General features: G+C 37.8%; 7 protein-coding genes across 11 annotated transcripts; 2 read left to right on the forward strand and 5 right to left on the reverse strand.

Moving 5' to 3' along the window:
* Window positions 1–802: 802 nt before the first annotated feature.
* LOC104892026 (rRNA-processing protein EFG1) lies at window positions 803–19,342 on the forward strand. The gene is made up of 7 exons (XM_010677840.4): window positions 803–1,130; window positions 1,516–1,645; window positions 1,728–1,855; window positions 4,640–4,778; window positions 18,303–18,417; window positions 18,573–18,636; window positions 18,731–19,342. The coding sequence occupies exons 1-7, from the start codon at window positions 978–980 to the stop codon at window positions 18,953–18,955; spliced, it is 954 nt and encodes a 317-aa protein (XP_010676142.2). The 5' UTR covers window positions 803–977; the 3' UTR covers window positions 18,956–19,342.
* A 22,125-nt stretch (window positions 19,343–41,467) lies between these two features.
* On the reverse strand, window positions 41,468–74,814 carry LOC104892025 (peroxisome biogenesis protein 5). Of its 2 annotated transcripts, XM_010677839.4 has the most exons (16): window positions 74,597–74,812; window positions 73,578–73,712; window positions 73,211–73,367; window positions 65,454–65,647; window positions 64,563–64,808; window positions 63,444–63,566; window positions 62,238–62,405; window positions 57,192–57,382; window positions 56,813–57,059; window positions 56,313–56,397; window positions 55,950–56,059; window positions 45,275–45,499; window positions 43,517–43,582; window positions 42,031–42,125; window positions 41,847–41,951; window positions 41,468–41,768 (listed from the first exon to the last, which is right to left on the reverse strand). In XM_010677839.4, exons 1-15 carry the CDS (start codon window positions 74,699–74,701, stop codon window positions 41,873–41,875), a joined length of 2,226 nt encoding a protein of 741 aa, XP_010676141.2. In that variant the 5' UTR covers window positions 74,702–74,812; the 3' UTR covers window positions 41,468–41,768; window positions 41,847–41,872. The 2 variants fall into 2 exon arrangements, with proteins under 2 accessions (XP_010676141.2, XP_048498369.1); XM_048642412.2 differs by lacking the exon at window positions 63,444–63,566 and having other exon boundaries at window positions 74,597–74,814.
* A 4,122-nt stretch (window positions 74,815–78,936) lies between these two features.
* LOC104892024 (hypothetical protein) lies at window positions 78,937–84,305 on the reverse strand. The gene has a single exon (XM_010677838.4). The coding sequence runs from the start codon at window positions 82,112–82,114 to the stop codon at window positions 79,091–79,093; it is 3,024 nt and encodes a 1,007-aa protein (XP_010676140.2). The 5' UTR covers window positions 82,115–84,305; the 3' UTR covers window positions 78,937–79,090.
* A 261-nt stretch (window positions 84,306–84,566) lies between these two features.
* Window positions 84,567–115,696, reverse strand: LOC104892023 (GPI-anchored protein LLG2). Of its 4 annotated transcripts, none has more exons than XM_010677837.4 (4): window positions 115,487–115,696; window positions 85,512–85,683; window positions 85,367–85,429; window positions 84,567–85,191 (listed from the first exon to the last, which is right to left on the reverse strand). In XM_010677837.4, the coding sequence occupies exons 2-4, from the start codon at window positions 85,639–85,641 to the stop codon at window positions 84,806–84,808; spliced, it is 579 nt and encodes a 192-aa protein (XP_010676139.2). In that variant the 5' UTR covers window positions 85,642–85,683; window positions 115,487–115,696; the 3' UTR covers window positions 84,567–84,805. The 4 variants fall into 4 exon arrangements, with proteins under 4 accessions (XP_010676139.2, XP_010676138.2, XP_057249782.1 ...); XM_010677836.4 differs by having other exon boundaries at window positions 115,483–115,696; XM_057393799.1 differs by having other exon boundaries at window positions 85,512–85,690; window positions 115,412–115,696.
* Window positions 87,452–89,847, forward strand: LOC125496249 (protein FAR-RED IMPAIRED RESPONSE 1-like). The gene is made up of 3 exons (XM_048641663.1): window positions 87,452–88,007; window positions 88,477–89,540; window positions 89,791–89,847. Exons 1-3 carry the CDS (start codon window positions 87,452–87,454, stop codon window positions 89,845–89,847), a joined length of 1,677 nt encoding a protein of 558 aa, XP_048497620.1.
* On the reverse strand, window positions 100,544–102,809 carry LOC104886459 (uncharacterized). Its single transcript, XM_048642414.2, has 4 exons — window positions 102,788–102,809; window positions 102,411–102,707; window positions 102,202–102,321; window positions 100,544–101,166 (listed from the first exon to the last, which is right to left on the reverse strand). The coding sequence occupies exons 2-4, from the start codon at window positions 102,624–102,626 to the stop codon at window positions 100,705–100,707; spliced, it is 798 nt and encodes a 265-aa protein (XP_048498371.2). The 5' UTR covers window positions 102,627–102,707; window positions 102,788–102,809; the 3' UTR covers window positions 100,544–100,704.
* LOC104900813 (uncharacterized) lies at window positions 105,090–107,836 on the reverse strand. The gene is made up of 4 exons (XM_048642413.2): window positions 107,620–107,836; window positions 107,442–107,500; window positions 107,242–107,324; window positions 105,090–106,212 (listed from the first exon to the last, which is right to left on the reverse strand). Exon 4 carries the CDS (start codon window positions 106,199–106,201, stop codon window positions 105,341–105,343), a length of 861 nt encoding a protein of 286 aa, XP_048498370.2. The 5' UTR covers window positions 106,202–106,212; window positions 107,242–107,324; window positions 107,442–107,500; window positions 107,620–107,836; the 3' UTR covers window positions 105,090–105,340.
* Window positions 115,697–123,377: the final 7,681 nt, after the last annotated feature.

The following is a 123,377-nucleotide window of genomic DNA, read 5'->3' on the forward strand; positions in this document are numbered from 1 at the left end:
TTTTCTGTATCATGAAATCATGCTTTTTTGATGACGGGGATAATTCTTTTGTTAGGCAACATAGTCAGAATTCTTGGGATTCTCGTGTTTACAATTTTGATGCATCATGTCAAAATCCTCCCAATTTTTGCACGAGTTTTCCTGAATACCTCATATGTTATGTGAATCTCATGTATATGCTAGTAATTCTAGAGTAATTTTTTCTTTTTTTCAATATGAGAATGAAGTGTTTTGGAAATACTATCATAGACTTAGTGATTTTATTGGTCCTAATCATGTAATTGAACTATGTGATACGTGCCTAGTGATTTATGAAGGGTTAAATGAAGAAACTAAGATACTGGTAAAATCTATGTCTAATGGAGGATTTCGATTCCAATTTTCTGATTAAGCTCATTTCGGCAGGTACTCCTAGTCCCTTAACTACTGTTGGGATTTAATTCAGTGGTTGGCTAGGACTACCTATGAGTGAGATATGTCTTTATCAGTTAAAGTAATTCCTTCACCCCAACTTACATTACACCATCTCCTTATTAATATATTTTATTGTGGATGTCCATAATACCCTTAGGGTATATATATTGAAAAAGAGAACACACAAATTGACTGTTTTTCTTCTCAACATTTTCTTTTTCCTTGTTTCCTTCTTTCTCTATTTTCGTAATAAATTGTTTCAAACATATATATTTAAACTTATAATCGATCTACTACACGATACATAATGATATTTTGATTTAAATTAAATTTACATGATGAATTTTAAGGTCCATATCCCATATTACAGAATTTTTAATTTAGGGTACAAAGCAATTTTCATTTACACGGGTGTTCGTGGAGCAATTTGTCGATCAGTGTTCGCTGAGTCCGCTGACCCTAATATTTGCCGATTGCCGCACTTATCTCAATTCTCACCCTAATACACAGCTGCTCGTCTGGTGGCTAACCTAATCTCTCTCCTCCCACTTATCTCACCCAAAATGCCGCACGGCGGATTTGGAAAACGCCGCCAAGTTGCCGGACGGAAACCCAAAAACAGTCATCAGCCGAAGGGTGTTGGAGAGGTTACCAACAAACCCAAGGCCGCATCTCTTAAAAACCAAGTTCGTTCCACTGAACGTTTGCTCCGCAAGGTAGCTCTACTCTTTCAATCTTCTGTGATAGTGAACACTTAACGAAAAAAATAAGAAAAAAAATGTAATGAATTTTTGTTTCACATTGATCGATATTATGCAATTTGATATCACCTTGCACTTTGACCTAGCTGAACACTGTCCGGCAGTGGTTTTTAGTTTGAGGCTGGAATTTGAACCATCCGGTTCATGTATAAAAGTGGCGAGTAAAACAACCTTATTTGCTTAATGTAATCGCTAGGGCCATAGGAGGACTGCCAATGTGAAATATGTAAGGATGTACTGTTGCTCCTAGAATAATCGTAGTGTAACCAATGTATTCAGGAGGTGTTTGGCTGTAAAAATTCTATTAAATGATTAATTTGTTCATTTTAATCTTCTAAAGGATCTTCCACCTGAAGTCAGAGTAGCTCAAGAGAGGAAGCTAGAAGGGCTGAAGAAGCAGCAGGACCTTCACAATCGGTTGGCTGTGGAGCGCAAAATATTTCTCCGAAACAGAAAGATCAAATTCTTTGGTGATTATAGTTCTATCTTTCTCATCTTTAGACGTATAAATCTAGTAATGTACATCTCATAATGCTTAGAATTGATTCATAGAGAGGAGAAAGATCGAAAGAAGACTGAGACGTTTGGAGAAGCACCTACGTTCGTCATCTGGTCAAGCACAAGAGAAAGAGAATTCTGAAGAACTTAGCCGTTTGAAAGAAGATTTGGAATATGTTAGGGTAAGCTGTCTTTGTTAATTGTCAAGAACAGTGGTAATAGGTCATAGGTGTAGAATGACCGCGTCTTAGGGTAAATTTATGGAAGGGTATTTTATTGCAACTCAAACTATTTTGGTTGCTGTTTTCTGGACAGAGACTTATGTTAATGGAAATTGGTATAGTGCATTGCTTGAGTTTGCAATTGACGCTTTGCTGACCAATTTCATTTTTATTTGCTTTTCCTGGTGTTCGTACTTATCTTTTACTCTGTGTGGGCGTGGCCGGCGTGGGTCACTGGGTTGGAAATTGGAATTTTTGAATTAAGATCAATTACTAGTTTACTACCTTGGAAGGCTAGGGGCAGCAATACTCAGCATCAAATTGTGATGAACACAGATGTCAGATCACAGTAAGTTAAATTCAGATGACTAGCAGAAATTTTACAAGCAAATTAGGAGAAGAGAAAAATATTTGTGATTGTAAGATAAATTGTAACAGAGGAATATAGCTATTGAGCATTCGAGAGTCTCAATTCTCTCTGAAGTAACCAAATAACAACTTTCTGAATGGATTCTCTCTCTGCCCTCCCTTTTTAATCCCACACTACAGCAATCCTCACACATTATGCCAACTCCTGATTATGTCCTTACATGTACTGCCACCTCATTTCTTCTAATAGAATTTATGAGCCTCCCTAAATCGCCCTAATTTTTATGTCAGCGAATGTAAGTCAAATTTTGCATATGTCAGCTTCACAGTGGTCTTAGGCATATTCATTACAAACATCATGAGACAACAAAATACGAGTACCAACCAATTCATAAAAATGCCAATGAGGTGATAGGGGTCCTAATGTGCCTAGGTGCGCCACACGCGCCTTGTTGAGCCTTATTGAAGTGAGGCACAACCTTAGTTTCAAAAAGCGCACCTAGACGAGGAGTGAGTCCAAGCACTAGGAAAACACAACTGACCACCAACGACAAGCTTTGGGAGGGGTGCGCCTCAAGTCGTGTCCAGCGAGGCGCTAGGTGCAACACCTTGGCTACTTTATGTAGACACGCGTGAGAAAGAGGGGATATAAATGATAAAAAAGCATTAATTTGCCCAAATTACCTTGCTTTAACACTCTAATTCGTTTCAAAACCCTTGCATGATTTTGCTTTTTTTTAGCCCTAGATCAAAATCCTAATTTGTGATTCAGTCCAAATTGAACGTCGTTGACCACATGCAATGTGACGGACATTGCCAAAATGGTACTAGTGGATGCCGCTGGCATTCCTACCTCCGGTGGCCGTCGCCGTGTTGTTTTTCTTCGTCGAGTACTCTTGTTTCTCTCTCTTTTTACTCTGTTCTGTTTTTCTTTTTCTTTTACCTCTCTGGCTGTCCTCTGTAAGGGCTGGTAACAAATATCACAGTTGATTATCCAAGCAGATAATATATTACTTAACCATAGCCCAGCGCTCTACAGTAAAGTCTGACCTTTACTTTTACTTTTAGCTGATAATTGTTCTGTCATGTACTTTTAGCTGATAATTGTTCTATCATGTACTTTTAGCTGTACCTTTTAATTTTTTTCCTAGTGTATTTTATTGCTCAGCTCTCATTTACTTGTAGCTGTCAGTTTTCTTCCTACTTTTTTTTAATTCCTTATAATTTATTCATTTGTAAAACCTCTACCTGACTTAATATTTATACTTTTTGGGGCTCAAAGAAACTTTATTACCGATTTTATTTTTCTGAACAAAATTGAAGGTGTGCCTTGCCTTTGTCTTGTGCCTTGTCTCCAAGGACCTTTAGTGCCTTGGTGCGCCTTGCGCCTTTTAAATCTAAGGGTGCAACTAAGATTAATTAAAAAGACTGTAAAAAACTTGCCTTAGGTGCACCTCGATGTGCGTTTCTTCGCCTTGAGTGCGTCGCTTTGGAATCGCCTCGCCTAGCACAAGCAAGGCACTTGACCCATATTGTCTGGGGACCGGGGAGTGCTTTTTTATGCACTGGTAGTAGCGGAACTTAAATGAAGAGTAAGAAACCATAGGACTTAAGTATATCTCGTGATGAAAGAAAGTTGATACTTATTGGCCCTGCCCTTAAACAATGCATGTATTTTCCTTTAAAGTCCGTTATAGTTGTGAGCTGTGCTTGCTGATGTAGTAAGGGAAATGCTCCTTTGAGCTCTGTAAAGCACCCATTTCTCACCAAATTTCTTGATTCCTGTTGAAGCATCTTGCACCTACCAGTTTGTTGTCCAGGGGAAAATTCTTCTGTTTGCTTCACTGTAGAACTTTCTGTAAGTGGAGGAAAATGTGATCTTGGCGTGGAGATAGATACTTTTTTAATAGATGTTCACAAAGTACTTTCAAACTCTAGCTTATTCCCGTCCTTTATTTCAATTCACTACAATCATTTTTATTAACTCTTGAAAATGATCTTTGAGAAGGTTAGGTACCTTGGAATAAATATAGTACATTATGCTTGACGATAAAAATAATTATGTGGGAACAAGTAACTTTTTATTGCTTATCCATTTGATCTAACATTATGATGCTACGTCAAATATAAATAGCTTTTGCGCTATAGCTAACATGAACAGCCTATTAGCTTGCCTTGCATGTTCTGCAAAATGCCAATGTTGTGCCATCAACAAACTTTTCTTGGAAATATCAAAATAGGTTTTCAACTCTAGTTGTACCATTCTTACTCATATTTGAGCTAATTTTCTATTTCGCTGAAATGTTAGTAGTCTTCAGATTATGTAGTTCTTTTGTTCTATTCTGGTTAAATCGAGTTTATTGGGTTATTTTACAGTTTTTCCCTAAGACAGAAAAGTATGTGTCTTTGTATTGTGGAGATGATAATGCCGACTTAGTGGATAAGAGGAGTAGATTACGAGTGCAGATTAAAGCAAACCTGATTGCTGCTGCAGCCAGTGGAAAGGACTTGGAAGGTATGCCCTTTTTTAATATCTCTGGAGCAGTCAATGCTAATTCTCCTAATCAGTTACTATATGTTGATCTCACCTGGAGTAGTTGAGGTGGTCTCAACATGACAGTGGCTTATTGGAATAAGAAAATATACAAAGAGGCTCTTCTAATGAGTCAAAATGTGTAGAGTATGTCATGGTCTTATTTGGAGTTCTTCTAAACAGTTTCCATGACAATAATTTTATGACAACCTTAACCATCAACAAGAACTAATGCACCTCACAATTAACATTATCATGGTGAATTCTGTGTTTTCCCCATTCATAGATTGTGTACATTACCCTTCAATATTTTGATATGTTCTGTCTCCCTTTTCGGGGGGGGGGGGATGTTGGCTTAGGGAATATGGGTGACATGAATTGCTTAACCTTAGATTTGTCTATGGTGTTTCAAGATAAATCTCTCTTCCATTGTTAAGTTAGATTGGTAGAACTTAGAAGGCAAATGTGTAGGGTTAAAAGTTGAAGGCACTGAAAATTAAAGTTTCAGTAGTTTCAATACTCTTGTCCTACATCGCTGTCTAAAAGGGTGCTAAAAAGATCTTTTGCACCAGAAATTAAAGGATTAGTTTGGACTGATATGTGAAAGAGGTGCACGGGTGTGCACAAACCGGACCGGAATTTGGACCGGACTGGAGACTCTGGTCCGGTCCGGTCCGGTCCTCGTTCCACAAAAATTCCGGTCCGGTCCAAACCTTGAAAATTCTGGTCCAGACCGGTTGGACCGGAATTTAAATTATTGTAGTAAAAAAAAGTTAAAAAAAGGTAGAAATTTAAAAACCTACTCTTTGTTACTTAAGGATTATTGTTATTAAAATTAATATTTTTAATATATCTAATTTATAAATTCTCCCTCCGTCCCTTAATAGAGTGCCCATTTCTTTTTTGGATACTATTCAAAGGTAAAGAAAGCCCTCCAAAAATATTTCTAATATATAAGAAAAAACATAGTCATGTGGGGTCTTGTTTGATTCGTCTCATTACGTACATTAAGAAAATCAAATTTTTATAATTTTTACTAATAAGAAATTAAAGATATTAATGATACAAAACGTGCATTGGCAAATGTGCATTAGAGAAATGGGCACTCTATTTAGGGACGGAGGGAGTATATTTCGATAAAATAAAAAAGATTTTTTTTAAAATATAGATTCCGGTCCAACGGTCCCAGTCCAAGAAAAAGGCAGATTCTGGTCCACCAGTCTGGTCCTAGACCGGTGCACACCTCATTCTTTATTTATACAACAGTACCACCTTTTTGAAGACGATCAATAACCTCTTAATAACTTTTCTGACAGCATCTTTTTATTTTCATATATTTACTAATACGGTTTTTTCACCAAATACCCCTGACAAATCAACAAATTCACAATATACCCTCAATGTTTCAACAATTCACCATATACTCCTGACTTTTCATTTTTGTGCACCAAGTACCCTTTTTTTAACTGCCGTTAACTTACAGTTTGCATTATTTACGATATTGCAATTATTAACCCCTAACCCTAACTTCTAAACCTAATTCCTAACCCTAATCCCTAATCATAATCTAACCCCTAACCCACCTCACCCCAACCCCCACCCCCTCCCCTCCACCCCAGCCCACCCCCCACTGCCCCACCACCTCAGCCCCCACTGCCCACCAACCTGCAACCCCCCTCCCCTGCCTCGCAACCCCCTTCCTCTGCCTCACATTTCCGACGGACCCGCAACCCCCCTCCCTCTGCGTCGTATTTCCAACGGACCCGCAACCCCCTCCCTCTACCTCGTATTTCCGACGGACCCGCAACCCCCTCTCTCTGCCTCCTCGCATTTCCGACGGACCCGCAACCCCCCTCCATCACAGCCCCCTCCATCTGCCTTGCATTTCCGACGGACCCGCAACCCCCTCCATCACAACCCCCATTTTCGAAAAAAAAATTCGAAATTCGAAGGGGAGGGGAAGGAGGGTTGTGCGTCTACGGGAATTAGGGTAGGGTTAGATTAGAATTAGGGTTAGGGTTAGGGTTTAATGATGGCAAAATTGTAAATAATGCTAATGGTGAGTTAACGACAGTTAGAAAAAGGGTATCTGGTGCACATTTTCGAATAGTCAGGGGTATACGGTGCATTTCTGAAACATTGAGGGTATATTGTGAATTTCGCGATATGTCGGGGGTATTTGGTGAAATAACCGTTACTAATATAAGAATTCAGTATTTAACAAATGACTTGATTAGCCCTCTTGTTTCTCCTGGAATGAGTGAATCTTATAACAGGTTTATGCCCCTGGTGTGTTGCGTTACCCCCAGCCCAAACAACCACCTTGTCCTTAAGGTGAAAGGAAGGAAAAAGGTGGAGCATGGAGTGATAGTCTTCCCACGTAGCATCGAAGTCTGGCAACCCTTTCCACTCTTTCAGTTACTATGGTGGAGGGCAAACCATGTAATTTGACTATTTCTTTAATGAAGAGATGTGCTACGGAGTGTAGTAAAAGGGTGTTTCAATCCCAAGAGGTGCGTACTTTGATAGTCGGTCTACTACCACAAGTATAGAGTCATAACTCTGTGACTTCGGGAGGCCTTCTATAAAATTCATGGAGATGTCCTCCCAAATCTGGGTAGGAATTGGGAGAGGTCATAATAACCCGACAGGTTGGAGGGTGAGATGTTTTTGTTGCTGGCACGTATTGCAAGATTTAACATAGGTAGACACAGACTTCCTCATACCTATCCAGGGGCCAATTTTTGGTAGGTTAAATTCCCCGGCATGCTCCGTACTGGTGAATCATGATATTCTTTCAGCAAGGTGATCACAACAGGAGATTGATGAGGGATTACCAACCTGCCTTTATACCTTAGGGCGTCCAAGTCCATTGTATAACCTATAACCTTTAGGAGCTATATCTGCTTTGACTTGGGATATGAAATGATCCTGGTTGATGGCAGCTTGCAGGGCTGTCCAGTCAACATAGTAGGTGGCAGTTGCTGTACCTAACTCCACAGATCCTGCAAACTCTCCTGAAAGGGCGTCAACAATTGTGATGGAAGACCCGGACGTGTAACATATGTCAAAATTAAATCCCATGAGCTTGCGTACCCACAACCATGAAAATCGCCACAAGTTCTTTCTCGTAGATGGACTTCAAACGAGCTCGTTGCCCTAGAACCTTGTTGAAATATGCAATAGGGTTGCCCCCCTTAGTCAACACCGCTCCTAGGCCATACCTCGATGCATCCGTTTCCACCATTAAAGGCGGGCATTTTAAGAATGGGAGCCTGTGTCATGGCCATTTTGAGAGTATTAAAGGCCTGAGTAGCTTCTGAAGTCCACCCAAAATTCTCCTCCTTCAGCTGAACCGTGAGAGGATGAGCTATTGTAGCGTAGCCCTTGATGAATTTTCTGTAATACCCCGTTAATCCCAAGAACCCTGTGAGGTTTCTTGGAAAAGGCCAGGGCACCATAGCCTCAATCTTGCTGTGATCTACTGCTACACAATTGTTGGAAATAACGTGGCCTAAGTATGCCAACTTCAGATCTTCCAAAGTCACACTTCTTACCGTTGGCATATAGGTAATGATGAGCCCGCACCTCCAAAACAGTCCGTAAATGCTCTACATGTTTGCTCTCTACTCTTAGTGTACCGCATAATATCGTCGAAGAAGACCAATACGAACTTCCTAAGGGCCTGAAACATTGTTCATCAGAAAGGTGGCAGGTGTGTTAGTGAGCCCAAAAGGCATTACTAGCCACTCATAATGCCCTTCATATGTTCTAAAAGTTGTCTTTTCCACATCCTCCTTTATTCTTATTTGATGATAACTGGATTTACAGTTTGGTGAAGACAATGGCGCCTCCTAACTCATCAAGTAGCTCATCTATGATGGGAATTGGGTACTTATCCGCTACGGTCACCTTATTTAGGGCTCTTTAATCCACACAGAAACGCCACGAATCGTCTTTTGTTTTTTTAACTAGTAAACTCGAAAAAAGGGCTTTGGGAGGGTTGAATGATGCCCTTCTCTTTCTTTGATTGAAGTTCTCTTTCGCTTAATCTTCTTATTTCTCCATTGAATTTTGCAGATCGGTTTGGAGGAATTAACCAACGCTTGGATGGATGGCGTGAGTTAAATGAATTAGAAGAGTGAAGTTGTTTTGAGCCTATGGATGGCGTGAGTTAAATGAATTAGAAGAGTGAAGTTGTTTTGAGCCTGACCCAGAACGTCTCTTTAGGGTCCATTTCATTTTATCTTCAACTTTAATTGCTGAATCCATAGCCTGGTCCACACTCTTTGCCCCATGTAAACGGACTTCAGCCCTTAACTCTTCATTATGCCCATTTATAGAGTGCCCTTTTGCAATTTCTTCTGGAACTCCCACCAGAGGGGCCATTATTTCAATAAATCTCCGTTTATACTCTATCACTGTACCCACCTGTTTCAAAGCCAACCCCTAGAGACTTCCAGAGGCAACCGACCGAAATTGTCTTAAGATCGAATTCTTATCTCTTCCCACTTGGTTAAGGGTCTTCGAGCATGTTCCCATTGAAACCAAAGGAGTGCATCTCCTTCCAATGCCACCACAGCAGCTTCCATCTTCTCCTCCTCCAACAACCGGTAAAATTTGAAATACTGTTGTGCACGCAAAATCCAATAATCTGGGTTGGTGCCTTCAAAAAGAGGTAGATCTAACTTTTTATGCTTCTAACCGGATCCCCCATAAATTCCTCCTCTCTCTTCGTGCGCCACCCTTAGTGTAGAAACTTCCTCTTCCTCGACTAATATAGTGAGGCGATTCTCTCTCCTCGTGATCCCCTTCATCTTCTCCAAAGGGAGGGATAAATTCCTCTCGTACCATTCTTAGTTCGATCTGCAATTTCTCCATTGCCCTCTCATGTGGCTCCTCTCATCTAAACATTCGCCTGACTCCTTAGAATGCTCCAATCCTTCCTGCACTCGTACTAGCAGTGAGGTGTTGTAATCCCTTCGCTACATAACTAATGGTGGTGGTAACTTCGCCCGTAATGGTAGCTCGAACGTTAGCTAATTCTGACTCGAGATTGTCAAGTCTCTGTGGAGATCCGGCCATTCCCGTGAGTAGATCGTGCTACCAAGTTTGCTATGAACTTGACTGAACAATTATTAGGATATAGTTGTATTGATAGCAGGAAATTCAATTATAACTATCAACCATTCGAGAGGGTTGAGTTCTCTCCCTGATGTGTTTATGTGTTTCTGGATATTTTCTTCTGCTCACCTCATTCTTTATTTATACAACAGTACCACCTTCTAGAAGAGGATCTATAACCTCCTAACAACTTTTGTGACAACATCTTTCTATTTTCATATATTTACTAATATAAGAATTCAGCATTTAACAAATGACTTAACTAGCCCTCTTGTTTCTCTTGGAATAAGTGAATCTCATAACAGGTCTAGCCCCATGGTGTGTTGCATATTAATGTCATCCTTGTTGCTGGCTTCCATTGCCTTTAGAGTTCCTTAGTGGTGATTCTTTGTATCTCCTTTAAAAGCACAACTAGAAAATGATCGTATTAAATTGGTTTACCTGATTTTAGATGGTGGAGCTCTAGGTCAAAAGAACTTAAAAATGAATTTTGGGTCAAAGTTTTGGTTTGTAGTGATGAAAAGATGTGTTGGGTGGTCTGATTTTACAGAGGGAAAGATAAATTTGGGATGCAAAATAATGGCTTGAATGAGTAGGAGAAAGGCTGGGTGGACTATTAACGTGTGAGGCGGGATAATTGGGTTTTACAAAAGAGTTAGGAGAATCGAAAAAGGCATGAGGCTGAAAAGAAGGAAGCTGGGTTGGTTTAATGAGAATTGGGTTAGGGTGATAAGTAAGAAGAGGATTAGACGAGTTTGGGATGAATGTTTTGGGTGTAAAACAAAATAGGTTTGTAAGTTAAGGAGATGAGAAATTATGATTTAAAAATGATGGTCATTTGTTCCTAGAATGAATAAGCCCATTAAAATGTCTGACCTCGTGAATTGAAGAGCGAGTAGGTTTAGAAAGCAAGCGGAGCCCAATTTCATAACTTGCATCATTACATAGAGTTAAAGGGGGGGTTCATGCACGTGGCTAACTTTCTGACGATAATTGATAAGCACCTCTTTTTATATCATCATTAATATCTGCCCTCATTAATATCATCTAGATTTTCACCGATTGTGAACCCGTATGCTTCCAACCCGCCCTTCGCAAATCTTTCTCGTTCCTTGTTCAAGCCACCACAAGTGGCGATTCCAACACCTACCTTACAATTTTCGGCAATTATGCTCCGACCACCACCAGAACCTCCTTCACCGCCCCTCTCGAATACACCACCAATCAAACCACCCGTGAAAACATTTTTTTTACCATCCGACCCTCCCTTAGCGACATCCATTTGTGATGGCTTTCAATCGCCACCACTTGGACCACCACGTGAGTGACCACGACACCACATCCACAATGGCCTGGAACGAAAATTACTCCTTCATTTGCTCCCACCCTCTTTTCGACATTGGCAAAGGTTGGATAACCACTATCATTGTTTTTCTTCCGATTTCCTATTGGCTCTACCTCTTTCTGTTCACCCACCACATCGTCTTTGTTTTCTTCTAGCACCACCATGCTCCCCTTGTCATCCCAGCACGTTAGGGGTGTGAGTCTTAGCCTGTGAAAAGCTGAAACGCCACATCAACTGCTTCTTAATTCCTTCACTCATTGAACGACCATTGTCGATGTTCTTCAAATCACCATTGAGCATCACCGTTAGTGCTATGATGGCAGCCTTTAACCTTGTCTCTCCATCTAACTGGAAAAAATTGAAGGAGTCCTCCATCAACAAAGTCCAGTCATCCACATTTCTTCCATCAAAATCATGAAGTTGAAGCTAGGGGTGTTCATAAAAAATCAAAACCGAAAAACCGTATCGAAATATCAAAATACCGGTCTAAATGGGTGGTTACCCCGACGAAAAAATAGTTTCAACGGTACGATTACTGAACTGATAAAATTAACGGTTAATCAGTACGATTACGGTTATGATTATTGATTGAACAGTTAACCACACAATACCGAAATATTTTTTTCTCTATTTAATTGTTGTTAAACATTTTCAAACAATTACATTAATTCTAATAGTTGTTGCTAAGTTACAACAACTAGAGGAAATATGTAATTATTTGGAAACTCTAATACTAATATAAACACTATAATTAGGAAATGGAGTGAATTCTTAGTGTTAGTTATGTTTTCCAATGGATTTATTATCCACTTTATAATACATTTTATATTAAGAGTATATATAATATTAAAATATATGCATACAAAAATTGAAAATATATATGTACATAAAGTAAAACATAATACTATAACTTAAATAACGGTTAATGGTTAACTGAAAACTTGTATCGAGAAAACAGTTAACCACTTAGGTGGTAACTGGTTTAAACGGTTACGATTCGCAAAAAGAGCGTACCGAAACTTCCGGTTACCGAACCGAAATGTTATTTCGGGACGGTTAACCACCCATGAACACCCCTAGTTGAAGCTGTCGTTGGATACATTATTCTTCCTTGAGATATGAAATTCCTCGATCTCGTTGGTGTTTGATATATGTGAAATCCTCTCTTATCCACCTTGCCATTTGATTCGTTGCACTTCCTCCGGCGAACTCCATGGTAGATTCTTCTTCCTCTTTTTACTTTTTATTTTTTTTAAAAAAAAATTATTTTATTTTTTAAACTCGAAATCAGCACCCTAATCTCCTAGGATACCATTTGTGATGAACTAACATAATTTGTAATGAACTGACATCTTATAGGCAGATTAGAGAAGACGATTATGGAGTAAACTGGAATATGATTAATGATATTGTGAAAAACAGTAAAATAAAGATAGTGATTACACGCTTTTGAGAGACTTACTTCACCCAAAATACTACTTAATATTCAACATCCTTCCCTCTCCCTAATCTCCTATATTTATAGAGATATTTCCTCACTATCTCCCTAACTTATTCTTCAAGCTACTATTAAAAACTAACTAATTATTGCAATGCCAAAAGTAACCCTCTTCTTAGGTTGATTCATTACATTACTGGCCGCCCAAACCTTCACCTTGTCTTCAAGGTGGATAGTAATCACTAGTACATCCCGCGCCTCTGTACCACTTGACAGTGTCCTCTTCCAAACATTGCGGCCACTGATGATTAAGTTCTTGCTGAGTGAGTACTTGAATGACTGTTGTGGGCACTGCCTTAAAGAAAAATTCTGCAATTGGTCATGGTAGTGTATTAGTGGGTTGAATGTGTGTTGTTTGAGTTTGTAAGACTGTAAGAGTGCTGATTGGAGGGAATGGAAGGGTGTTTGATTTGAAAAGTGGGATAGGATTGGAAAACATCGGTATGGGTTGGGTGGTAGATTGAAGAGTAGAGTAATGGGAGTTGAAGAAGTGGGCATGGGTTGGGTTTTAAATTGGGGTGTTTGAACTTGGGCTCCAGCACATTCATCTTATGTGGGCTGCATGTAATTGGGTTGGAGAAATTAGGAAGGATTTGTGAAAGGTTGATGGAGGAATTAAAAAATGAGTGCATTGATGGGTTTTAACAACAACATAGATGGATCAGGCTTAGAATGGGTACAGGCAAATGTGTCTTGGTCATATAAATCAGGAGTGTTATGTGCTAGTAAGTGGACGGGTTTAATGACATTTGATTTTAGTTGTTCAGTGGATTGAGGGTTAGGTTCATCGGGTTTTAAAAATGATGGGCATTTGGGCCTAGAATAAGCCTATCAAAATTTCTGACCTCATGAATTGAAGAGCAGGTAGGTTTAGAAAGAAGGGCCCAGTTGCACGACTTACATCATTAAATAGAGTGAAGCGGGGTTCAGGCACGCGACTTTTTTGATGATAAGTGATAAGGACCTCTTTTGTTATATCATCATCCGAGGGCAACATATTTACGAATCTGCCCTCGTTAATATCTTCTAGATTTTTTCCCATTGTGAAGCTTCTCCAGCCGGTTCAAAAACCTCTGCCTCCTGCCAGCTCCAGTCCAACTGCTAGCATAGATCACCACCGGAACCTCTTGGAAGCAGCTTCGAATCTGCCACGACACCCACCTAGGCCACACCAGACCCCGCACCCCATGGATCCATCTTTGTCATTGCTTCCTTCTTTTCTTCTCTCAACCCAGTCAAAACTCACACCTCCAACACAAACATCTTCACTGTCAATCCATCCATAAACACTACAAGAACTACCGTCTGATGCACTATATCAGCACCACCTTTTCCAAAAAGTCTCTCCTTGGTTTACTAGCAAAACCATCATATCCCTCACTCCTATTTCCATCGCAATTAATTGGTCTTCCGCCAGCGAACCCACCACCAAAATCTCCTTTAGTAAAAATCCTTCCTCTATTAAATTTACCCAAAAGATGTCTTCGTCCACCAATTGTGGATCCTCCATCTTTTACGTTGCAAATATTTCCACTAAGACTACCAAACCCTGACTTCTTCGGATTTGATGTCTCACTCGCCGGCCACCACTTCCTTTTCTCAGGCATAGGCGAGGATGGTGTTAACTAAAAATTTTGAATTACCTCCTGAAAGGTTGAAAATCAGTGGCTACTCACTTAATCTGGTCGATGATTTCATTTCCTTCCTCCGCTTTGAGCTCTTCTCGGAGCAAAGCTATCTCCTGTCTTAGTGGAACTAATGCCTTGTCCACAATTCTGTAATGAATCAACCTAGGGAGGGGAGCACTTTTGGTATTGCGATAATTCGATAGTTTCAATAGTAGCTTAAAGAATAAGTTAGGGAGTTGGGGAGAAAATTTGTTGAACATAGATTAGAATATTGGTGAGCTTTTAAGAGTTCATTTTGGAGAGAATCAAGTCTTGAAAGCTTGATTATCATTCACTTTTTCTGTAATTTCAGTTAATCAATTAAATACTCTATTTCTTCCTTATTTTCTGCCATTAATGGTGTCCAAGTTATGTTACTTCATCACAAATGGTATCATCACAAATGGTATCAGTACAATCTTGGGAGAGTAAGTTGGTGATTTTCTGTTTCAAGAAAAAAAATTCTGCCATGGAAGTTGCTGAAGGTCCAATTCTGGACCTGTAGGAGTTCAAAAAGAACTTCGATGAGATCACAAAGAGGTTGTCAATAAGGTTATGGGAGAACATAGGGCGTATCATTGATAAGGCTTTGGCTCCAATCCAATGTGAAATTGAGTTGATTAAAGAGGAGCTGAAGAAAGAGGAGCTCATAGAAGAGCAGATTCAAGAACAGGATGGAAGCACCGAAAAGATCTATGTTTCGAGTGAATGGTGGCTTGACTGGTGTGCAGAAAAATGGATGCATTGATAACAACCAAAAGGATGGAATTGCGGTGAGCCTGCAAGAAAATTCGAATACAAGCAGGTCCGGTGAGGAGTGCAACAGTCCTTTTGATGGCTTCAATAATACAGTGGCTTTTGTTGTTCTCGTTGGTGGAGAGATAAAAATGTGGAGGCCCGGGTGTCTTCGCTGATGGTGCTCGGGGTGGTAGATCTGGAGTTCTCTTTCGAGATGAGCACCACCTTGGGGATTGGTGGCAAATGTAGTGAAAGGCAAAGTGATTGTGCCGGCAGATTTTATCGGCGGAGGTCGATGTGGTTTATTTGCTGGTATATTAACATACTCGTCGGAGTTCTAAATGGCAGTGGGTTGGGAAAGACTTGCTGAGTCACACGTTGGCTTACAAAGAAAGCCGACTTCAGAAAATATCATTAAGGGAAAATTGGGAAAAGAAGAAAAGGATGACACCTCTGAGGAACTTAGGCTGCTAGGGTCCGTGAAAAGGAGAATTTTTGCAGGCATCCTTCTTCAGTATGGGGATGTAATGCAAGGAAGAGGGCCCATTGTACTTAAACCACTTTTTTCTTATGTAAAAACAAGTATGGGCTAACTGATTTTAGGTCCACCCATTCTACATCTGATATCCATTTGTCCAGCTCACAAGTTGTACGTTTGGGCCCAATTCTAACTTCCCCAATTCTAAACCGAAGCTATCCACCAATTTTTCTTCCCACCTCTCTACCCTTCAACCCACCACTCTATTCATGCCAATGTTTTCCAACCCCATCTTAGTTTTCCCACCAAACTTTCTTTCCATTTCCTCTAACGTGGACACTGATCCAACCAACCCAGACCACAATAATTTAACCCAAGACCCAGTATCCTTACATGATCCGTCCCTAATATTTTATTACAAGTCTAAGTCAACAACAGCCATACCAACTATCACCCAATACTTCTCTCAAAATAATTTTGGAGAGGATGTTGGACGCCTGGTAATGTAATGAATCAACCTAGGGAGGGTCTTGTTCTCTCCCATTGAACTCTTAAAAGTTTACCCACAATACTAAATATTTACATCCTTCCCTCTCCCTCATCTCCTATATATAATGATATTTCCTCACTAACTCCTTAACTTACTCTTCAAGCTACTACTAAAAACTAATTGATTATTGCAATACCAAAAGTGCCCCTCTCCGTAGGTTGATTCATTACATTTTATTGATCCTCGAGATAGGCTTTGGGCTTTTCCAGTGCAAGCTTAGGTGGAAGGTGTTGAAAGCCGCCTTCCGAGAGAAAAATTTTATGAGATTTTCTCTAATTCGTAGTGTCAAGATGATAAGAGATATCTCTTGGATAAGCTTCACGCCCCGTAATAGAAGAGATAGATTCCAAGTGAGAACGATAAAAAAAATACGGAGGCCGGAGGGAGTAAGTTATAATGCTAGTAAATTATTTTAGGTCACTCTATAAATTAATTCAAACTATTGGCAATATGTTGATAAAATTCAAACTAGGGAGTATCATTAAAATTGTTTGCATTTATATTTAATAAGCAACCTATATGTGTACAAAGTACAAACCTTTATGATTATCAAGTTAATAGTGAACATATGCTTGCCTATTGCATCACTATATCAATTGGGATGGGGTTTTTACGAACTCTTTGCTATTTACTTTTCATTATGTCTTGAACTTTCATGTGTTGGCGTAAGAAAAGGCAACAGTTGGTTATGTTAGAACGTTGATTGGAATATGGATAGACTAGCGAGGAGGATCATGGTATAAGAGTGTGAATTGTCTGTACCAACAACTTATCTAAATGGTAATTCATTTAAAAAGTTCATCTAGCTTAGAACATGGATGGTTCATATGCACTTGATCCTCATGAGTGGAAGGAAAAGTGTGAGTCTCCTGCCCACTAGACGCTTTAAACTAAGTAGATGCTATAGACGCTAAGGAAGAGAAACTTACTGTATCCATGATGCAAGGTTATTTTGACTCACTGACTCAAAGAAGAATGTTTTATGGAGATTTATAATAGAAAGCTTGACAAATTAGGTTATACTTGAAAGCAGGAAGGTGGTAGAAGAGAGTTTGAAAGGAAGGAAAAGCATGGAACACCTTTGAGAGCGTTTATTGCACTTTCCTCTTTCTTCGCTCTTTATTGTAATCAAAATGAACTCATTTACATGGTTTAAAAGTTCCAAAATCCGGCGGCTAAGGTTTTGAGTGGCCCAAGAGGCATTACAAAAAGGTGTAATGGTGGTTGTTGGATCTTCCCTTCATTGATTAACTTTTGCTAGGCCACTTTGGATACACCCATGTCACCTATCATCATGGTTATGGTCCCCCCCCCCCCTTTCTGTAGATTTTCGAACTTATGGCAATAATCGAGCTGATACACAATGCTGGTGCTGAAATATGAAGCAGCAGGGATTGGTTTCCAGGAGAGGTCAATGGTAGAGATTAGGATATATCTGTAGGGTCTGATGAGAAAACTGTTGCCTAAGTTCTCACTGGTTGGCTCTAAACACTAGAAAATTGATATCTTTGCTAACTTTATATCCTTGAACCAAATGACCACTTGGTAGCTTATTTGCTCTTTCCTTTATTATGTGTATCATTACCGAGAAGGCAAGAGAGGATTTTGAAAGGTAACTCCTATATCCTTTTTTGACTGTCATGATTAGTTTACTAGCAGATATTACTTCTTCTAGTGTTAAATTTGTATAATTTCCTGTGCATCAAGATCAAGAGAATTTTAGTGGCGTTACGTGTGTTGGGCTCCGAAAAAATATTGGATGCAACAGTTAGTATCTCATTATACTTAATTTTAAAATTTGTTAAGAGTGGCTGCCATGTTTTTTGGATGGTTCTCCTGGCAGCCATATTTTGAAATAAAGGGCTAGGACTCCAAAAGATACTACATTGATCACTATTCCACAAAATTCGACTTGTTCTCTCGCACCTTTTTTTTTCTCTTAATTTCAGAAAATTTATAAAAAGAAAAGAAGGGTACAGAACAAATAAAAAAAAAGTTCAAAAGTTCTAAAAAAAAGAAGAGTAACCTATTTTATTTTTTATTTTTATAGGTTCAGTCTATTCTAATATGAACCTTTAATTAAAACTATCTGTTTTGTGTTTGCAGAGACGGGTAGTGAGGATGATGGGTTAGCAGATCTCGGCGATGATGATTTTTTTGTGTCAGGGACCTCAAGTGATGAGGCAGATGCAGATGATGAACTGACAGATATAAGTGCAAGGTTCCCCCCCCCCCTTCCCCCTCTCTTCCGGAGGCTTCTGTTTCCATTACCAATCATGTATAGGAAACAGGATGTCCACATTGTTGATGCTGTTTTGGCACTATTCTTTTGCATCATTTGGCTAGTATGTAATCGTAAAATATGTGTGTTGTCAGGGAACAAGCTTCTAGTGCTTCTGGTAAAGCTGCATCTGGCTTATCCAGTGATGAGAGGAATCAGGTTCTCAACCCTTTTTGATAACATCACATGCATGGAGAGAGTGATTTTTTTTTGGAGGTCATTGACATGTTGTACTTGCTTGATGTTAATGCAGAAGCATAAGTCGACTCGATCAATAATGCTGCCGCCTCTTCCTCAGAAATCATTAGCACGCAGGTATTCTGGCACATCCAGGAAGACGGTAAACCTTATGGATACTAGTTCTTATAACAGAGGATTCTCAAATTCACAGACGGGCCAGAGTAGCAATATGAGTTCCAATTCTGATGCTCCCAAGCGGCGGAGAAAGCGTAGACCAAAGAAGAAAAAGCAATACTAGTTATTTTTGTTCTTGCTTCTACTTGATTAAAAATTCAAGCTTTTATTTACTGAACAAGGAATATAAGTATGTGTCAAAATATGTATGGGTTGAAGGAAGCAAATGCAGGTCTCACATTAATGATTAAATAGATTCAGGTTGATGTGCTTTTACTAAAAACAAGGGAAACTATCTGTATGATAAAAAACTAAAAAGCAGTAAAAAGCTTAAATGAACTGTAAGATTGTAGTTCAGGTTTTCTCTGTGGCCTCAGTTTGATATCTCCAAATCCTAGATATCACTAGAATTTTACAGCCTGATGTGATTCTTTCTTTTGTCTGCTATTATATTATCCTCTTGTGAAATGAACTATATTTCTTGAAAGTGTATGTATTTTGTTGAATGAAAGTGATGTCTTCTCATGCAAGGCATTGGAAATTGTTCAATGGAAAAGGAGTAACAGGGTCAGGAGCTAACCATTTCGCTAGTTATTTCGATTTAGTCACCCAGTGCCCACTTCTAGGATGAAATCAACTAGTTTTTCAAACTTTGAGGTGATGGGTCTTATCAAGGGAAAAATACACTTCCTCCGTTTTTTTCTACTTGCAACACTTTTTTTTTTCATCAACTCCAATGCAAAATTTGGGTAAGAAAGAGATAGAGAGGAAAAAAAGAGAGGGTCCCATGTGGTTGGAGAGAGATAGAGAAAGGAAAAACAAAAGTAGAAAGTGTTGCAAGTAATTAATTATTTCGCTTTTAGGAAAGTGTTGCAAGTAAAAAATGGAGGAAGAAAGTAAATTTCACGAAATAATTATGTTAATTTTTTTGATGGACAAGGATTTGCAGAGTCATGAGTTATCCATTTTAATATGTTGCGTAATAGGAACAATCAACTTTTTTTTCCAGTAGGACAAATCTAAGCACATATCATCAAACTAAAAATTATAACCTTCAATTTTACCCGTTTTAGGGCTCTTTCAGGTTCGATCATATTATTCGCTGAATACCTTCCTATGTGATACGACACGACTTATAATGCCATCTCGAATCCTTCGCACCATTTGAATTACCCTAAAATGCCATCAAACTACCCATTTATGATTTTGTGTTGAAGCCACAAAATGTCCCTGAAACGGTTGTAAAAGTATTTCTTATGTCCGTTCAAAGCTGTGGGAGTTCTTAATATGCAATCCCATGTCCTATCGAGCTATCCCATGACATTCGAACCACCCACTTATGATTTTGTATCGCAACCACTGAATGGCCCCAATACGGTCATAAAAGTTGTTCTTATGCCCGTTCAAAGTCGTGGAAGTCCTTAATATATCATCCTATGCCCGTTTGAGGCATCCCACGACATTCGGTGCACGAGTTCTGAGAGCGTCTAAAATCGCGACTTATAGCCTTCAATTTTGACCGTTTTAGGGATCTTCCGGGCCCGGTTATATTTTTCGCCGAAAACCTTCCTATAGGGTGCGACACGACTTATAATGGATCTCGGGTGCTTTGCACCATCTGAATTGCCCCAGAATGCCATCAAACCACTCATTTATGATTTTGTGGTGCAGGCACGGAATGGTCTCGAAACGATCGTAAATGTTGTTCTTATGCCCATTAAAGTCGTGGAAGTCCTTAATATACCATCTCATGTCCCCTTGAGGCATCCCACGACATTCCGTGCACACGTCTCGGGGACGTCTAAAATTTGACCGGTTTAAGGCTCCTCCGGGCCTGGTCTTATTTTACGCTGAAATCTTCCTATGGGATGCGGCACGACTTATAATGCATCACAGGTGCTTCACAATATCTGAATTGCCCCAAAAATGCCATCAAACCACCCATTTATGATTTTGTGGTGAAGCCACGTAATGGACCCGAAACGGTCGTAAAACTTGTTCTTATGCCCGTTCAAAGTCGTGGAAGTCCTTAATATACCATCCCATATCCTCTCGAGCTATCCCACGACATTCGGTGCACGGGTCCCCGGAACGTCTAAAACCATGACTGTAGCATTCAATTTTGACAGTTTTAGGGCTTATCCGGACCTGATCATATTTTTCTCCGAAAAGCTTACTATGGATGCGGCACAACTTATAATGCATTCTGGGTGCTTCACACCATCTGAATTGCCCTAAAATGCCATCAAACCACCCATTTATGATTTTGTGGTGCAACCACGGAATTACCCCGAATGCGGCGTAAAAGTTGTTCTTATGTCCGTTCAAAGTCGTAAAAGTCTTTAATATACAATCCCATGTCCCCTAAAAGCATCCCACGACATTCCGTGCACGGGTCTCGGGGACTTCTAAAACCGTGAGTTATAGCCTTCAATTTTGACCGGTTTAGGGCTCCTCCAAGCCCAATCTTATTTTACGCCGAAAACCTTCCTATGGGGTCGGCACGACTTACAATGCATCCCAGGTGGTTCGCACCTTTTGAATTGCCCCAAAATGCCAGTTAACCACCCATTTATGATTTTGTGGTAAAGCCACGGAATAGCCCGAAACAGTCGTAAAAGTTGTTTCTTATCCCCGTTCAAAGTCGTGGAAGTCCTTAATATCCCATCCCATGTCTCCTCGAGGTATCCAATGACATTCGGTGCACGAGTCCCAGGGACGACTAAACTTATGACTTATAGCCTTCAATTTTAACCGTTTTAGGGCTCCTTCGAGCCCGGTCTTATTTTTCGACCAAAACCTTCCTATGGGGTGCGGCAAGACCTACAATGCAACCAGGGTGCTTCACACCATCTGAATTGCCCCAGAATGTCGCAAAACAATCAATTTAGTATTTTGTCGTGCAGCCATGGAAAAACTCCGAAACGGTTGTAAAAGTTGTACTTATACCCGTTCAAAGTCGTGGAACTCCTTAATATACCATCTTATGTCCCCTCGAGGCATCCTACGAAAATTCGGTATACCGCTTTCGGGGACGTATAAAACCGTGACTTATAGCCTTCAATTTTGTTAGATTTAGGGCTTCTCAAGGCCAAGTCATATTTTTCTCCGAAAACCTTCCTATGGATGCGGCACAACTTGTAATGCATCCCAGGTGCTTCACACCACCTGAATTGTCCCTGCAATGCCACCAAACCACCCATTAATGATTTTGTGATGCAACCACTGAATGACCACGAAACGGTCAATAAAGATGTTCTTATGCCTGTTCAAAGTCGTGAAAGTCCTTAGTTTACCATCCCATGTCCCCTCGAGGCATCCCACGACATTCGGGCATCCCACCTGAATTGACTTATAGCCTTCAATTTTGACGTTTTAGGGGTCCTCCGATCCCGGTCATATTTTTCGCCGACAACCTTCCTATGGGGTGCGCCAATATTTACAATTTAACCCGGGTGCTTCTCACCATCTAAATTGCCCCCGACAATACCACCAAACCACCCATTCGTCATTTTGTGGTGTAGCCACGGAATGTCCCAGAAACGGTCGTAAAAGTTGTTCTTATGCTCGTCTAAAGTCGTGGAAGACCTTAATATACCATCCCATGTCCCCTCGAGGCATCCCACGGTATGCGGTGCAGGGGTCTCGGGGACGTTTAAAACCATAACTTATAGCCTTCAATTTTGACCGATTTAGGGCTCTTCCGGGGCCGGTCATATTATTCGCCGAAAACCTCCTATGGGGTGCGGCACGACTTATAATGGATCACGGGTGCTTCACACCATGTGAATTGCCCGAGAATTCCATCAAACCACCCATTTATGATTTTGTGGTGCACCCACGTAATGACCCAGAAACGATCATAAAAGTTGTTCTTATGCCCGTTCAAAGTTGTGGAAGTCCTTAATATACCATCCTATGTTTGCTTGAGGCATCCCACGACATTCGGTGCACGGGTTCCGGGAGGGTCTAAAACCGTGACATATAGCCTTTAATTTTGACCGTTTTAGGGATCCTCCAGGTTCGATTATATTTTTCGGCGAAAACCTTCCGATTGGGTGTGGCACGACTTATAATCGATCTCGGGTGCTTTGCACCATCTGAATTGCCCCAGAATACCACCAAACCACCCATTTATGATTTTGTGGTGCAGGCACGGAATGACTCTGAAACGGTCGTAAAAGTTGTTCTTATGCACGTTAAAAGTCGTAGAAGTCCTTAATCTACCATCCAATGTCCCGTCGAGGCATCTCAGGGCATGTCGCACACGGGTCTCAGGGACGTTTAAAACCGTGAGTTATAGCCTTCAATTTTGACCGGTGTCAGGCTCCTCCAGGCCCGATCACATTTAACGAGAAAAACCGTCCTATGGGGTGCGGCAAGACTTATAATGCAACACGGATGCTTCACACCATCTAAATTGCCCCAGAATGCCGCCAAACAACCAATTTATTATTTTGTCGAGCAGCCACGGGAAAACTCCGAAACGGTCGTAAAAGTTGTTCTTATGCCCGTTCAAAGTCGTGGAAGTCCTTAATATACAATCCCAAGTCCCCTCGAGGCATCCCACGACATTCGGTGCATGGCTTCCGAGGACGTCTTAAACCGTTACTTATAGACTTTGATTTTGACAGTTTTAGGACTCCTCACAAAGTCATATTTTTATCATAAAACCTTCATATGGATGCATCCGAGGTGCTTCGCACCATTTGAATTGCTCCACAATGCCACCAAACCACCCATTTTTTATTTTACGGTGTAGCCAGAGAATGTCCCCAAACGGTTGTAAAAGTTGTTCTTATGCTCGTTCAAAGTCGTGGAAGTCCTTAGTATACCATCCCATGTCCCCTCGAGGCTTCCCATGGCATTAAGTGCAGGGGTTCCAGGGACGCCTAAAACTGTGACTTATAACCTTCAATTCTGACCATTTTAGGGCTCCTCCGAGCCCGGTCATATTTTTCACCAACAACCTTCCTATGGGGTGCGAAAACACTTACAATGCAACCCGGGTGCTTCGAACCATCTGAATTGCCCCCACAATGCAACCAAACCACCCATTTATGATTTTGCCGTGCAGCCACGGAATGACTCCGAAACGGTCGTAAAAATTTTTCTTATGCCCGTTCAAAGTCGTGGAACTCTTTAATATACCATCCCATGTCCCCTCGAGGCATCCCACGAAATTCGGTGCACGGCTTCCGGGGATGCCTTCAATTTTGACAGATTTTCGGGTCCTCCAGGCCATGTCATATTTTTCTCCAAAAACCTTCCTATGGAGGCGGCACGACTTGTAATGTATTCCGGGTGCTTCGCACCATCTTAATTGCCCCACAATGCCACCATACCACCCATTTATCATTTTGTGGTGCAGTCACTGAATGGCCCGAAAACGATCATAAAAGTTGTTCTTATTCCCGTTCAAAGTCGTGGAAGTCCTTAATATACCTTCCCATGTCCCATCGAGGCATCCCATGGCATTCGGTACACGGGTCCCGGTGACGTCTAAAACCGTGACTTATAACCTTCAATTTTGACCGTTTTAGGGATCCTCCGAGCCCAGTCATATTTTTAGACGCAAACCTTCCTATGGGGTGCGGCAAGATTTAGAACGCAACTCGAGTGCTTCGCACCATCTTAATTCCCCCCCAGAATGCCAACAAACAACCAATTCATTAATTTGTCGTGCAACCACCGAATAACTCCGAAATTGTTTTAAAAGTTGTTCTTATGCCCGTTCAAAGTCGTAGGAATCATTAATATACCATCGCATGTCTCCTCGATGCATCCCACGACATTCGGTGCATGGGTCTCGGGGACCTATTAAACTATGACATATAGCCTTCAATTTCGACCATTTTAGGGCTTCTCCGGGCCCGCTCATATTTTTCCCCAAAAACCTTCTTATGGGATGCGACACGACTTAAAATGGATCCTGGGTGCTTCACGCAATCTGAATCGCCCTAGATTTCCATCAAACCACCCATTTATAATTTTGTGGTGCAACCACAGAATGACCCAGAAACGGTCATAAAAGTTGTTCTTATGCCTGTTCAAAGTTGTGGAAGCCTTCATATACCATCTTATGTCTGCTTGAGCGAGGCATCCTACGGCATTCGGTGCACGAGTTCCGGGAGCGTCTAAAACCGTGACTTATAGTCTTTAATTTTGACCGTTTTAGGGATCCTCCGGGTCCGGCTATATTTTTAGTTGAAAACCTTCCTATTGGGTGCCGCACGACTTATAATGGATCCCGGGTGCTTTGCACCATATGAATTGCCCCAGAATACCATCAAACCACCCATTTATGATTTTGTGGTGCAGGCACGAAATGGCCCTGAAACGATCGTAAAAGTTGTTCTTATGCCAGTTAAAAGTCGTAGAAGTCCTAAATATACCATCTCATGTCCCCTCGAGGCATCCCACAGCATTTCGTACACTGGTCTCCGAGACGTCTAAAACTGTGAGTATAGCCTTCAATTTTGACCGGTTTAGGGCTCCTCCGGGCCTGATTTCATTTTACGCGGAAAACCTTCCTATGGGGTGCGACAAGACTTATAATGCAACCCGGGTGCTTCGCACCATCTGAATTGCCCCAGAATGCCGCCAAACAACCAATTTATTATTTTGTCGAGCAACCACGGAAAAATTCCGAAACGGACGTGTAAAAGTTGTTCTTATGCCAGTTAAATTTCGTAGAAGTCCTTAATCTACCATCACATGTCCCCTCGAGGCATCCACGGCATTTCGTACACGGGTCTCGGGGACGTCTAAAATCGTGAGTTATAGCCTTCAGTTTTGACTGGTTTAGGGCTCCTCCAGGCCTGATCTCATTTTACGCTGAAAACCTTCCTATAGGGTGAGGCAAGACTTATAATGCATCCGGGGTGGTTCGCACGATTTGAATTTCCCCACAATGCCAACAAACCACCCATTTATGATTTTATGGTGTAGCCACGAAATGGCCACGAAACGGTCGTAAAAGTTGTTCTTATGCTTGTTTAAAGTCGTGGAAGGCCTTAATATACCATCCCATATCCCCTCGAGTCTTCCCATGGCATCCAGTGCAGGGGTCGCCGGGACGTCTAAAACTGTGAGTTATAGCCTTCAAGTTTGACCATTTTAGAGCTCCTCCGAGCCCGGTCATATTTTTAGCCGTAAACCTTCCTATGGGTTGCGACAAGACTTACAATGCAACGCGGGTGCTTCTCACCATCTAAATTGCCCCACAACCCATTTATGATTTTGTCGTGCAGCCACGGAATAACTCCGAAACGGTCGAAAAACTTGTTCTTATGCCCGTTCCAAGTCGTGGAACTCCTTAATATACCATCCCATGTCCGCTCGAGGCATCCCACGAAATTCGGGGCACGGCTTCCGGGGATGTCTAAAACCATGACTTATAGCCTTCAATTTTGACAGATTTTGGGGTCCTCCACACCCTGTCATATTTTTCTCTGAAAACCTTCCTATGGATGCGGCACGACTTGAAATGTATTCCGGGTGCTTTGAACCATCTGAACTGCCCCACAATGCCACCAAACCACCCATTTATAATTTTGTGGTGCAGCAAGTGATTGGCCCCAAAACGGTCATTAAAGTAGTTCTGATGCCCGTTCAAAGTCTTGAAAGTCCTTAACATACCATCTCACGTCCCCTCGAGGCATCCCACGACATCCGGTGCACGGGTCTCGGGAACGTCTAAAACCGTGAATTATAGTCTTCAATTTTGATAATTTTAGGGCTCCTCCGAGCCTGGTCATATTTTTCGCTGCAAAACCTTCCTATGGGGTGCGGCACGACTTATAATGGATCTCGGGTGCTTCGCACCATCTGAATCGCCCCAGAATGCCACAAACCACCCATTTATGATTTTGTGGTGTAGGCTCGGAATGACCCCGAAACGGTCATAAAAGTTGTGCTTATTCCCGTTCACAATCGTGGAAGTCCTTAATATACCATCCATGCCCCCTTGAGGCATTCCACGACATTCGGTGCACGGGTTCCGATTACTTGTAAAACCGTGACTTATAACCTTCAATTTTGACCGTTTAGGACTCCTCTGACCCCGATTATATTTTTTCCGAAAATCTTCCTATGGTTGTGGCACGACTTAAAATGGATTTTGGGTGCTTTGAACCATCTGAATTGCCCCAGAATTCCATCAAATCACCTATTTATGATTTTGTGCAGCCACGAAACGACCCCGAAACGGTCGTAAAAGTTTTTCTTATGCCCATTAAAGTCGTGGATGTCCTTAATATAACATTTCATGTCCCCTCATGGCATCCCACGACATTCGGTGGACGGGTCTCCGGGACGTCTAAAACCGTGAGTAATAGCCTTCAATTTTGACCGTTTTAGGGATCCTCCTAGGGATGGCAGGTGGGTATAATTTGGCGGGTTCCGCACCGCATCCGCCCCAGTAGGGGCGGGTATGGATATGACTGTAACGCCCCGACCTCTAAGCATCTTTATTAGGTTAGTAAATCTTGATTATTAGCAGCGGAAGTCCTAGCTTTTGGTCGGTGCGTTACTGCCGTACTTTCCATTAGGAAAATACAAGGCAACATACTTGCATAAACATATAATAACATGAAAACTTAAACGTACTACATTATATTAAAGTAGAACAGAGTTAATGTTAATTAAACTAACTAACTACTTAGGTTACAAAAGCTATAAATGTTTGAGTTATTTTAATAACATTTCCTCACTGCTAAGCATGGCGTCATCCCCATCGGTACCTAAAACAGAAAAACAAAACGTCTGAGCCGAGGCTCAGTAACATACTACTCTAACAACGTAAATTCATTTCAACTCATTTTATTTGAAAACAGGGAGAAGAGAATATCGCAAACATCATTTCATAAACATATAATGATAATAGAAATCCAACCATTTTGAGATATTATCCTTTATAATCTTACATCATTTTTAATGGTAACTTGGCAAGTACAACATCATAACATCATAATCATTAATCCGAAAGGCGGTCACAACAAAGGTGACACTTGCGGTGCCCATAACATTAATCCGAAAGGCGGTCACAACAAAGGTGACACTTGCGGTGCCCATAACATATACATATCCGAAAGGCGGTCACAACAAAGGTGACACTTGCGGTGCCCATATCCGAAAGGCGGTCACAATAAAGGTGACACTTGCGGTGCCCATATCCGAAAGGCGGTCACAACAAAGGTGACACTTGCGGTGCCCATAAAGTACTGCCAAGAACCGTCTTTCACTTTCATTTATCATGTTTCGTTATTTTTATTTATGTGGTAAAACATGTCTTAAGCATCATGAAAACCAATTCATCATCATAAACATCATTTAGCAAAATATTTCATATCCCGCAATCCATAAACACATATCATCAAAACATTATGTAAAAGCGTCATAAAACGTAGTTGGAAGGGGAGTGCGGGTGTTAGCAGTAGACGTTACCTCGAGTCGTGATTATTCTACTTGATAGCCGCGTGAGGCTTGTAATATCCCTTTTCCTTTCTAATCTATTCAAGGATTAATAAAAGACGACTTTAATATTCTATTCTAAATCTTTAAGCTATACGATCCATTTCCATCATGTGTCTATGAGTTACTAGAGTGTTTATGAATTAATAGTTATGAAACCTTATTATACACCATTTATTACTTAAACTATAATTCTTGAATTTAATAACTTGATTACTAGCTTATGTAACTATTTAATTAGTGATAACCATTCCTTCTAAGATTCATGGAAATTCATGTTTAATGACTTGAAGGTATGATTATAGAACTTTCATACTTTAGTTAGACTTTTAATAGTAAGGTGATATCTAACTCATGGTTAAACTCTAACTTGTACTAGTGATATTTCATGCTTATTGATACCCATGTATTAGTGACTTATTTAATCTATAGCTTAGAAAGTGGGATTCATTCATTAAGCTAAAAAGTGGAGCTACATGTACTCATTTTTAAGAATAAGCTTACTAGGTAACACTATACTTATATAATCCAAGTATACTTAATTAATATTACTTTATAATACTTAAATTTAAGTCATAAATATATACTTGAATTGGGTTATTATTGTAAATATAGGAAGCTATAATCAAATTAATCAAATGGTTATTCATTAAAGTTTTAAGTAAGAACATAATATCAAAACTATTAGTGCAGGGTCATACTTAATCCTTTGATTTACTCCAATAAAATTACTACATTAGAAATTTAGCCCAATAAATTATTTAGACAAGTAACTAATGTTTACTTAAAGCCCAAACTAATGACTTATTAGTGATGTAATAGTTTTTCAAACCAAAATAGGAGGGAAAGGAGTAACACTCACTGGGTAAAATAGAGAGAAGACACGAAGGACAGCAGGGGCGTTGGTCTGAGCTCCGGCGGGTTCCAGGTGGTGCGGCGTGATGGCCAGCAGGGTTGCGGCGCGTCAGGTGGCAGCAGCCCAGTCGGGCCGAGAAGGGAGAGGCAGCGAGACAGGGGAGGGGGAGAGAGCAGCGAGAAGGAGAGAAAGAGGAAGAGGAAGAGGGGGTGTTGCCGGCGTGTCGGCAGGCCGGTGGTGCGGGTCCACACGCGCAGGAGTGGCGGCAGTCAGGTGGTGGTGGTCGGAGGGTGGCCGGAAAATAAGGAGGTTGGGTGGTAGTGTTGAAAGTTTTCTGATTTTTGGATGGAGATGAATAGTAAAATCAGCATACTATTTATAGTAATTTTAGGAACAAAGCTCAATTAAAATAATGGTGGATTAATGGTGAAGTATACTTGGGGAGCAAGGTGTTCTAGAAGCCTTGGGGAGCAAGGTCATGGAGCTTGAGGAAGAAGATGAGTTGTGTGGATGGTGAATTTCCTTTTTTTTGGAAATTTTCTAATTCTTTTACTAATACTAAAATAGTGATTTTTCCTACTTCCTTTTTAATGTATTACCAATCTAACTTAGCTTATTTTATTAAATACTTGATTTTATTTTGTCGAATATATTAAAGAAGTGATTAAATAAATAAAAAAATAATTTATTTAAGCTAATTATCAATGTTAATCAAGTTCGAATTTTCGGGATATTACAATGACTTTGGTGGGTAGTGGGTGGGTATGGATACGAAAAGTTAAATCCGCCATGGATAGTGGGTAAGTGGTGGATATGAGGTCACATCCGCCCCAAATCCGCCCGCCCCGCCCCATATCCGCCTGCCCCGCCTCATATCCATCCGCCCTGTATAATATTTACTAATTTACCCTTCATAGAATAAAGAATTATGTTCATAAATCTAAAAAATTGTAAAAAATAAAATTAAGAAATATGAATATTAAGCCCAATAAGTCATTTGGAACAATTTTCAACTGTTCTTGAGGTTGAACTACTGCACTTTATGTATGATAAAGAATGTGTACTTTTTTTTTCTTTGAAATGGGTGTTTCTAATAATTAATTTATATAATAGGTTATATATAGAAAATAAATCAGGTGGGCGGGTGGAAAATCCACCTGGGTGATGGGTGGGTATAAGTGGGTAATGGATATCCACTTGGGTGGTGGAGCGGGTGTGGATATAACCTTATACCCACGTGGGCGGAGGTGGATATGGAAACTTGTACCCGCCATGATTGGCGGGCAGGTGGCAGGTATGGAAAAATTAGGTGGAGGTGGGTGTGGATTTAGGGGTATCCGCATCCGCCCCGCCCATATGCCATGCCTAGATCCTCCAAGCCCGATCATATTTTTAGCCCAAAACCTTCTTATGGTGTGCGACACGACTTATAATAGATCCGGGTACTTCGCACCCTCTGAATTGCCCCGAATTCCATCAATACACACATTTATGATCGTGTGGTGCAGCCACGGAATGACCCTAAAACGGTCATAAAAGTTGTTCTTATGCCTCTTTAAAGTTGTGGAAGTCCTTAATATACCTTCCCATGTTCCATCGAGGCATCCCATGGCATTCGGTACACGGGTCCCGGGGACGTCTAAAACCGTGACTTATAACCTTCAATTTTGACCGTTTTAGGGATCCTCTGAGCCCAGTCATATTTTTCAACGCAAATCTTCCTATGGGGTGCGGCAAGATTCAAAACGCAACTCGGGTGCTTCGCACCATCTGAATTCCCCCCAGAGTGCCACCAAACAACCAATTCATTAATTTGTCGTGCAACCACCGAATAACTCCGAAATTGTTTTAAAAGTTGTTCTTATGCCCGTTCAAAGTCATAGAAATCCTTAATATACCACCCCATGTCCCCTCGAGGCATTCTATGACATTCGGTGCATGGGTCTCGGGACGTATAAAACCGTGACATATAGCCTTCAATTTTGACCATTTTAGTGCTCCTCCGGGCCAAGTCATATTTTTCACCTAAAACCTTCCTTTGGGGTGCGACACGATTTATAATGGATCCCGGGTACTTCGCACCATCTGAATCGGCCCAGAATGCCATCAAGCCACCCATTTATGATTTTGTGGTGCAGGCATAGAATGGTCCCGAAACGGTCGTAAAAGTTGTTCTTATGCCCGTTCAAAGTCGTGGAAGTCCTTAATACACCATCCCATGTCCCCTTGAGGCATTCCACGACATTCAGTGCACGGGTTCCATCAAACCACCTATTTAAGATTTTAAGTTTTTGGTGCAGTCACGGAACGTGGATGTCCGTAATATACCATTCCATATCCCCTCATGGCATCCCACGACATTCGGTGCACTTGTCCCGGGGACGTCTGAAATCGTGACTTATAGCTTTCAATTTTGACTATTTTAGGGCTACTCCCAACCTGATCATATTTTTTTTCCCAAAAACCTTCCTATGGGGCGCGGCACGATTTATAATGAATCTCGGGTGCTTCACACCACCTGAATTTCCCAGAATGCCATCAATCACCCAATTATGATCGTGTGGGGCAACCACTGAATGACCCCAAAACTGTCTTAAAAGTTGTTCTTATGCCTGTTCAAAGTCGTGGAAGTCCTTAATATACAATCTTATATCCCATCGAGGCATCCAATGGTATTCGGTGCATGGGTCCCAAGGACGTCTAAAACCGAGACTAAGCCTTCAATTTTGACCGTTTTAGTGCTCCTTCGGGCCCGTTTATATTTTTCACTTAAAACCTTCATGTGGGATGCGACACGACTTAGAATGGATCCCGGATGCTTTGCACCACCTGAATTGCCCTGAATTCCATCAAACCACCTATTTGTGATCGTGTGGTGCAGCCACGGACTGGACCCGAAACGGTCGTAAAAGTTGTTCTTATGCCCGTTCAATATCGTGGATGTCCTTGATATACCTTCCCAAGTCCCCTCGAGGCATCCCACGACATTCGGTGCACGTGTCTTGGGGACATCTAAAATCGTGACTTATAGTTTTGACTGTTTTAGGGCGCCTACGAGCCCGGTCATATTTTTCCCCGAAAACCTTCCTATGAGATGCGGCACGATATATAATGGGTCCCGGGTGCTTCACACCATCTGAATTTCCCAGAATTCCATCAATCACCTATTTATGATCGTGTTGTGCAGCCACGGAATGGCCCCGAAACGGTCGTAAAAGTTGATTTTTTACCCGTTAAAAGTCGTCGAAGTCCATAATATGTCATCACATGTCTAAAACCGTGACTTATAACCTTCAATTTTGACCAATATAGGGCTCCATCGGGCCCGGTCATATATCTCGCTGAAAACCTTCTAATGGGGTGCGGCACGATTTGTAATGGATCCCGGGTGCTTCACATCATCTTAATCGCCTTAGAAGGCCCATCAAACCACTCATTTATGATTTTGTGGTGCAGGCACGGAATGTCCCCGAAACGGTTGTAAATGTTGTTCTTATGCCCGTTGAAAGTCGTGGAAGTCCTCAATATACTATCACATGTCCCCTTGAGGCATTCAACGACATTCGGTGTACGGGTTCCGGGAACGTCTATAGCCGTGACATATAGCCTTCAATTTTGACCATTTTAGTGCTTCTCCGGGTCCGGTTATATTTTTTTCCCAAAATCTTCCTATGGGCTGCGACACGACTTAGAAAGGATCGCGGGTGCATTGCACCATCCGAATTGCCCCAGATTTCCATCAAACCACCTATTTATATTTTTGTGGTGCAACCGCGGATTGGCCTAGAAACGGTCTTCAAAGTTTTTCTTATCCTCGTTCAAAGTCGTGAATGTCCTTGATATACCATCCCATGTCCCCTCGAGGCATCCCACGACATTCGGTATACGGGTCCCCGGGACGTTTAAAACCGTGACTTATTGCATTCAATTTTGACCGTTTTAGGGCTCCTCCGAGCTAGGTCTTATTTTTCGCATAGAACCTTCCTACGGGCGTCGACAAGATTTACAATGCAACCCTGGTGCTTCGGACCATCTAAATTGCCCAGAATGCCGCCAAACAACCAATTTATTATTTTGTTGTTCAGCCTCGGAATAACTCCAAAACGGTCGTAAAAGTTGGCCTTATGCTTGTTCAAAATCGTGGAAGTCCTTAATATATCATCCCATGTCCCCATGAGGCGTTCTACTGCATTCGGTGCAGGCTTTCGAGAACGTCTAAAACCATTACTTATAGCCTTCACTTTTTGACCGTTTTAGTGCTCCTCCAGGTCCAGTTATATTTTTCGCCTAAAACCTTCCTATGGGTTGCGACACGACATGTAATGAATCCCGGGTGCTTTGCACCATCTGAATTGTCCTAGAATTCCATCAAACCACCTATTTATGATTTTGTGGTGCAGCCACGGAATAGCCCCGAAACGGTGGTAAAACTTGTTCTTAAGCCCGTTCAAGGTCGTGGTGTCTTTAATATACCTTCCTATATCCCGTCGAGGCATCCAATGGCATTCGGTGCACGAGTCCCGAGGATGTCTGAAACCGTGACTTATAGCCTTCAATTTTTTTACCGTTTTAGTGCTCCTCCGGTATACCTTCCTATATCCCGTCGAGGCATCCAATGGCATTCGGTGCACGAGTCCCGAGGATGTCTAAAACCGTGACTTATAGCCTTCAATTTTTTTACCGTTTTAGTGCTCCTCCGGTCCCGGTTATATTTTTTGCCTAAAACCTTCCTATGGGCTGCGACACGACTTAAAATGGATCCCGGATGCTTTGCACCATCTGCATTGCCCAAGAATTCCATCAACCCACCTATTTGTGATCGTGTGGTGCAGCCACGGACTGGCCCCGAAACGGTCGTAAAAGTTCTTCTTATGCACGTTCAAAGTCCTGGATTTCCTTAATATACCATCCCACGTCCCCTCGAGGCATCCCACGGCATTCGGTGCACGATTTCCAGGGACGTCTAAAACCGTGACTTATCGCCTTTAATTTTGACCGTTTTAGTGGTCCTCTGGGCCCGGTTATATTTTTCGCCGAAACTTTCCTATGGGGTGCCGCGCGACTTATAATGGATCCCGGGTGCTTCCCACCATCTGAATCGCCTCAGAATGCCATCAAGCCACCCATTAATGATTTTGTCGTGCACGTATGGAATGGCCACGAAACGGTCGTAAAAGTTTTTCTTATTCCCGTTCAATGTCGTGGAAGTCCATAATATGTCATCACATGTCTCCTCGAGGCATCCCACGACATTCGGTGCACGGGTCCCGGGGACGTCTAAAACTGTGACTTATAGCCTTCAATTTTGACCGTTTTGGAGCTCCTCGGAGCGCGGTCATATTTTTCGCCCAAAACCTTCCTATAGGATACAACACGACTTACAATGCAACCTGGGTGCTTCGCACCATCTGAATTTCCCCAGAATGTTGCCAAATAACCAATATATTATTTTGTCGTACAACCTCGGAATAACTCCAAAACGGTCGTAAAAGTTGTTCTTATGCTCGTTCAAAGTCGTGGAAGTCCATAACATACCATCCCATGTCCCCTTGAGGCGTTGCACTGAATTCGGTGCAGGGTTCCTAGAACGTCTATAACTGTGACTTATAGCCTTCAATTTTGACCATTTTAGTGCTTCTCCGGGCCCGGTTATATTTTTTGCCCAAAATCTTCCTATGGGCTGCGACATGACTTAGAAAGGATCGCGGGTGCTTTGCACCATCCAAATTGCCCCAGATTTCCATCAAACCACCTATTTATATTTTGTGGTGCAACCGCGGAATGGCCTAAAACGGTCTTCAAAGTTGTTCTTATCCTTGTTCAAAGTCGTGAATGTCCTTGATATACCATCCCATGTCCCCTCGAGGCATCCCACGACATTCGATACTCGGGTCCCCGGGGAGTTTAAAACCGTGACTTATTGCATTCAATTTTGACCGTTTTAGGGCTCTTCCTAGCTCGGTCTTATTTTTCGCATATAACCGTCCTATGGGGGTCGACAAGATTTACAATGCAACCCTGGTGCTTTGGACCATCTGAATTGCCCAGAATGCCGCCAAACAACCAATTTATTATTTTGTTGTGCAGCCTCGGAATAACTCCAAAACGGTCGTAAAAGTTGGCCTTATGCTTGTTCAAAATCGTGGAAGTCCTTAATATACCATCCCATGTCCCCATGAGGCGTTCCACTGCATTCGGTGCAGGCTTCCGAGAACGTCTAAAACCATTACTTATAGCCTTCACTTTTTGACCGTTTTAGTGCTCCTCCGGGTCCAGTTATATTTTTCGCCTAAAACCTTCCTATGGGTTGCGACACGACATGTAATGAATCCCGGGTTCTTTGCACCATCTGAATTGCCCTAGAATTCCATCAAACAACCTATTTATGATTTTGTGGTGCAGCCACGGAATAGCCCCGAAACGGTCGTAAAACTTGTTCTTATGCCCGTTCAAGGCCGTGGTCTCCTTAATATACCTTCCTATATCCCGTCGAGGCATCCAATGGCATTCGGTGCATGGGTCCCGAGGATGTCAAAAACCGTGACTTATAGGCTTCAATTTTTTTACCGTTTTAGTGCTCCTCCGGTCCTGGTTATATTTTTCGCCTAAAACCTTCATATGGGCTGCGACACGACTTAGAATGGATCCCGGATGCTTTGCACCATCTGCATTGCCCAAGAATTCCATCAACCCACCTATTTGTGATCGTGTGGTGCAGCCACGGACTGGCCCCGAAACGGTCGTAAAATTTGTTCTTATGCACGTTCAAAGTCCTGGATTTCCTTAATATACCATCCCACGTCCCCTCGAGGCATCCCACGGCATACGGTGCACGATTTCCAGGAACGTCTAAAACCGTGACTTATCGCCTTTAATTTTGACCGTTTTAGTGATCCTCTGGGCACGGTTATATTTTTCGCTGAAACTTTTCTATGGGGTGCCGCACGACTTATAATGGATCCCGGGTGCTTCCCACCATCTGAATCGCCTCAGAATGCCATCAAACCACCCATTAATTATTTTGTCGTGCACGTATGGAATGGCCACGAAACGGTCGTAAAAGTTTTTCTTATTCCCGGTCAATGTCGTGGAAGTCCATAATATGTCATCACATGTCCCCTCGAGGGATCCCACGACATTCGGTGTATGGTTCCCGGGGACGTCTGGCATTCAATGCACGGGGGTCCCGAGGACGTCTAAAATCGTGACTTATAACCTTCAATTTTGACCATTTTAGGGCACCTCTGTGCCCGGTGATATTTTTCGCCAAAAACCTTCCTATGGGGTGCGGCACGACTTACAATGAAACCTGGGTGCTTCGCACCATCTGAACCGCCCAGAATGCTGCTAAACAACCATTTTTTTATTTTGTCGTGCAGCCACGAAATAACTCTGAAACAGTCGTAAAAGTTGTTCTTATGACCGTTCAAAGTCGTGGAAGTCCTTAATATACCATACCATGTCCCCTCGAGGCATCCCACGACATTCGGAGCACGAGTCCCGGGGACGCCTAAAACCGTGACTTATATAACCTTCAATTTTTACCGTTATAGGGCTCCTCTGAGTCCGGTCATATTTTTCGCCCAAAACCTTCCTATAGGATGCGGCACGACTTACAATGCAACCCGGGTGATTCACACGATCTGAACCGCCCTAGAATGCCGCCAAACAACCAATTTTTTTTTATTTTGTCGTGTAGCCACGAAATAACTCTGAAACGGTCTTAACAGTTGTTCTGATGACCGTTTAAAAGTCGTGGAAGTCCTTAATATACCATACCATGTCCCCTCGAGGCATCCCACGACATTCGGAGCACGAGTCCTGGGGACGCTTAAAACCGTGACTTATATAACCTTCAATTTTGACCGTTTTAGGGCTCCTCTGAATCCAGTCATATTTTTCGCCCAAAACCTTCCTATAGGATGCGGCACGACTCACAATGTAACCCGGGTGATTCACACGATCTGAACCGCCCTAGAATGCCGCCAAACAACCAATTTTTTTTATTTTGTCGTGTAGCCACGAAATAACTCCGAAACGGTCTTGACAGTTGTTGTGATGACCGTTTAAAAGTCGTGGAAATCCTTAATATACCATCCCATGTCCCCTCGAGGCATCCCATGACATTCGGAGCACGGGTCCCGGGGACGCCTAAAACCGTGACTATAACCTTCAATTTTGACCGTTTTAGTGCTCCTCTGAGTCCGATCATATTTTTCGCCCAAAACCTTCCTATAGGATGCGGCACGACTTACGATGCAACCCGGGTGCTTCACACCATCTGAACCGCCTTAGAATGTCGCCAAACAACCAATTTATTATTTTGTCGTGCAGCCACGGAATAACTCTGAAACGGTCGTAAAAGTTGTTATTATGCCCGTTCAAAGTCGTGGAAGTCCTTAATATACCAACCCATGTCCCCTCGAGGCATTCCATGACATTCGGTGCACTGGTGTCGGGGTTTTCTAAAATCGTGACTTTAACCTTCACTTTTGACAGATTTAGGGCTCCGAGCCCGGTGATTTTTTTACCAAAAAACTTCCTATGGGTGCAGTACAACTTATAATGCATCTCTGGTGCTTCGCACCATATGAATTGCCCTAGAATGCCACCAAACTACCTATTTATGATTTTGTGGTGCAGCCACAGATTGTCGCTGAATAAGTCGTAAAGGTTGTTCTTATGCCCATTCAAAGTCGTGGAAGTCCCTAATATACCATCCCATGTCCCCTCGAGGCATCCCACGCCCATCAGTGCAAGGGTCCCAGGGACGTCTAAAACCGTGATTTATAACCTTCACTTTTGACCGTTTTAGGGCTCCTCTGGGCCCGGTCATATTATTCGCCAAAAAACTTCCTATGGGGTGCGGCAGGACTTATACAACATGTGAATTGCCTAGAATGCCACCAAACGACCAACTTATTATTTTGTGGTGCACCGAAGGAATGGCCATGAAACGGTCGTAAAATATGTTCTTATGCACGTTCAAAGTCATGAAAATCCTTAATATACCATCCCATGTCCCCTTGAGGCATCCCACGACATTCGTTGCACGGGTCCCGAGGACGTCTAAAATCATGACTTATTACCTTGATTTTTGACCGTTTTAGGGCTCATCCGGGCCCGATCATATTTTCAACGAAAATCTTCCTTTCGGGTGCGGCACGACTTATAATGCATTTTGGGTGCTTCGCACCACCTGAATTGCTCCAGAATGCCATCAAACCACCCATTTATGATTTCATGGTGTATCCACGGAATGACCAAGAAACGGTCGTAAAAGTTGTTCTTATGCTTGTTCAAAGTCGTGGAAGTCCTTAATATATCATTCGATGTCCCCTCGAGGCATCCCACGAAATTCGGCGCACGGTTCCGAGGACGTTTAAAAGCGTGATCTATAGCCTTCAATTTTGATCGTTTTAGGGCTCCTCCGGGTCCAGTCATATTTTTCGGCATAAACCTTCATATGGGGTGCGGCACGACTTCTAATGCATCCGGGGTGCTTCGCACCATCTGAATTGCCCCAGAATGCCACCAAAGACCAACTTATCATTTTGTCGTGCAGCCACTGAATAACCCTGAAACGGTCGTAAAAGCTGTTCTTATGCCTGTTCAAAGTCATGGAAATCCTTAATATACCGTCCCATGTCCCCTTGATGCATCCCACTGCATTCGGTCCACGGTTCCCCGGGACGTCTAAAATTGTGAATTATAGCCTTCAAAATTACCGTTTTAGGGCTCCTCCAGGCCGGTAATATTTTTCGCCGAAAACCTTCCTATGCGGTGCGACACGACTTATAATGCATCCCGGGTGTGGTGCAGCCACGGAAGGGCCCCCAAAACGGTCTTGAAAGTTGTTCTTATTCCCATTCAAGGTCGTGGAAGTCCTTAATATACCATCCCATGTCCCCTCGAGGCATCCCACGACATTCGGTACACGGGTCCCGAAGGCGTCTAAAACCGTGACTTAACCCTCAATTTTGACAGTTTTAAAGCTCATCCGGGCCCGGTCATATTTTTTGCTGAAAACTTTCCTATAGGGTGCGCATGAATTATAATGCACCCCGTGTGCTTCGCACCATCTGAATTGCACCAAAATGCCATCTATCCACCCATTTGTAATTTTGTGGTGCAGCCACGGAATGGCCCCGAAAGGGTCGTAAAAGTTGTTCTTATACTCGTTCAGAGTCGTGGAAGTCTTTAATATATAATCTTAGTCCCCTCGAGGCATCCCACGACATTCGGTGCACGGGTCCCGGGGAAGTCTAGTATTGTGACTTATAGCCTTCAATTTTGACCGTTTTAGGTCTTTTCCGGGCCCGGTGATATTTTTTTTCTATGGGTGCGGCACAACTTATAATGCATCCCGGGTACTTCGCACCATATGAATTGTCCCAGAATGCCACCAAACCACCCATTTATGATATTGTGGTGCAGCCACGGAATGGCCCCGAATCAGTCGTAAAAGTTGTTCTTATGCCATTCAAAGTCGTGGAAGTTCTTAATATACCATCGGTGCACGGATTCCGTGGATGTCTAAAAGCATGACTTAGCCTTCACTTTTGACCGTTTTAGGGCTCCTCTAGGGTCGTCATATTTTTCGCCAAGAACCTTGCTATGGGGTGCGACACGACTTATAATGCATATCGGGTGCTCCGCACCATCTGAATTGCCCCAGAATGCCACGAAACGACCAACTTATTATTTTGTTGCGTAGCCACATAATTACCCCGAAACAGTCATAAAAGATGTTCTTATGCCCGTTCAAAGTCGTGGAAATCCTTAATATACCATCTCATGTTCCCTCAAGGAATCCCACGGCATTCGGTGCACGGGTTCCTAGAACGTCTAAAATCGTGACTTATAAACTTCAATTTTGACCGTTTTAGGGCCATTTTTGGAAACTTTCGTAGGGGCTCCGGCAAGACTTATAACGTATCATGCGCTCTTGGCACCCTATTAATCCCCTTAGAATGCTTTCAAATATCGCATTTATGCTTCTCTGGTGAAGCAGTGGAATGCCTCGGAATGGTTGTATAAGGCATCCTAGGTCCGTTATAAGACGTGAGAGTCCTTATATATATCCTCCCATGTCCCCATGAGGTATCTCGTGGCCTCTGGTGCCCGGGAGCCGAAAATGTCTAAAAGCGTGACTTATAGTCTTCAATTTTGGTTGTTTTAGGGCCGTTTTTGGACTACCTAGAGTCTGGACATAGTTTTCGTTGGAAACCTTTCTAGGGGCTCCAATACGACTTATAACTTATCCCGTGTGCTTGGCAACCTCTGCATCGTCCCAGAATGCTTTTAAATACCCCAATTATGATTTTCTAGAGAAGAGCAAAATGTCGTAAACGTCGTTGTTTGTCCTTTGTAAGCAGTGGGCGTCCTAGGTTCATTCTAAGAGGTGGGAGTCTTTATATACACTATCCCATGTTCATGTAAAGCATCTCACGTCCTCCTGTGTCCGGCCCCCGAAAACGTCCATAAGCGTGATTTATAACCTTTAATTTTTATTGTTTTTGTGTCGTCTTTGGACTACCCTAAGCTTGAACATATTTTTCATTGGAAACCTTCATAAGAGCTCTGGCACTACTTACAATGTACCCGAGGTGCTTAGCACCCTCTGCATCGTCCCACAATGGCTTCAAATACCCCTATTATGATTTTCTAGTGCAGAGGAGAATGTCCCCAGAATGGTTGTAAAAGTCATCGTATGCACGTTCTAAGTATTGGGACTTATATATACCCTCCCACGTCCTCAGGAGGTATTCCACGACGTTCAGTTCTCGGACACCAGGAACGTCCAAAAGCATGGCTTATAACCTTTGATTTTTGGTCATTTTAGGACTTCTTCGAGCCATTGGTGGTGGAGCAAGTGTGAATTTTATGCTATACCTGCCTGGCACCCCCTTACTATAAATGAAGCTATGATATGATGGCAAAAGAAAGTTGGTTGACCATACTAATTAACATAGTATTTGCCACATGACCAAAAAAAATTTGGAAGATATAATGAATATTGAAAACATTTTCCATAGATACTTACACCCGCATTCAATCTTTGGTAAATTGATAATTCATGGAATCATGACAAGAAAATATACATTTGATAAGTCCTTAAATTATCCCTATAATTTTCGAATATCCAATTAGTCGTCGTCCTTTATATACTTGTTAATGATTTGAGAACATTTTCTATACTTTTATAGTGAAAGTCATATACACACTCATCCCACGTAGACAATACAAACACACCTACACAGATGATAGGGCTAATCTGACATTTTGAAATATATGGTTAGTATGTTTGAGAAAATTTATTGTCGTGTTTATTTTCTTTCACATAAAAGGGGCTAATTTTTATTTTTAACACAAAGCCTCCACGTTAATTGAGAAGGCTCTACTTGTGACAGAGCGTAGCATGTCATAATATAAAAATCCTGTATAACTACGTTGTTTTGTGAAGCATCAATAGAATAAAGATGAAACTCAAGTTTATAGCTTTTGAAGGTCGTAACAGTACTCTCCGAGTACAACTGCACCGTTGGTCAAGTATTTCAAAATTTTACAAGCAACTTCATGCATCCTCAGGGAAATGCTGAACGACCTACAATATTTCGCATTCTCATCAGTTAACGAGCACAATGGATTGAGATCAAAATTCAATGTGGGGAGCATGACATACCACGCTCATTGGGAAAATAAGGAGTCTCAAAGCGGAAATTCTTTTTGGAGGACATCAAGATTATGAGAATCACATGCTTCGAACATGTCATTCCTTGAAGCACAGCTGTAACATACAGGAAAGCGATATGTGAGAGCTTATAATATTACAGCAAGCAGATTAACTTCTGTAACCAGTGCAGTACCTCAAAGAAATCCTCAAATACTGCCATGCATTATCTGCTTTCGGATTCATTGAAAGTGCACGAACATAATAACGGATAGATTCCTCGTACATGCCCTGCCAACAAACAACTTACTCATAAGCCTGAATTTCAATAAGATTCAGCAGAATAGTGGCCCTCAAGGAGTTCATTGAGGAGTTTAGGGCAGTGGTATAACTTGTATGGTTTTTGCAATTAAGGTCTCTTGTCTATGTCTAGCTCTTATACACAAGTATCCCCCAAGTATAATCCAAAAATATGGTTTTGTTTTACCGTTTACAAACAACCATAGATCTCGTGATTGTCTTCTTGTCACTATCTACATCTTTTTATGTTGATTAATTTCATTATTAAAGGGAGGTGTAAGGAGCAATAGGAATGTCCGGAAAAAAAAAAATCAGAAAAGTAGTGTCTAAATATAGGAAATATAGGAAACGCGAAAGAAATTTGCCTTGTCATGTTGGTCGGGCTGTAATTTTGATTAATTTAACCACACCGATTTAAAAAGGGTCACATTTGGTTCGGCAAAGTTGAAGATCGTTACAATACATTCGGCTGTATTGTCGAAGCACCGACCACGCCCCCCCAAGTGCGTATTTTTTTCTATAAATTTTCATCTTCTCCTTTATAAAGATGTTTATGATAAAACAACATATCCATTCTTAATACTTGCAACCTATGGATTTGGTACACGAACCAAGGAGAGTGGGATAGGGTGAGACATGTCCGTGAATTGTTTCAAGTATTTGTGAAAAATCCCAATAATAATGATGTTGCACTTATCAAGGAACAGAGATAGCACATACTAGTGTATATTACCACTTTCTTTGAAAGATAGCATATAAACTCATTATATCATAGCCATTTTATGATGTGCAGGTATGGATTAAGTATTTTATATGCACATACTAGTGTATATTACCACTTTCTATTGATATTCAATTTTATGATGTGCAGGTATGGATTAAGTGCATATAAATTCATTATATCATAAGCCTGAATTTCAATAAGGAACACTATTATTTTTAATTAGAGCATTCTCTCCATTCCCACTTCATCACCTGGGTCCTTTTTAATCTCTCCCCATGTTTCCCTTGTTTTAGGATGAAGTACAAGATAGAGGAAGCATCGATCAAATCATAGAGGTATTCTATTTCACAAAGTTTGATATTAGTCACATACAACAGAAATGGCGACACTTTATAAGCCCCTTATCCTCAGTGAGAAGAGAAAATGTCAGAAGAGAATGATGCTGCAGGAACACCTAAAATCAAACAAAAAAAAGATGGGAGCCTCCCCCCCCCCCCCCCAAAAAAAAAAAAAAAAAAAACTCTTTGAAAAAAAAAATTGAATATCAATAGAGCTTGACGCTGCGTGCTCAATGAACAGCAGGTTTCACAATAGAATAGGTAAGCACATGATACCACAAAAAGCTGATAACAAGAAGAAATGAAGAGTAGAGCAAAACCTGGTTGGCATAGCTTATACCCATGTTTGCCCATGCTCGGACATAATTAGGCTTCAGATCCAGGGCCTGGTAGACAAACAATAAATTAAATATTAAAAATAATCGAGGTAGAAGAGTGAAGTGTGAATCTTCCTTCACCTCAGAGAAAAGTCAATCAAGAATGAAGCAAGAATGAAGGAGCTAAAAGTAATTTATGGGAGGCAGAATCATGATAGACATAACCACTCCTTCCAGTGAACTAAAACCACAAAATTAAAATACCCAAAACTAACACTTCAGAACCTAATCCCCTCTGGATTTAAAATTCGGGAACCAAGGTCAATACATATATTCACCAATAAAACTTTCTTTGGTCCCACTCCCTCTTACCAAACACAAATATATAAGAACTACCGCAATTCATTTCCACTGTTAGTTATAAATTACCAGACATCCATACAGAAAATATAACCTCTATGGAGTTTGCCCGAGAAAGGCACGGGATATTAACTTCCAAAAATTGCAGTATATATCTCCCTGGTCTTAAAAACCTTAAGACTTGCTTCAGGGAATTGCTACATGATGTAAGGCACTCTTAGATTTACCTATTAATTTGCTGAAAACAGGACAGATCATATCAACTTCTATAGCATTGCAAAAAATGTCATAGAATCTTTTAATATATGACTGTTGCTTGAAGTGAAAGCTATGTCATCACATATAAACTAATAAAAGCCAATACTAAAAAGTTATCGTAGGAAGAAAAGTGACCCACAAATATAGGCAATTTCTCGATGTTGTGCGTAACATAAATTTTACATAGTTTAGGTGCCTGACTATTTAACTACAGACAAAATCATTTTCAGAGTGCATCATTCTGAATTGCAAGTGCATACATTTTTTCAAGCTTGACTATTTTTAAAAAGTTGAAACACTTAAGCAGAAAAAAAATGCACCTTAAGCACAGAAATTATGAATGTGAGCCATCATTCTCATCAGAACTTTTAAACAAGATCTGACATGCTTTAAACGAGAAAGGTAAAAAGGCTTCATTTGTAACCTTTTCAACAAGATCCGCATCTACTTTTTCTTCAATAATAAAAACGAGGGGCTCTTTATTTTTAAGTTAAATTGGTCAAAGAAAAAAAGAGTACATAAATTGAAGAACATAAAAATATATATATTTTTTAAAAAAAGACACATATCTAGGGTGCACTATTTTCACCTTGATAAAGTAAGTTCAAATAAGCTCCTAATAAGTTGAAATCATTTTAGTTCAACAAAGTTGCACATATATGAGTACGCAGAAGAAAAAACATTCGCTCATGACTCCAATTGAAATCTCAGCAGATAAACCCCTTGGACTTCTCCTTTTTTTTTTGTGGGGATGGGGGTGGGAGGTGGGGGGAGGGGGCCAGAAGGTGAATCCCCACCTGATGAGCTCTAATTGGGGGTTTGACCCCACAACCCTCAAGGTCATCACAAACATCCCTTACGATTGGACTAAGCTGTGTTACTCATAATTGAGTACCCACGTCGGACATAGTTAAGTGTCTAAGTGTATGACTTATCTATTTTCTAAAGACTATCCATGATATTGGCCCAAAATGAAGTGTTAAAGTCCACATCTATTCCCGAGTGTCAAGGATCGTCTCCGGTACTTGAGGAAATGAAGAGTTTGAGTAAGATAGGCACTAAGTACAGTAAAACATGTGCCTTTTCATTGTTATTTCAGATTTTTTTTTTATACGGGTGCCATAAATTGAAGATTGAACCTACCTGCTGATAAGCTTCTATTGCTTCTGCACTCTGAACACTATTAGCTTGTGTGGCACCAAGTTTATTCCAAAGAGAGTAATCATGTGGTTTTAGTTTTATGGCTGTCTTGAATGAATCAATGGCATTGTCGTATTCCCTCGATAAGTTATAAAGGACTCCCAATACAATATGGACATCAGCATCCTCAGGTGATATCTGCGCAGCCTCATTGAATATCCTTGCCACCTGCATTCCATGGTGCTGACAGGTCATAAAGTGTGAATATAAACAATTTAAATTGCCGAAAGAAGACAATATTATAATCTTCTTAGAAATGGTGAAAGATAAGAAGTAAACAAAGAAACATCTTAAACTATTAACTGCTCTCTTCCCTCACCCTAGATAGAGGAAAGAAAACACAAAAGAGCACTCATAAGAAAGAGACTCTACACAAACAGGTGGCTTTCTTTCTATAGTTGGTTAATTATGCTATCAACTGTCCCAGAAAGGCTAACAGAACAAGATAAAAAGCAAATAAGATAGTTTGTATTTAGACTGAAAGCAATCCCAATAAAATTCTCACATTCAAGAGGTGAGAACTCTCCCAACAGCTACTTCTCTGTCCAAAAATTCTCAATACCATTCCTACTGACCTCAGCCTTCTATTTATTACATGATCCTACCACTTACTACTATCAACCTGTCATACAGTATATTTGACAGAGAATATTCTAGGGAATAATAGAAAAACAGAATTGCCAGGACTGCTCAGTAAAAGACTCTATTGTTTGGTTTGTTGCTCATTCCCCATCATCCCTTGTTTCTTCCTTCTCTTGTAAGTTATCAGAATAGGAGTATTAGGCTGATTCATTGCAAAATATAAAAAAATGTTCTTAGTTCATGGCTTTTATAACAGAAAGCGGCTCAATTTAGAATGTAAAATGGTTAATGCTGTGTTTTTTAGCCTAAAGGGTCTAATTTAGCTTGTTGCATCTACTGACATTATAATTCACAGAAGGATCCACATGGTTTTACACTTTTACCATCGTTCTTAAAGCGTGGATTGCGTGTTGTGTTTTTCTTGTCACTTAAATTCAGGTCTTCTGGGTATCTAAGTTGTTTAGTTTGACCATTGGGTTGGTAATAGCCTAATAGGCTTATTAATATTTTAATTTTAAATTTCAACTAAGGTCAGAATTCCGGAGGTAATTACAGTTTTGTAAGCGATTTGAAAATAGCAAAAACCATCTTTTCAAGCATGTTTACTTCAAAGGTATTCTCAGGCCCGATTAACCTATTTTCTTGTTGCATGTGTGCTTCAAGAGAACTATATGACTTGGACTTCTTAAGTATTCTCTCTTTTCATCTTTCCACCTTCAGCAACATTTGTATTACAAATCTAGGATTCAAAAAGCGTGCATATAAAAACGCAAGTCCAGACACGCCTACAATGACTCCGCAAGACACATAGCATGGTGGCCTTGCTGCTTTTTGCAAGGAAGTAAGCCTGAGTGGAAATCAAAGAAAGAGATCGAAAAAATTCAATTAATGTTTAGTATACACAATCGAGCAAACACCTCAATTAATGGCCTGAACCATATTCAAATTCAACTGCAAATTTAAATCCTCAACAGGGAAAAAATAACCCCATTTGTGAATCGGGGTTATTTTCTAAATGAGTTTTCCATTTCAAGTGTTCTGTTGAGTTTGTAAGTTGTAAATTTTGTAATTGGGCTTGAAATCCCACCATCATCCTTTTTCTACTTTTTTTTGTTAGTTTAATTTCAGATAAAATGTTAAGTTTAGATTTGAAATTCTATTAAATCCCAGACAATATAATGGAATTGAAATCCTGGATTTCAATATTTTAGTGTTTTCAAAACACTAGATTTGAAATTGACATTTGACATTTCAAATTGACACTAAATTTCATTATTTGAAATGAAATACATGTTTCCGAAAACCTAGTAGCACGAGTACTCCATCTAGGTCACATACCCGATACATATCCATTATGTACCCATTCCTAAAATTTTGAGATCTCGCCGTTTTTCGGCCATGTAACCGAACCTGTACCCATATCCGTCTCCGTGCAACCGCCAAAAACTACCTTAGGCCATTAGGGGCTACAAGGTTTCAGGTCGAGTTCAGGTTTGGTCTATGGTGTTTGGGTTGGGTCGCACGTGAAGTCAAGCTTATTTCAATTCGTTGAAGAATATGTCCTAGTTGTCTTAGGATTCTAAATAACTTAAAATTTATGTGTTATTAGGTATTTTTCAAATAATTCAATTTATAATTGAACTCTTAGAGTCATAGAAGTCTTCTAAGAGTAGAAGTCTAATCATGTTAGAAATCTATCCTTGTTAGATATTAGAACTTTAAAGTTGTTAGGAATCTAATATTGTTAGAAGTCTTTTGCTTGGAGGGTTCCTACTAGTAGAATAAGTTTTACTTGCTTTAAGCTTATTAGGAGTCTTAGGTGTAAGTATTCTTCACGGTTTAGCAATCCTAGGACCGTGGATCAGGATTGTTTTAAGCGTTTGTTTAGCATTAGTTTCCAATTCCTATTTGTTAAGAGATTTTGTAATGCCCATTTAAAAGGCATGCTACTCATGAATAAGATCAGCTGTTTGAGTTGATTAATTATTGTTAAGCGTTTGTTTAGCATTAGTTTCCAATTCCTATTTGTTAAGAGATTTTGTAATGCCCATTTAAAAGGCATGCTTCTCATGAATAAGATCAGCTTTTTAAGTTGATTAATTACTGTTAAGTGCGGCTTGCTGAGGTTATTGCGGAAAATACACTTACAATTTGTGTGAATCTGCTAGTCCAATTAGAGAGGGAATTTCTTAGGCCTTGTTTAGTAAAGGTTAGGGGCAAAATTAGAGGTTTGAACTCATATTAGAGAATTCGACTAGTCAATCCTCTAATTTGATTGTTTGGCAAAGAGAGGTTTCAATTAGCTGATTGGGTCCAAAAAGCTCTTTTTGAAAAGGGGGGATTAGAGGTTTGGGAACGAGTGGGTCAATCACATTTATGTCCTAAAGTTGTTGAAAATCAACTAATACAATCAGCTATCCGCTAATTTCGAATCCAATCAAGTATAAACATCTGGTCAACTAAGGTTAATAAGTTCAATTTATACAAATTCTGGTGAAAAGAATGCACTTTAAGACATCTATTACATCTAAAGCACCTCCAAACATATCAAATATCCTTTTATGAAAGCGTGATTTAAGTGATTGACCTAATAATGTCCACACACTATGCATTTTCATCCATTTTATTCGGTATCCTATTCGCACATGATTTTTTGTTCAAATCTTTAGCTAAGGTTTTTGTCATTTTAGTTTATAACTCTGTTTCTTTATGCTCTTTAGGAATATGTCCAATCTCCAATGTACACCTTTGACCATTAATAACTTTGAGTACATATTATTAATAATCAGAAAAATGTTAGATGCTCTAATAATACACATTAAGATAAATTTATCATGATCTCATTTGGTAACTGTAGAGACCTTTAATAATGTTGATTATGTATTAGTAATAATCACAATATTAGATATTTATAAAAAGGGTTTTCATATTTTGCCACTAAGTTGAATCAGTATCGCAATCTAAAGGTAGAAATTTGAGTTTTTCTAAATATCTGAAACAACGAACTAAAAAAAGAGGATGACGTTATCAATACCACTGCAAAATAATTAACATGTATTCTTTGTATTAATTTAGGCATGTAGGTTGCTATGGATATCTCCATGGCAATGGAGAATTATGTACTCCCTCTGTTTTTTTTAATGATTACACTTTGAGTTTTGACATTGTTCACAAATTTATTTTTGACTATCATTTGTGATTAATGGGTAAGGAAAAATATAATCATGTTAGATCTTGTTTAATTAGTCTCGATATGTACTTTTGGAATAAAACTTTTTATAATTTTTACAAATGCAAGTTTAGAGATATATTGTGTTCAAACATTTATATTGGCAAGCGTGAGAAGGTAAAGTCCAAACACATTATTTTTGACATGATCCCACTATTTTTATATTAGTAATCTTACACCCCTTTGGCCCACACTCCATTTCTATCAATAAAAACGGTTTCTTTCATCAAATGATAGCGAGTGATTTTTTTTTCACCAAACACCCCTGCACTTTTCAACCCATTTTCTCCCTCTTCCTCTAGGACTCGATTCTCTCAACCCCTTCCACCATCAGCCTTCACTTTGATCTGGGCCCAAACCCTCCTATGAAAATACCTCCCTAGCAGCAGCTTCCTCCACTCTAACCACAATTACCGGCTCGTAATCCTTTCTGTTTCTTCACCCTAGCCACAACCACCACAATCCTAGAAAATTCTCCTCTATAAAACCACCATCCACAACCACCACCATTCGAGCTTCAACGAAGGAGCCCTAAACACCGGCCACCCCTCCATACAGCCCCCTCCCCTTCCAGCCACCATAATCCATGCACCAATGACCACGCGCACTGACCACCACAACCCCTCTCCTCTCTCAACAGCACCACAAATCTCTCTTTCCACTCTCCTCCCACTTCTATATTATCCATCATCTCTGCTCGCGCTCTCTTTCTCACTGAAGCAAAGCACACAAACACCAATTCATCTCCATGGTTGAAATCATGTTAACGTCATCCACTCCCTCCTCTCCTTGTAGATTTCCATTTTCATCACACTCATCATTTTTCTCTCCTCCTGTATGTAAATGGTGTCTGCTATTTCCTCGATTTTCTCAATTAAGCGGAACAACTTGCTTGTCTTATCTACTATGCTCAAATTTTCATCTTTTGCTATCTAGGTCTTTATATGTGCTTTATACATTTTCTTCTATAATTTCAGGTGTTCTCCCATAATTCCCTAAGTCGAAATTCTGCTGAATTGTAATATCTTGTGTTTACCACATTGTTGCTGCTGGTTTCCTCAAATTGTAGCTTTTATTTGCCCTATTGCTCAATTTTCATATTCATGAAAAATTAGTGCTTTCAAAGTTGAACGACAGTATAAAGCATTACTGGTGTTCTTTTCTCTCCGATTTGCATTTCTATCAGTTTAAATTGGAGTTCGTGCTGGTGGTCATGGTGCATTGGGTGGTGGAAGCAGCGGGGCAGTGGTGGTTGATGCACGTGCAACGAAAGGATAGAGGGGGTCGAAAAGATAGAGGCGTGGCCGGTTCTGGTATCCGGGGGGAGAGGGCAAGGAGCGGGAGAAAGATGGGCAAGGAAAGTTACGGAGGAAGAGTTAGGGTAAATTAAAGATAACTAAAAGAGTTAGGGTTTAGTTACTAATGGAATTAGACTACTGTTAATCATAAGGGTATTCTCATATATTTGTATACGGTGAATTCCAAAAAGTATAGGGGTATTTGGTGGAAAAAAACATTTAGGCGAATCCTGTTAGGATATCTTTATGTTTAGTAGGATATCTTTTGTGAATATCTTTGTGTATATCTTTGGTTAGGAGTTTTGGCAAGTTAGGTTTTGTTGTATGCCTATATATATATGATTAAGGGTAAAGGCTCGGCAAGCCGTTTTCTCCTAATTATTCCTGTAAGTTTAACATGGTATCTAGAGCCCTCTAAATTAGAGAATTCTTTGAACCCTTTCACGTTTCTTTTCCAGATTTTTTTTTTCAAACACAAACCATAACCTTTCTTGTTTCTTCATTCAAGGCGTGACCTTGTTATTTCTTTGTTCCTGGCTATTGCTTCCGCTTTGTTTCTGTTAATTGATTCTTAAGGAGTGATGATTGGTGGTGGTGATAAGACTCCAACGGGGTCTAAGTATGAACCTTTTTCTGTGTACTATTTGCATCCGAGTGAGGGCACTGGTGCGATGATTAGTCCTATCCTGCTTAAAGGAGATAATTATGAGTGGTCACGTTCTTTGCGCAATAATCTTCATGCTAAGAACAAACTCAGGCTTAATTGATGGGACTATAAAGGTGCGGATGCTAAGTCTCCAGATTATGATCAATGGGGTATTGTTAACTCCATGATCGTTGCTTGGATTGTGAATACCTTGGACGTCTCGGTGCATTCTACTATTCGTTTTTCCGACCAAGTCAAATCTTTGTGGGATGATCTACGTGATAGATATTCCCTTGGCAATGGTCCTCGTATTATTGAGTTGAAGGCTCAAATTGTGGATTGCAAGCAACGCGGTCGGCCGGTGGCAGTATACTTTGGTGAATTAAGAAAGCTACAAGATGAATTGGCTAGCTATTGTAAGTTGCCTAAATGTACGTGTGATGCTACTTCTGAATATGCTAAGATTGTTGAAAGTGAATTGCTTCATCAATTTTGTATTGGTCTAGAGTACTCTAGACCCAAAGAAGTTTGGTAGTGTCGTGTCGACCCTCCTTATGATGGACCCGGTTCCTTCTCTTAATGTGACCTATGCTAAGGTTGTATCTGATGAACGAAAGCAAACCGTTTCCAATGATCAAGACACGCGTTCTGAAAGTGTTGTTGGGTTTGGGGCGTCGGGGTTGGCTCACGACAGGTCTGCCCATCAAAATGGTGATGATGCTAGAGTGTGTGACCATTGTGGTCGTAAGGGGCACAAGAAGGAGCATTGTTTCGAACTCCATGGTTGGCCTGAGTGGTCTTCTGGCGGGCGTGGTGGTAACCGTGGTGGTCGGAGTAGTCATGGTGGTGCACGAGGGGGTCGTGGTGGTCGTCATTCAAGTGGTGGTGGTCGTGGGTTTGCGGCAAACATGAGCAGCAGCCACGGCAATTAGGTGGGCCTGAGATTAGTGAGGGTGATTGTCAAAGTGCTCCTACACTCATTGATAAATGCAATTAAGGGAGGAAAAACCCCTACTCCTTCCACTGACCAAACATCCCATGGTATGTATGATTCTAATGAGTGGATTATTGATACCGGAGCGTCCAATCATATGTTGGGTGGTTTAAATTTGTTTTATGATTTGTGTGACATTTTTTCTCCGGTTGGATTGCCTAACGGAAAGAGTACTACGGCCACTAAAGAAGGAAAAATAAAATTGAGTGATGGTTTAATATTAGAAGATGTTTATTTGTTCCAGAATTACATTGTAACTTATTGTCAGTGTCTGAAATATTAGCAAAACATAAATATATTGATCTTTTCACTAACAAGCTATGTACTATTCAGGACCGCACTTTGAAGAACCTGATTGGAGCGGTGGTGCAGTATGATGGGGTCTATCTCTTCCTACCGGTTCGTGCTCGTAATTTTCAAGTCAATTATGTGGTTGTTCCAGATGCAAGTATGTTATGGCATAGACGTTTAGGTCATCCTTTAATGAAAGTGGTTTCTTCTTTACCTGGAGTAGCTAGTAGTAGTATGAATAAAAAGTGTGGTGTGTTTGATTGTCATATTTGTTTTATGGGTAAACAACCCCGAAACTCTTTTCCTTTAAGTATGAACAAAGCATCTGGTTTGTTTGATTTGATACATTGTGATATTTGGGGTCCCAATAAAGTTTCATCTAAAATATCATTTACTACAATATTTTCTATAATCTTTTCCATAAAATATCTTTTAGAAACCTAATTGTTTTCGGTTACGTAGTACTCTCTGAACACTAAACACAAACCCCCTAACCTATAACTCCAAACTTCACGCCTCACCCTCATAATTTCACGGCCAACATACTAATCACACGGCACAACTTCGTGACTCCTAATTCTATCGCCTAACCTCCTAAGTCTACCCCATCATACATCTAATCATCATCACTACACAAACAAGGATCCACGCCACATCACCCTAGCACGAAAACACTACACCTATTTACTACTATAAACTAATATCCATCTTCTAATCTAATATCATCAATGCTCCACATGATTCATAATATAGATTGTTATTCCTGCGACTGTAAGTATTGTATTTCCTCCATATCGAATTAGATGGAATACTTTCTTAAAAAGCATGTTTCAAGTTAGATGGAGCACTTTTTTCTCTCCTTATATGGTAACTTTTAGGCTGTAAAAATGACCATATTACCCTTACTTAAAACAATTAACTTAATATTTCTCGTAACTACTCCATAATATCTTCCACTCACCACCCTTCTTCCCACGGCCCACGAAAGAAGAGAAGCCGCTAAGAAGGCTTCGCTCGCTCTCTCTAAAGCTCATTTAGTAGAAAGCAAGTAAAGTGCATAAGCTCCTTTAGAGAGCCCGCGGCCATCCGCCACCCCACCTTCCTCTTCCTCCTCCCTCTATTTCCTTACCCCGCCATCAACCTCCAACCGAAACCCATTCCCCCATCAAACACATCTCCTCCTCTTCCAACGCTTCTTACTTCGTCACTTCCCCTTCCTCCAGTAAACCTTTCATCAGGTGATGTCCCTCTCTCATTTCATCCACGGTATCAAAATCTCCAACCCTTGCTTTCTCTCTGATACCCAAAACCACGACAACCATCACCATCCACCTTTGATCTCCGGCCACGTCCAACAACCACGACCACCATCACCATCCAACTTCGAGCTCCTTAATCCTTAAACCCTAAAGAAATATACCACAAATCATCATTTGGTCCACCTTCGATCTCCGAAATCATCACCATCTACGAAATTATACCACAAATCGTCAAACCTAGCCGAATTCCACCTTTGCAGCACCTCTCTCGCAGCCTTGCCTCCGTCATTAGCTTCGGAGATGATGATCGCATGATGATGAAGGCGTCGGAGATGTTGTTGTTGGTCGAAGATGACGAAGAATGCGGCCTAAAGACAACATTGAATGCGGCCAGATCTGAAGAGAAAGTGGGAGAAGAGGAGAGAGAGCGTGTGTTGGTTTTTTGGGGTTGACGTCACCGGAGAGAGAGGGAGTAGTGATTAGGAGAGAGAGAGTGTTCGTTTTTTTATAATGGTGGTGTCCTCGAGGTTAGTATTTGTGTTAGACTGTTTCCAACCTCTTTGGCCCTAATGTCTTTTTCATAATTAACTTAATCACATGTCTCTCTCCTTATTAATCTTTCACTTAGAAAAATTGTCTCGGAATCCGTGATTCAAAAAGTGTTCCATCTAATTTGATACGAAGGAAGTAGCTCCCTCTAATATTTTAGACATAATTTTTTTATGTCTGATTGCAATATGTATCACCTTGTGTATTATGATTGCTAAATCACATGTCACTAAAAAAGTAATCTTTTATGTGTTTCATAAACCAACCTACACTTTGCACCAAAAAAATTAAAAATAAACCAACATACACTAATTTTTTTTAGGGTGTTAGAAAAATATTATGTGGCTGTTCTTTTACATAAAACTTGCTATGAATCGTATTAAGTAGTAGCCACCAATGGGAAAACATAGTTCCTGACGTGTTCGTACTTCGTACCCTCACTCCCAAACTCAATTTTTGGTTCATTGACCATTCATGGAGTTATGAGGGAGATATCTACATTGGATAAGTCCTAAAGATGTCTCTAAGTTTCATAAATATTCAATTAGGTTTATGAATCTTCCTTTACCATTTGTTAGCGACTTCGAAAATGTTTTTATAAGACCTTAACAATGGGATAGTCAAATACGCACTCACACCGCGTAAACAAAATAAAATCACGCCTACAGAACCTTAATCAAACCCTACTTGATCAATACTCTAATATACCACCATTGAAACACCACCTACGGCCAAAAAAAGAAAAAAGAGTTATGGAGGAAAATAGTGAAAAGGGGTCATAAAAGGTATTTTAATAGTTGTAATTTAAGGTAAATGAGAAATAGGGATTAATGAAGGTTTAGCAGCGAAAGTCAAGATTAATAACTAATGATATCATGATCGTTAGCCATTAAGGGCATATGGCGAATATTAAAAAAATTTAAGGGGTATATGGTGAATTTTGAAAGGCTGGAGTATTTGGTAAAAAAAATAACCAAGTGGTATTTGGTGAAAAATCCGAAAATTAAAATAAAACCGAATACAATAATGTGTTGAAACTTAATTACGGATTGAAGATAAATTCAAACATGTAGTGGAAAGATAATAATAATACCCTTATGTTTCTTTTATAGTTGTTCCACTTTGACTTTTACGCTTGTTGAAACCACAAATGTAAATTGGAAAATTTTGATATCATGGAGATATATATTGAGACAAATCAGACAAAATTTTACATGATAATATTTGTTTTCTTATATCAGTAGGAGCATAAGGTCAACGTCTGTTGCGTTAATAGTGCAACATCAAAGTGGAACAACTAAATGAAAATGAAGGGAGTAATAAATTATTGATTTTATGAAAATTGGTACTTTTTTTTTTAGGGGATGAAAATGTACTTTTTACTATTCCAATGGGTGTCCATAATATCCAGGTCGGGTCTATTTTGATTCAGACGAATTTGAAATCAGGTGAGTTTCGGTAAAGTTAGTTTCTATCAAGTCAGGTCATATCAAGCTACAGGTTCATTTTCGGGTCCAAAGGTCTGAGGTGACTTTTGGGGTTACTAGACACTTTCCCCCTATCCAATATATTTCATATGTACACAAGAGACAAAGACTCATTTCACTGACACTAGCTATTTTCAACACAAATCAAAGAGTGGTACAGCAGCAGGATTTCTAGCAAAGCTTCAGTAAGCTGACAAATGATATAAGCCACAAACCTTGGTGCGCCAAATGAAGAACACCTCATTAAACAATAGATGTGAAGTTCGCGGATGATGACACTTACATCAGCATAATAAAGAGAACCAGACAACTCTGCAGGAGAAAGTGTCCCATATTTTGGGTGATTACGAAGCCACTGATACAGATATTTCAGCGCCGCAGACTGCTCCAATTCTGAAGTTGCAAAGAAGAATTTAGTCCTTAATGTCACTAGACCATTTAAGGACATAAGAAGGAAAAAGAATACTATTGAAAAGTGTTGCATATGAAAATCATTGACATGTAGACGCCAACGTACAATCCAAAGTTCCCAAATATACAGAAAAATCAGCAAAGATTAACCCACTAAGCAGATTCTGACATATAATCTCTAAAAGGACGGGAGGAAAGATAGGAGGAAGAACAAGAAGATATGGATCAAATTTACCATTTGTATGACTCACTCCAAGAGCAAGAAGCACTTCTAGGTTTGTGGGGTCAACTTCTTGTGCCCTCATCATCGCTGCAATAGCCTGCAACCTCATAAATCAGCAATGCTAAGAACCTTTAACTGACAAGTGACATGTAGTTGCCAGTGAAAAAGAAAATCTATAAAGTATGTAATGCACATGCTTCCCCTCCAAATAAAAGCAGGAACGGCAATCATCTGCCAAAAGGGTCCACTAAGTATGACAGTCAATGCCACCCAAACTGGAGCACTTCAAACTCAGAAAGCAGATTTCATGTTATCATGTACAACATCCATGCAATTCTTTAAAAATGGAATCAATTAATGATCGACGACAACCCAGCTGTAGTAGAAAAACAACTACAACCCAGTATAAATCCAGCTGAAATGGGGTATGTGAAGATTCAAATGTATGCAGCCTTACCCGTACATGAACCGAAAGTTTTAACATTAATATAACATGATGAACTAGCACTGACCTGTTGATCATCATCATTTTCTGCATGAGCTATACCTAATAGCCTCCAACCTTCAGCATTTTCAGGATTTGTCAAGGCTTCAGCCTCTAGAGCAAGCACTGCTTCACTCAGAAGTCCCTTTCTAAACAGCTCCTGCCCTTCTTTAAAAGGATCAGGATGCCCAACATAGGGATTCATGTCAGAAAATATATAGACACCCTTTGAAGAATCTGAATTATGCTTGGCAACAGATTGCTCAGTGAGATACCTGCATTTAATTCAAGAAAGGGGTCAATTACCTTTTTGTGCACAACTCTAGCCAAAAGTCAATTTATCAGCTCTCCTTTGTTTTTCCTAAAGGTTTTTGAGGAGGTTGCTTTCCTCGGTCAGCTAGACTTACTCATCATAAGCACTGGCCCAGCTATCCATAGTATCCTCACCAGGTGCACCATCAGCTTGATGCTGAAATTCACCCGCCCAATCTTGAACATTTAATTTGGAGAACTCATCAACCCATTTCTCATCAGGCAACAACTCCCGTTTGCTTCCAGTAGTAAATTCATCAGCCCACTTATCACTATGATGAGAGAACTGAAAACACCAGTGAATTAGACACCAAAAGCTAGAGATGGAACACCAACTCTTATAGGAAGTGATACCGTAAACATTAGTGAAGTCCTTCGAGATTTGGGAAGTTAAATGAAGAATCTCCAAAGTTAAAAAGTATATCGAAGATAATTTTAAGCTCAAAGTGATAAATTTGATCAAATGAAAGACGAATATAGGGAGGCAAAAAAGGTACTTTTCACGAAGACCAAAAACCCAGTTCTTTCGCAAATAAATTCTAGAAACAAAGTCATATCACTGAAACGTACAGAAATGGAACCACACTAGCACGGTGACAAGGAGAAGTTCAATTCATACGGCAAAGTTAGATGAGAATTGGAACAAAATATTAAATCTTCACTCCCTAGTATTGCATATACTTCAGAAATGTCACACCATATGTTGGACAACCGCTTCGACTGACAATATGGAGATGAAAAAAAAGTCGCTATTGATAACCCGTTTCCATATATCTTGCTTGACTACCTGTGTGAGCACCTAAGTATTCAAGAGGGTTCACCTATGCCAATTACATAATCTCTACCATTGTGCTTCCAAAATCTATTTTTGCTAATACTACCTCTGTTTTATTTTTATCAACACAGTTTGACTATGTTTTTCCTTATGGAAAAATCACCTAAGATATTCATAGTGGGCTAGTGGAGTATGCCAATAGTGAAATAGTACAAAGTCTGCAGATCATAACGGAACGTAGGAAGTGTTTTGCATGTTTCTGTTCATGAATCCTACTGAGCAATCTATAAAAATAAAATAAAAAATTGTTTGGACAGCATTGCTTTAATGATCTTAAGGAAACTAGCTATGACCAATCACAAGAGAAAAGACTTTTGCTCATAGTTTAATTGGACAAGTATATTCTATTCATACTACTATTTCACACGGCGGAACCATGGAAGGATCCAATCATACCAAGTGATATCTTAATGAGGAATAGAACTACAACTAACAATATAAACTTAATTATGTTTATTTCGCTTCTTTGGAAGCCACACGGTCATACCTTGGTTCCACAAGCAGGAGTTGTTTAGTTTTTGTTGTTTTCTTAGTTTTGGAGCTCGAGCTTCCAGGTTTGTAATAATTAATTAATGGGATGTTTTAGTTTATTGATTAAGGGATATTTCTATTCTAGTTAGTCATATAGTATATAGCTATAAATCCGTGATCTGTTTCTTTCCCCGGATAGAGTGGGGAGCTAAATATTGAATTTTGTGTTGTACTTTTTGTGCTAACATTGAGTGAGAGCACTCTCGTTGAAGTTCAAACATATCAATGATTTGGATTTTAGCGTTGCTGCCACTAAAGTTAAACTTAGGAGTCGTCACCACCTGTTCCTTATCATCTCTTTATTTATGCATCGAGGGTGAAGCCTATGAAAAAGCTAAGTAATCTTGATACCATCTCATAGTATGACTGTGGTATGTTGGTTTGATCTAGTGGATAGGTTAATTTTGTTTTTATTCCAAACACAGAAATCTGAGTTTTCATGAGCTCATTAACTGAGTGAGATTCATGAAAGAGGTGTTGATGCAGTCCTGAATAACCGTTTCTAAAGCTACAAAAAAAACTGGTGCAAGTATTTGGGAATAACATATGCTGTTGTTTGATATGCAAAAAGTTTTACTCTCTTCCGAACTTTTACATTGCTAATCAAGAAGTTACTTTGCTCTTACTCTTAAGATTGTATATTCACTTGATTCATATAATAATACTTCTTCTGTTCATAGGTTCCCAAAAGAAGATCAGGATGTTCAGAAAATCCAGATATTATACATGGTCTACATCTTCTCTAAGGTGCTAATTTGCATGCCCGTGGTAAAAAAAAAATCACAAGAGGAAGCTAGCAAGGAAGTGTGACCCATATACAAAAAGGAGGGACAAAGACAAGGAACCTAACTCCCTTGATCTATCATGAAGCAATTTATCTAAAAGTTCTTCTAGAGAGTAAGGATAAATATGATAAAAACCCTACACTTGACTCCAACTATACATAGCCTAAATAAAAAACCTTAGCAACCCCAATCCCCTCAATAATGCCATCTTCCACTCTAGCAAGCCAAGTAGTCAACCTTCCAAAATCCTTCTTTGCCAAGCTACAATAACATCTTTCGCATAAGTTTACACCCGTGTCATCCCAAACAAGGCCAACAATATGTGCTACACAGAAAGGATTCAAAAACTGAAAAGTAAAAGATGATTAATTGACTCTTCCTACTTATGACACAAACCACAAAGGATCAGTTGCATGGAAAAAGTTTGATCTCTAATGAACATTGTAACTTGGGGTGTTCTCTTGTCTATAAAACCTGCCCATGCAAAATTTATATAAAGAATGTTAAAAAAAAAAAGAGACGTTTAGTCTCCCAATTACCTGAAAAAAAATTTCATTGAAAAAGAGCCATAACATATCATCCCGCCAAAACTTCTCAACATCTCTAACGCAATCAGCCACCTCAATAGAAAGACGTTCCAAAAGCCTGATATTCTTTCTTACAATATAAGCACCATTTGTGCATTTACTGAGAGACCTGTTCTAGGGGCATTTATCTAGAACTTCACTAAATACACATGATTTGGACTTGGCCATCTCTATAGGTTGCCTACAAACACAATCACCATCAAATAGCCCAAGCCAATAAATCAGTCAACAACATACCTAAATCAATAACTGATCTTTTCAAGGCCAACTGCAAACAAGATAAGCAGTTCCGTTTTACCATGTAGGTAATAAAGAATATTACTACCTCTATCCCATATTAATCGATGCAGTTTTACCATGTACACCATTCACATAACCTACTTTGACCATATTTCCATCAAGACAAATGTTAGTTTATTAGATGGTAGATTTGTCTTAGTGTAAATTTTCTATATTTTTCTATACATAGCCTAAATCATGAAGTATTAAATTTTTCTAATTTTGCTGATATAGAATTAGAGATATTAATTATCACACTTGTGCAATTGCATGTGTGAAAATCAAACTATATCAATTATTATGAGTATAAGGATTCAAAAGAAGTTATGCATATAGAGACCTAGGATATAATATACATGCCCGCAAATACCTCAAAAGTCTCTAAACTAAAAAGCCTATAGACAGATTATCAAGCCCTGGATCTATGGAATCATGCATCGGCTATTCAACAAATCAAGAAATGACACAGCCATTCAATGGGTACTATGTCATCACTAAAATTTTCATTGACAGAAAGATGCCTCGTTAATTCTGAGCAATGATAGGGGCACCCAATCCTTGTGGCAGAACCAAGTAGGGGCATGTTAGATTTTATATCTTAAAAACCATAGCTAGAAAGGCGTCACCTACTCACCTCCCTCTCGTCCAGTATCCACCTCTATTTTCTACTATATTTTTGTGCACTGTTGTTTAACACTCTCTTCCTTTTATTGTAAATATTTAATTTCATGAGCCACTTCAACTTTTACCTTTGTATTTCTCATGGCTATTTCATAATTTCATTATAATTACTAGGTGACATGAACTTATTATCATTTAAAAATTCTATGCTTCTCTCCTCCACTTCATCCTACAAAACAAAAAAGTCTTTGTCGATTAACATATAACCATGACAATACATGGGATAAGAAATGAAGGTTACCTATTACCCCCTAGTTGATTGACAGGTAATAAACTTCCTCCACTTCATGAATAACCAAGTCTGAAGATACAACTCCCTATTATGATAAGAGTTGAAAGAAGTAGTGCTCCACCTATTCTATCAGCGATACCAAATCTTCTTATTCTTATCTCAGTAAATCTTCCCTTGCTCCATTTCACAACCAATCTCAAGCGAGCTAGAATCCATGTGAGGAAAAATCAGACGAGACCCTCCAAACTTAATACCAAGGGCAATAATAGCGGAACAGAAGGCAAAGTAAAAGGAAGTTTGTACTATACTCCTCTATTTGCCACGACCGTCTCATAATGATATCTAACTCGCGAAACACTTTGGATCATCAGACAGGTACAAGAAACATGTTCACTAGTTGGAAAATTTTTGATCGTTTGGGGATTTTTATCTAGAGTGAATTTCAAGAACATAATTCTTTTATTTATTAACTTCGATCGCTGAGAAATTCTTCTAGATAATTTGTTTTCTAGTTAAAATATAAGAACATTTTCAATAGTGAGCACATATAAGGTCCTTTCTTTACAGGAACTTATGTCAATTTTTGAAGGTATGATACACCTATCCGTAGTTTATCGGGGGAAGAATAATTTCTTGGGACCAGGGAAGTGAAGGGGCTGAGTCCTACTCTATAAGTGAAAAATGTAAAGTCTCATGTGACCTTCTAATTTCTACCTCCCCCCCCCCCAGCCTAACCCAAGAAAGAAATCAAAAAGGCAAAGGAAAGCATGTTGTAAATGAGAAGAGCCAGAACCAAAAGACAAAGGAGCAAACATGCTTGCTGGAGACGGTGGCCATCTAGCTGTAGGCATTATTAATGTTGTTATTTTGTTAGCACATTTCTCTTATGCCACAGCGAATCCTACAAGCCAGTTATCTAATCATCAATAGTTCAATACAGAAAGTTACAAGGATAATACTTGCTAGCATCACCCCACTTTGGTATGTCCAAACTCCAAAGATCTCCAGCAGCCTATATATTAACAGTGTAACTTGGAAGTATTTCCCCTTTCTTCCAACTCATTTCTTATTGGAATCATAGAAGAAGTCAACATATAGATTCTAAATACACGATATTTTTTATGACAGCAATTAAATGGATAGATTGTAACGGTATCATTCAAGTATAAATCATATCCTGAAAACATCAACATATAGAACTACGAACTTGCCTGCTCCTGAGAAAACTGATCAGCCCAGGAAAAACCCCCATCACGATGTTGTTGGTATTCTGCTTCCCAATCTCCAGACATAGATACTGAATTCTCTTTGACTTGATTGCCTTCTACAAAAAGTTCACCTCGACTCATCTTTGACACGAATTGGAGGAATCTTGAATTCTACAAGTTGCAATGTGCGTGAGATGAAACCAATGTCAAAAGTAGGAATCAAGTGAAAATGCACATAGACATTGTCACATGAACAATGGCAACTCAGAAAAAGCTTAACTGTCATAGTTCACAATCCCGCATACTTTGATCAGTGTATCCTTAACGCACGCACGCGCGCACATATTTATTGCCCCCTATATTTTGTCCATTTTCACAAGTCGTACTACAACTGAACCTTTATCAGTAAACTGCCATAATTAAATATTGTTCTCAAGAAGACTAATTAGTCACCTTTACTAGAAAAGGCAATCTCCATGGAACTTAAACTTATAGACAAAAACCAGAAAGAGATATTTAAAATGCAATAGAGCCCCAGGCAGCGAGAAAGAGAGTAAACTGTTCAGTTCTTATCTCGGTCACGTAATATGTTCAACCAACATGCTAGCAATTTGTGACCGCCAAGCAGCTCAATTGCACATAAAACAATAAAAGACTTCCTGAAAGCCTGTGCACCAACAACCACGAGTTGTGGAGCAGCACTATGACAGCACTCACCATGATATTTCACAAACCACATCTTCACATGTCCAGGGGAGTCAATGAGGCCATTGGCCATTGGTTAATTAAATGACTAGATTTTTTTCTTTTCATCCAGAAAAGTTCTTTACAAATGGTAGAATACAACATAAAATGGCAGGGTGTAACAACCAATTTAGCATAAGAGCATATATATAATATAGTCACAAGTTAATATCTATAAGGGAAACCCAGTAATTTAGATGTGGATTCCAATTCCATGACTCACTATGCTTCTTGTTCTTGTTCAATTATGAATTCCAACTGAGTTTTATTGTTGGATATCGAGCATCACCAGAGAAACCGTTTTTGTGTTACTTTGTCTTGCTTTATTTTGTTTCTATTTTTTTCTTCTTTTTTTCCTCTCAAGACACCTTTTATTCTTGATTTTACCTTGTCCAGTTCCCTAAGATATCCACATCCTCGTGTGAAAAAGACATGAGTTACTAGACCCAAGGAGAGTACACAAACCTGAAACTTCGGGTCAGTGTTTTGGGCTAATGTGTGTGCAAGCATACGGGTTTGCTCCGTTGCAGCTAGCCTTGACATATGTTGACTCGATGGTTGATTCAGAGTTGCAACCTGAGCTTGCTCCTGTAGGACGACAGAACGGCCTCAGTTTATATGACAGATCGAACACATCAGCATAGATCACAAATCCAATTCAATTTGAAATACTACTCCATCTTGAAATACATTAACTATTTGATTTAGGCACAAAGATTAAGAAGGAAGTATAAGGTTGTCCATTTACAAGATATTGGGGTCAAAAAGAATGGATGTGCTGAAGATAGAGGGTAATATTATATTGAGAGAAGATAAAAGGAAGTTATGTGATGCCGAAAGGAGCTAAAGCTTGACAATATGGCTCTCTTATATGTATTTTGTTTTTTTAGGAACCATACGGTTATATCATGGGATCTACATGTTGAGAGTTGTAATATTAAGTATTGGGCAATTTTAATTCATTAATCAGATAATAAATTCAGTGTTACTTAGTTTCCTAATAGTGGCTTGTTTCCTTTTCCTAGTTGGAGCATCAAGCAAGTACTCCTCCCTAGAAATATAGATCGGGCTGCATGTTCAAAAAGGGTGTTTATGAACAGAGAAATTTGTGTTCAGCATTTGTACTTAAAATCAACCCTTGAAGAGAATTATTGTTAAGAGTTCGAGCAGATTGGTTGTTGATCTAGAATTTAGTGTGATTGCCACTAGAATAAACCTCAAAAGCCGCTGCCTTTTTTAGATTTATTAATTAATTCCACCATTTGAATTACCTAAAAACCTTCCATCCATCAAAAGTTGTGAAGATCAATAACAATATGATTGAAGATAGTTGATACTCTTTATATTAGAGTTCAGATGTGGTCCCAACTCAATAAAGGAATGCACAAAGTATATAAGACATCCTTATATGGTAAAATGGATAAAGTATTTAAAGGCAATGCAGTAATTTAGATTTCAAACTTTAGTTTCAAGGCTTTTGGTGTTTCTGACTCATGTTTTTCAGATATTCAACACTCTTGCAGTCTTGCTCAAAAAAAAGAAATATTAGTATCAGGCGGACTTCAGATAAGATGCACTTCTTACGTGCTCAAACTCTGAGGCCCAACCATTAGGACCATGTTCCTGCTCAAATAAATTGACCCAACCATTAGGACTGAAAGACTCTGACTTGTGCTGCCTATACTCAGCAACCCATCCGGCGGCAGCAGGAGCATGAATACTACCTTGTGACTCATTCCAGTACTCTTCCAGCTCTCTGACCCTACCAGGCAAAGGCCCCTTTATTTGAATATCATTGTCAATATCCAGAGAATATAGTAATGCATCCACCTGAGGAAAAAGAAATATAGAATGTAAGTACAGATGGGCTAACATTGTGTATGTCAAGCTCAAGCAAATCAAAATGACCCTTATAATCTTGCAAACATTTTGCAAACCCAAATTATTTCGGCATACAAAGGACACTTTCCATCAAAAAAGACACCCACTATAAGCAGATAGCAACATAGTGATATCCTTTCTTCCCCTGCTAATTGGGTAGGACCTCTTTTTCCCTCTCTTTTCTAGCTATCCTCCAGCAACTACTTGTGTTGTACACTTGTACCTTTTTAAATTTTAGCGCTTGAATAAGTACTCGTGCCTAAACCCAATAGCCAGGTCTGGGACAATAAATACATTGTCGGTGTATGTGCGCACAGCCATGTTAATGGGTCATTCTATGATTCTATCTACCTCACCCGTACTCTCTCCCTCACTCTCCCCCTCTCCCTTGTTCTCGTTCAGTTAGAGACCGCTTGAAAAGATTTAAGTGAAAAAAAAATTCAAGTGTCGTCAAATAATAAGAGTGTAGATTTGGAGACAGTTTCCTTTACAGAATAAATAATGAAAAAACAGGTACTTAATTAAAATCCCCAATTCTAAGATCTGATAAAAGAACAAAGTAAATAATTAATTAATTGACACAAAATGACAAACCTGTGCATTAATGAAGTCCTCACTCTTGTCTGCAAACATATGCCGAGCCATTATGCTGCTGCGATTACGGATACATTGTTTTTCACCTTTGGTCAGCCCCAACATAGGTAGTGCAGTGGGCCGTAAAGGTACACCAAAACGACTACTATCAACAAAGGAGTGCAGAAAACCAGACAAAACTTTTTGTGGTGGTCCTGCATAGTTGCAGCAATCAGCTGACTTGCACAATTATGTACACACCTAAATACAGTAACATACTCCAATCATTTTATGTAACCACATCATGGGTAGGAAGATCTAGTCTTAAGGCTATTGGGTCATCTTTCTTTTAAGCAGGTTGATCAAAATCCAAAGCAGAATGACAAGTTCAGACTTCAGACTGCATGACAGAAGTTATTGCAACTTTAAAAAGAAAATTCTCTCTGGAATTCTCTGTGAATGCTAATTGGAAGACTAAAAATTTACAGATCCTATAACTTAATTTTGCATGGCACTGCCAAAGAGAATGATAAGTGTCCGAAAGTGAGTAGTTACTACTATTTTCACTATGTTTCTAGGTTGTTCTCTGGGTGTTTTCAGGGTCATTTGCACTATCTTGTACACATCCATTTTCAGCTTCATTTGATCCCAACTTCTTTTGTAGATCCCAAAATACCTTTGCTTTCGCATTCAAAACCGTTTCATTTGTCTCTTTTTTTCCACCTTTATACTACTCAATGTTCTCTTTGTTTCTATGCTTTACCCTCAAGTCTTTATCATATTACAAAGAGGTCTCAAGCCCAAACATCAATCCTACTTATGGCCAGAAACTTCATCCCTATTAAACTAATAAAAGCGTTGCATATTTAATTTAGGCGCCTATAAGAAATTTATTTCAGATTTCTCCTACTGAGAGCCACACTATAGCATATAGATAACATAAACATAAAGGAAATGGGCAAACTAAAGATATTGCAGTCAAGCAAAGTCAACTGCTTGCATTTATGAGATATTAGAGTTGCACTACAATGTTCACCTCTCAGCAAGCCATGATATAACGATAATCTCATATCTGTCTTGTTTTTCTTATTTTAGCGAAGATCAAAAATCAACAACATCCACCGATGAGCTCTAAACATGAAAATTAAATTCAAAATCTCGACAGAGTAGAGCCTAAAATACAACTTTCACCTACATACAAGCAAATTTTAACCCAATACGGGAAAGTAACTCAAGATAGGCACCAATGTTAAAATTCTACAAGCAATACTCCTCAATTAAGAATAACAATTTAAAATAACCAAAGCAAAGAACAAAAATCTAATTATAATTTATAGCTATCTTGGGAAGAAAGCATCCACAAGGATATGAACATATGAACATCACTCCAAACCAGGGAGCATATACTGATGCCTTTTTAAGACAAAACAGAAAACATCCAGCACATGATGAGCTCAAATCTCAAAAGAGCAAAAAGGCTCTTAAGCTTAAGGTTCTTCATTCAAATATTTAAAATTTTAAAAACAAAAGGATAATTTGTCAAAACAAACCTTTGATATACCACTTTTTGCAAGAAGCAAACTTTTATAATAAGAACTTAAGATTTTATTTTTTTTTGAGAGATACAATCATACAACCTTACCCTATTTTGAGGCGTTGACCCACTAGTTTCTGCAAAGAATCCACCCAAGGCACCCATTCTGATAACATACAAGAGAAGAAGCAAAGGGTAGAAAAGGGCATAATCAGATCATGCAAGGGCAAGAAAGTCTTTTCCTATTTTGCAGCCTCGTAATCTATGTCAGTTGGTTATTTTCTGTTGGTTATTTTCTGTTATCTTTTTGTGAGCTAGATTCTCTGTATTTCCATTCTAGTCTAGGACACCTGGAGGCTAGAGAATGGCTGAGTCATGCAATAAATAGAGAGAGGAGGTCAGGAGAAAGGTATCCAGAAATTAGAATAGAAGTGACCCCTAGAGAGATCTCACCTCTCGAATGTGAGAATTGTAAAATGATTTACTCTGGATCTCAATACAATCTATCGTTCTGTTTTCCCTAAACCTTGTTTCCCTGCAATACTTCTTAGTCTTAATCAATTCATAGCAGTTTCCAGCGTCGTTCCACCGATTTCCAGGTTTTTATATACCAATTTTTCTATCGAAGCACATGTGTGCGTCGGGTTTTTCCTTTTCCCACCCTTTCCCCTCTGATTTCTCCTCAAAAGAGTGTAAAAGCCAGGCGCAAGGGTAGAGCACATGGGGGCTTCAAGTAAGACAACACCGGAAATCGATGGGTCAACGCCAGAGAAAAAGAGTAAGGTTGCTTTTTGGAAAAAATAAAAATAAATTTTTAAGGTGTTATGTTGGCAAAAAAAATTATAAAAGTTGTTTCTCACAAAAAGTGGTATGTAAAAGGTTTGTGACAAATTTATCAAATAAATAATTAGTCAAACTTGAGAAAAGCATATACATAGCAATATGTCATGTTCTTTTCACCTTGGAAAACCGATAGTTAGTTCATATAGTTTTAGAACAACATTAATAAATTTATATAACTAGATAACAACTTAAATGTCCAAGCCCCAACTAAAATTCAGTTCCGACAATGTAAGGGCTTAATATAAATACAAATCCTACTTAACCATCCATCACAAAGCAGCCTAGAGCTTCTTCTTTATTTGTCTTCAGATCAAAAACATGTTAAGGGAAAGAGAATGAAAAAGGAAGGGAATGATGAATGAAGACTTTTCATTCTCTAGATTTCCTTGTTTAGTCTGCGAATATTAAAAAACCGAATATTAAAAAACAAATGGTGGGGATAATGCCACTTTTAGGTGTCAGCTTTGAAAAGAGAGTGAGAATTTTTTATCAGATGTGATCAAGTGACTTTTTACATAAATGGTTATACACTTAGTTACTTTTCTTAGCTAACCCTGGTTACCAATCTTCGTACCATTATTAAACCAAAGCCAGAAAATAACTTGTTTCCTTGCCTTATTTTCGAGGAAAAATTGACAACATCAATCTCAAGTTTTGAGTGTCTTCCCATATTAATCCCAAGTACGTTTTATTTTTAAACAATCCCAAGTTTATAGGTAGTCTTCTTGTATCCATCCAGGTGACCTAATACTTGCCAAAAGGGTTAAAAATGCTAACAAACAAGCAACTTCTTTTCAACCTATTAAATTCGTTTTGGGCTTAAATATTTTTCTGTTCCTCAATTCCTCTCCTCTCGTATCGCTCATTCTCTATTTACCCGCCAAAGCTCCTCCCTAACCAGCCACCTCAACCAAGATCTCCACGTGACATGCTACCACCACCCCCACTCAGCACAGCATATCCAGCTCTAGGCTAATGCCAGGACGGCCACCAGAACCTGACCTTTTCCACTATTCGCACCACTACAACAAATAACACCAAGCCATGTTAGTGAAACCCAGAGTCAGTACTCAATTGTCCCAGATATGAAATGCACATCAAGAAATAAATATTCTAAAAAGAGAAATTAGGTTCCAGGAATCAATCAATTTCGAAAATTGTAAAGAGGGGCATTGTCTGGATGCCATTAATAGGGAGTGAAATAGAAAGGACAGATGCATAAACTATCGGTTTTGCATTTTATATATTTCTAGTTCTCAATTTCTTTTTGTTTTGAAATTCAACACCACTGCCAGTGAGAGATATAGCTAGGAAAGTTCGAATTTGTTTAACTTCCTATCAAATCTTAGAACAAATGAACAATTTTCCTTTTTGATAGTGTCAAACGGTAGAAGGGTTGACCATGTAGAGTAATAGAGCCAAAGGAAAAAAAAATTGAAATTGAGACAAACAAGAAGAAACCAGATATGAAACGAAATGGCAGGAAGTAATAAGAAGCGAATGAGGAAGGAGACAAAAAAACTTAAATCATGTGCTAACCATGTGGTACCACTAAAGAGTGCCACAATCACTCTTTTAACCGGCCTGCTTGTGACTTGAGACTAATATGGGAAGACTACATATAAACTTGGAACTGTTTAAAAAATAAAACATACTTGGGATTAATATGGGAAGACACCATAAACTTAAGATTAATCTTGTCAATGTTTCTATTTTCCACCCAATTCATCCTTACCAAACAAGTCTGAAATTATGTTTATTACAAATTCAGATGGAAGGCAAACAGAAAGAAGAAGAGGATAGCGAAAGGGAGCAGACGAAAGAGGTAGAATAGATTAACCTTCCATATCTTTTAAAAATTTAGAAGAGCTCATTTCATTAAAAAGGGTACAAAAATCAATCGCTGCTATTTCTTTCCTTACCCATAGGAAAATTGACGCCTTAATTCTCCATCCTTTACTCCAAATCCCCTCCTCCCCAACTAAATGAAAATATGTAGGTTACGACGGTCAGATATTACAAAGAATATGGGTTGGCCTAGTTTCGAGAAAGATGCAAAACATTTGTGACAGCGTGCATTATAGTCTGACAGTGTTGCAGGCTGGACCTGTATCTGGATGATGACTTAAGCATGGATGCTTCAGAAAGTAAGACCCATTGTCCTTGCTGCCTCTTTAATTGATTCGCTTCAACTCTAACTCTGTTCCCATGTTACGTTTCACCTCCTTAAGCCTGAACGAAGCTTCCTAACATCCTTAAATTGAAAAGCATTGTGTATATGGCAAGTAACCCCTAAAGCTGCTTTACAACTCAAAACACACCAAATCAAACTATTCAAGCAACTGCAATTCAAGACCCTTTCCCAAGTCAATAGACTAATGCCTAAATATACCATTACGTCTATCTAACAAGATTAAAGAGAAAGACTCAAAATTCCTGAATAGCAAACGAGATTAAAGAAAAGCAGAAGGGCAAAAAATGGAACAACAAGACAGAAGTACCAAAAGAGGGGGCGGATCCACTATGGGTTTAGATGCACCCAATGAATTTTGGGGAAAAAAATGTGCAGTTTTTGTTTTTTTCTTCAAATAAAGAAAAACAATAACAGAATATATACCATTTGCGTGTAGTACTGAACACAAAAACAAAAGGCAGCAAGATGGTTTTGTTTGTTACTTCAAGTGCGCTTGCTTTGGCTTCGTAGAGTCATGGTTGCGGGACCGACTCCTGCTAGTTATCATCTCCTTTTCTCCTTTTTTTTCCATCTTGGCTCTTGACTCTCCGTTTCCCTTCTTTTTTTTTTCACCTCTTGCCTTTTTGTTTTATATAGTCTTGGTGACTGCCCTCCTTTACTGCCTCTCCCATAGTATACACCTTTCTCTTCTCTAAACCCTAAGCAAGACCAAACGACAACCACCCTCCTCCACCGCCACACCGCCGGCCACGACCACCCATCGCCTGTGGTCGCGGCCCTCCCCAAAGCACAATATAAATTTTTGTTTCTTCAATCTAAATATATAATTAAATTTCACATTTGAAACATTAGAATATTTATTAATTTATTAAAATTTGTTTAGAGTTTCTAATAAATAGTTAGTAGTAATTGGGTATATGCCTATATGAGTGAGAAAATTGTTGTTCTTGCTTGATGTATGAAATTCTTTAAATTATGAAAATAGTTAGAATGTTAGATTACATCATTTGAGCAATGTGTTAATTGTTTTTAATAGTATGGTAATAAATAGTGAAAATGTTGAATGTATAAGTTTTCTGGCCACAAATTCTTTTTGTTGCTTGTGTAGGATGTGGAGTTGTGTTTTTTTTTTCACTATGAAGGCTAGAATTTTTTCGGAAAGATCGTGCGGGGAAGTCTAAAAAAAACGTCTCATTGCTCTTCCCCTACTTTAGAACCTCCATATCCAATACAAGAAGACAATAACATCTTATTTAGCCATTGTGATTTGATATTTGAATTAATGTATTGAATTTTTAAGTAGATGATTATAGCTTTTTTTTTTTACCTCTCCCAACCCATATAGTTGAATTCCTGGATCCACCACTAGGCGGACACCTTACAAGACAATTCAAAATGCTTCGGATGCGGATCTAGCAATACAATGGACTTGGTTACTTAACAAAGATGTAAAAGCAAAAGTATACCATGTCGGCAAATACCAAGGTAAATAAATCTACAGCTGAAATCGTAATGGTCAAGAAAAACGGTATGACATGTCAAGAAACACGGTCACAGAAACAATGCCATTATATGCACATATATACACATACATAAATATAGGGCAAAAATCCTGTGAAAAAGGGTTCCTATGAGAGAACACATATAGGTTTAGAACATATGAAATATTTTTTACAACATGATATTTACCTTTTCAGATTTCAGAATATATGCAACACTTTCTAGAATAAAATACTTTCGACCTTGTCATCTCCTACTATTACTACTCCAGCTTATTCTTGCTATTGCATTAGTAACAATGTAACAACCACTTTCTCTCTCATCATCTTCAGCTTCTGCAGGCCATCACTCTCTCTCTCCCTCTGGAAACAATGATTTAGCTTTGGAAATCTGGGAAGTTAGTAATTAAAGGGAGCTTCTAAGGACGCTTTTTTTCAGGGTTTTTCCTAATTAGTGGTCCAATCTCATGGACATATTGACGGGATTACCTTGTATTTTTAATTTGGTGTTGACTCTGATTAGTTAATTCATTGTAGTCAAACATAGAAGTATATCTCAAGAAAAAGAAAAAAGAACAAGTATATAACATTTTCAACACATTTTTCAATTTTCACCTTGTTCTAAAATTCATATGTGATCTCACTCGTTTTGGTCATTATTCATTTAACTTTCAAACACAGGGATTTAGGTTTAGAACATGAATAATGACTTACTGAACATAAGCTACGAGTTCTACAACATGTGCCAAAAAATGCAGAACATAAGACGCAAGTTTTAGAGCATATGACTTTCAGATGAAGAACATGAGGCATACCATTTTTGAACAAATTCCTATGGCTTTTTAATTCATGTTTATCTGTATACTACGTTTCTTGTCCTTCATTGCTTTTTCTACACATTTTTTTTCCTTATAATATCAATTTTCAAAAGAATATGAAATTATTCTTGTTAGTGTTTTCTCTTTAGCAGAGATAAATCATCATTTGGTTTTAGAAAAATAAAATAGAGATTTAGAACATACTACTAGTAAGAACAACATACTTAAGTTTTTTTAACATGAAATACAAAATCTCAGAACATGAAAATTCATAACTTAAGCTGAAGAATTTCATTAGATTTCTGAAAAAAATTGTAACTTAAAGAACTTCATCGAATTTGAGCTTGAAACTTTAATGGAGTCTACTTGAGAAGAGTGGTCGCGCATGCACGCACACACATATGTATATATGCATGAGTTGAATAAAACTATCCAAGAATTTAAAATTGGTGTCACTTTTGCCAAGTCTCCCGATATTTTTAAGTAAACTTAATACTATGTAAAATATTGCAAAAGAATCCTGAGATATAATCCAAAGTAGTTGACATCAGTAATCGTATATAATCTTTCCATAATCCTCCTATTAATTTTCAGTCCTATTATTGTAGATTTAATTGTTTTCGACAAAACAAAAAATATACAAAAGACTCTAACCGGTATATGGCAGCGGTCAGAAGTCTAGTATGTATATGAGGACACACTGGAAGAGATGGTAGGGAGCAAAATTAGAATCTATATCAAATCAACATAAACCTTCGTCAAATTCTATCTCAGTTGTCCTATTGAGACTAAGGCATGTTATTTTGAGTTGTCTTAAAGTGGACAGGTCTACTGAAACAACCAAAAATAACAATAGAAAAATAAGAAAATTGTGAAAATTTCATAATTACCATCCCAAGACGGTTGAGTTTGAGCCAGATATCCTTCATTATGAACATGTCGTGACTGAGGAAAATTTGATTCCCTCCCAGAATATTGTGCATCGTCCCAAGCTTCCGTAAATCCACCATGACTAGCAGAACGATAGTTGTGAAGAAATCCCAAGTCCTACACAAGATTAAATAATCCATTGAAGGCTTACCGCTTATGTGATAAAATTCATGATAAAACACCATCACCAATCACAAAGCAAAACTAAGAGAGTGTTAACTATGTTAGTCATTAAAGGCTTCAGGGGTTGATACCCAAGAGCTGGGACTGAGTCCTATCTAAATTGTGGCTTTCTGAGCACCAAAAGAAAAAGAAAAAAAAAAGAACCTGGCCAACTGAGTGCTGGTTAAGTTGGTATTCTGACTCTGTACCGGGGAGAGCTGTCAACTGATCAACAGAGTTAGAGTAAACTTGACTGCTGGAACCCGAAGAAGTTGATGTCGGGATCTCCTTCAACCTTTCCTGTTATATACATAATATACAATCAGTATAAGGAGATTTCTGTTCACGAGACATCTCACAAGGAAAAAATTGGAGCTGCCAGGGTGAAAATGAATGTAAGAAATCCCAAACTTCACAAGTGCATAAAATGCTATCAACAGCACCAAAGAAAGGGTATATGAAATGCTTATCCTGCGTATATGTTCCAAAAGCTCACAGAACACTGTACATGCATTTCCTATTCGGATACTTAATGTTACAATGTTATCTAAGTTGAAGCCCTTGAATCACAACCCAGCAAAAGATACAAGCCATAAGAGATAAACTCAAGCTCCAAAAGTCAATATAAGAAGAGGTTATAATGATTCATCATTAAATGATTTCTTGTTATAGGCTACAGTTTCCACTGATGTCCTCCTCTATTCATTAATGTATCCTAATGCCAAAGTAGTCTATATCTATATACTACATGGCAACGTCTTCGACCAGAGTAGTGAATCTGTAACAGGAGGTTTGTTAGCATTGTTAGTTAGTTGCTAGGAGAATTAGTTAGGTTTATACTTCTTTAAACTCCGGTAATATCCATTCAGAATATTAATCAAACACTTGTATGTCTATCTTTCTATGTACTCTTCAATCGCTAGTTTTTATCTATCGTTATTCTTCTCCTTTCTATCTTCTTCTTCTAGTTTCTTAGGTTTCAGTAGGCATCTTTAAAAATAAAAATAAAAAAAAAGCTATGGAATTTAATTGACACGAGAAAATTAGGATTTCTAAATTCTAAAGCAGGCAAAAGGCAATAAAAGAAAATTGAAAAGGCTACTTCAGTAAGATTTTAGCCTTTCCGTCAGCAACAAATGGAAAAAACATTTCCGTAATTACAATTATATCAAGTTAAGATGAACCTGTGTTTTGGAGGATGAGCCAATAAGGGCGTTGGCAAGAGAGCCCAGAGGATTAGGAGCAGAATCACAGGAAGCATCTTTAGTAACCAAATCCCGCATCGCCATAATTGACCACTTTAAGCTCTGCCTCACCTTCTCCTCTTCACCGATCGTTACACCCTCCGACCCTTTTCATTCCTCAATTTTTATAATTACATCAATTCTTTCGATTATATTCCAAATAATAATACAACTATTTTTATTTTTATTTTTTTTTTTATAATAATAATACAACTATTTTCCTCGCCATTCTTCCCTTTCACCTTATCTAGTAATAGTAGTTACTAGTCATATTCCAAAAAAAAAAACATTAATTAGGTCTTGTTCTTCTTTTATGGTGCATTCTTTTCACCTTAATAAATTAAGTTTCATGTCTAATAAGTTCAGTTCAGATAAGTTTCAATCAGGTCCAATCAGGTAATAAGTTCCAATCACGTCTAATCAGGTGCAATAAGTTTCAATCAGGTGCAATAAGTTCCAATCAGATCTAATAAGGTCCAATAAGTTCCAATCAGGTGCAATAAGTTCCAATTAGATCTAATCAAGTTCAATAAGGTCCAAATAGTCGATCAATAAACATTTATATTATTGTTCATTATTTTATTATTCATATCACTATTAGCTAATTATGTTATTATTAGAATTTTAATTAAAGTACCACAAGATTATATCGTATTATACTTTCAACTCCCAATGCATTCATAATTAATAAAGAAATGAGATCTTTTACCCTCATTCAACAACAAAGACTTTTTATCTGTAATACTCCGTATTTTTGGAGTTAATTCTTTATAATTAAGAAAATATAAAGAATATAATTAAAAGATATTTTAGTATTATTTACAAAATTAATAATAATAATAGAATAATAATAATATGGTTCGATTTAGTTAATTTTGAAATTTTAAAAGATTAAATCGAGTTTAGTTAGACCTAAATATGCCACACTATAAATAGAAGAAATAGAATAAAAAAATCATAAAAAACCCTAACACACTCTCTCTCCTCCCTCAGCCGTCATTCTCTCAAACCCCCTCTCTCAAACTCTCTCTCTCTCAGTTCTCTCTCCCCTCTCTCGGTCTTCTTATCTCTCGTCGCCTCCTCTGAACCGTCGACGAGGTTGGCGTGCAAGCGAAGTGCGAAGGGTGTGCGTGTTCGGTGCGAGCGAGTGCGGAGTCCGGTGGTCGTATTCGAGTGATGCACGAGGTCGTGTTCGAAGGTCAGTTCGAGGGTGCGAAGTGTGAGGGTGAGTGTGTGTCGTCGTGTGTGCTGCGAGCGAGGAGGGTTGGACGAGTGTGTTCGAGTGCGCGCTGCGAGAGGAGCGTGCGAGGCTTTTCGAGCGTTCGAGCAAGGGAGTGCGAGGGTCATGTGCGACTGTTGGTGCGATTGTGTGTGCGGTGGTGCGACGGGTTGTGCGAAGTGTGGTGCGAAAGTGTGCGCGACAAGGGTTGAGTCGGGCGAAGTCGCGTTGTGCGACGAATCGACTGTGGTGGCGCGAAGCAGCGTCGCTGCCGTGGTGTGCGAGTCACGCGAGGACGAATCGGGGGTGTGGAGTGCATACGATGCGCGAGCAAGGGCTGCCGGAATCACGTCGCCGGTGATTTGCGCCGGCGAGTTTAACGGTATTAAAACCTAATATGTGTAGAATATTATATTAGTTTTAATATGTCTATTCTGTTTTATAATTAATTTAAGTTGTAAATAATTAATTTGTAATTCGAGTTAATTAGTAACTAATTAAGTTGTATAATTAGTTTAAATAATCTGATTTATGTTGTGAATCTGGTTTTAGGATTGTAATTAAGTAAGGTGGGAAGTAAAGAAATTAGATTGTTATTATTAGTTGGAAGTATAACCTGGTTATGGGAACCTGATTTTGGATATTGGACATAAGACTTGGTTGAACATAAGACTTGATTGGATTTGGTAAATGTAGTGGACCATTACACGAACTAAAATCAGTTTGCTCACTAACATCGACTCCTGAAAGACGCTAAATTCAATAGAATAGAAAAGAAAAAGAAGTTCATAAACAATGAGTTTAGCTATCGTTTATTTTTCGAATTACTAGGTCGCTATAGTTAATTACGTATTAGTTGATAATATTATCAAGGACGTAGCACTAAAGTATTTACTTAATCGTTTAGGTCCCAATTTCATAAGCGGAACGTTTGGTTAAGACAACGAAAATTCTCCGTTACAAGGTACGTATTCGTACCAGTTTAGTTGCAAGTACTAGTATCATGATTAGGTTGCGATTTATTCAATTGGAACCTAGAATCATGATACGGAACGTTTTGATTATTGAGATTGTTTGGTAACATGTTTATGATTGGAAGTCGATATGTTGCATTGGAATGTGTAACTCTATCGTATTATGAACATGAGCATTGTATTCATATTAATCTGATCCATAGTGTAACAAGAGTGTTACAAGAGAAAAGATTTTAGTACTGTAACTAAGAGAACATGTTAAATGATTCTATGTGGTTGTAGTATGAATGGACAGTATTAAAAAGTGAACTATGGCAATAAACTTGTAGTTGGACTCCCTATAAGTGATGAACAATGGGGGGAGTGTGGGACTTGTTCTACACTCCTACGCAGCCTATTGTGACGACAGTAGTGTCCTTATAAATTTTGATAACTCAAGTAGGCGGAAGGTTTCGTACGATCTTAGGGGTATGCATACTAAGATGATGGGTGTGAGACGAAACGGAACCGTATTTGCATTTCATCTAATAGACCAAGTTGTCTATTAAAAATTAAGTAGCCCGTATGATTCTAGTAAGATGACGGTGCCCGTTCGCTGTCAAATAAATAAAGAGTAAAGGATGTAACGTATTGTAGTATCATGCTTAGGATTGTTCACTATTGTTTTGTTTATGTTTATATGCATTCAATGGTTCATTATGGACTTAGCATAACTGATTGTGTGTTATTATGTGTTTGTTGACCTGTGATGAACCATTGATGCTACAATGAGGAGCAGACTAGGTGTACTTGTGCTGCTGCATGATATCGAGCATACGGGGGATAAGTCATTAGGATTTGAATTTTAAAGCATTTAAATTAAGTACTATAAGATTACTATGATTTACAAATTGGTTGTGGTTTGAATTAAAAGGGTCGTTGATGATTCCCGAGTTGTAGTTACATTTTTATTTCCGCTGCATTTCAGTTTTGGAGACAATGATTTGAGTTAACGTTCTTTCTTATTAAGCCTTGCGTTTCATCGCGGCGGTAACACTCCCAAAGTCGATGCGACGTAGTCGTAGACGTGTATGGATTTTGGGGGTGTTACATTATCACTCCTCATTAACTAATCGAACAAGGGTTACATTATTTCTCTCTTTTCGATGGAAGGAAGACCTCTAACAAACTAGTAAAAACAACTCCAATCATACTTAAGTATAAGATCCATAATTGGATAACATAATACAACTTACAGAAAACTGACTAGCTTTTGAGTCTAGGCTATTGCTCTGTTGATGCATTCATAATAAGTACAACCTTATAGTCTTACAAAAGAAATGGCAAACTGAACATTTTTCCTCAACTTATTTTCTTCTTCTTATATTATCATTTACTATGCTATGTTTGAGCATATGAGTTGTAAGATCATATGAGCTCTGTTGATTACGTGTTTAAAATTAGTGATCAACTTAATTCTTATATATCTAAGGTGTAGGATGACGTTAAAAAATGATTATTGCAGGGGAAAGATCCACATTTCATATGAATTAACTTGACAACGATTTTAGAGATAAATTAGATTATTTATGTCTCTTATGGATTAATCTTATTCGTCAATTTTTTTTTTTTGGAGGGACAAGGCGTCAATTTTTTAGCTAATGCATCTATAGAAGAAAGTTTCTTAACACACAAAACGCTACCTATGATAATTAATTTAACAATCAATACTATGTTCCTACTTGGTAGGAATTTATCGTGACTAAATGTGCGTGATAAAAGAGTTTTTTACTTTTTAAAAAATAAGAATATATGCAACTTTTTAGTAAACCATTATAACCATCTAAAATCAAATGTGCCAAATGTTCTATGCAATTAATACTATCATAATAATTTTATTAGACACTTAACAATACACTTGATCATGATACCCCCTCCCATTTTTGTTGAATATTGAAATAACTTCCCAACAACTATACTTAAGAGAGAGAATGAAAAAACGGACAATGATAAAGCAACAAGTGCAAAAAGTTTTCATCATTGGCACAAGTACTTTTTGATCAAGCTATATTAACAAGAAGTTGTCTTGGTAAATCAGGATGCGTGTGTATCAGAAATTCAGATAAGAAAAGATATATCTAATTTTTGCAATTGTAAATAAATATTGTGACTACATTATGAACAAATCTAAGACTCCTCTTTTTTTAGGCTTGCCCCTCAATCCTCATTAGCATCAAAAGAAAAAAAAAAATCTAATCTTACTCATATTTTGCTCCTTCCTCTGACCAATTTAGCCAATGTCTCTTGAGCAGCCAACGTTTGTGCATGGTTGTGACCTAGCATCACCGTCCTGATACTTATACAAGTTCTACAAAGTTCCTCAGCGCTACTAAAATATCCCCCTCTTAACAACAATTTGGCTCTGGTCTCCAACAATGTAGCTTTCAATAAAGTGACTTCTTCCCAGGCATATTCATCTACATTCTGATTGGACTGCTGCACCTTTTTATTATTCCAGCAAAGTGATCCATGACGCCAATCTTGTATTTGGGACACAAATGATTTCTCCACATCCTCAAGTACACTTGTCGAGACCTTTAGGAGCTCCAATGCAGAGTTACATCTTGAAAATGTTGTGAAAGTTCCAATGGCCAGAGGAATAGCTGTTTTCTTAATGAATACAACCATGTCCATTACTTTCAGGTGAACAAGTGGGGGCTCTGATTTGAATCCAAATACTAAAAATGCACTAGCCCAGAGATGATCCCAGTTTAGCAATGGCTTTCCCATTTTCATTACAGCAAATACTGTTGCCTGCGTCACACCTTCTCTATCTCTTGTTCTACCAAACATTCTAGTTATGGGGTGGAACTGTATCCACACCCCTGGCTGACACATTACTCTTCGCGCTAATCCTAGTCTCACCAAAAGAAGAGCATATTCCTCTTCACTTTTCCAAGTTCTAGTAATTAAAGGACATCCCCAACAACACAATGTAGGATTTAGGCACTTGCTCCATTTCTTTAAACGAGTCTCTGTTGTAGGTATATGCTTAGCTGCCGTGACCAGTAAAGTTGCTGAGATAGGTGATGGAGCACACCATGCACCCACAAAAAGCATCTTTGTGGCTAGACAATTCTTCTTAAGGGTTGCTTTATCCAAGATGGAAATGCAAAATCCAAGCATTTTTATCAAGAAAGGATTGCTCCTCCAGAGTTGCTTCTCGCTGGTGCTCGAGAAAGTGCTGCCAGACACTTCTTCAAATGAGGTTTGTTGCACAACCTCAAAAAGAGCAGATGGTGAAATAGCAAGCTCTGCAAGTAGTGAATCAACCATGGACAAGCCAAAAGTTGACCTTCCTATTTTTTCTTCAATTTTTGCTAGATATCCGTACTCCTCCGCAGAATATTCTTTATTTCTTCTTCCTCTTACTAGCATCACTGCATCAGGCAAAGGCAATGTTTCAAGCATCATGACATCAAAATTCATTACCTTCGGGAGTCTTGTCGTAATGATCACATGAGTCCCTCCAGTGGTTCTTGGGATGAGGTCGTGCATATCCTTTCCCTCCCACCATTCGTTCTCAGTCTCAAGATGATCTATGATGATCAAGTAAGGTATATCTCGAAACAGTTCTCTCGTTATCCTCTTAAATGCTTCATATTCTTGTTCCTCGAAATTTCTGATTCTCCCTCTTTCCCTCTCAGGATCAGCACTGACATCTGAACTCAGATGTATTGACATATTCAATATGTTTTGCCTGAGGTAGCGAGCTTCTCCACCTGCCCAAAGCACCATCTTGTATCTATGGGAATATTTGTAGGCAAATTCCAGAGCAAGCTCAGTCTTTCCAACACCTGGAGGCCCGCTGATGCAGATTACGCTACTGGCAGGGATCTTACCCTTGCTAGTACTTCTTGATTTCTTGTACTTGAGCCTTTTCAAGGAGTTTCTACTTCTGGTAGTTTCAAACTGGGATTCTGCAGCAAGAGCCTTGGTCCTGCTCATTTCCATCTCCAAACTAATGTACCTCCCTCCTGTACTGGATTCATCCATGTCAGTTGCCTCATCTACCAAGCCTTCAGATTGACCAGATGTGCTTTCTTTTCTGACTGAGGCAGGGAGAGAGAATGGTTGTAGCTGGTTAAGCTGAAGACATGACTCCCCATTTCCAAAGAAGGCAACTTCCATCTCCATCATCTCCTTGAGTCTCCCTACAAAATTTTTGTTTCGTGGAAAGGGTAACTCGATTGCTTCACATTCTAGATCCTTGGCAGTGGTGCTCTGTCGTCCTAGCTTTGAACACAATATGCCAACAGCTTTGGAGATACAGCTTCTCCAATCACCATCCTTGGCTTCCAGCTTGAATTCATGATGTCTAGTCAGCCCCTCTATTGCCTCTCTGCACTGTTTGTTATCAGATGTGCAGTTGAGAAGACTTGCAATTTCCGTTGGTTCTGTGTCAAAGAACATGGGAATCAAGTTCTTTTTCTGGGTGAAGAATCTAACCTCTTCTGTACTGAAATGGTTGTACAAACTAGCACTTGAAATCACCACAATGCCAAAACTGACGGAACAAATGACTCGGTCAGCAATTTCATGACTCTGAGTGTCTGCATACTTTGCTCTATCAGCAAGGAAGCAAGCGATACCCTGAAGCTCAAGCTCTGACTTGAGCCACTTGCAATAGCGCACCAAATTAGTATTTTGGCCATGATAGCCTATGAAAACATCGCAGCTTCTTAGTTTGGAGTTGAGTACAGGAGGGGAGATAGATGCTTTTGCAAAGGAAAGGCGTGGGAGTGGGAAAGAGAAAGAAATGCGAGGTGCTGCTCCTGAGGTGTTCTCTGCCACAAATGTGAGGTTTTCATCATCTGAGAAATCTGACCTGTCTGGAGCAGCCGCAGGAGTATAAGAACTGCTGGGGATGTCCTCGGAGAGGGACCCACAATAAGAGACAGGTGGGGAAGGGAGTTGCAGCTTGTCTTTCTCGTTCTCAGGGGAGCTTGGAGTCAAGGCTCGTGGAGAAATGTAAGGTGACTGGAGAGCAGACACAAATGCAGAAGAGGGAGGGGAAATGACACAAGGCGAACTGTATCCAGATGATTGTTCAACAGGTAGTTGCTGTTGCTGCTTATTAGCAACTGAAGTCATCACATTGTTGCTGCATATACCAGTTTTAATGCAGAGAGTGAGAGGGGGCTTTTTGGAATTGCATTGATTATCAAGTGCGGATTTAGAAGATGACTCTACTTCTTCTCTCATATGACTATGAGTCATATTCATCCTTGTTTTGGTAACTGATTGATAGCCTGATAGGTACTTACCACCAGTTACCAACTTACCACTTAGGTAGTAGAGCTACTAAACTTTATTCAGTACCAAAGTTGGCTTGTGTGATGACATGAATTTGAATAACAAGACCAAGTAGATATAAGAAAGACGAATGCAACAGAGACAAAGATGAACATCTGCTGCTAAGTGTTAGCATCATTAATCAGATAGATTAAAAGTGTAGCATCAGCAAGTGCAGATCATATTACCTCTATATTTTTGGTTCCTTTCCTACTTCACTCTTTGAGTCAAATTGGAATACACCAAGACAAGACCCAACAATCTCTCTTGTCTCTCTTGATAATATGAACATTTTTTATGCTATGGGAAAAAAATAATGACAGAATCTGCCAAGAAAATAAAAAATACTAATCCAAGCTGCGTGGTTGCTGGATCTCTGGCATTTCTATATTATAGTAATGAGCTACAATACTTGAAAAGAAGTGGTCAATTGAAATATTCAATGTAGTGCAGTCAGCAGTGGGAAGTGGGAAGTCTGGGAACTGGGAAGTGGGAAATGAATGTCATCAATTTTTTTGCATGATTTTTCTATTATATGCCTGATTTCTTTTAATCTAATCTATGCTTGATGAGTTGATGCACTACTTATACGAGAAAGACTATTAATTTGTATATCATTATCATATGAAGTAGTATGTTTTGTCCTCTTTGAATTTACCTGCTTTCCCCTTGTCGTTTGCAAGCAAGTATGGAGTCCTAGTAAACAAAACAAGAATATTATCAAAATATGGGATGGCTTCAGGACTCAAGACCTAACATGGGTTACCGGGCACACACAACATTGGGACACCCACACCCTCCAATCTCCACTTCACTAAAGCCAAGGATGGTTTCAGATAAACTCGTCAGGGAACCATTGAACTTGCTCAGACATTGTCCCTTCTCCCATATCACCAAATTTCTTTTAAAATATATTATACATCTTGTTTGTTTTGCTTACTTTTAGTTCAGTTTAGCTTTTTTTCCTCTGAAAATTTTAGTTAATTTAAGTTGAAGTGAATGCATCCTAAAAGTTTTTCTTTTCTGTGTGCGTTTGTAAAAATTTACAAGAAAATTCTAACTATGTCCGTCCTTCATTAAAAATCTTAAGTCTCAACTATTAATTATCTCACATCAAGCCAAACTCTAAGTTGCATTTTATGTGAATGATCGATGTAGGTTACTTACCGGCTTGCTAAATCTATAAGTAAGTTTAGCAACAAGATATTAAATCCGTAGCTAGAGAGTTTATCTTTTTCCTTCATACTTGCTCTTCTTCTTTCATTGCCTTTATTATATAGACCACAAAATTGTTTCATTAATTTTATTTTATTTTTTTAAAAGGAACTTATTTCGTTAAAGTATATCTACATTATGTTTAGATCTTTTTTAGATGTTAGATTGACATTTTAATAGAATTTTTCTAGTTTCTCGTCTAAAAAATCTCTCTTTATTTTTCCTTTATTTTTGCATTCACGCACTTTGTTAATTTTTAATAATATTTCACTTTTTCACCCATGCTTTTCTTGATTATATATGAACTTTGCAAACAGCTCTAAGTAATTACCATAGATTTATAACACCAACAAAATGAATAAAAAAAATAAGATCAATCATAAATAACCAACATAATTCTTCGCATCAAGAATTTAATTTGTCTTATATTTCTCAGTTACAGTGCAATCATATTTGAGTAAAATTGTCAATCCTAATTCATCATCATGAAGATTATTCTTACAAACAACTCTTTATCCATTATAAGGGTGGTTTTCAGTTTTCACCACATTATTGCTTCATGGAAGTTGTAGTTCTAAAAGAACAATGAATGAAGACACAACGATCAGTTTATTTGAAATTGTGTGTTAGTAGTTCTAAAAAAACAATGAATGAGGACTCCCGGGAGCATGGTGCATGAGCAAAAAGCACTTGAAGCACAAGCCACAAGCTACGAAGAAATCATTTAGTTTCACCATGATACATGGTTAATTGTGCGAAATTATAATCCTCCTCGTCCCTCGTATATGTGGAGGTACTTATTGCCGTGAGGCTGAACATACGGGTTCTGGGTTCAGGTTGTTGTTTAGATTATCTTGCTGAGTCATAACTCATAAGTGTCCCGTTACTTACCACTTAGGCTATGTTCAGTTCACCTTATTTTTGCTTATTTCAGATCTAATCAGATCAGATCAGAAAATATAAGTTCAGATCAGATTAGTTCAGATCATGCTCATATTTAAAAATCATTATATCTTTCATTACATATTAGTAAAAATTATAATAATTGAATATTAATAAAGTACTCATTGAGACGAATCAAACAAGACCCCACATGACTATATTTTTTCTTATATATTGAGAAAAATCTAAAAGATAAGATCGTGTAATCAGAAAAAATAAGTTCAGATCAGAAAAAATAAGTTCAAATCAGATCAGATAAATTCAGATCAGAAAATTTCAGGTGAACTAAACATAGCCTTAGTTACCAGTGTTTAATGTTGAAGAAGTTTGTATATATATTCAGATTGGACTTTGTAAGCTTATATGGATGTACTATAAATTAAATGTATACAACAAATAATGTAATTTATTTATGCATAAAAATGAATGGATATGGATACATTCCTATTTCCTAATTCCTAAATCCTAATTGATGGTAGCACAAGTTGTAGAATATATGAAAAAAGAAAATAAAAGGGAGAGGAAAAAGAGGCAAATGGTTGGAGTGGCAGCAGAGGAGGAATCAGGAGTGGGTGTGTGAGGGGAAGACTGAGCATCAGTGCACTCGAGACCTCGCTTGCTGTGCCTGTCACGACACTCGTTGGCAAAAATCCCGGGGGGATAGTGGCCGTTGAGGTTGATGTAGCTGAACATGGTGGTGGCACAATTGTTGGTTTGGTCATTTAATTCATCAGCATAGGGGCATGCCAGATCCTTGAAAGCTTCACAACAGATGTTGGGAGGATATCTAGGCCCTCTGCATCTGCTCGTTATGATTGTGTAGTTCAAGTTCTCAAAATTCACTGGGCAACCTGCAACACCAATCACCAACCACCAACCACCAACCACCAACCACTACTTTTTCAATACTCAAATAAATAAATAAATACTAATATACGATTCTAATAGGAATAGTAGGAGTACTGTTCTAGTACTAGTTCTGAATTGTAAGATCAAGCAGCTATAAATTAAAATAAAAGGATAGACCTTGTTGAGCTTGCAGAAGACTGCGAGCAGCAGAGACGCGAGGATGAAGGAGTTGATCTGTTTCTAAGAAAGCAGAGAAAGACGTAAATAATGATTGATATAACAAGGAAAGAACTCAAGAAGAGAGTCAGAGAGAGAGAGAGACCTGAGGCAGAAGCAGACGGGAGCAAGAGAATGATGGATAATATAACAGCAGTAACTGGAGTTGCTGAGCCCAATCCCATCAGTATCCGTTTCCATCCCCTATGGCTATAATCGTAATTATGCTTCAACATCTTCCAAGCAACAGCAACTCTCAAATTAAAGGAGCCTTCAGCCTAGGAGGTATGATAAATCTATATCAGCTATAGGTTTCATAACCTATATCACCAATATAAAATTGAAAAAGTAATGTTGAAGTACAAAAATAATGTATTAAATTCAGAAAACATATTTGAAAGGGAATAGAAGGGGGAATGGAAGGGAATGGGAAAAAAGTAACATCTCCTCTCTCTCTCTCTCTCCTCTCTCTCTCTCCTCTCCTACAATTGATCTGACCAAATAGAAAGCCATTCTCCAAAACTCCAAAATTCTTACAGCTAACTTTATTTTTATTATGGAGAGAAATAAAAACTAAATTAAGTGGGAAATTAAATGTTGTTGAATTGTGGAAAAAAGGCCTCGTCAATTTGCTTGTTTTGAAGATATTGTGGAAATTTGGAGAATAAAATTGGGCTTTCATGGAGGTCGAGAGCTGGGAGAAGAATCAAAAATCAGATAATTCAGAGATGAACAATTCAATACAGGTACAATAGAATCTAGGTTTTAGGTGTAATTTAGGTTTTTTGTAATAAATATGGCACAAAATTGATTGCAAATATTATTAGGGTTAATAAATGCAGGGGTATTAAATGTGGCGGAAATTTAATAGCAAAGTATTAGGGCACACTAAAAGTGCAGCTTCGATAAAATAATAAGTAATTAGTTAAATTATGTGAATCAATGTTGTTTTTGTTATTGGAGATATGTTTTGTAATATTAGTACTAATTGCACCTAACGATTAAAATTATTGAAATATTTGAATTTATTTTTGTTGAGATAGGTATGGTATTTGTTGTGAGTTAGTTGATTTGAAGACTAAAAGTTACAAGTAAAAATATTTAATTTGATATTGTGTTTGTGTTATCATGCTATTGTGTTTATGATTACTACAATTGACTCATAGCACAAAGTACGAGTATACCATTACAAGTATGATTTAGAAGATATTGAACAACTTTGAGGTATAAACATATCACTTGGTATTGTGTTTGTGTTCACATGCTTTGTGTTCACATGCTGTTGTATTTGTATTTCATGATATATTTTGGGTGATGGTTAAATGTGTGATAGGGTGTGGTGTCTTCTGATATGTTGGTGGAGGATGTGTATGAAGTTTATGAAGAAGCGATTGAAGGTGAGATGTCGGGGACACCATCCCAGGGTGTCGTAGATAAGGAGACGAACGCTCCAAGTGTTGGCATGGTTTTTGGTACGTGGGAAGAAGTTGAAGCTTGCTTTAATAATTATGGGAAGCACAATGGATTTGGTGTAGTAAGGTGTGGTGGATCTTTCTTCAAGCAGAAGTGTGGTATGGAAAAGGTTAGGCGTAACTACACATGGAAGTGTGAGTGCAATGGTAGACCAGACAACCGTCGTACTATAAAAGGTAAGAGAATTGCTGTTGGTAGTAAAGGGATAGAAGTGTCTTCGAGGAAGACCAAGAAATGTGAATGCCCTGTTATGATGTTCGCAAGCGTGAATGAGGAGAAAGAATGGGTAGTTAAGAAGGTTGTCCTAGAGCATTTAAACCATAACCCGACCCCCCGCAAGGCAAGGTACATAAGTAAGTATCGGAGAGAAGAAGTTAATACCACTGTTAGGAGAAGATTGTTTAACGATAGTGCCGTTGGGGTTTCGGTGTCGAAGATTCATCGTAGTCTTGCAATGGACAACAATGGGCTGGATAACTTGGCCGTTACAGAAAGAGATCTGCGTAATGTTTTGGCGAAGGAACGCCGCTAGGAGAAGGCGATGCTAATGCGATGTTGTCGTATTTTAGTAAAATGACGGAAGACAATCAAAATTTCTTCCATATGCATCGTCTAGATGAATTTGGGTATTTAAAAGATGTTTTATGGGTAGATGCAAGAAGTAGAGCAGCGTATGAAGAATTTGGGGATGTAGTATGCTTCGATGCCACCTACTTGACAAACGACTATGACTTGCCCTTTGCTAATTTTGTCGGTGTCAATCATCATGGGCAAACTATTTTGCTAGGTTGTGCACTTGTATCTCATGAGACTACGGAGACTTACGAGTGGGTGTTTAGAACATGGTTGATGTGCATGAATGGCAAAGCTCCTAGTGGGTTTTTAACTGATCAAGATGCGGCTATGAGGAGAGCATTGGCGAACTGTATGCCAGACACTTGGCACAGATGGTGTTTATGGCATATTTTGACAAAATTTAGTTCAAAACTAGGTATGTATACTAAGTATCAAGACATTAAGGTCGCATTGCACAATGCAATCTATGATAGTATGAATGACGATGAATTTGAGAAAAGTTGGGGAGATGCTATTGCAAAGTTCGACCTTGGAAGTGATACTTGGCTTGCTGGTAAGATGTTTGTTTAATGAATGTATTATGGTATGGTAATTGTTAGGATTTGGTTGGAGTTATTTTGTGTGGGAGAATTGGCAGGAACAACTTAGTTGTTCCATAATTGGAACACTGCCAAATAGGGATTTTATGAACGTATTACAATGTACTTATGATCACTTATGAAAATTTAGTTCAAAACTAGGTATGTATACTAAGTATCAAGACATTAAGGTCGCATTGCACTTATGAAAATTAACTTAAAAAAACCTTTTGAATGTTATATAAGAAAACCACTTGGGGCATATGATTGTTTATTTGTTTAAATAGAAACGTTAGAACCCTAAATTGCTAAACTATTGTGGTTGTATTATTTATCTATGCAAAAATGGTTGGCTTTTCCTTAGAGAATAAATCTGATATGATTTTCCAACATGGTATGATTTAAATGCTCCCATTTTCAGCCTTATAATTTAAATGTATGTAGGCCTTTATCGTGAGCGGGAAATGTGGGTTCCGGCGTACATGAAACACTTGTTCTGGGCAGGTATGAAAACAACGCAGAGGTCGGAGAGCATCAATAGCTTTTTCGACGGCTATGTCCAGAAGAATACAAGGTTGTGTGATTTTGTCGAGAAATATTGTTGTGCAATGGAAGCTAGAGCCAATTCTGAAAGAGAAGCTGATGCGAACACAAGTAGATATGTTAGGCACAAAGTGTCAAAGTTTAATGTCGAGGCCGTGTTTCAGCGTGTGTACACAGATGCAAAGTTCAAAGAAGTTCAAAATGAATGCTTGAAGATACTGTATGTGCAGTGGAGGAAGAATGAAGAGATTGAGGAAAATGTTTTCGAGCACACTTTCACCGATCGACTGTGGGTCGTGTGCAAGACAAGTAGGGAGGAGGTACCATTGGATAAGAAAAGAGAGTATAAGGTTAAGGTGGATATGAATTCCAACGAGGCTTGTTGTGAATGCAAGCTACTAGAATGCCATGGGATCATGTGTCGTCATCTAATTTTATTGTATGACACATTAAATGTGAAGGAGATACCCCAAAGATATATTCTCCGTCGTTGGCGGAAAGATGTGATTAGGAAGCACACCATGGTAAAGGTCGCATACCATGACCCGACTAAAACTGAGGAAGTGAAGAGTTACGATAAGATGAATGTACTCTTTGATCCTATCTCATTGAAAGCCGCATATTATGGAGAAACTGAACATGTAGTGGAAACTCTGCAACTACTCGACGAACGTATCGAGCAAAGATATGCCAAGAGGATGGGCGGTGATACGGTTGAGATGCATCAAACCCCTTCTTCAGTTGGTAATAACCAGTTAGTGGGGACCTTCACTCCTGGCTCTGCTCAATCTAATGCAACACAACCTTCCTTCAATGTGAAAGACCCCCCAAGGAGACCCAAAAAGGGGTCTCGTTCAACCAGGTTTATTTCGAGTGTGGAGAAAGCTTTGAAGCAGAAAAGAAGTGTGAAGACAAAGAAAACTACGACAAATCAAACAGCTCGCAAACAAAGTAAGAAGGGAAAGGTATGTCACTTAATTATTTATGTTGGTATTTGCCTAAAATCGCATATTTTGGTTAGATTATATGTAGTTATTGAACATTATATGCAAATAACACCAATTCAATAATATTTGACAATATATCGCAATGCAAAAACACAATATGTTACTTCGATTGATATTACATATTTATATTTCTATATGCAATAATGCAAATGATCGTATATTTTGGTTAATTATGTTTACTCATTAATATTATATGAAAATATTGCAGGGTGCAAATGTTGTACCTGAGGTGCAGTTTGATTTGAATGAGACACCGCCGCAATGAGGAGGAAATATGTCTACTTAACTTATGTTACTTGCTTGGGTTGTAAGATAATTATCTAAATATTTCCTAGTTGTAAGGCTAACTTGTAGAATGGTTAACTGAGACATTGAATACTTTAATTCAATTACAATACAAGTTGCATTTGGTGTGTTTGGATAATCCAATATTATGACAAGAATTTAAAAATGGAGGAGGTCGAATAAAGTAATATTAAATCAAGTCCATTATATTCAACTTCTACTACTTTATTTTTGACAAAAAATGTTTAGTATAATGAAGAAGATATAAGTAATGACAAGGTTATATTTTTTGCACAGAAATGTTAAAAAATACTAGTAATTAAATTTCACATGAATGTGAAAATAATGGAGAATTATATAAGTGTGTGTTTTTAAATACTAACGGGCCGAAGTAAGAACAAATTACGAAAACGAAGTCAAACGAAGTTGTGCTCATAATAAGTGAGTAAATGGCCCAAAAAACAAAATAATGCCATATCAAATAAATCAGTGGCCCAAATCATAAAGACTATGTATTGGTACTCAATGAGGAGGGAGGCCCAAGTATTGGTACGCAAGTAAAAAAAATGTTATTTTATTGTTAGTGAAAAGATGTGGCTGAGATGCAGTGGGCCCAAGGAGGAAAGAAAGGAATCCGAAATTTTGGGTGAAGTTCGTACAACATTTGTTTATAAAAAAAATAGTGCGTCCCAATGGGACTGACAAGACGAAATTGCAGAGGAAGCAGAGGAAGATTTTCTGGGGAAGAAGTAAAATTACAAGATTTTCTGAAGAAGAAGTAAAATTGCAGATGGTATAAAGAACTCGAATAGCGTGTCCTAGTGACTTGTCAAATCAACTTTAAGTTTATTTGTACACGACAAATGATGATATTGGATGAAATTTGAAGTTTGTAAATGCAATATCTGTATTGGAGGAAATAACTTTATTAATATTGAAAAAAAAAATTAACAGATATTTTAATGTTATATTATATTAATAAGTAATTTACACGTGTTTTATTAAAAAAAAGACATGACTTTGAAAAAAAAAAAAAGACATGAGTGTCCGTGTTCACATGAACACCATTTGTATCATATTTTACAACATATGGCAATGCAAAAACACAATATGTTACTACATTCAACATAACATTTTTGAACTCGTTAAAAAAATACTGACTTTAAAAAGAAAAATAAAAGACATAAGTGGTCGTGCATTTCTATCATATTTGACAATATATGGCAACGTAGAAACACAATATGTATCTGCATTGTACAAAGAAAAAAAGACATGAACATCACAAAAGACATGAACATCACGTAGAAACACAATATCTATCATAGTGGACAATATGGCAACACAGAAACACAATACGTTGCAATTATAACACCATTTCTATCTATTAGTGTATAATCTTAATTTTTGTGACTTATCATATATATACTAATAAACCTTTTAACAATAAATTACCCAAAACCAATATTATATTGAACGTTAAATGAAAAAAAATTTATGCATTTCATTTTTCAATATGAGGGATTGACTACTAATAACACTATTTTAATGTCACATTAGTAAGTAATTTACGATGTGGTTTATTAAGAAACAAAAAGGCATGCGTGGAAAAATATTCACAAGAACACCATATCTATCATATTTGACAATATATGGCAACGCAGAAACACAATACGTTGCAATTATAACACCATTTCTATCTATTAGGGTAATAATCATTATTTTTATGACTTATCATCCAATAAAATCATATTACCCAAAACCAATATTATATTGAACGTTAATGAAAAAAATATTATGCATTTCATTTTTCAATATGAGGGATTGACTACTAATAACACTATTTTAATGTCACATTAGTAAGTAATTTACGATGTGGTTTATTAAGAAACAAAAAGGCATGCGTGGAAAAATATTCACAAGAACACCATATCTATCATATTTGACAATATATGGCAACGCAGAAACACAATACGTTGCAATTATAACACCATTTCTATCTATTAGGGTAATAATCATTATTTTTATGACTTATCATCCAATAAAATCATATTACCCAAAACCAATATTATATTGAACGTTAATGAAAAAAATATTATGCATTTCATTTTTCAATATGAGGGATTGACTACTAATAACACTATTTTAATGTCACATTAGTAAGTAATTTACGATGTGGTTTATTAAGAAACAAAAAGGCATGCGTGGAAAAATATTCACAAGAACACCATATCTATCATATTTGACAATATATGGCAACGCAGAAACACAATACGTTGCAATTATAACACCATTTCTATCTATTAGGGTATAATCATAATTTTTGTGACTTATCATCCAATAAAATCATATTACCCAAAACCAATATTATATTGAACGTTAAAAGAAAAAAAATTTATGCATTTCATTTTTCAATATGAGGGATTGACTACTAATAACACTATTTTAATGTCACATTAGTAAGTAATTTACGATGTGGTTTATTAAGAAACTAAAAGGCATGCGTGGAAAAATATTCACAAGAACACCATATCTATCATATTTGACAATATATGGCAACGCAGAAACACAATACGTTGCAATTATAACACCATTTCTATCTATTAGGGTAATAATCATTATTTTTATGACTTATCATCCAATAAAATCATATTACCCAAAACCAATATTATATTGAACGTTAATGAAAAAAATATTATGCATTTCATTTTTCAATATGAGGGATTGACTACTAATAACACTATTTTAATGTCACATTAGTAAGTAATTTACGATGTGGTTTATTAAGAAACAAAAAGGCATGCGTGGAAAAATATTCACAAGAACACCATATCTATCATATTTGACAATATATGGCAACGCAGAAACACAATACGTTGCAATTATAACACCATTTCTATCTATTAGGGTAATAATCATTATTTTTATGACTTATCATCCAATAAAATCATATTACCCAAAACCAATATTATATTGAACGTTAATGAAAAAAATATTATGCATTTCATTTTTAATATGAGGGATTGACTACTAATAACACTATTTTAATGTCCACATTAGTAAGTAATTTACGATGTGGTTTATTAAGAAACAAAAAGGCATGCGTGGAAAAATATTCACAAGAACACCATATCTATCATATTTGACAATATATGGCAACGCAGAAACACAATACGTTGCAATTATAACACCATTTCTATCTATTAGGGTATAATCATAATTTTTGTGACTTATCATCCAATAAAATCATATTACCCAAAACCAATATTATATTGAACGTTAAAAGAAAAAAAATTTATGCATTTCATTTTTCAATATGAGGGATTGACTACTAATAACACTATTTTAATGTCACATTAGTAAGTAATTTACGATGTGTTTATTAACAAACTAAAAGGCATGCGTGGAAAAATATTCACAAGAACACCATATCTATCATATTTGACAATATATGGCAACGCGTAAACACAATACGTTGCAATTATAACACTATTTCTCTCTATTATTGTATAATCTTAATTTTTGTGACTTCCAATAAAATCATATATATACTAATAAATCTTATAACAATAAATTACCCAAAACCAATATTATATTGAACGTTAATGGAAAAAAAGTTTACGCATTTCATTTTTCAATCTGAGGGATTGACTACTAATAACACTGTTTTAACGTCACATTTATAAGTAATTTACGATGTGGTTTAGTAAGAAAAAAAAGGCGTGCGTGGAAATTGTTCACATGAACACCATATCTATCATATTTGACAAGATATGACAACGCGGAAACACTATACATTCCAATTTTAACACTATTTCTCTCTATTATTATATCAATTTCGACAGTACATAACAATGGAGAAAGAAAATATATTGCAAATTTGAAAGAAAATATATTGCAAATTTGACATGTTGTTAACAATTCAGCGGAAACGATAAACACAATTTGATGCTTCATTTTAAATACAAAATGATAAGTTCACATATTCATAAAACCATTATCATACAAAGTACTTAATATTATCCATACAACCATTACAATGCTAAGTGAGGTACTTAAAATTACACTTGCATTAGATCGTTACAAAAGAAAGCAATCCGACGCGCAAAATACAACGAACATGTCATTGTTATATATCCATTTCGCTGTGAAATCTTCCTCCACCACCCCCGACTTGCATTAAACTATCGGCTACAATTATGAACAAAAATTGTTAGAATTAAAATGTTAACTCATAAACTTAAAAGTAAAGACAATATGTAACTTAATACGAAATTAATAATGATGGAAAAATAATTTACCCTAATTGTTGCATGTAGTCTTGCCTTAGCCCCCGGAACTGAAAGCGTGATGTTTGCTCGGACCTTAGTTTCACACCACATTAGCACAATACCACTTCTCAACCCAGCTCCCCTAACACATTTATAACTGAGTGTTGTATCCAGATCCGTGTGAATCGCATCAAACTGATAATCTGAAACCCTTGCCTCAAGCAAAACTATCACATGTGGTTGGTGTAAGTCCACCATCATTTGAAAGTGTCGAACGAAAGATGGTCTTGAAGCCCCCCTAACACTCCATACAATTATTGGAGTGTGAGGTGTAAAAACATTTGGGTCATCGAAACCACCCATAACCCTGAACCAATTGAGTGCCCTATTTTTTCCGTTTACCAACCTATCCAATACCGAAATACCAATATCAAAATGAGACAAGGGGGTCGCAACATGGAATATATGAAATGCATCTGTGTACGAAGCCATCAGGACATGAACACGAGCCTGGCGTAGCATATGGATGTTGCCATGTGAGATGTCAACATTTGGCTTAGGATCAATAACATACTTTGCCCATTCAGGGACAACCTCATCTTCATCCCAATATTCCAATTGATCAAGACTCCAAAGAAAGAACACTTGGAATACATCATGCACATCGATGATGTCTTCCCTATTTGGTAGGTGACCAACCATGATTTCTATTCCACTTTTTTCCTTCATGAACAAAGCTTCAAATACTGTATTCTCAGATACATTTTCCTTTGGATTTTTTATAATGGTTCTTAGTGTGCTAAGGCAAGATGGAAATGTCGTATACATTGCGTGATCCCAAATGTAGCTCCATGCGTTAACATCCATCTCCCCTTCTACAAATTTCGGTGGTTTCACATATGTGGTTAGTTGTGGACACTCTTTGAACTCCCAACCTGGTGGTGGGACAAACCCATTCATGTCGTTGGTTTAAGTGGTATTTTAGAGGATGATGATTTAGGATTCTTTAGTTAATAAAGTAATGGAGTGAAGAAGGCTGATGAAAAACACTAACCATCAACTATAGTTATATAGTAGTACAATAGTACTTCATAGTGGCCCACAACCCATCCAATACTACTTACCCATTAGCAAATAATGAAATTAAAAAACTCAACCCGCCTGATAGTTGATAAAATATGGATATGCACAAACACAATATGTTACTTTGTAGACATCACATATTTAAGAGGTTGATAGAAAAGCATATAAAACACAAAGGTACTAAATTTAGCTTTAATAGAAAAGCATATAAAACACAAACATCATCAAATCTTGTTCTCCCCTACGTCTTTCCTATAGCTAAACACAAACACAAACGTCTTTCCTATAGCTAAACTGTCAATAACACCAGTTCCATAATCTTTGACAGTATATTCCGATGCAAAAACACAATATGTTTCTTCCAAATATCACATTTATGAACTTATAACTAGACACCTTCACACCATTACATGTTTCCGGACACAATAAAACTAGGTACAATTGTCTTAATAAACTGATACTAATAAACTAAGGTACTAAAATTAGCTTTCCAACAAAAGCATATAAAACACAGCCATCATAAATTTTGTTTTCCCCTACTTCTTTCATTGGATCTAGAAGTTTGTTGTCCATTAACAAGCTAACATCTTTTGTATCCAACCCTAGTTGGGCTGACCACATTCCACAAACCTCGTGCAACATTGTATCTACACGAACACGAAATTGGTGAACTATGGGAATCGAACGTATATCACCAATTGTGAATACCCGCCACTCGTACCAACCTTCGTGCCTTGGATTAACAGCGAGACCAAATCTTGTTCCCTTCAAAGATAATCACATTAAACAACTTAGAACATAAATAAATTTCATTTAATAAAATATAATAATTTTATTGATTTTACCTTCATGTAAGCCAAAACAACATCGGCACCTTTGAACCCGCGTGCGAATGGGGTCTCATCGGGCCTCAAAAACTTCTTACAATGGAATAGCCAAAGGTTATTTGTTGCAACCCCTGAATCATGTAAATTTAGTGGATACCCGAGTGTGAAAAATTGTTTCCAAGCATGGATATCCGAATTAATTGAAGTTTCCTTATTATAGATACCCCAAACATCATTGGCATAACAAATTCATTAGAACACAATTATAATAATAGATAATGTATGGTTAAATGAAACTATATTAGTTGTTAGTTGGTACTAATCTTTTATTTTGTTTTAGGATATTAGGGTTTAGTGATTAAGGTTTAGGGTTTAGTGTTTAGGGTTCATTTGCGGATATCTGAATTCATGGAAATTTAGTGGATACCCGAGCGTGAAAGATCAATTTGGGAAATTGTTTTATGAAATATATCCTATAATCCGATCCGAAACTTTTTTAACTGCAAAGATCAATTTCGGATATCCGATCGGATCCGTTTCAACTATATATTTTGAATTGAATTCGGATCACATTTTTCCCGATCCGAACATTTCAAATCTATCCGAAACATTCGGATCGAATATCCGAAATGAACACATCTTTTACATTAATTGTGAATACCTTATTATAGATACGACAAACATCATTGGCATAACAAACTCATTAGAACACAATTATAATAATAGATAATGTATGGTTAACTGGGATCCAACACAAAACTATTAATTATAAACACAATATTCTCTTAAACAAACACAATACAGCTTTAACCTACTTTATGATGTGAATCCCACATAAGTACTACCTGGACGACATTTTTTTGGAGGGAATTAAACCAAATGGTTTTGGTTTTGGCGCCAATATGTTTCTATTAGTGTGGGTACATATACACTGCTACATGGCAAACAAATATGAAAAAAAATTAAGAGAGTTAAACATGGTGCACTTCTTTCTTCCAGCCACCATGTTGGTACCCCACGAAGTGAAGGAACGAAATTTTCTCCTCCCACCAATACAAGTAACTTTCACCACCACTCAAAAATTTACCAGCTTCAAGAAGAAAGGATTCATTATAGAATATCCAACTTACCCTTCAACCACACTTGGAAGAGCCTACCAAATAGGGTCCTCCAAATATGTCATTAAGGTGGAAATCATAAGGATTAAGGAATTGCAACTGTCAATCACTGAACCCCAGCGGAGTGAAGAAGACAAACAATCAGCCTTAGTGGAGATAAGTAAGGATTTCAGAGTAACTCCTTTCAACACCCCGGACCTCGGGGATGTTGCTTACTTGGGTAAGCCTTTTAAGGTTTTTCTAAAATGGCTGATAGACAACTCCTCCAGGGAAGAGTTGCAAAGTAATATACACTTGTTGGATATTTTATGCCCACTGACTCTTCCAACTCGTAGGGAGGTGTATTTACTTGCAGAAGGTGTTCAAGAACTGGTAATAAGAAGCTTTGCTAATGATCTCAAAGTTGTTCAAATTCGAAGTGAATTGGACGGTTCCTACCCTGTGATAGGGTTGTCTGCAACCATAAGTAACACGACTTCAGACATACGTGACGGTCGTTCTTTTAAAATATCGTTCAACTACATCGCAACCAACCGTAGGCCTGCAAACTGGAAACGCAAACCTCCAACTATGCGTACAATAATAATATGGAATTGTCGGGGCATGGCGAGGAGCACTTTCCCCGCACGATATGCTCACATCGTCGAGTGTCACAGACCACATGTGGTGGTTCTATCCGAAACCAGAGTTTCTTGCAACATTTTAAAGGTCATCATGCAACGTTTTCCTACCCGAAGATTGAGCACAGCGGAACCAGAAGGTAATTTAGGCGGGCTAGCGGTTATTATTACAAGTATGAACGATACCTTTGTTGACATAGAGGTCAATCGTAAATTACCTAATCAGTGGGACGGGTCGTTAGTATGTTAGTATTTTTACATATTAGTTTTGGGGTTTACTACAACTTGGAGTAGTGAGTGGTTTAAGTCTAATTTTGTAATGAAATGACGCAGTTGAACTAATATTGTTAGTTTATGTTAGGTTTAGAATTTAAATGTTGTACAAGTATTGTTAAACTTGTTAGGTTAAATTGAGATAGCAAAAATGTAACTCAACTGTTTTTGGGCCAAAGTATGAGAATATAACATGAATTCAATGATGTTTTGTTTTTTGGGCCTTCAATATGATATTATGAAAACAATACGGTCTTTGAACTCATACACATTAGTGCAATGGAAATTACAAAAATCACAACACACAAACACAATATCACATCGACACAAACACAATATAACATAGCATAGACATCAGTACAATGGAAGAACACTAACGTTTACCATTTGGACTCTATGTAGTTTAACTAAAATCCCAACTCATACACATTAGTGCAATGGAAAATACAATATCACAACACACAAATATAATATCACATAGACACAAATACAATATACCATAGCATACACTTCAGTGCAATGAAAAAAACAATATCACAACACATAAACACAATATCACATGGACACAAACACAATATCACATAGACACAAACACAATATACCATAGCATACACATTAGTTTAATGAAAAAAACAATATCACAACACACAAACACAATATCACATAGACACAAACACAATATACCATAGCATACACATTAGTTTAATGAAAAAAACAATATCACAACACACAAACACAATATCACATCGACACAAACCCAATATACCATAGCATACATATCAGTACAATGGAACAACACTAACGTTTACCATTTGGACTCTATGTAGTTTAACTAAAATCCCAACTCATACACATTAGTGCAATGGAAAATACAACATCACAACACACAAACATAATATCACATAGACACAAACACAATATACCATAGCATACATATTAGTGCAATGAAAAAAACAATATCACAACACACAAACACAATATCACATTGACACAAACACAATCTACCATGGCATCCATACACATCAGAGCAATGGAACAACACTAACGTTTAGTATTTGAACTCGTGTAGTTTAGCTAAAATCTCAAATCATACACATTAGTGCAATGGAAAATACAATAATATTAGTTAGCTAATTACTTAAACTGTACACCATGTAAAATATAATTCATGGCACAATCATTTACATGTCTAAGAAAATGGGCCTCACTACCAAAAACAACTAATTACATACCCAAAAAGTGATGGAGCCAATTTTGCAATCTACATAGCCACATATTATAATCATACCCAACACAGTTGTACGTCCCAAAAAATTATTGAAACCAAACACAACTACTTGGATTTACCACCAGCGTCTCGATGCCTAGCCAACAATGTCTTCACATTTTCCCTGGCGTTGTTATGCTCGGACATCACATCTTCACATAGAAGCCATTTTCTTTCATCCTGTATATTTCCCTATGGAGTCATATTAAACTACAATAATTAGATGATTTAAAAATATAAATTAAAAAAGCTATAATAATAAATAACTTATTGGCTAAGAATAAAGGAACACGCACAATAGTCAAACTATGCTTCAGCCGGTCCGCACAACTCTTAATCGCAATTAGCATATGCACACCACAACTATGCCTGAAATATCATTAGTATACTATTATTAGTATAATACTGTATTATAACACATTATCAGAATATTAGTAGATCAATCAGGTAAATAGAGAGCGCAATGAAGTTAGTGTCTTTACAAATCATTTTGTTGGATCATTTGCATGGAAAATTTCGGCCAAGTCGAGATAGCACCCAACTCCCATGTCTTGTCAACAAAACGAAGTAAGCGGTCCACGGCGTAGGTCTGTTTGGAGGGGTTGCACATTAGTAAACATAATTAACATGTATAAGTCAAATTTAAGTTTAAAATCATACCAGCTTCATTAAACTGAAGTGGTTAGCATCAACCGCTTGCCGTGTCTCCATGGAGTCAATCACGAGGACCTCCTCTCGGTTAATTGAATAGGCAGCACACCACCACTACAAGAATCCGTGTTTTTACCGACCGCCTCAATCGGTCGGTGAAACACGAAAAACGGACGGTAATACATTTACCGACCGCTGAACGGTCGCTTCATGGCGGTTGGTAAAATGCTGGTTGGTAATTTGCATATCACCAACGGGAAAACGGTCGGTAAAATTTTACCTACCGCTTTCTAGATTTTACCGACCGTTTTGTGGCGGTAGGTAATTACCTACTGCTAGTCGGTTGGTGTAACCGGTAGGTAATTACTTACAAGCAATATGTTGGTATTTACCAACCGGTTTTGTGGCGGTCGGTAATTTAACAATAACGGTAGGTGATTACCAACCGTTTTATACATTTTACCTACTATTTTTGTTAGATTAGACAACGTTTTTAGATGGGTAAGCCTACCGTTATTCGGTCGGTAATTTGCTATTATTTTCTAAAAAAAAATATTATTTTCACCACAATATAAACTACACCTCCATTTTATATCAAAATAATAGGTTTGTTACAACATATATTAAACATCATATTCTCCGAAATATAGATGTAATAGTAATTCCAACAACCAAAATTAAACATCATTTTTCTCAAAATATATAATATACTAATAAAAAAACTATAAGTCTAAGTACTACAAGGAAATTCCGATCCACCACCAGAAGGATCACGTGGGTCACGTGGTTGGGTGAAAGGGAAAGTACCACACTGAGTCATCATTTGAGAATACTCTTCCATTGTAGTCTTCATCTCCTCCATGTATTTTTTTGCCTCTTCCCTTTCCTTTTCCGTTTGGAGACGATATGTTTCCCACTCATTTTTTTGCCTCTGAAATTCAGCTACCTGATCTGCTAATTGTTGCTGATATTGCTCCACGGTAGTTGAAAGCTGAGAAAGCATAGAAGGTGTGTAGACACTAGAAGAGCTACTAGTGCGGGTTGATGATTTTTTGTAAAGAAGATCACCGCTTGTACCTAAGCCAGGAATCAATCCTTTTTTCCTCCCACCCACTGTCTCAAAGTACACTTCATTGGGATCTTTGTTGACTCCCTTCTCTCTATAATCATCCAATTTCTTATTATAATTATCCTACATCAAATAGACAATTTAATATGCATACATAATATTTTTAGGAAAAAATAGACAAAATTTTGTTTAAATTTATACTAAAAAAAATGATATATATATATATATATATAACTTCAACAACATTATAACTCAAAACTAAAAAAAGAAAATGTTCATATCTCTATTATATAAGGCAACACATGGGGGACACCAAAAAATAGTAAAAGAAATAAAAGAAAAAAAGTATGCTATCACGCGCTATCGTATGCATTGAGTGCATGTAAGGTTATTAGATTATTAAAGTAATGGTCAAAAGTCGTATTTTGCCAAATATGAAAATCAAAGTGTTACAAGTATGTTAAAACTTAAAACTTCAAATACATATGAAAAAAAAATATTATTATGCATTAAGTATGCTGTTAGATTACTCTTAAATCTCAATTCTCAATGTATGTAGTAGTGGTAATCTAGATGAACAAATTATATTTTGGCAAAGTGTGAGAATTATTGTATGGTTCATTTTTTTTTATTGAAAATACTTATATCAATGTACTTCGTACATAGAAGTAACTTCAGTATTACTATACTTGGTAAGTATTTTGTAGAAAGAAAATTTGGCATTGTTCTTTTTTGGTGCAAAGAAGATATGGAATTGTGGGTTTTCGTCCAAAAGATTTGGCTCAGAGACAGAAGTATGCTAACTCTGTGACAACTGTTTCTTCACTGTACCTTTGTTGTTGGGGGGTTTTAGAGGAGTTACATCTGCAGACCTTAAGCCATTAAAATTTTCTTATTTTAGATGGGTTTTTAATTTTGATAGTGCAACTCTTTTGATCTTTACGTACTTCTTTACTCTGCATGCTACTGTGAAGTTCTTTATAGTGAAGATGTCTATGCAGTAAATTATAACTAATTTAAACATCGAACAATATAAAAAATAATGAAGCTTTAATGCTTAAAATACTTGCATTTCTAGAAAAAAAATATATTATGTCATCCAACCAACCATCCAAATATATTTATAATTTGTTATTGGAGCAAATGAAGTACACTAACCATGATTTGTTTTGATTTGGAGCCAATGAGTTGCTTGCCTTGGCCGGGTTGTCGTTCCTTTGAATGCGTCTCCAAATAAATATCAGCAGCTTTTGGCAATACTCCTCCATTTTTTGCAGCCTAGTCAAAAAAATAATCAACTTTATTATTATTTTAGACTATATAAATATCGAACTTATAAATGGTTACTAAAAGCAATATATACTCACCATCCTTCTTGCATACTCGGCTGTAGAAATTGAACCTTGACAATGTCCAGGTTCCACAACACCTTCCAGCGATCCTCCTCTCTTGTTCTTTTTTGCTTGTTCAGATTTTTTCTTAAACTCATCCTCTTTTGTTTTTTGCATAAGTTGTTGGTGTATTTCCTCCGGCATCCATATTGGTCTTACACCTTTTCTCTTCGATGTCACCCAATGATGCATGTCTTTGAGTCTTTTAGCTGCTTTGCGTTGAAAGCCTTGTCTTACTTGCGAATCCAACTCCGAGCGCCAAGAGTATTTACGCTGTATCATGCAAATATTAGAACTGACTAAATATTTATAATCTTATATGCGATAGACTATAATTAAGTTAAAGTGTTAACCTTGAAAAGATTAAACCAATGATCTTTTTTGATTGACTTGTTTCAGTCCAATTTCTACATGGCTCAACGTAGTGCTCTTTGAAACATTCCGTAATAGATCGAGTGACTTTGTTATTGTCAAACCTTAGAAAGAAAAAAAAACAATTATAATACAACACAAAATTTGTAACATAATTACAATAAAAACCTGTCATTCACTAAGAAAGAATTAACATATACTAAGATGGATAATATAAACACTAAGATGAATATTATAAACACTAAGAAAGAATTATCATGCACTAAGATGAATAACAAAAATTATAATATGAAACATAATGGATTAAAATCATTTTTTACCATAGCGTATTAGGGTCCAACTGATTGCTTGCAGAATGCTCGCCTTCACCTTGCTCCTCTGTGGTGACAGTATCAGAATTCGATGGAGGATTCTCGCCCTCAGTATCATTTGCCAGATGTGGAGTACGCTGGCTTCCTGAAGCTCTACCTTGCCCGCTAGAAGAAGCCATCTAAAATAACACAGATTAGTAGAACGAATAATGTAGTATAAACTTCAAAATTTTTTATATCAAATTTAAGAATAAAATAGGAATCAACTTAAACTTCTTAACATATTATATAATATAAAGTGCAAACAATAAAAATTATAAAATCAATCATTACTAAATCCACCAAACATAATACAATGTATCGAAATTTAGAAGTTCAGAAGACACTACAAAATCTAATGTATGATTCACGGTAAATCTTCTTCCGCATCATCATCATCATCAAAATCTTCGAGATTCTCATAAACTTGTAGATCATCTTCACTATCATCCTCGTCGCCATTATCAGAATCCCTACTATCGTTAAGCATTACATCCTCATTTTGTTCTTCTTCCCCGTCAAAATCATAGTCTGGAATCTCATTTGGAGCACAAAGAGTTGAAGGAACTCACTTATCTCCTCTTGAAAGAATAATGAGTCCACTGGAGTTTCAATTGAAGACCTTGCCTTAGTCTGAAACACTGCCCACCATTGCACTCTACCCCTACTTAAACTAGGATAAGGGGCATAATAGACTTGGCTAACTTGGTATGATAATACAAAGGGATCATATTTTGGGTACTTCTTACTATGATTTATTTCAATGAGTTTGTATTGTTCATGTACATTTAAACCACTCAAAGAATCCATCCAATTGCACTTAAACAATATCGTCTTGTAGACTTCCAATGGACCATGGTAAACTAGTTCAATTACTTCCTCCAAAATGCCATAATAGTTAACTTCCTCGTGACTTTTAACACACACTCCATAGTTCATAGTTGATTTGTGTTTGCCATACTCATGTGTTTGAAAATTGTATCCATTAACGAAAAACTGATTCCATGACTTCACTTGTCTAACGGGGCCCATTGCAAGAGCATGAACTACATCGATGTTAGTCCCCTCCTGTAGTACCTAATTTCATATTATAGAAAATTTACATAATTTGCGTTAGAAAAACCTTTTATTTAGTTAAAACTTATATTTTATTAATGAAAAACTCACATGGTTTTTGAACCATTTAGGATATTCAGCTTCACATTTGCTCCAGATCTCCTCCAATGATATGTGTGGATGTGTCTCCAATATATGTTTTTCGAAAATCCTATTATTATTGACGAAGCACGATTAGAGATGTTTTTTAACTAGTTAAACATCACTCGGCATGAAAAACATATTTACCTTTCATATTTGCTTAATATACCACTGTTTGCAAGAACATAAAGGTGTGCACGATCATACTCTTTATCTTGCAAGAAGCGTAAACGGCCGTTGGTAGATGTACGCCCACAATCCACTCTAAACATCTCAGGAACATTTGGATCATGATGGTTCTCAATAACTGAAGTGACGTTTCTACCCAAATCTCTTGTTTTAGTATCAACTTCTGGTTGGAAGTAATTCGAACAAAAATATGATATTTCCTCACATAGGTATGCATTGCAAATAGAACCCTCCACACGTGCCTTCTGTACAACCTTACGCTTCAAGTGATTGAGAAACCTACCAAATAAATCAACGTGTAGATATCGATTATGAAAACTTTGTCATATTAGAACTTCATTCTTAAAAGACGTATTTTTACTAAAAAATTTCTTTGTTACCTTTCAAAGGGATACATCCACCTATATTGCACTGGACCACCAACCTTAGCTTCATAAGCCAAATGAATCGGCAAATGCTCCATCGAGTTGAAGAATGCAGGAGGAAATATCTTTTCAAGTTTGCACAAAATTTCAGCTATTTTTATCCAAACGATCCATATCATCGACTTGGATAGTGGATGCACATAAGTCACGAAAGAATTGACTGATCTCAGTAATTGCTTTCCAAACATGCGAAGGTAGCAACTCTTTTAAAGCAACCGGTAGTAACCTCTCCATAAAGACATGACAATCATGACTTTTCATTCCAAAAAGCCTAGATGTTCGAAGATCAACACATCTACTCAAGTCAGATGCATATCCATCCGGAAACTTTAAGTCACGAACCCATTCACATAAGACCTTCCTTTGAGCCTTGTCAAGTGCAAAAGGGGCTTTTGGCATGATTTCGTTTCCCCGTTCGTCGTAGGTGAGCTCTAACTGTCGCATAAAGCCTTTGCAATCGGGGTTTGATAGGAAAATATGTTAGGACCTTTTCTGGAATAAGCTTGCCTTTAGGAGTCTTCTTGTAGCGATCACACTCACATACACTACACTTCACTAAATGTGCATCGCCTTTCCAAAATAGCATACAACCGTTACGACATGCATGTATCTTCTCATGTGGGAGTTGTAAGCCTTTAAGAACTTTCTTAGTATCATAGAACGTTGTACTCATTTGGTTGTTATTTGGAATCACTTCATTAAATAAAGATGCAAATCCATCAACACACCTGTGTGGTAAATTGTACTCACACTTCAAAGATATTATTCTTGATGATATCTCCAAGACAGATACTTTGCTCCCTTCGTACAACGGGCTATCAGCAGCTTTAAGGAGCTCAAAAAATTTCTCAGCTTCGTCATTTGGCTCCTCTTCGACATTATTTATTTGCTCATTATTTGGATTTTCTTCATTATGTCCAAGAGCATCAACAATCATGTCTCGATAAGGATTTGATGGCTCCGATGGGGGTTCGTCAACAGTTTCCCCGTGACATAGCCAAACAAAATAGTTATGACAAAATCCTTTTTTATAAAGATGTTCTCTAACAATGTCAACATCAAAGAATCGTTTGTTGTTACACCGAAAGCATGGACATCTAATTTTCTCAGCGTCTTTGAATTTATGATTTTGTTGTGCGAATTCAATAAAATCTCGAACTCCATTCACAAACTCAGTCTTGAGAAAGCGTCCCTCGCGCCTATCATACATCCAACTACGCTCTCTTCGTTTCATGATATTCAATTCTATACAACTCAATTAAAACAATATATTGACAAACTTTAAAATCAATATCGTCATTTACTACATTAAACTTTAATCACTTCAAAATGAAAATAGGAGTAGCATACATTATGATTTTAAATTACAAGTTATTTGCAATAAGTCAAATTAAAGTAATTTCACCCTACTATCAATTTGTTCATATACCACCAATAGTCTATACTTGCAAAGATTTAGGAAATAAGAATCAATTCCCTCCTAAAGCTCACCTACTGACTAGAAGTGGTCCATACAATTTTAAACTACAACAAAAACAAACAAATCCAACCAAAACTTATAGCCCAAAAATAATTTGATTAAAAAACGTATGTACTAATCAAAACCATACACCATATATATGCTACAAATGGCAACTTCTCTCCACTTCTGAGTGGACACTTTACCACTTTTTACTATTTTTTAAATTTCTACCCCACCTCTCTCTTTCCCTCTTTAGATTTCCAATTTCAGAAACTCTCACACCTTCACAATCACTGTACTTCCTTCCCTCACACTTTTTCTCTCTCAATCAATCCCCAAAAAAAACCCATATTTTTTTTTGCAATTTTCTCAAGTTCCTACGTACAGTAACAAATTATACATTTTAGACAAAGACCCTTTATGTTAATTCAGTTCCTTAAGTTCAGAATATGCACATAAATTCAAAATTCTAATTTGGAAGTTGAGTACAATCAGTAGATGATGCATTATAGCAGTTTAGTGTAGCAAGTATATCATACTTTTTTTAAAGAAAAAAACTCGGTTTTCCTCCGATGCCTTATACAATAATGCAGATGAAGTGGCAAGATGCAGATTGATATATAGCATTAGATATTGATGGTAGCATCCCATAGCCTCATTCGGCCATAAATTCAGAATTCTTATTTACCTATACATATGAAAGTAAACCAAGAAATCCAACAAATTGCAAAGAAACTACAATGATGGGTGCAACAAACCAAGAAAGAGAGAATAAATTCATAAAATACCACGAAAGAGGAAAGAAGAAAAACCTGCTGTGGGTCGGCGCTGTGCGGCGGTTGTGCAGGTGGTTGGATGATGGTGCGGCAGTTGTGCAAGAGGTGAAGGTGCTAACCTGAAACCGGCGAGAGAGCATAAGAAACTTCAAAATTCCAATTGAAATAAGAAACTTTTAAGGAAAGAGATGAAGAAATTCAAAGATGTTATACGCGAAATTCATCTATGAACTAACCTGAAACCGGCGACGGCAACGCAATGGAGATGAAGGTGCGGCGGTTGTGCAGGACTAACCTGCAGAAATTCAATGGAGATGCGAAACTTTGAAAAACCGGCGACGGCAATAGATGAAACGAAGAAACGAACAGTGCGTAGTGATGTCGCGAAACTTTGAAAAAAATAGATGGACTAACCTGAAACCGGCGACGGCAATGCAATGGAGAGGAAGAAAACCGGCAGCTGATGATGGTGAAGGAAAGAGGGGCGTTATTTTTTAGGGTCTGTTATTAATTACTGAGAGTACTATAGTAGAGTAAAAAGGGGAACGTGGGCGTTAAAATCTCAAAAGGTACCAGTAGTATTTTACCGACGGCATATGGTCGGTGATTTTTGAAATGCTGTTGGTAATTACCTACGGAATCAAGATTGGGGTCGGTTTACAATAAAAGCAGTCGGTAATTACCGACGGTTTAGGTAAGCGGTCGGTGAAAATTAGGAACGGTCGGTAATTGGCGTCCTCTCACAAAACGGTCGGTGTTTTAATAATTAACAACTGTATTTGCAGCGGTCGGTAATTGTAGTCGGTAAAAACACGGATTCTAGTAGTGCACCAATGTTGGGCCTCAAGGACCGGGACAAATATCTTAACCACAATAAATTTACATAACTTATTTAAAGAATGTACATATAGAAATCAAATTACATTTCAAACGGTGTCGATTATCTCACCACATTTATTCTACAACTTGGGATGTCTTTGAGGTTACGTGAATATGATCGAATGACTTTGTCGAAACTTTCCCAATTGTCGTCAACGTTGATTTGCAATGCCTTTATCTGCAAATAATATACACTTATCTATCAATCTTATCTTTCAATCTAAGACCTAAGAATATACATGGTAATATTGTAGGATGTGTGTCCGTACCGCAAATATAGGGTCTAGCATGCATCGCGCACTTTGAGTTTCGTACCTCCCTTTCCATACTTTAGTATACAAAGCTGCTGCCATCCGAACATACTATATAAAAGTAATATTAGAGAATACTAAAAGTCACTAAAAACAATTCTAAGTAGGATGTAAGTGTTGGGGAGTACATACAAAATTGTCAATACACCCCCTAGGTTGCACAACTTGTGTACAACTAATACAATTAACATAATGACCTTCACACTCTATCATGACTGGATTCTCCCTGCTCAAAACACCAATAAATAATGCAATAAATTAATGATGATTTAGGAGTATTAGTTGACAAATTATACTAATTACTTTGCAATTCAACACAAATTGTGCAATTCAACAGTTGACTGGATTATTTGAATATATTAATGAAACCATGCAATAATCAAATGCTTACTTGCAATTCAACACAAATTGTGCAAGTTGTTGCCGGCACGTGTTATTTGCACGTGCTCTCCATGTATCGACATAGTCCTCTGTAATACGACATGATGGTTTAGAGATGCGTTTCTTTCGGCTCCGTTTTCCAATAAGAGGGTCCGTTACATGCACTTCGCTAGTAGAGTTCGAACCACTAACATATCCTATATCATCGTCTCCCCTACTCTCCTTCTTACCATCCTTCTCCATGTCACCCCCACTGTGATGATGCTGCCCCCCCTCATGTTCACCCCCCTTCTCCTTATCACTCAATATTTCCTCCTCACCCACCTTCTGATGGTCACCCATCGTATCAGTCTGACGCCCCTTATCCTCCTCATGTCCCTCATGCTCACCCCCCTTCTCCTTTGCACTCCCCTTCTCCTGCTCACCCCCATTATCCTGCTCACCCTCATTATCCTTCTCCTGCTCACTCCCCTTCTCTTGCTCACCCCCCTTCTCCTTCTCCTGCTCACCCCCCTTCTCCTTTGCACTCCGCTTCTCATCCTCACCCCCCTTGTCCTGCTCACCCCTCTTCTCCTTCTCCTGCTCACCCCCCTTGTGAATGACCTTAACATTCATGTTATCAAATATAATGTCATTCTCAATGATATTTACATTCAAATTATCATAGGTAATCCCAGTGTCCTTCTCATTCACATTACTGTCCAAGTTGTCATACCTAACCTCCTTCACAATGTCTTTCTCAGCAAATGAGAAGGTGTATTTTGAACCACCTACTCCAGATGAAGTTGTAGCCCACGTAGATGTAATCGGACTACCAAATTGCTCATATATTTCTGAAATGACAAGGTTTATACTACTACCTTCCTCATCATGCGTAAATGGTCCTCCTCCATCTTGTTCGCCTTCTCCATCATGTGTAGATGGTCCTTCTCCCTCTCGTTCACCTTCTGCCTCATGCGTAGATGGTCCTTCTCCTTCTAGTTCACCTTGTGGGCCATGTCCTGCCAATATTATGTTTTACAAATAAACAATAAAAACATAGTTAGTCAGCAACAGTACCTGCTTCTATGGAATTTTGTTTATGCTGTTACTAGCATGTAACTCATCTAATTTTTGGCCATATGAAAGGATACCTTCGTATTACATTTACTGATCAGTGTATTATCATGGTTGGACAAAATAGTAGTATCTTTAACTTCTATTAGATGTCTTAATACTTCAAATTGATGAACTCAATTTTTGAAAAGAATACTTAATTGTTTGTTGCAACTAGCAACATGACTTATTTTGTACAAGGCATCATGCTCAGTTTTTTAGATTAATTGTTAAAATTTGTATAAAAATACTTTTAATACATATTACATTTTGAATACATTTATGATAGTTGAAATCAGTTAAAAGCAGTTGTTAGGGCTTAAAAAGTGATTAGCGATAAAAAAAATATAAAATGTGAAATGTGAAGCACAAAAAATATATACTAATAACTACAAGACAATATATTAATTATTTTAAAAAGATGTTCAAGCTTAAAGCCAAAGCAAAGTAGCCACTATATGCTAAATTCACATTACACCACATCTAAACATCATATTCATTCATATGCTAAATCATTTAATTATTTATGTTTAAGGTGAAGTGAACATATGCTAAATCATTTAACAATGCGGTCCTTAGAAAATTGGAAGTTTTAAATAAAACATTATCCAACACAATATAATAAACATACTCTTGTCAACTTCATCATCATTCATCAAAGTAGCCTTCCGTAGCGTGTTTTGGTAGGGGTTGTGTTGGGAAGTTGCTTTCCTTCTTCCCTTGATCTTTGTTTTATTAGGCCTCACTACCTACACAAATACCAAACAATCTCAAAATCGATTATATAATATATTAAGTATTTTGGACTCGTAGTTGATTAGTAGTTAACCATGTATGTAAATATACATATATAATATTTTTACCTCATTTTCGACGAGGAGGGCATCATCTTCCCCCGGCATTGAATCTCGAGCTACCATTGGATGTCTTTCACCATAAGCCACATCCACACACTTTGTTACAAAATGGAAGAAGACACATCATTAATATTGTAAGTTTAACAATTGTTTATCATGGCTTATATCCTCGTTAATGAGAGATCAAAAATAAATAATTATGACCACATCTTGCATGTCTTATATGCTCATGAGCTTGTATGAACTTTGAATTTGAAAAATGAAAAATAATTGTGTTATTGTAATTTCTTTTGAAAAGGTAATAACCCCAAGTAAATCTTGTAAACATTGATAATAGTAATATCTAACCCCAAGTTTGCCGTAGTCACCCGAGTGTCTTCTATCTTCATCTTTCGCTGTCGTCACGTCAGTTTTTGACCACGCTCTAATTCTGGGAAAAGTTCCCCAGTTCACAGGCCGCCTCTTCAAACGATCTAGGTACAAAATCTAATACAGAAAAAATAATAGTAATGTTATAAGGTTAAATAACACATAATATGTAAACATGGGGACATAAATTTATATTGTCCATTACCGCCAAGAACATTGTGCATCCGCCACACCCTTTCGCATACCCATCACTGTAGAATCTTTTAGAAAAGTTCCCTACCGCATAGATGAGTTTGTCTAGCAAGAAAGTGCACATGTCGTACTCCTTTAAATTCTCTGCAATTACGACACTAGGGAGCAGCTTCACAGATAGCCTATGACATGTTGTTGGACAAATCAAATCATTTAGGGCCATCATCATAAACACTTTCTTGAACTCCAACTCGTCAACACATGGACCTTCAACCAATTTGAAAATATGGATTAAATATTATAAAAGACCATTTCGGATCAGCTTATGTACAAGCAACTTCTGGCTTGATCATGTAAAATACTAGTGCTGCTATCTACTGGTAAATATTGTGTTTTTAGTTGTATTAATATTGTGTTTTTGAACATTCAGTAGATTAAAGATAAGAACTTTCTAGCTTAATCATGTCAAATACTAGTGCTAGCTACTGGTAAATATCGTGTTTTTACTTGTATTAATATTGTGTTTTCGAACATTCAGTATAGATTATAGATGATAAGAACTTTCTAGCTAATCATGTAAAATACTAGTGCTATCATTCAGTAGATTAAAGATGATAAGAACTTTCTAGCTTAATCATGTAAAATACTAGTGCTATCATTCAGTAGATTAAAGATGATAAGAACTTTCTAGCTTAATCATGTTAAATAATAGTCCTATCATTCAGTATATTAAAGATGATAAGAACTTTCTAGCTTAATCATGTAAAATACTAGTGCTAGCTACTGGTAACTATATTGTGTTTTTACCTGTATTAATATTGTGTTTTTGAACATTCAGTAGATTAAAGATGATAAGAACTAGTGCTAGCTACTGGTAAATATACGAGTACCTTTGTTTTTTTTTTAAAAAAGCATTCCACTACTGTGGTATTTAGTATTTACTGTTTTAATTTTACCCAGCATAATTCTCATTGTTCCTGTTTCAATGTTTTATTCATTACTTACAACTTTTTAGCAATGGTAGGATGATCATATATTGTTGCTTTACTTGTTCTAACAATTAGATAAGGTTCTTTTGGCTGAAAATGTTTTGAACGTGGTCAAACACCACCTACAAATTAGTGTTAAACTAAATTAAGGATAGTATTATAACAATATTTATAAAAGCTGGCTTATACTGGTGATAATTATACACTGTAATGGTTTTTCCTACATAAAGCATAAAGTGGCCTTTATAAGTACAATAGAAATAAGAGTTGTATGAACTTAAGTCAAATTCTACACCTTATTGGTTGTACGAAATCAAGGTTTTGGTATGAAAGACAAACCTTCAACCTCTTGCATAATCCGTGCACGTGCAATTCCTTTCGGACCAGAAGGTGTACTTGAACCATATGTTGTCATTAACCTTTCCACCTCAATTTGCATAGCTGCATCATCCTCAACAGTGAGCGGTATTTGCTTAGGTCCAATTGGGATTCCAAATACCCAGTGCACTTGAACCTTGGAAAGTGGAAATTCAATCCCAGACGGGACTAAAAGCGAAGCTTGCTTAGCATCCACTAACGTACATAACCAATAGCAAAAGTTTCGAGGCAAGCTATGATCGGCCAAATACAATAATCCTTCAAGCCCCATCTCCTTAACCAAGCGTCTCTTTCTCGCATCGAATTGCTTCACTATTTGCCCAAATGCTTCCACGCGACAATTCATATTAGGGGCCTAGAAGGTTAAATTGGAGACAAGTTACATTATAAATATGTACCACTAATGGCCTTCTCTCTTTTATAATAATTGGTTAAATTAATAATATACTTTCATAAACTCACATAATATTTCCTATACTAACAATAAATTCAAAAACAAGATGAACTGACATAAGTTGTACAAATCACTATATAACTTTAGTAATTGTTTGGTGTACATATAATTATGTTCTTTCAATAACTAAACCACCACAACCACGATGCAAACATTAAAAACATAGACTATTATATATGTCCATTACAACAAATAAAGCATTAATATGTTATAAGCACTTTATGGCAACCTTATTACTACCTGTTTCTTGTGCATTTTCGACCTTCTAGCAAGGACTTTCCCGGCTTCCTTCAACCTACCACCTACGCTTAGTGAGTTCACCTGCTCCAAATTAAACAAAACTCATACATCAGAAATAGTTGTAGGATAAACCTACTACTAGTATTACTATACTGAATTATGATTTCAGTTTCATTTCAGCGTCAAGTAGCATATAACAAATGTTATCTCAAGAAAAAAAAAAGTCTTTTATGAATTGAACTTACAATAACACATTATTAGTTATTGTAAGAAAGCGAGTCTTAACACATGTTTTCCAGAATAATGTTAGTGTTAATCACGTGTTATAATCTAAGTAAAAACATGACACAATAATTTGTATCGCGCTTACTCGGTAAACTCTATCGTCCACCTTCTTCCTCCTCTTCACTTTCACTTTCTCTGCCTTCTCATGACCATTTCCCCCACTTGATTTTTCTTGCTCTAACAATTCTTCCTCAGACGCATCTGATACTTCTTCTTCTCCCTCTGACTCGGTTGACGTTTCTCCATGTGCGTCCCAATCTTCATCTTCCTCCGACTCCGTTCCCCAGTCACGCTCGGTTATTACACCATCCACTTCATCCATCTAAGAAGAAAAAAAAATCAGCTTAAATGCGTGTTATATGGTCGTAAACATGGTTAAATAATAATTATACCTTCGTTTTCTTCTTCTTTTTACATTGCTTCAAGGCTTTTGATCTCTTCATTGCCCTATTGAAACAAGAGTGTGAGGTTGGCAAGAAAAAGGTAGTGGCTTTTTTGAGACATATAATTTCAGCAAAATAACCAATTACCCATATACTCACATATTAACAATAATCACTAACTATCAAATTTATACAAATTATTCAGTAAATACTACAAACTGAATTCATAAACTAGAATATAAACTGATAAAAATCAACTTCATAAGATGAATATAGCGTGCAGAACGAATGTAGATTAGTCACAAGGACCTACAAATATAGAACTTTTCCTCTTTACAATTCCACCTAAAAACATTACAAAACATTACAAAATAGTTTATAGACTTGTTGATGTTGGAATTCATTCGTGGGTCAATTGTTGGAAATGGCACGGTGATCTCCGCACCAAATACCATGGTTTCAATACTTTCTGGTTTGGGCAAAGCAATCAATTGGTAAACCATGCATAACGAAGGCGATTTTGTTATTCAATATCATAATTGAAAAACCAACAAAAAAGGAGAACTCAATATCAGAGAATTGACACAACATGACGTTGTATTTGGTGCGGAACTGCTAAAAGTTTTATAATACAAAGTAATATAAATTACAGGAAAATAAGCAATTTCAACAAGTAAAAATTCAAATTTCAGAACAAAAATCACCATCAAATAACTCGTATCAAATTTCAGAGTATAAAACCCACTCAATTTGCTCTAACACCACCATAAAACCCACAATGGAAAAAACACGAAATTTGCTAGTTATAATACACGAAATTAAGACATGTTTAGAACTTTAACATGCAATTTTCATGAATTAAACCCACGAAATTTAAAAAACCCAAGAAATTTCATGATGTAAACCACACAATTTTCAAGTAATTAAACATACCTTCAATTCACGAAAAAACACAGTTTCGCCTCTTTCCGGCGAATTTTCCGGCGAATTCCGGCTTCAAACTTCAGGTTCCGGTGGGTGGGTGGGTCTCCGGTGGGTGGGTGGGTCTCCGGTGGGATGATGAGTGAGGTTGATGAGTGAGGTTGAGGAGTTAGGTTGAGGAGAGAGATTGAACTAACTCATGGAATGAGATGGAATGAAGGAGAATACCCCATTCCCTTGCTTTTCTTACTAAATTATTTGAAATGACAAAATTGCCCATGATATAGGTTATGAAACCTATAGCTGATATAGATTTATCATACCTCTAGGCTGAAGAGGTATGATAAATCTATATCAGCTATAGGTTTCATAACCTATATCATGGGCAATTTTGTCATTTCAAATAATTTAGTAAGAAAAGCAAGGGAATGGGGTATTCTCCTTCATTCCATCTCACTCTTCAGCCTAGGAGGACACTGCTACCATAAGAATTGAGAAATTAAACAAAACAAGCTAAGTGAGGAAGAGAGAGAATATCTGCACCTACTACTTCTATTATGCTTCACTTTGTGGTTTACAGAATACAGACTTGGACTTTGGAGATAGGAAATAGGAAATAGTGTGTTTGCTTTTTGAGTTTGTCTGTTGCTTCCTGCCTTGCTGATTGCGGAACGCGGAATCCACGGGGAAAGTTTTTTAGACAGCTCATATGCAACTCTTACCGTTTCCTTCTCCGGAATCCGGATGCCAAAATTCTACTCTCCACGGATACACGTAAACCTATGACATATCCTTCCATTCCCTAGTTCAGTTTCACCAAAAAAAGTTGGTGCAGTAAAATTCACCTTATTGTTGTGAGAAATAGAGAGAAAAGTTATGCAAATATATCAGAGAGTATTGTATTGCATTGATGTGTAGAACTGATTTCTTACATCGGTATTTATAGGCAAAAGATACTGTTTTTAACATTACATTTTCAACGATTTCTGCGCAGACGAAAACTTTCCTAACATGCAGTAAATGCATGGCATGACATTCACTATGCTTGAACAGTGAAATTTTCAATTCACTGTTTCTCAACACTCCCCCTTGAATGTCCATTTATAATTCATAATAGACGTTATCTTATTAAGAATCTTTGTTAGGAAAAATCCTGTGGGAATAATCCTAACTAGGGAAAGAGTATAACTATTAGTATCTTTATATGCTTAAAATCAACTGCCTCATTAAAAACCTTGTCAGGAAAAACCCAGTGGGATAAAAACCTGATCGAAGGGAAAAAGAGTGCAGCGCATATAATACTCCCCCTGAATCTAGCATATATCATGAAGATGACGCATTCCAATTTTTCGGACTAATTCTTCAAATTTCTTCGCCGGAAGGGATTTGGTGAATAAATCTGCAAGATTCTCACATGATTGGATTTGTCGAATGTTGATCGTCCCTTCCTTTTGGAGGTCATGAGTGAAGAAGAGCTTTGGTGATAAATGTTTAGTTCTGTCTCCTTTGATGTACCCTTCGCTTACTTGGGTGATGCATGCAGTATTGTCTTCGTAGATGATAGTTGGATTTGTTGTTATTGTTTCCATCCCGCATTCTTCTTGGATATTCTTGATCATTGACCTTAGCCATACACATTCCCTTCCAGCTTCATAAAGAGCAATTAATTCGCATGATTTGATGATGTGGCCGTCAAAGTCTGCTTTGTAGATTTCCAAGATATTGCAGTACCTCCATAAGTGAATACATATCCGGATTGAGACTTAGCCTTTTGTGGGTCTGAGAGGTAGCCAGCATCTGCATATCCAATGAGTGACGCATTGGGTCTTGACTGATAGAATAATCCGAGATCTTGTGTTCCTCGAAGATAACGTAATAAGTGTCTGACTCCATTCCAATGTCTCTTGGTTGGTGCATTGCTGTATCTAGCTAACAAGTTTACTGAAAAAGCTATGTCAGGTCGAGTATTGTTAGCCAAGTACATTAAAGCCCCAATTGCACTTAGATATGGTACTTCAGGACCAAGAATCTCCTCGTTCTCTTCTCGTGGTCTGAATGGATCATCTTTCTCATTCAGGGAACGCACTACCATTGGAGAACTTATTGGGTGGGCTTTGTCCATGAAAAAACGTTTCAGGATTTTTTCTGTATAGTTTGATTGATGGACAAAAATCCCATTTCTTAGATGTTCCATTTGCAGGCCAAGGCAAAATTTTGTCTTCCCGAGATCTTTCATCTCAAATTCTTTCATCAAGTATTTTGCAGTTGCTTCAAGTTCTCTAGGAGTTCCGATAATGTTCAAATCATCGACATATACAGCAATGATCGCGAATCCTGATTTAGATCGCTTAATGAAAACACAGGGACTGATTTGATTATTTTTGAATCCTTCTTTCAATAGGTATTCACTAAGACGATTATACCACATTCTTCCAGATTGTTTTAACCCATAGAGTGATTTTCTCAATTTTATTGAGAACATCTCTTTGGGCATGCAATTTTCTGGTAGTTTTAGTCCTTCAGGAACTTTCATATAAATATCTGTGTCAAGTGAGCCATACAAATATGCGGTCACTACATCCATCAATCTCATTTGCAATCCTTTCGAAACTGATAAACTTACCAGAAATCTTAGTGTAGTTGCATCGACTACTGGAGAATATGTCTCATCATAATCAATCCCTGGCATTTGCGAGAAGCCTTGGGCTACTAATCTTGCCTTATATCTAGTAACCTCATTTTTCTCATTTCGTTTTCTCACGAATACCCATTTGTACCCAACTGGTTTTACACCTTTTGGTATTTGGGTTATTTGACCGAATACTTCACGTTTTTCAAGTGATCTCAATTCTGCTTGAATTGCCTCTTTCCATTTTGGCCAATCTTTTCTACGGCGACATTCATCAACTGTATTTGGCTCTACATCATTTTCATCGTATGTCATTTCAACCGCTATCGAGTAAGCAAAAATTTCATTCAAGACAACATCTTTTCGATTCCATTGTCTCTTTGTAGAAACATAATTAATTGAAGTTTCATTGTTGTCTACGCTTTCATGTTCCTTTTCTTCTGGAACACGTTTCTCTTCATTTTTGTTTTCATCATGCTCTGTTGGGAGATTTATATTAATTTCGTTCGTTGTCTCCCCTTGCCTTTTCATTTTTCTCGGTTTTAAATCTTTAGAACCGGGTGGTCTGCCACGTTTTCGACGTGCTATTGACTCATTTTCAATTGCCTTATTGTCATTAGGAATTTCAATCCGTTCCGGAGCATTCGCAGCAGGTACATGTGACTTTGTCACTTTCTTAGAATCTGTGAATGCATCTGGCAATTGGTTTGCAATACTTTGCAGATGAACAATTTTCTTGACTTCTTGTTCACATGAATTTGTTCTCGGGTCCAGAAACGACATTTGCGATGCGTTCCATGTAATTTCCGATTTTATATTTTGTGGGTCCACTTTCTCTCCCCCTAAGGATGGGAATACCGACTCATTAAAATGACAGTCGGCAAATCGAGCCGTAAATAGATCACCAGTTGTTGGCTCTAAATATTTGATAATTGATGGAGATTCAAATCCAACATATATTCCCATCCTTCTTTGTGGACCCATTTTAGTACGTTGGGGAGGAGCAATAGGTACATGTACAGCGCACCCAAAAATTCTCAAATGTGAGATATTCGGTTCTCGACCAGATACTAATTGTAATGGTGAGAATTTGTGATAGGCTGTCGGCCTTAATCTTATCAATGTTGCCGCATGTAATATAGCATGACCCCAAGTAGTAGATGGCAATTTTGACCTCATTATTAATGGTCTTGCAATTAATTGTAGTCTTTTGATTAATGATTCAGCAAGACCATTTTGTGTATGTACATGAGGTACAGGGTGCTCAACAATAATCCCAATAGACATGCAATAGTCATTAAATGTTTGGGATGTAAATTCCCCAGCATTGTCTAATCTTATTTTCTTTATTGTATGATCTGGGAATTGAGTTCTTAATCGAATTATTTGAGCCAAAAGTTTTGCAAATGCAACATTTCTGCTTGACAGAAGGCTCACATGTGACCATCGAGTAGAGGCATCAATTAATACCATGAAATAACGAAATGGTCCACATGCAGGATGAATAGGCCCACAAATATCTCCTTGAATTCTTTCTAAAAACATTGGAGATTCAGTGGCAATCTTATTTATAGATGGCTGATTATCAATTTGCCAAGTGAGCATGCAGAGCATGTTAATTCATTTGACCGAGGAATTTTGACATTCTTTATAGAGTGTCCATTTGAGTTTTCAATGATTCTATGCATCATTCCTGTGCCAGGATGGCCTAATCGGTCATGCCATAGAGTAAATGATTTTCTATTATCTAACTTCTGGTTAGATATCATATTAATTTCAATCGGACGTATATCTATGCGATATAGTCCCGAGGAAATTGCTGGCAATTTTTCATAGATGTATTTCTTGCCGTTTTTTTCTCTCGTGAGGCATATGAATTCCTCTTTGTTCACTGTCATTGTTTCCAAATGGTAACCATTCTGACGTACATCTTTGAAACTTATGAGGTTCCTTCGAGATTTACTCGAATATAATGCGTCATTAATTATCAATTTTGTCCCATTTGGAAATATAATGCAAGCTTTTCCAGAGCCTTCAATTAGCTTGGCTGTCCCAGAAATTGTACTAACATTTGCTTGGAATATTGTAAGTTTTGAAAAATACTCTTTATTTTTCAATATGGTGTGTGTTGTCCCACTGTCCAGGAGACATTGTTCTTTAGTTCCAACTTCTGATGAATTCATATCTTCATAAATAATAAATACGATGATTAGTATAAGAAAAATACGTATTTTTATTAATAATAAAGGAACAAATACATGAAAGTGGATATAAACTAAGCACATTAATCGATTGTGATCTAAACAAACTTATTTTCAACTTCAGCATCATCCATAAAAAAATCTGAAACATCAAGGCTGGGCATGGATGTAGTGGCTTCATTAACAAAGTTTGCTTCAGCATTTTTTCCTTTGTTTTTTATTGAAGCTTGATATAGATCTACCAAATGTTTGGCAGTACGACATGTGCGGCCCCAGTGCCCAGTCATGCCACATCTATGGCAAGTATCATTTCCTTTATAGGACGTCTGCCTCTGATTTCCAGATGATTGTCCCCAATTTTTATCAGAATGTTTAAAATTATTATTTCTTGGGGAAAATCGGCCTCTTCCACGTCCACGCCCTCGGCCACGGTAATTACCACGACCGTTGTAATTACCGCGTCCACCACTATGTATAGCATTTGCTTCTGGTGGATTAGAGCTTTCTATAGCATTTATCTCATGAGTGGCTGAAGACCCCGTAGGTCTAAGATTATGATTTTTCAGCAAAAGATCATTATTTTGTTCAGCCACAAGTAGTACTGAGATTAGCTCAGAGTACTTTTTGAAAGCTCTGAACCTGTATTGTTCTGCCAATATGATATTAGAGGCGTGGAAAGTGGAGAGCGTTTTGTTTATCATTTGCTCTTCTGTGATGGGATGATCACAATATCTTAACAATGATACAATTCTAAACAATGTTGAATTGTAATCACTGACCGTTTTAAAATCCTGGAACCTCAGATTGGTCCAGTCATAATGTGCCTTTGGGAGAAGCACATTTTTGTGATGCCCATATCTTTCATTTAGGCTATCCCATAGTTCTTTTGGATCATCCACAAGTAGATATTCACTTTTTAAACTTTCATGTAAATGATGTCTTAGGAGGACTAAGGCTTTTGCCTTTTCTTGTACAGTCGCAATTTTAACTGATGCGGCTGTTGTAGTTGCATCCCCTTGTTGGGTTGTCACATCTTTAATTGTATGTTCCAGTCCTTGGGCCTTTAAATTCATTTGGGCGTCCACCGTCCATTCTAAAAACTTTTGCCCAGATAGATCTAGTATGTTAAATTGTCTTTTCACTAGATCTCCCATTCTTTTGACTACAAATAGGTAAATATTTGAAATTAGTAATGATGATAAATCACATATATATATTATCTCCCCCTGATTTATATCATTATTATTATAGATAAATAATACAAACAAAAAAAACTAAAAATAGCGTACAACAATAATGAAGCTAAGCAAAAAAAACAAGAAAATACCAAAAATAGAAAAATACAACAAGTGAATAAACAAAAAAAACTTCCTAAAATGCACTTAAAGACAAAAAAAATTGATATTCATGTGCATTTTTCGCCATTCTTCCGGGGGAAATTTTTTTTTGTCTCCTATTTATGTATTAGGAGATATATCATTAATGCCATGAGGAGGAAAAAGAAACCGGCTATAAGAAATAAGTAGAGTTTTATTTTCCTAAAATCCTCTTCAAAAGAGGAAGATGAGGGTGGAGGACGGTTGTCGTCGGCGTTAAACATGGTGGCCGGAAGGTTGAGGAAGAAGGAAAAAAATTTGTGGGTTTAGAGAAAGAAAAATCGGAAGAAGATAAGGGATATGTGGTGAAAATGGGGATGGTAATCCGCTTTTATAGAGGGTTATCCCTAACTGTGCAGTTCATATACAGTTAAAAAATATACAACGCAATAAAATTCTAATATTGACAAATATATATTAGAGCATGCTAGTAAATTGGTAATATAATATATGTAACTATAAATGCAAAAAAAGTAGAAGATTAGAGACAATAATATATAATAATGTTCTGAATGCTTGTTCCCTGCATACATACGACATTATTGCACATATAAGACATAATAATGCTATCACTTCACATAGGCCGTCCATATAGGTGGCAATAAAAAAAATTAACCTGTCCATATAGGCGGTTTAAGAGCAGATAAAATAAAATAACGTAAATAAAATGTCCTTGCCCTCCATGAAGGTGGCGTTAAAATTATTTGTTTTCTGCGTTAGTAGTATGGTGACGTTTACTACTAGTTTCTTCCTGTTCATCTCTATCTCTTTTATTACTGGGCGGAGGTTGATTTTCAGCTGGTTGTATAGGAGGGTTATTATTGGTGTTGGGAACAGGGGTTTGTGGGTTTTCTCTGGTATGAGTATTTGTACCGTTGTTACGGTTACTGGGTCGGGGCTGTATTACAGTTCCCCTCGCTGGGTTGGTAGTGAATGGCACATTGTTTCGCTCTATCCAAAAATAAATACCCGAGACAGAGACATTGTGTAAAACAATGTTAATCCCGTTACTTTGTTGGTCCATGTTCGGGTAGTAAAAGGGTTGGGCTTGAAAAAAAAAATTTAAACTTAAAAACAAAATGGATGTAAAAATTTTAAAGATACCTTAAAAAATTTCGGTAAAGAACTCGTGCTGATAACGTGTTGTGAGAAATAGAGAGAAAAGTTATGCAAATATATCAGAGAGTATTGTATTGCATTGATGTGTAGAACTGATTTCTTACATCGGTATTTATAGGCAAAAGTATACTGTTTTTAACATTACATTTTCAACGATTTCTGCGCAGACGAAACTTTCCTAACATGCAGTAAATGCATGGCATGACATTCACTATGCTTGAACAGTGAAATTTTCCAATTCACTGTTTCTCAACACTTATAACTTTATGTTCATAAGGTCAAATCCTCCCACAAATGCTAGACCAGGAACACGTGCGGATTGAGGTCTACACGATATCCTTCTCCTTTTTTATTTAAAGAAATTTCAATTCATTATTTTTCTGTCACAGTTTCATCTTACTTTAATTATGCTTAGTTTAGTCCGGAAGAATATGGCCTAAGGTTGTTTAGAAATATCTAACTGAAATTATGTAATCCATTGACCTGTAACCAAAAAGTTGTGTATTGGATTGATTTTTTAAATGACCGGGTACCAAACCTGGAAAGGGAACGTCAAGTCAGGTGAGGTAATGAACCGTCTTTATGATCTACAAAAAGTAAAAGGGAAAAAATTAATCTAATTTAAAATTTGCTAGTATTTTCCAATTAGCTATTCATATCTTATTTTAGTCAATCGCATCATTATGAGTATAAAGACAAAGTTATTGGTCTTATCAAAAAAAAAAAAAAAAAAGACAAAGTTATTGGTGAATGGAAGAATGAAGGAATATGCTATACAATTTTTCTTTGCAATTCTTTAGAAATCTATCAATGTATTTAGACTTAGTTTTAGTTTTTTTTTTAGGATATTATCTCATATAAGCTTGACATATAGCTATTTTTCCCAAATAACTTTCATATTATCACCTCTACCATTCCCAAGTACAACAACAACAACAATAACAAGAGCCACAACAACAATAACTACAACAACAACAACAACAGTAACAACAAAAGTGGCAACAACAACAATAGTAATAATAATAATAATAGTAATAGTAATAATGTGAACTACTTTTCAAAAGTTCAAATAATAAATTTAACATACTTTACAGATAAGAATAGTTAAAAACC

Source organism: Beta vulgaris, chromosome 4 (assembly GCF_026745355.1).
Source record: "Beta vulgaris subsp. vulgaris cultivar EL10 chromosome 4, EL10.2, whole genome shotgun sequence".
Taxonomy (NCBI): domain Eukaryota; kingdom Viridiplantae; phylum Streptophyta; class Magnoliopsida; order Caryophyllales; family Amaranthaceae; genus Beta; species Beta vulgaris.

Bases quoted from the DNA above. Each gene is read 5' to 3' on its own strand.
- LOC104892026 (XM_010677840.4), top strand. From the start codon at position 978: ATGCCGCACGGCGGATTTGGAAAACGCCGCCAAGTTGCCGGACGGAAA. The intron at 1,856-4,639 runs GTAAGCTGTCTT...GTTATTTTACAG, and splicing joins AAGATTTGGAATATGTTAGG to TTTTTCCCTAAGACAGAAAA. The intron at 18,637-18,730 runs GTTCTCAACCCT...ATGTTAATGCAG, and splicing joins CCAGTGATGAGAGGAATCAG to AAGCATAAGTCGACTCGATC.
- LOC104892025 (XM_010677839.4), bottom strand. From the start codon at position 74,701: ATGGCGATGCGGGATTTGGTTACTAAAGATGCTTCCTGTGATTCTGCT. The intron at 73,368-73,577 runs GTTCTTTTTTTT...AATCTTGTGTAG, and splicing joins ACCAGCACTCAGTTGGCCAG to GACTTGGGATTTCTTCACAA. The intron at 64,809-65,453 runs GTTTGTCATTTT...CTTTTTCCTCAG, and splicing joins AGGACTTCATTAATGCACAG to GTGGATGCATTACTATATTC.
- LOC104892024 (XM_010677838.4), bottom strand. From the start codon at position 82,114: ATGAATATGACTCATAGTCATATGAGAGAAGAAGTAGAGTCATCTTCT.
- LOC104892023 (XM_010677837.4), bottom strand. From the start codon at position 85,641: ATGTTGAAGCATAATTACGATTATAGCCATAGGGGATGGAAACGGATA. The intron at 85,430-85,511 runs GTCTCTCTCTCT...CTGCTTTCTTAG, and splicing joins CCCGTCTGCTTCTGCCTCAG to AAACAGATCAACTCCTTCAT. The intron at 85,192-85,366 runs GTCTATCCTTTT...TTGGTGTTGCAG, and splicing joins TCTTCTGCAAGCTCAACAAG to GTTGCCCAGTGAATTTTGAG.
- LOC125496249 (XM_048641663.1), top strand. From the start codon at position 87,452: ATGACGGAAGACAATCAAAATTTCTTCCATATGCATCGTCTAGATGAA. The intron at 88,008-88,476 runs GTAAGATGTTTG...AAATGTATGTAG, and splicing joins AAGTGATACTTGGCTTGCTG to GCCTTTATCGTGAGCGGGAA. The intron at 89,541-89,790 runs GTATGTCACTTA...AAAATATTGCAG, and splicing joins AACAAAGTAAGAAGGGAAAG to GGTGCAAATGTTGTACCTGA.
- LOC104886459 (XM_048642414.2), bottom strand. From the start codon at position 102,626: ATGCATCATTGGGTGACATCGAAGAGAAAAGGTGTAAGACCAATATGG. The intron at 102,322-102,410 runs GTGAGTATATAT...TTTTTTGACTAG, and splicing joins CCGAGTATGCAAGAAGGATG to GCTGCAAAAAATGGAGGAGT. The intron at 101,167-102,201 runs GTTAGTGTACTT...TATTTGATGTAG, and splicing joins CCAAATCAAAACAAATCATG to GATAATTATAATAAGAAATT.
- LOC104900813 (XM_048642413.2), bottom strand. From the start codon at position 106,201: ATGAAACGAAGAGAGCGTAGTTGGATGTATGATAGGCGCGAGGGACGC.